This window comes from Ictidomys tridecemlineatus, chromosome 2 (assembly GCF_052094955.1).
Source record: "Ictidomys tridecemlineatus isolate mIctTri1 chromosome 2, mIctTri1.hap1, whole genome shotgun sequence".
Taxonomy (NCBI): domain Eukaryota; kingdom Metazoa; phylum Chordata; class Mammalia; order Rodentia; family Sciuridae; genus Ictidomys; species Ictidomys tridecemlineatus.
This window is the reverse complement of record NC_135478.1, coordinates 151,467,945-151,612,123: the sequence shown is the minus strand read 5'-3', so window position 1 is coordinate 151,612,123 and position 144,179 is coordinate 151,467,945. Positions and strand designations below refer to the sequence as shown.

The 144,179-nt window shown below is 36.2% G+C and overlaps 2 protein-coding genes and 1 long non-coding RNA gene across 5 annotated transcripts; 2 read left to right on the top strand and 1 right to left on the bottom strand.

Moving 5' to 3' along the window:
• The first annotated feature begins 56,443 nt into the window (after window positions 1-56,443).
• Window positions 56,444-114,776, top strand: Klhl7 (kelch like family member 7). 2 transcript variants are annotated; one of them, XM_005319099.5, is made up of 11 exons: window positions 56,445-56,869; window positions 71,967-72,069; window positions 73,007-73,100; window positions 73,331-73,455; window positions 82,062-82,237; window positions 84,987-85,161; window positions 93,591-93,733; window positions 107,665-107,905; window positions 109,458-109,659; window positions 112,123-112,220; window positions 113,383-114,776. In XM_005319099.5, the coding sequence occupies exons 1-11, from the start codon at window positions 56,750-56,752 to the stop codon at window positions 113,664-113,666; spliced, it is 1,761 nt and encodes a 586-aa protein (XP_005319156.1). In that variant the 5' UTR covers window positions 56,445-56,749; the 3' UTR covers window positions 113,667-114,776. The 2 variants fall into 2 exon arrangements, with proteins under 2 accessions (XP_021577908.1, XP_005319156.1); XM_021722233.3 differs by lacking the exons at window positions 82,062-82,237; window positions 84,987-85,161 and having other exon boundaries at window positions 56,444-56,869.
• A 4,668-nt stretch (window positions 114,777-119,444) lies between these two features.
• LOC120891938 (uncharacterized) lies at window positions 119,445-123,646 on the bottom strand. The gene is made up of 3 exons (XR_013435110.1): window positions 122,081-123,646; window positions 121,084-121,182; window positions 119,445-120,251 (listed from the first exon to the last, which is right to left on the bottom strand). It is a non-coding gene; the product is annotated as an uncharacterized LOC120891938 (long non-coding RNA).
• Nup42 (nucleoporin 42) lies at window positions 123,613-139,997 on the top strand. Of its 2 annotated transcripts, none has more exons than XM_005319102.5 (7): window positions 123,613-123,844; window positions 125,766-125,994; window positions 127,332-127,426; window positions 133,416-133,492; window positions 134,184-134,270; window positions 136,276-136,354; window positions 137,520-139,997. In XM_005319102.5, the coding sequence occupies exons 1-7, from the start codon at window positions 123,724-123,726 to the stop codon at window positions 138,095-138,097; spliced, it is 1,266 nt and encodes a 421-aa protein (XP_005319159.1). In that variant the 5' UTR covers window positions 123,613-123,723; the 3' UTR covers window positions 138,098-139,997. The 2 variants fall into 2 exon arrangements, with proteins under 2 accessions (XP_005319159.1, XP_040147691.1); XM_040291757.2 differs by lacking the exon at window positions 123,613-123,844 and adding an exon at window positions 123,989-124,139.
• Window positions 139,998-144,179: the final 4,182 nt, after the last annotated feature.

Here is a 144,179-nt window from a genome sequence, read left to right as displayed (position 1 = left end):
ACATTGGGAGACAACTTGGGAAGGGTAACACATTACAAATCAAATAGCAACCATAAACAGGCACACTTTAGTTAGTTGAAATCTCACTGAAAGGGAAACCCTACAGGACAGATAGGCCTCTAATGAGTAGAGAGACCAAGAAGAGCCTAAAATAGGGGGCTACATTCAAGGAACAAAGAGAGCAGCTCCAGGGAGAGCCAGGAACTAGCTGGAAAGGGAAGGAGGAATTGTGGAAGGACATGGAAGCATGAGGTCACCTACAAATTTTCCCTAAAGCCAGCTTTGCCACCTAAAGAACCCTGAGTTCCTTGGGCACCCAAAGCCACCACTGAACTTAAGAGAAATAGCATTTTGGCCTCTTCATCCCCCACTCAGATTGCCACACAGCACACCTGGGGTGCACTTGGACAGATCAGGTTGACCTCACCTGGTGAGCCAGTTCTTCAGATCCATCCAGCTGGCCCAAACAGACACAGCTGGGCTATAATATAGGCATCGTATTAGTCAGCTTTGTGTCACGAGAATGAAATACCTGGAGCAGGCTGCTTCTGAAGAAGAGGTTTATTTAGCTCACAGTTTTGGAGAGTCAAAGTCCAAATGATATATGCAAGTTTTAAAGAGAGGGTTGACTTGGCTGCATCATCTCATGGCATAGATGTCAATGGTGGGAGCAGGTGCAGGAACAAGAAAGAGGGACAGAGAATAGAGCAACACAGAGGATGGGAAGGCCCTTGCAAGGCTTGCTCCTTTTCTACCTACTCTCTCACAAGAACTGCCAAGTGGTAATGCAAGAACTGCCATACTATCCAGTGACCTGAGGACTTCTCACTAGGTCCCATTTCTTAAAAGTTCTACTATCTCAGTGGTGTGGTGGTTCACACCTGTAATCCCTGCAACTTACGAGACGGGAGAATCTCAGTTCAAAGCCAGCATCAGCGACTTAGTGAGACCCTAAGCATCTTAGAGAGATCCTGAATCAAAATGTAAGAATTCTTTTTAAAAACAGGGCTGAGGGTATGTCTCAGTGGTTAAATGCCTTTGGGTTTAATCCCTGGTACCAAAAAAAAAAAAAAAAAAAAAAGTCCTACCATCTCCCAGGAGCACCAGCATGAGGACCAAGTCTCTACAACAGAAATCTTTGGGGTGGGCGATGGACACAATTAGATCATCTCCAAGCCATAGTGGGCACATTTTAATTTCTGTGCAATTTATACCTCATTTTGTTTGTAAGAACTGAGAACACCCTCCTTATTCAGATGGCTAGGCCTGTGCCAGGGGTATATATCTCCCTGGAGAGAGCTCTTCATCTCTTTTTCCTTCCCTGGGAGACAGAGGAGATCTCGGTAACTGAATTTGGATTCAAAAGTTAAATAACTTCTAGAACCAGAAAGGTTGTAAAAGACACCAAGCGGGAGTGGAATGAACTAAAAGCTGAAAGCTCACATTTCTCATGAAAGATGGGTGACCTTGGACAAGTCACTCGTGTTCTCAGTTTTCTCACCTGTGAAATGAGGGGCTTGAACTCTGATCTGAAAGTTAAATATTTCCTTAATTGACACACAGTAGCTTTGCTCAAAGTTTTTCCCTGAGGTTGGAAGTATGGCAAAGGAGGCCTGGAGATGCTTCATTTCCTCCTCAGATCCTGCCTTGTTCTGTCCCTAAAAGGCTCTCCTTGCTCTGCATCTCCTAGTTCCCTTCTCTCTACATCTGCCTGTATCTGGCCAATGGAGACATCTGCAGGAGAACTAGGGGTTGGAGGAGAGGGTGAGAGAGCAGGTGTTAGGGTTTCAATGTTTCTCCCCTCCAGAATTCATTTGATCATACTCAAGTCATGAGGTCTTTCTTGCCTTCTCTCTCTGCCCTTGGGCCTTTTGCCAATGCTTTTGACATGGCATTCAAGACATCATCTTGAAATCTAAGTCACCAAATCTGTTGCCACTTTGATATCGAACTTCTCAGCCTCCACAACTGTGAGATGTGTATTGACATCTGTTCATTGTAAATTACCCACCCTGTGATATTCTGTTACCGTCGTGCAAATAAGCTAATACAGCAAGGTATTTCTCCTCTGCTTCTTTTTGCTTTGGTGTCCTGCATCTGCAGGAGCAAACTGCGACCTTTTCCCTTTTCTCCCCTTGCTATCTCTGCCTACTAGCAATAACAGCCTCCCACTGCTGCTTATCCTTGAGTACCTCAGCATTGTTGCTGACTCCCCTAACCATGCCTTCATCTCTGTAAATAGTCTAAATATGAAATCAACCTAAGTGTTTATCAACAGGTGAGTAAATAAAGAAAATGTGTACACACACACACACACACACACACACACAATAGTGTGTACACAGAGTGGAATACTATACAGCCTTTTAAAAGGATGTAATGTTGTTATTTGCAATCATATGAATGAAACTGGAGGGTATTACGTGAAATAAACCCAACACAGAAAAACAAATACTGCATGATTCATCACTTACATTCATCCACTTACATAAAAAAGTTGATCTCATAGAAGTTGAGAGCAGTTAAATTGCTTAGCAGAGGCTGGAGAGGAGAGAGGAGAGGAGAATGGGAAAAGATTGATTGATGAGTATGACAGTATGATTATATAGGAGTAATGAGTTCTGGTTTTCTATTACACAGTAGGGTGACTATTGTCAATAATATATGGTGTATTTCAATATAGGTAGAAGAGAGAATTTTGAATGTTTTTACCACAAAGAAATGAGGTTTAAAGTAAGGAATTATTCTAATTACCCTGGTTTGATCACTATACGTTGTGTACATGTATCAATGGATCACATTGTACCCCATAAATATGTACAATTATTATGCATCAATCAAATACAATTTTTTTTTTTTTACAAAAACTCTGCAGCGGAACTATTTTGAATAGGGAACTTGATTCCCTATCAGGACTTGGATATAAAAACTTTTTCTTTGAAAAGGAAATTGTGAATTATGGCCCATGACTTCATACATGTACATGCTGAGGCTTTCACTCTTTTCCTGGTTTCCAAAAAGAGATGCGATCTTGTGGATTTTATTTACTTGGAGAAGAGAGAGAAAGACACAGAGAGAGAGAGAGAGAGAGAGAGAGAGAGAGAGAGAGAGAGAGAGAGAGAGAATCAAAGAGCTTTCTTCCTTTTTAATCACTTTAACTTTTGTTTTCCAATTGGACTTCTTGCCGTGCAACAAACTACACACAAAAGAAATCCAGGAGGATTCACAAATGGCCCCTCTCCTCCCTCTGCACACCTCTTCCTATCCGAGTTATTGGACTGACTCCGAAGTGGAGCCAGATTCATCAGGCAGTTTCCAAGTTTTCCCTTTCATTTTGCATCCCAAGATAGACATGATCCATGACTTTCATTTGAATACATTTGGGTTTTAGTCGAGGGTTGGCAGTTTTTCAGAAGGACTGTGCCAAGTTTTCATTTCCTTACTGAAATTTACATGCTCCATTCTTGGTTACAACCTTCCTCTTCATGCCCTCTGACTCCCCATCCCCCAGCGGGCCCGCCCAGTCATTTCAGATGGAGGTCACCACCTCATCCAGCAACTGAGGGATGTGAGAAACTGAACGTCTGTCACAGATACCCTAAATTTGACTAAAAATGCCTATGAGGCCATTAAGAACTAGAAGCATTGAAAAAATACACAAGAACTAGAAATGTTGAAGTTGCAGAAGATTGGGACAAATGGGGAGTTTGCACTGGTGGAGAGACGAAACCTGGAGCTTTCAGAGCAGTAGAGAACTTCGAACTAGAAGTAGGACTGAAAAAAAAAATTTTTTTTAAAAGAAAAAATAGCACAGATCAGCCTTTTCTGGGGAGCCTACCATGGGACATAGTGCCAAATGTGACTCCTCTTAGCCCCCAAAGCATAGTAAAAGCTCCTATAGTCATAAAGCCTTTTTAATGGTTGAATTCCCATGTCCCCCCTCAAAATATTTGGCACAAAAGCTTTTTAAAGATTACCTATTGTCACTATCTGGTTGCAATTTCAAGGAACACAGTTTGAGAAACACATACCAGAGTGGCAACAGAAGAAACTCAGGGAAAAACATGATTTCTCTTGTCCCCATCTTCTGTTTCTTGAGCAAAATGGATCTTGCCTTAGAATCCCAGACTGCTGTTCTTTTTCATCCTGATGAACACCTTAGCAGAAAATGTTCTGCCGTACCACACTGACAAGCGTTAGGTGTTCCTCAAATGTTCATTGAATGAATTACTGATGGAATGAAATGAAAACCACTCTGAAGCACTTAGTGGAGGGTCTGGAACAGAGTGAAGTGGGAACAATGTGATTTTTTTTTAAGTTCTACTAATTTTTTTTTTAGAGAGAAAATTTTAATATTTATTTTTTAGTTTTCGGCAGATATAACATCTTTGTTTGTATGTGGTGCTGAGGATCGAACCCTGGCCGCACGCATGCCAGGCAAGCGCGCTACCGCTTGAGCCACATCCCCAGCCCAACAATGAGATTATTGCTAGTCAGCATAGTCTTTGGTTTGGGGGACACAGAAAAACTTAAAAACATGTTATTATTGGTTCTCCTTCCATATGACTTAAGACTTAGACTCTGTCCTAAGGGAACACATTTTTTCTGAAAAAGAATCAAATATTTCTCACAATAAGATGACCTTTCACACAGAGAAGCCTACATGAAACTGTATCCAAATCACAGGCAAATATTGTCTGCTTGTGGTCATAAACAATGAATAGCGTGTTTCTACAAGTAAGAAATGAACTGAGTAAATAACATACATCTTCCAATTCTGTGGTGCTGGGAGGCAGATCTAATATGCTGTTTGAGAGTTTGCCTCTTTCTCTTTAATATCCTTATCAGAGTCGCAGTTATTTATGGGAACAATATAAAAGCATGAAAGAGTCAAAGTAATTTATTTTCACTTCTGCCCCTACCTGAACTCATAAAACAGAACAGAAGCTCTAACTAACTGGCACTCGTTAAGATTATGTGGACCAACTTCCTTAGAAGGAACGTATCTTGTCTGAGAATTTCAAGTGTTTCCTAATTTAGTAATGTACTGGAGTATGTTTCTCACCAACATCTACTAACTAATCACACTGAATCTTTTGAAAGAGAATTCTTTTTCCTGCCACAGTATAGCAAGAAAGCATTAAGAATAGGGTCATGTTTTTTTTTTTTTAGCACTTTCTGTGATTTAAAGCTCAGAAATAAATGTGTATTTTATGTATTTATGTATCTCATTAATGAAAGATAAAGTCTCCCATTATTAACAAGAGGAAAAGCTGGCACTAAATTAAAATGATTGTTTTGAATACATGTATTTTCATTTGACTGAGTCCTAGGAATTGATCTGACTTTAAGTAGTTAAATATGACCAACATAACAGAAGCTCTGATTTGAATTAGCCAAACAACCAGGACATTTGCACAATGTGGCATGCTGGGAAGTACAGAGGAAGATCAGCCTCAGGCTTGGCTGATTCCATGGCTCAGTGATGCCATCAAAGGCTTGGGCACTGTCCATCTCTCTACTCTGCCATCTATAGCACTGGCTACTGAGGCTGGTTTCACTCTTCATGAGGATAAGACTGCCACCAGCAAATTGTAGACCAACATCATTTATTATTCATCGGCTCTAGGACAGAGTAAACCCTCCAACCAACTACAATGAATCCTTGCCTTTAATTTAATTGAACCAACTGACCACACAGGCCCATGCCTAGAACAGGGGAATGACATTGGTCGTCTTAAAAACCAGGATTCTCAAAATGTGGCCCCCATAGACCATCAATTTAAGCTGCCAAAAAGCTGTTGGGAATGCAAGTTCTTGGGCCTCACTTCAGATCTACTGAATTGGAAATGCTGAGGGTGGGGTCCAGCAATCTGAGTTTTAACAAAAACTCCATGTATTCTAAAGTTTCAGAAGCACTGTTTTAAACTAATTAGAATTCACCCCTAGAGATGGGGAAAGGGTGGATATGTGGAACAAATTAGATTCTGTTACAAAGAAAGAAGGACAAGTTATGCTCTTTTTTCAGTGTCCAAATCTTGGAATTTTTAAGAACAGTTTCCAATTTTCCTTTTCACTGGGGGTTGCAAAACATGGTACCATGAAGATGAAAACCTGAAACTCTCTCTTATGGTACAATGTCTTGGAAAGATAGTGAGAATATACCGTGAGAGCTGAGTTCCAGTTTCAGTTCTATCACTGATTAACCCCATGTCCTTGAGAAGTTCACTTAGACTCTCCGGATCCCATGTAAGAGTGTTGGTCTTTAAATTCCTAAGGACAAAAATGATTGTAGCCAGCATTTATTAAGCGCTTACTATGTACATGGACTACCAAGGATTTCACCTATCACTCTCTCATTTAATACTTGAAATTGTCCTTTGAAGTATGTAACTTGCCCAAACTCATTGGGCTACTGAGGGAATAATCTGGGATTCAGGTCTGTCTGACACCACAAATTGATTTGCTTAGCCACTATGCTGTACTTTCCCACCCTCCCACATCCTCTCTGTGATTCTGTCATTTATTTGCTATCTTTTAGGACTAGCTCATTATACTTTTTAACACAGAGGCAGTTTGATATAATGAAAAGAATGAAGACTTTGAATTTTAGCTATAATTTTAATCTTGGTTTCACCACTCCCCTGATAAATGATTGGATAAAAGTTATTTAGCTTCTCTGAAACTTTAATCTTCAATTATAAAATAACACTTTACATGCTATTTGTAAAAATTAAAAGAGGATAGATAGATAGATAGATAGATAGATAGATAGATAGATAGATGAAATTATACATATGAAAGTGCTTAGCTCAGTGACTGGGCTATACTAGGTATTCAGTAAGTATTCATTTCCTCCCTTGGCTGTTGCCCTGTGGGAAATGTTTTCTGCTGAATGAAGGGGGATTATTTTGGAACATTTATTTATTTATTTTCCCAAAATAAATATTTCCATTCATAAGTGACCTTACTAAGTACCACCAGAGATGATGGAAAAATTCTGCCTGTGACTTATTGCCTAAAACTTTTCTAGACATAAAAACCCAGACAGAGGGCCCTGTGCATACAAGAAAAGCCCTCCTCTCCATCTCCCCTTGTCCATCCTCTCTCTCAACAATTCTTCTCATACTGTTCTTCAAGTGGGATATGCAAGGCGTACATTTGAATACCAAATAATATTTTCAAATTTTGGAAGTACCTCCTCTTAACCTGTGTTAATCTCAAAATAACATAGTCTCTATGGGGTATGGAATCTGCTCTTTCCTTTCACAGGCCCTTCTGGAGGGGTGGACAGCACCCATAGGGTTTAGAGAAAGCTATTTACCTCATAACAATTAAGAACCATGTTTCCTAAGAAAGAACATTCACTTTGAGCAACCACATCAAGGAGGAAAGAATTTTGCCCTGTGAACTCAGAAGGGTGTGAGTTGTACATATTTTATGGTTTGCTTCTATGGTTTTGGAGGATTGTTTAAGACATGTATGTTGTAGCATAATCATCATATTATTTTTAACAGCGAGAAGTCATAAATTAAGAAACATTCATTTTAAATGCTCGAAATGTAAGAAGCTCCTTATGTTTGCTTTAAATTTTAATGCTCCACTGGTTGTGAATAACAGACACTTGAAGAATAACAGACACTTTGTAGTAATGGCTTCTGAAGTTACTTAATGCTTATGCTTTTTTGCAACATTATTTGAGCAAAGTGGTCATTTTTGGCTGTGTGTTTTCCAAGACCATGACCAACACCCATTATAGTCAGATTTTGAAGTAAATGCTTGACATCAGATAATTTAACTAGAAATAACCCTCTAAAATGCCCTTTTATTGTAATCAAGAGGCAGTAACAGATAATGAAGATGAATGTATACCACTTCCCTCTGGTTGATACATAAAACCCAAAATTATAAAACAAAATTTTATGATCTCTTTAACACAATGCCAAGAAGTCCAACAGCCATTTATTTTCTGTCTTTATAAGAAGGGAGAATATAAAATTGAGAAAATATCCAAAAATATCACTGCTGGTAGTCATTCTGTAAGAGTAAAAAAATTGAAGTTAAAGTGTAAAAGACCGGGCATTGTAAAGTTTCTAGGCTGCAAAGCCTCAGTTAAAAAAGTAAAGGACTAGGTATTGTAAAGTTTCTGAACTGCACACAGAACCTGAAATTCCTGGGGCAGTTAAGACAATGCCCCACTGACTACTTAGTTGTTTAATAATCTAGGACCCAGTGCAGTTTGGCACGTAAGCATTCAAGGCCCAAACCAATCAGTTTGAATGTGTACCCCACTTAGGAGTGACCAATCACCCCCACCTGACCCGTTCCCGCCAATGAATATACTAATCAAATTTAAGAATTGTTGTTTGATTTCCCGGTGCCTCATGATGATTTGTTCTGATGTATGCAAAGTCCCCGCCCTCCCCAAAAAGTGTACTTAAGCACTGCTCAACCCCTGCCCAGGGCTCTGGGCTGCTCTCCCTTCTTGAGTAAGCACAGAGCCCCAGCGCGCTGGAATGGATCCTCAATAAATCCCCTTCTGCAATTGCATGAGTCAGTCTCTTGGTGGTCTCTTCCTCCGACGTTTCGCCGGACCCTTTACAATTCTTAATCATTCAAACCCTATAATTGTGTCAGATTTTCCTGTAAGTTTACATATACTTAATTTATATATATATATATAATATATATATATGCATAATGTTTAATTATTCTAACTCTACTGTATGAATACATGATTTTGGTTACTAGAACAATAACTGGTTTAATACCAAGGATCTTGAGATCCTTGTGTGGGGTGAAGGCCAGGAGCACCAGTATGTTTTTAAAGTTCCCCCAGGTGACTATAAGGTACAGGCAGGGTTGAGAATCATTCATCTCAAAGATTCTACCAATGACACTTAAACATGATTGTTTTTGGTTTTTGTGGAGAGTGGAGTTTATGGTACCAGGAACTTAGGGGCATTCTACCGCTGAAATATATCCCCAGGCTTTTTTATTTTTATTTTAAGACAGAGTCTCACTAATTTGTGAAAGCTGGCCTCAAACTTGTTATCCTCCTGCCTGAGCCTCCTGGGCCTTGGGGATTATAGGCATGCACCACTGCACCCACTGAACACATGTATTTTTAACTTCACTGGGAAGGTATTATATACTTCTAGCAATATACTTTTCCATCTATTTCTGTGGTATAGGCAAATTCTGTACAGATTGTCACCCAGATCTCTCTTTAACTTCCCATTGAGCAGAAAAACCAAGACAGTTATTTGTTGGTGTGTGTGGTGTGTGTGGTATGTGTGCGTGTATGAGCACACATGCATATGTGTGCAGATATTTAATAGCAAAGCTCTTTGTCTTCTTTCCAAAAGAAATTTCCTTCTGAGTTAAACCAAGGACACTGAACAAAAGAGAACTGTCAGCGTTGGACAGGAGAGGGGAGGGCTCATGCCCTCCCTATGTTGCTATTCCTCCTCCATTACCACTGGAACCCAGGGGCTTCCCACAGCATCATTTTAAAAATCTGCCTTTTAAATACTAGGGAACTTCACTGTCTCCCAGAGTGTCTCTCAAGGGAAGGCCTATTTCACAGGTGACATGAAGGCCTCCAGAACAATCTACTGAAGTCATGAAACAATCAACCCCGCCCAGAAAATCCTGGATCTACCTCCCCTTGACCATGATGCACTATGAAACACCAGTGACTGGAAGATTGCTCTCCTTTAACTCCTGGTAGGGATAGCGGTACACCGAGCATTTTCTAATGGGTCTGAGAATGAAATGAACTCAATGGTAGATGCTTCTTCCTCATACCTGCTGTCCCTCTGCCTCCAAATTGGGTCTCAGGGAACATCCCAAAGGATCCGAGAAGGAATACCCACTATGAGAAGGCAATCATTGTCCTGAAAGTGGTATGTGGAAAAGCTCAGCCATTTTGCTTTAATGATCTAAGGATGGAATTGTGGGCAGGTGGCATATGAATCTTGGTTTTTGTTTAAAACAAAACAAAGAAAGGCTAGTTGGCAGCAGTTCCTCTCTGTTGTCACCTTGAATCTCCACTCGAGTCCTCTTCAGGCTTTGTACTGAATCACAAAGACATACACTGATCATTGTGATTCATCATACAAAAGAGAACTTGGAGGAAGATGCCATCTGAAAAGTGCAGGGTGCAGAAATGCCCCCATGCTTTTAGGCAACCCTGTGGTTAATTTTGTTATTTTACAATGACATAAACCGATGCTCAGAGAAGTTAGCCAACTCCACCCAGGTCACATAGTGGTGGAAATGGGACTTTGCCCCATACCTTTCTGACTCCACAGCCCACTAGCTTTCCACTGTTAGCCTAACCCAAGGGGAAAGAGTTTTGTTTGGAGAATGAGATTTTTTTAAAAAGTGAGCTATCTTGGAGAACAGATAAATTTGGGATCAGACCAGGCTGAAATCAGTACTTTAGTAAGGGTCTCTAGAAAGACACACAAAAATATGGACTCCAGTCCCTCGCAATCAGGGAGCTGGGAAAGAAGGAAAAGGAGAGGAAGGACCTTAGAGACAATCATACCCAACTTCAAAATCTTGATAATGGATTCTGATATCTAGGTATTAACTAAATACATACAGTTCTGATAGGTTTTCAAGATGGCAAAAAAAGAGAAGGTCATTTTCTTGGCTATGGCATGAAACCAAGAGGGCAGCTGGGCAGCTTCTCAGCAAGGTGACAAAGTGGACTAAGAATTGGCTCCTTTACTACACAAGTGGAACCCAGGGGAGATGCCAGGTTGCAGTCTTCCAGCATGGACCAGCAACTGCTGGGCCCTAGAGGTGCACTGAGTTAAAATTTCCAGACCAATTGACATTTACCAAAGGGCCTGGAGCCCAACTAAGCCTAAACCCTGCCTGCAGGAGTTCCACCCATAGAATTACCTCTCCCACTCTAGGAACCCCACCCTGAGTGTGGAGCCAGCATCATACTCCAGACAACCCCACCTAACTGCTGAGAGAAAAAGATGAGAATCTTTTGAACTCCAACAGAAACAACTCTTTAACTTTTCATTAGATCTTTTTTTTCTTTCCTTTTTTAAAAATTTTTGTTTGTTTAATTGTGACCTTAATGGTTCATGGATATTTGTACATATTCATTATTGTTATTTTCTCATTTCTAATATTTTTGAAGCCCGTTGTTTTTCATTGATCAGTTTTTTGAGAACTAGATGTTTGGTTAGTATATTGCAGTTTTGTTTTCTTTATTTTTATTTTATTTTTAATTTTTAATATTTTTACTTTTATATATTTTTTCTCTCACTTACCTGTTTTCCTTGATTCTTTTTCTCTTTTCTTCCACTAACAGCCAATCTCTATTGTTCTCTCTTTCACTCTTCCTTTAATTTTTTACTTCTATCCTCTCTCCTCCTCCTTCACAATCATTGTATCCTACTTCACCTCTGTTCTCTTCCTGTCCACCGTTTGAAATTAGAAATCCTTTTGCAAACTTATGGTTTTTATTGTAGGCAATAACTGATCGTAACATTTCTGTTTATTATGACAACAATGTAGACATCATAGCAGGAACTATTTGTTTTACTGCTGGATAGTGTTTGCATTGGTTGTTGTAAATATTTGTCTACCCCTAAATGGTAAGGTACTGGAAACATTCAGGGACACTATAAGTTCACAGGGTATAATCTCTACTGCTTCAGATCCATAGTGTTCAATGGGTAGATACACAAACAATATGAAAAAGCAAGGTTTGGAAAAAATTACCCCAAACAAACCAAGATACTTCAAGAATAGGATCCATCAACACCTCAGTGGAAGAAATATCAGAGAAGAAGTTTAGAACGTACATAGTTAACTGATCTATGAGATAAAGGACGAGTTAAGGAATGAGATCAGAGAGAAAATACAGGAAGTTAAATATCACTTCGATAAAGAAATAAAGATTCTGGGGGAAAAATCATGCAAAAATCCTCAAAATTAAGGAATCAATAAACCAAACTAAAAATTTAATGAAAACATCACTAACAGATTAGACCACTTGGAAGACAGAGTTTCAGGCAATGAAGACAAAATATGTAATCTTGAAAACAGAGTTTACCATACAGAAAAGATGTTAAGAGAAAATCAACAGAACTTCCAAAAAATGGGATAACCTGAAAAAAACCAATTAAGATTTATTTGGATAGATGAAAGCTTGGAGATACAAAAGGAAGGAATTCCCAAGTTTTCTGTGAAATAATATCAGAAAATTTCTCAAGCCTAGAGAATGAAATGGAAAATCAAATACAAGAGGCTTACAGGACCCGAGATTTACAAATCTCACATCATTATGAAAATGCCTAACATACAGAACAAGGATATAATTTTAAAGACTTCCAGAGAAAAATGAAAGATCACATTTAGAGGGAAGTAATCTGGATCTCAGCTGATTTCTTAGCCTAGACCCTCAAAGCTAGGAGGTCTTGGAATGATACATATCAAGCTCCCAAAGAAAATGGACGCCAGCCAAGAATACTATACCCAGAAAAATTAAGCTTCTGGATTGATGAAGAAATAAAAACTCCCATGATAAACAAAAGTTAAAAAGAATTCACAACTAGAAACCCTGCACAATAAAATATACTCAATAAAATATGTCACAAACTTACAGAATGGGAGAAAATATTTGCTACCCATACTTCAAATAGAGATTAATCTCTAGGATATATAAAGAACTCAAAAAATTAACACCATAAAAACAAATAACCCAATCAATAATGGGAAGAAAAACTAAATAGACATTTCACAGAAAAAGAAATATGATTGGTCAACAAATATATGAGAAAATTTTCAACATCTCTAGCAATTACAGAACTGCAAATTAAAACTACACTGAGATTTCATGTCACTCCAGTGAGAATGGCAATTATCAAGAATACAAGTGATAATAAATGTTGGTGAGGATGTAGGGAAAAAAGTATACTCATACATTGCTGGTGGGACTGCAGATTGGTGCAACCCCTCTGGAAAGCAGTATAGAGATCCCTCAGAAAACTGGGAATGAAACCACCATTTGACCCAGATATCCTACTCTTCGTATATATCTAAAGGACTTAAAATCAGCATAATACAGTGATGCGGCCACATCAATGTTTACAGCAGCACAATTCACAATAGCTAAACTATGGAAACAACCTAGGTGCCTTTCAACACATAAATAGAAAAGAAAATGTAGTGTGTGTACACAGTGGAATATTACTCAGCCATAGTGAGGAATGAAATTATGGCATTTGCCAGTAAATGAATAGAACTGGAGACTATCATGCTAAGTGAAATAAGCCAGTCCCCCCAAACTAAAATCTGAATGTTCTCTCTGATAGGTGGATACTAACACACAATAAGGGGGTGGGGAGGGAAGGGTAGAAGTTCATTGTATTAAACAAAGGAGAATTAAGGGAAGGGAGGGAGTATGGGAATAGGAAAGAAAGTAGAATGAATCAGATATAACTTTCCTATGTACATATATGAATACACAATCTGTGTAACTCCATGTCATGTTCAGCCACAAAAATGGAAATGTATATCCATGTATGTATAATATGTCAAAATATATTCTACAGTCATGTATTACTAAAAAGAACAAATAAAAACTTTATATATATATATATATATATATATATATATATATATACATACACACACACAGTTTTTATATTTCCTATCATGTGACATTTTAACTGCATAGGTCCACATTCAAACTTTTTGCTCATTTTATTCTTTGGCTTGTTGAAGCAGTTAGCAGAGGAAGTCAAGATAGTCTGATTTGTCACAGGTGGTCAAGCATGGTGACATTTAGCATGGTGACATTTAGCATTTTAAGGCACCCAAGTGAAGAGTGATGTCCTACAGATGACTTCTGGCAGTCTACCCAGATCTATCTTGGTAGAGATCCACAGATCACTTACTGATCATTAGTTTATTTGCAATTTGTCCTTGAGTAATTCCTAGGACTTGTGCTTGTGGATAGGATGATAAATCATAATGAAGTGAAGCTTAAACAAATTTAAACAATGAGCCTTAAGTAAAAATTAGCCCAATCATCCTCATTCAAATAACCAACTGCAAAAAAGAATGTATAAGACAATCAAGAAAAGATGAATGCTGACTGTATATTTGTTAATATTAGAAAATGTATTCCTACTTTTTCTTCCCCCAGTACTAGGGATTGAACTCAGAGGTACTTTACCACTGAGCTATACCCCCAGTTCTTTTTATTTATTTATCTTTATATTTTGGAACAGAGTTTCACAAAGTTACTAAGGGTCTTGCTAAATTTCCCAGGCTGGCCTTCAACTTGTGATCCTCCTGCCTCAGCCTCCTGAGTTGCTGGGATTACAGGCCTGCAATAAGCCATGTGTAGCTTATTGCCTCTTTCTACTGGTGTAATGGTAGTATCGTGATTAGTTGGCTTCTTGTTTGTTTGTTTAGAATATTTATCCTTTAAAAGTACATATAAGACAATCTGATACAGGCTTTATCTCTGGAGCCTGCATTCTTGAAATCTGTCTCTAGGGTCCTTCTCATAAGCTCAAAGGCCCAGTTAGCAAGTGTTGAAAGATCCGTAGGAACAATGCAGTGCACCCTGCAAGCCAGAAAATGTAATTGCTGACATTCAGGGATGTGGCCCTGCAGTTCTCTCAAGAAGAATGTGAATGCCTGGATCCTGCTCTGTGGAATTTATATAGGGATGTGATGCAAGAAAACTATAGAAACCTGGATTTTCTGAGTCTTGCTATCTGTAAGCTATCCCTGACCACCTTTCTAGAGCAAATTAAAGCATCCTGGAATTTAAAGAGACAAGAGACAATGGGCATATATCAAGAAAACTTCATCTTTGCCAAAATAATTACCTCTACCATGAAATTTCTCAACCTAGGGTTGGGTCTAAAAGCACAGTTTGCTAATTATTCACTCTAGAGAGTAACTACATTTCTAGGAGAATTATTTGAAAATCCAGTGCATTTAATCCTTTTTCTGATTTAAAGAAGAGAAACTTGGCAGCAATAGCAGATCTTGCAAGTAATTGACAGCGTACCCCATGATTTCTTTCCACTGATATCTGAGAGTCCTGGTCAGACAGCACATTACTACAGCTAATTTTAGTTTTTATAATGCCTACAAACTACCTGCTTATTCAATGGTGTTTGTTGCTGCATGCATAGGGAGTCAAAGAATTGCAGACTCCAAGGACAAAAAAAAGTGCAAATTTCAGAAGATTATTTTTTCAATTATTTTAAATATTCTTTGCAAAATTATTTGATCGAATAATTGAATATATAAAATTTCAAATATTCTATAGGGCAACATAGATACAAGAAAGCAAAATGAAATTGTAGCAAATTAACTTACTATTTGAGAAAAAAATTCATTGATAAAAAGCATATTTTCATTATAAAACCAACATAATTTGTTAATAGAAACAAATAAAACCATAATATTTAACAGTCATCTTTAAAAGAACGAATTAAAAATATATATTTTTAAAGAGAGAGAGAGAGAGAGAGAGAGAGAGAGAGAGAGAGAGAGAGAGAGGGAACTTTAATATTTGTTTTTTAGTTTTTGGCGGACACAACATCTTTGTATGTGGTGCTGAGGATCAAACGCTGGCCACATGCATGCCAGGCGAGTGTGCTACTGCTTGAGCCACATCCCCAGTCCCTAAATATATATTTTTGAGATAAGCACATTTTTTTTCAAATGTTTTCCAAATGAAATCATATTTAACAGGTTTAAAAATCTACCCCAAAATCACAGTTTATGTAATTAGAGTCAGCTTTGTAGTTTGACAAGTTAAGGTTTTGATGTATAGATTTTTCTTCCAAATTGAACCCAATATATACATTCCTTGGGATAATATCTATAACTTTCATTGGGATATCTATAATTTTGACTTTGGAACATTCATCATTAAAAAGATAATATCTGCGTTTTGGAAAACTGATAATTATGGGGGAAAAATCAGCTGTGATCAACAATGAGAACATTTTGCTTTATTTATGTTCAGCTCACAAACTTATGTATAACTATGCTGTAAATATTACAAGTACAATTCTTGTTTCTTATATGCTTTATTTTACTTGGTATTAAATTGATATGCATTTTTCAAGTCACTAAAATTATTTTAAATTGTATAAAAACTACCTTCAAAAATATTTACAAATGAAATGACACAATGTCTGGAATTTATTACAAATAATTCCATGTTAGGTGGGCAGAGTAGAGTGGAGAAATAGGTGGGCAAAGATGACACAAGACTGAGTTAATAATTAGAGAATCAGAAAACTACTTGGAGGCTTATTATAATATAATGCACATATATTATCTATTACTTACTGTTCCCTGTTCTATGTTTCAAATTTTTCATTAAAGAGTTTTGGTTTTTGGTTTTTGTTGGGTTTTTTTTTGTTTGTTTGTTTGTTTGTTTAGTTGGTTGGTTGGTTTTTGTTGGGGTTTTTTGGTGTGTGTGTGTGTGTGTGTGTGTGTGTGTGTGTGTGTGTGTGGCTCTAATCATGAAGATATATGGAAATTTTGAAGTCTTTGGAATCAGATAGACCCGAGTACCAATACCTGTTTCATTTCACTCCCTAGTTAAAATCTTGCCTAAGTCAAGATTCTTAAGTTTATAGAACTTTTACTTCTTTATCTTCAAAGAAATGAGACTAATTTATACTTTATAAGAAAATTCAAAATTAAAAAGAAATCAGCTCTACAGCTAGTGTAGTAGACATTCAGCAGCTATTGTTACAGAGGTAGAAGTCATTAACCATGTAGGTGTTTGAAACAGACTTGGAACAACATGTCTTAAGATTTCAATGGAAATCTCAAAGCAGAATGAAGTAAACTAACAAAGAAGAAGAGGTGGTACCTTTTCACTGAGAGCCTGAGGTTAGAATTTTTCTGCCCAGGCAACAAGACAATTATTCAAAACACAAAGGAAACAACTTTCTACTTAACTCATTTCTAAGGTAACCATTGTATCTCTAATGACACAGTTCAGGCATAAATTGGACATGGTCTGCAAGGTCTCAGATTTCATTCTTTTTAGGATTTGAATGAAAATTGCAAAGAAATACGTCCTTGCCTGGGGGAGAGAATAGGATCCAAAGGTTTTTGGTTTTTTTTTTTTAATTGACATTTTTCTCTAATTTAAATTTATGCTGTTTTTAAGTCTCTTGTGTGAAAAATGAATACTTATTAGACATCTGTGTTTAGAATCTCCTATAATAACTCAGTTAATGACTTTTCCATCCAATCATCCAAACCAGAACTCTGGTAGATATGGTCAATCCCCATACTTCCCTTACCAGGTCTCTCCGTACATACTTTCAATTGATTATCAAGTCCATCAGTTTCATCTCTCAAATCTCTTTTGTAAATATCCATTAATCTATACTTACACAGTCATTGCCTTTGGACAGGTGTTCAACATCCCACACCTCAATTTCAGCAGTAATCACTATACTGGTTCCCTTTCTAGTATCTTCTTAATTTTAAAAAATACTCCAGCATGCTGGCAAAATAATCATTTTAACACATATATCATATCATATAATTATTCTGAATAAAATATTCCAGTTACTTCCAACCATCTACAGAAGAAGTCCAAATTCCTTAGCATGGCATAAGAAGACCTTATGATTTTCCCTCATCCTCTTATCTAACTACATCTCCTCTTCAACTTCATCCTCTGTTCTCTGTGCAACTTGCATGCACATGATAATGCCTCTTTTTAAAAACCTTATAGTATTGCTGGACATGGTAGCCTGTGCCTGTAATCCCAGCAACCAGGGAGGCTGAGTCAGGAGAATAGCAAGTTCAAGGTCAACTTCAGCAACTCGACAAGATCCTGACTCAAAATAAAAAAATAAATAAAAAGTCTGGGAAGGCATCTCCATGGTAGAATGCCCATAAATTCAATCCCCAGTACCACAGAAACACCAAAAATAATCCAATAACATTTAGTACTATGTGTATATGTACACACATGCACATGAAAACACACACACACACACACACACACACACGCACGCACGCACGCACGCACACACGCACACACGCACACTCCCATAGTAGCCTATGAGCTTTCCTGGAAAACCAAAATCTTGACTTGTTTATTTTTACCTTAGATAGTTTCTTCTGCTTAAAATGTCCTTCTATTCCATTTCATTCGTGGCTCATCTTCCAATTAGCTTCTAAACAGATAACATCCTTCTCTCCTTCAGGACTGACTCTGAGACCTCTCAGATCCAATTTTTTTTTAGCATAAAAATGTTGATACAAGCTTCTGGATTTCTTCTAAAATTAAATTTCTAGATTGCATCCTGGGTTTCTTCCAGTATGTTAGCCAGCTTTAAAACTTTTACTCAGATCTTTCTCTCATTAGGCCATTTTTAACAGTCAGGTTCATTGAGATAAAATTTACAAAGAGTTGGGGCTAGGGTTGTAGTTCAGTGGTAGAGCACTTGCCTTGCACTCGTGAGGCCCTGGGTTCAATCTGCAGCACCACATAAAAATAAACAAATAAAGATATTGTGTCCACCTACAACTAAAAAAAAAAAACAATTTACAAAGAGTAAAATCCATCCTTTAAATTGTACAATTTTATGAATTCTGACAAACAGATCCAGTCACATAACCACCACCAAAATTAAGATGTAAAATATTTCTACCATCCCCCTAAAGTTCCCACAAGCCCCTTTGAGGTTAACCGCAAGCCTGTGGTGCTCCCTATGGTTTTAACTTTTTCAGAATGTCATATAAATTAAAGCATATAGCATGTGGCCTTATAGACAGTTTGTTTCCATTAGCATATGCATTTAGATTTGTCCTTTTTGTTGCTGAATAGCACTGTACTATGTACTATGTAGGATACTATGTACGTAATATACCACAGCATGGATGTGCAATGCTTTATTTATACCTTCACAAGTTGATGAAAGTTTGAGTTGTTTGCATTATTTTGGTGGTTATGAATAAAGCTGTTACAAACACTTATGTGCAGGGTGTTGTGTGGATGTATGTTTTCATTTCTTTGGGGTAAAACCTAGAAGATGAGTTGAGTCATATAATACATGTATTTTTAACTTTATCAGAAGCCATTTTTAAAGTGGCTGCACCAGCCAGGGGGCACAATGGACACGCCTTTAATATCAGCTACTCAGGAGGCTGAGGCAGGAGGATTTCAATTTCCAGCCCAGCCTGGGCAACTTAGCAGAACCCTGACTCAAAATTAAAAAAAATAATAAAATAAAAAGGACTGGGGGCCATGTATATATGATGTGTCAAAATGCATTCTACTGTCACATATAACTAATTGAAACAACTTTAAAAGAAAAAGAAAAAAAGGGATGGAGTTTTATGTAGCTCAGTGGTAGAGCACTCTCCTACCATGTGTGAGGCACCAAGTTCAATTTCAAGTACCAGGGGGAAAAAAATGAAGAAAGGGAAAAAAGAAAGAAAAGAAAAGAAAGTGGCTGCACTGTTACCCACCACCCACAAAGGTTTAGAGGTTCCTGTGGCACAGCATCCTCACCAGCACTAATAGATGTGCAGTAACCTCTCATTGTGTCTTTAATTTGCATTTCCCTAGTGACAAATGACTTTCATTGTTTTTGCTCCATCCCTATCTCTTGTCCATAAAATATTTTATGAATTTTTAAATGGACTTCCTGTTTTTGGGGGACTTCCCTCAACCTAATCTAAGGTAACACTATTCTTCCCTAGTGCCCCCCACCTTATTGTGAATTAGCATCCACATATTAGAGAAAGCATTTGGCCTTTGGTTTTGTGGGATAGGCTTATTTCGCTTAGCATGATATTTTCCAACTCCAACCATTAACTGGCAAACGCCATAATTTCACTCTTCTTTAAAGCTAAGTAATATCCCATTGAGTTTATATACCACATTTTCTTTATCCATTCATCTATTGAGGGAGACCTAGGTTGGTTCCATAATCTAGCTATTGTGAATTGAGCTACTATAAACATTGATGTAACTGTGTTACTATAGTTATGCTGATTTTAAGTCTTTTGAGTATAAACCAAGGAGTGGGATAGCTGGGTTAAATGGTGGTTCCATTCCCAGTTTTCTGAAGAATCTCCATACTTCTTTTCTCATAGTCTTTTGAAGAGTAGATTATTTTAATTTTGGTTAAGTCTGATATGTCAACTTTTTCTTTTCTGAAGGTTGGTACTTTTTTGTGTGTGCTAATAAATTTTTGTCTAAACCAAGGTTGCAAAGATTTTCAGCTGTTTTCTTCTACCAGTTTTATGATTTACATTTAGGACTGTGATACATTCTGAGTTAAGTTTTTAATACAATATGGGGAAATGAATCCAGGTTCTAATTGTTGTACACATATGTCCAATTGTTCTAGCAGCATTTGTTGAAGTCTACCTTTTCTCCATTGAATTATCTCAGCATGTTTGTCAAAAACCAATTGGCTATATAAGTGTGTTCTATGTCTGGCTCCTGTTTTGAGGGTTGGTCAACTTCTCCCATAAGGAAACAAATAAGATAGACCTTAGGCTTCAAGGTCATCCTGTCTCTTTCACAAATATCCTATTTTGCCATTATAGGACAACAGATGAGCATGGCTGCATTTCAACAAAACTTTATTTACAAAAACAGACAACAGGTCAAATTAGTCCTGCAAACCATAGTTTCACAAATTCTGCTCTAGTTTATTCTGTTGATTTATATCTTATTACAATATCTTGACTACTGTATTTGAAAAGTTTTGAAAGTAGGTAGCAGTGTAAGTCTTCAAACTTTTCACCATTCATTTGTTTTAGCAATTCTTTAAGAGAACAGTTTTGACTCTTTTTTTTCTATGTAAATTTAGGATATAGTTGTAAATTTAGGATACAGTTGCTAGTTTCTATAAAAGATAAATTCTGCTAGGATTTTCATTAGGAATTGCACTGAATCTATGATCAATTTGGAAATAATTGCCACCATAATAATTCTGAATATTCAAATCAGTGAACATATTTCTTTAGAGATTTTGATTCTATTGCCAAAGTTTTCTAATTTTCAGCATACAAAAATTACACATATTCTGTTATACTTAGAACTTAATGCTTTTAGTGCTATTGTAAAGTGACATTTTTATTTCAATTTTCAATTATTCCTTGCTAATAGAAATACAATTTTTATGTGTATTATTGCTTAGCTTATTTATTAGTTCCAGTGTCTTTTTTTTTTTTTACATTCTTTGGCATTTTGTATGCAGAAAGCCATATTACCTGGAAGTAGAAATACTTTTGTTTCTTCCTTTAAAATTTTTTTTTTGCCTTTTTTTATTGCACTATGACTTCCAGGAAGATTACAACATTGAGGAACATGGATAACTTTCCTTGTCTTGACCTTAGCCATCTGCAAACCAGAAAGAGGGCCTTTGCCCAACATCACATCTGCCAGCAACTTGATCTTGGATCTCCCTTACTCTAAAACCCTGAGAAACAAATGTCTGTTGTGTATGCCACAAAGTCTATGGTGTTCGGTTATAGCAACCTAAACTAACAAAGACAACTAGTAAGGATGGTATTAGCTATAGGTCAGCTATAGGTTTTTCATAGATATCCTTTATTAAGTTGAGGACATTTACTTCTTTGTTTTGTCTACTTAAGAGTTTTTATTGTAAATGAAGATTAAATTTTGTCAGCTTTTTGCATCTATTGAAATGATCATATCATTTTTCTTCTTTGGTCTACTCATATGGTGAATTATATATATTTAGGTACAACTATTGAGCAACTTTGCCTTCCTGGAATGAATCCCACTTGGTCATGATGCTTTATTATTTTTTTAGATAATCCTGAATCTGATTTGCTAGTATTTTGCTTGGAATTTCAGGAGATTTATTTGTGAGGATGTTGGTCTATAATTTTCTTTTCTTATTATGGTTTTGGCTAGTGTTAATATTAAGATAATGCTGAATTTTCCCATGCCAACCTTCCCTGAACAAATCAGATAGCTTTTAAATTTTCACCCACTTACTTGATGAATATTTAAAAACAAAAGACCGCTTCACAGTGACTTCCTATAATTAGAGAAATTTGCATTGATAGAGACTCTCTAGGACATGGATGTTAAGCCATGAACTAGATTTCCCCAATGATGGAATGACTGAATCTAGGATACCAGCTCCTTATTATTAAAGGAGAAATCCTAAGCCTCGCATTATGTATATTGCTGTATTTTCTTAGTTTTTTAGTGGCTTTGGACTAGTTAAAGACACATATAAAATCCAAGTGAGTCTGTTTATATAATCGCTATTCTAATTTTTGTTTTTGAAAAATGCGCACTCACTAGATATATGATCTTTTGAACAGGACATATAACATATTTATCTTTGTATTCCCAATGTTAGTACAAACTTAGGAAATTTGGTGTGTTAGCATAATTTATTTAATGAACAAATGAGCACTTTAAAAATTAAATTGAAGCTCTTAATTTTTAGTTCATCTTTTCCTTGTACCAAATTTTTCTTATTGCTGGGCACAGTGGCACATATCTGTAAACCCAACTGATTGGGAGGCTGAGGAAGGAAGATCCCAAAATCAAGGCCAGCCCAGGCAACTTCAGAGACCTCGTCTGAAAAAAAAAAAAAAAAAAAAAGAGGAGGAGAGGGTAGTGTAGCTTAGTGATAAAGTGGCCCTGAGTTCCCTAGTGCTGAAAAAAAAAAAATTCTTTTTGTTAAAGGATGGTCTCTGAAGCAGCATAGATGTTATAAAGGCTAAAACTTAACTCTTTTACTTGAGGTATTCAATTTGTCTTTGGGGTTTTACAGAAGAAAATCCAGATTTTATTAAATATAATTAATGGTCGTAGATGGAGTCTGTTTCAATGTGGAGGCTTCAATTACTTCAATACCATGTTGAAAACTTTGAAGTCTCAAATTGCCAGCTATACTATGTATTGAATTATAATACTTTTGACTATGCATATTCTTTTCAGAAATATTTTAATTAGGCTTCAAAATCTCCTTTGACTTTCAAAGTAACTACAACTTTATGCTTCTGGCAACTCTGAATCTGTGCAAGAAAAGACATTTGCATGGTGCCCTTCTAATCTGTATGAGAGACAAAGTGAGATTGCTGAATTCCATGCCTTAGGTTAGTGGATCAGGTTAGCCAGCCTACACTATGATGACATCTACTGGCCCAACCAGGACTGAACACCCAGAGGAAAATTTCAGAATGCAGGCAGCCTTTGTTTTCTCTTTTTTGTTACTAACTGTTAACAGGAGGTATACTGTCCAAATTTCTTGAAAACAGAAATCCCATGTTCTTGAGCTGTGTATCTCCAGTGCTATCATCTAGTCACATTAAAAATGTTCCAAAAGTATGTTGAATGACCATAAATGTCATTGACTATAATCTAACTTTTTTAAAAGTATGAGCTCTAAATTGAATCAATTCTGTTAGGAGTAATTTAAATTTAAAAAAAAATAGTAATAAAATTATGTTAAACAGAACTCTTCATTTTTGTTGTTGATAAACTCTTTAAAATTTCTAATAATAAAAATAAGTCCCAGGGGCTGGGGTTGTGGCTCAGTGGTAGATTGCTCACCTAGCATGTGTAAGGCCCTGGGTTTGATCCTCAGCACCACATAAAAGTAAAATAATAAAATAAAGGTATTGTGTCCAACTACAACTAAAAAATAAATATTAAAAAATAAGTCCCATCTCCCAGAAAATTGTACATAATCTTACATACAATTTCATGAAAGTCCTGAATTCTGTTTCTCAACTCAAGATCAAGGACCCCAGATCCAGAAGATAGAAGTTTGTTTTAAGACACTTTAAAAGGTATGTGAGCAAATTTAGACAGTGAGAAACCACTGTACACCTATCAGAGTGGCTAAAGTCCAAACCCCTGACAACACCAAATGCTAATAAGGGTGTTGAGCATAGGAACTCTCATTATTACTGGCAGGCATGCAAAATGCTACAGCTACTTCGGAATACAACTTGACAGTTTCTTAGAAAATCAAACACATCTTACCATATGATCAAGCAGTCATGCTCCTTGGGATGTACCCAAATGAGCTGAAAACTTGTGTCCATACTAAAATCCGCATAAAAGGTTTATATCTGCTTTATTCAAAAACTCATTAATACTCCAAAGAAACCTCTAATAGTTGAATGAAAACACAAACTGTGGAATACCCGCACGATGAAATAGTATTCAGCAACAAAAAGCAATAAGCTATCAAGTCACAAGAAGACATGGATGAACCTTAAATGCATATTGCTAAATGAAAAATAAAGCTAGTCTGAAAAGCATACACATTGATTCCAGCTGTATGATATTCTGGAAAAGGCAAAGCTATGAAGACAGAAGAAAAGTCAGTAGTTGCCAAGGGTTCAAGGAGAGAGATGGATAGGGATTTTTAGGGCAGTGAACCTGTTCTGTCTAATATTAAAATAATGGATATATGTCATTATCAAATGTTATAACATATGTAACACAAAGAGTGAACACTAAAGTAAACTATGGACTTTAATGATAATGTATCAATATTGTCTCAACTGTAACAAATGTACCACTAAAAAGATGCTAATAGTAGGGGAAACTGTAGGGAAGAGGGAAGGAGGAATCTGGAGAAGTGGAAGTTCATAGAAACTCTCTATACTTTCTGCTCAACTTTTCTGTAAACCAAAGTCTGCCCCCCTCCAACCAAAAAGAAAACTATTAAGAGAGAAAAATAGATTTAATAAATAGGTTTTTAGATCTATTTGTAATATTTCTTTAAAAAAATGCATGTCAGCCCTTAAGGAATGCATTGAGCAGGTTACCTTCAAATGTTACAATTTTAAATGGTACATCATCTATGATAGAAGTTTACTTCCTAAAGTGCTCATGTGATCAAATCTCTCTAACAGAGGGCTTGTAGGAGCCCAAAGGAGAAAAAGACTTTTTACTTAATCCTTTGTTTGATGAAATTAAACACTGCTTTTCATTTGGATGTCCCTTAGGACTGAAAATTGCCTTTCCCAGAAAGTACTAGAAATCAACTGTGAATTGCTAGGGTGACAGAGGGAAGAAGAATGATTCTATTACAGCTTCTGCCAAGAGCTGTCAGGCATATCCAGGAAGCTGCCAAGAAATGTTTAATAGTGTGGTACAGAGTTTTATTTCCTGGATCCTTGTGAAAAACCAAAAATTGTTTTTAGTTTTTTCAACTCAATTGTTAAAAAAAAAAAAAAAGTCATAGGCTTTAAAATTGATTACCATTTCATCCCAGAAAGCAGAATGGCGGTCTAACAAATCATGATCTTTACAAGGCTTCCTCTGAACCTCCTGCTCCCTACCAATGCTGAAATATTTTTAGAATACCCCCATAAAAAGCTCAAAAAAAGTAGACGTTTAGGTAATGGCTTGTGCAATTTCAGGGCAACAATTAATTTTTGACCTGAGTTTTTTTGGAGTTTGGGCCTGATGAAATAAAAATGTCACAAAATACAAATTTTCTGATTTTGCTACTGAGCATGACCCAGCAGGCTTAACATTAACTATCAGGAAAAAAATGTAAGATAAGATTATAGCCATGACTTAGGAGAAAAGATAGTGATCCAATTAGATGCTACTACATGTGCTTACTTAAGTTGTTTCTATGGAAAACATCTTGCCCCAAATGAAGACATAAAACCAAAGAAAGTGAATCTTCATACCCTTATTGCCTTCCTACCTTGCACCTCACTTGCCCAGGGCATAAGTAGGTACATACTGCCCACTAAAGCCTAATCCACCAGAATTTGTGGGACTTTCTTGACCAAGAAAGCAGACAGCAAGAGCTGTGAGGCGCTTTGGAGAGTCTCCTAGCCTAAAATCTCTACCTGCCTTATTAGAGATGTATATTTGTACCTTACTCTGTAAGTTGTGACTGTTTTGATACTTCATTGTAAATTGTGATTAAATACATCAAAGACACTTTTGGATAAATTCATTTGTCAGGTTTTTCCCTCTTCTGCCGTGTTCAGCCACAAGAAGGGCCTAAAGAACCATAGATAGGGTGCAATAGCAGGTACCTGTGAGTCCAGCTACTCAGGAGGCTGAGGCAGGAGGATCTCTTGAGCCTAGGAGTTTGAGACCAGCCTGGGCAACAGAGCCAGATCCTCTCTCAAAAAAGAAATTATGCTGATATTCATATTGAAGATAGGGAGGAGGAAACATCTTGGTAGAAGAAAAACTGAAGACACTCAGAAGATAGCCCAAGTGTACCACAGCATCTGCACCTCTGCTTCACGGGATCATAAGGAGCAGCACAAAAGTAAATAGTCACATCTTTGCCTCCTACTCAGATGTCCAAATTCCAGCACTAAAGGAAGTCATAGAATGAAATATCTACTGAAGTATTGCTATCACCTCTCCTAGTATTTCCCCCTTCTTTTTGTATTATGTTTTACTTGTAACACTCTTTTGGCCAAATATTAATTTGAGATACTGTATGAGGTCTAGTTATCTTTCAACTATAGGAGACTGAGTTGTAAGACTCAAAGCAGCAACAACTTGATTGGTTTTGTGTGTGTGTGTGTGTGTGTGTTGTTGTTGTTGTTGTTGTTGGCAGTCAAACCTAGGCCCTCACACACACTAGGCAAGTGCTCTACCACTGAATCATATCCCCAGCCTTTAATTTGATTAATTCACTAGATACCAATCAGGCCTATCAATAGGAGGAAATGATTAGAAATGAAGACAGTGTTCCAGATGTAATATTAAAACAGGCCACATTGAAAACCCATTAGTTAATATAAGCTATATATTAGGCACAGAGACTCTAGCATTTTGGCCCAGATCTCACAGCTGGTAAAGAGCAGAGTCAGGACTCCAACTGAAACCCTTATGACTTGAAGCCCACATTATTTCCACATCCTCTCAATGACCCATGAATTGTCAGCCACTGTTACAGATGCTTTATATCCATTAACTAACTTAATGGTCACAGTTGCTCTGTCAAGTAGTTACTGTTATTATCCCTATTTTACACATGAGGACACGGAGGTAGGGTCAGCTGAAAGAATTTTCCTGAGATCCTGTCACCAGCAAGTGATAAAGCTGGGGAGTGACCCCAGACAGCCTTGATAATTCAATACTACTTGTCCAAAACTGTAACTCAAAATTTCTACTCATAGAAATGAATTTTGAATGACTTTCCCATGGTGATCACTTTCAGCCATTAGGAAACATCTCCCCTCCCCCTTCTTGCCCCCTTCTGACTTGTGGGAGGGGAGGTCATAACCTTCCTGGAAGCAGGACACCACAGTCATTCAGCTCCTCCCTTCTGAGTCAGGAAAAAGAGGCAAAGCCCAGCTCCCAGTCGTGTAAAATCGGGCCAGTCCTGCAACCTCTCTTTCAGCTCCCTCTTCTATGAAATGGACAGATTCAAGTCTATGTCATGTCATTGTTACAAGCATTAAAACCATGTGCATGTAAATAGTCTCACCCATTGGCTGGCAGCACTCACCAAATGATAGCTCTCATTATGGCCAGTATCATCATTATTACAATTATTATATTACTCTGTCACTACTACACCAGGAACATAAAACATGACGATGAGAGTACTTGCCAGTTTGGGTTATATATTTGTGTGCTGTTTTCAAAGACACATTTCCAGCTCTGTGAAAGAAGACTTATTCTGCCTTCAAAAACATTTGAAGCAAAGTCATATGAATTTGGAGTAATAATGCAGTTTATTTCACAGCATTGTATACTAAAGAATGGTAGTTATTTTTCACAAGTGAAAAATCAAAAACTTTTAAACTCAACTCTTTTCCACTAAGGCTTGGGGCGGGAATGACGGGGGCCTTGGTGATGAAGGAGGATCTTCTCCATCAAAGCAGTGAGTCAGCTTTGCAGCCAGCCCAGGCAGGCCTCTGCTTGGACCTTTGACACAGACTTGTGCAGCAGACACTGTGCCTGCCACAGCCATTCTTCCCTCATCAGTGTTATTAGAATGCCAAGTTTGTTATACAAAATGACATATAAGAGGAGGTGAGGGGAAAGGGGAAAAAAAGGAAAAGAAAAAAAATCAAGAGAGAGAAATGAATTACAGTAGATGGGGTAGAGAGAGAAGATGGGAGGGGAGGGGATGGGAGGGGGGATAGTAGAGGATAGGAAAGGCAACAGAATACAACAGACACTAGTATGGCAGTATGTAAAAAAGTGGATGTGTAAGGGATGTGATTCTGCAATCTGTATATGGGATAATAATGGGAGTTCATAACCCACTTGAATCAAATGTATGAAATATTATATGTCAAGAGCTTTGTAATGTTTTGAACAACTATTAAAAAAGAGAGAGAGAAAAAAAAGAATGCCAAGTAGCAGACAACAGTAGCTTAGGGAAGATAGATTCTGTACCTGGGAATGAATCATAACTGGTCACATTAACATCGTGTTGTTATTTATCAAAACTTTACTCATACACTAGGATGAAAAAGGAAAAAGGGCTCAGAGGGTAGGTCAGTGGCAGAGCACTTGCCTGGCATGTGGGAGGACCTGGGTTCAACCACCAGCACCACACCAAAAAAAAAAAAAAAAAAGGAAGAAGAAGGAAAAGAAGAGGAGCTTATGGGACTTGAATGTCTGTTCTGCTACTTAGCAGCAGTAGAGTCTTATGCAAATTATTTACTATCTCTGAGCTTTGTTTTTGAAATTTTTCAAATGAGGAATACAATACTTACCTGGTAGCATTTGTTGCAAGAGTCAAATATAAAGATAAAAAAAAATTCTCTTACTTGATTTCTCATTTGATTATGCAGACTCAGGCATGGAGAAAGAGTTTAATTCACTGACAATATAAGTTATTGTCTAAATTGAGATTGACCAGGTAACAAAGACATAGTCATCCTAGGCTTGATAAATGGATTTCCTTCCTGTTATGTCTCCTCCCTTTCACACTCACTTGCTCTCTTTTCTCTCTTTCATCCTTCCTGAACTTCCTCCCTCCCTTTCCAATTTAGAAATAATCTTGTTCAAATTCTTCACCTTACATACAGCTTCATTATGATTGGGGGCATTTCCATCCCCACAAATCTTTAACTTTCCTGGCCAAGGGAAGTTTGAGGGCTTCTCCAAGACATCAGTGAATTGTGAACACAAGGTCACCTCCACTCTAGTTACCTGTGTCTTCTTAAGCTACCCCAAATCTGCACTTCATTATCCCTCATGTCAAATATTGAATCTTTTTCAGATTCCACAACAACAAATGCAAAATCCCTAACACATGTAGGAGACACTATTGAAAGACAGGGAGTAGGGGGAAGGGGTTTACACCTAGAGATACCGGGAGGCATCAGCAGGCACAGCCTCTCAACTTCAGACTTTCTAGGTGTGAAACAGATGTCAAACTTGGTGTTCCTCCCATCCCGGGGCATATGTCAAGTTCTCCAAACGGGTCCATTAAGGCCTATTCAGCTGGCTTCTGATGAAGTTAAATAGATGAAGTCTCATCCCTTTGTATCCTCTCTTCTTGCAGGAAGCAAACTGTTTCTCTTTTAAGTCTCTTTAACATGAATGTTCCCATTCTCTGAGATAAACTGAGAGTGGGTCACAGGCTAATACAAGCAGAATGGGCCAGCCCAAAATGGCTTAGCCTTTTCTTTAGGACATGAGAATTATTGCCACCTATTATATTATTTTTGCCCTTTGGAGCCTCTGCCCAAACACTGAGATAACAGAAAAACTTATGTGAAAATCCCATTCCCAAAGTATATTACAATATGAAGTAAATGTTTTAAATGAATCTTCTCCCAGAGATTCTTAAATGGCCATTCCAGGAGCTGTACTTGCTTCCCACCTAATTGAAGAAGAGCACTATTTTATATACTAAACGTTTTTAATGTTCTTGATCCTCTTCCTAGGTCTCTAGATATCTTTGAATTCAACCAAATTTGGTGCCTGGGATCGACGCTTCATAAGGACCTCTGTCCAGGTATAACAAAATATTTCATTTGATGAGCTATAAATGGTAGTTGAATCTGACAAGATTTGCAGCAAAAACTGAAAATGCTTAGTCCCTGAGGCCATGATACAATTAGGATCTCCTAGGTTGATAAGACCGGAAAGGATCTAAGAGACCAGTTAGACCTGAGCTGTGAGACAACTGAATAAGAGTCACTTATTTGCTTTCCTTGTGACGAGAGCAGCTCAATGAGGTTAGGATGCTCAAAGGCCATGCAGTAGCCAAGCTGACTGCACTGCGGAAGTCTCAACACAGACCCTCAGTCTCAGGGGCCTCGTGTTCATGCTAACTGAGCTAAGACTGTAGAAAGCAGTGAGAAATACCATAGGGTCCTTAGAACGTTGTCTCTCCCTTTGTCCAGAATGGTTCTTAAATATATGCAGCTCTCCTCTTGCCTGAAAAATCAATCTAAGAGTCTGAATTTTCCTGTAAAGTTTACATCAGTATGATTCTGGGTTTTAAAAGGATTGTAAAGTTTCATGGAGACAGAGGAGAGAGACACTATCTTCCACCAAGGCAATGGTAACTCTCAGATTGTCACTTTGATAACATGATGCTATCAAGGTATCTTGTTCTCAAGGTATCTCTGACAGCCCCATGTTCCAGCACAGTCAGAGAACCAAAACAGGTAGGTACAGCCTTTGCTTTTAATTGTTGAAGTCAGTTTGCCTCCCAGACTTTGGCAAGTTCTGAAGGAGTTGGAAATTTGTTTGAAATCTCCTGCAGGAAATTCTACAAAACTCTCTGCTGGATAAGATCGTATGAAATAAATGGCATGTAGGAGGTGGTTTCCATTTCTTGAGAGCCCAGATAAGAATAACCTTAATTTTGTGAGTTATGATTCCTGTTAGAGTAACATACATAATAAATGTCCTAATTTTCCCAGACAGCTGCCAACCAAGAGAAGAGGTAGGATTTCTTTCTGAGATGCTGAAGTTCACAGAGCAGCATCTTGTCCAAAAGTTGTATATCCTGGGATTTGGCCCCAGAGAAAGGGCAATGCAGGAGGATGGCAATGCAAACAAGACTTCTCTTGATCAAAGATTAGGGTAAGTAATAAACATGAATGACAAGGACTCCTAGGACCTATAAGGAAATAACGAAAGGTAATTTGGAGATGGCACATTTTATTTATCTTCTCTATTCTTGGATAATTTTCATCACCCCTGGACTGCCCTCAATCCCCAAAATATGTACAAACTTACATTTAATAACTGTTTTCAAGTGCATATCAACCTCAGGTCACACATGTTCTAGATTGCTCTCCACCATGTTGCCTAAAAGTTATTGACCCAAAAATGAAAACATGATTTTTCAAAATACTATTCAGCTTGAGCCTTAACAAGTTGAAAGTGTCAATGTGACAGCAGTAGTCTTTGGGGTTTTATTTTCCTCCATATTTTTAATTGGTGCATTATAGTTGTATATATAGTGGGACTTGTTACATATTAGTACATGCACATAATATAACAATATAATTTGGACAATATGCCTACTCAGCACTTTCCCCCTCCCTCCCTTCCTCCCACTTCCTAGTTCCTTTCCTCTCTTCCATTGATCTTCCTTTGCATTTCATGTGATACCCCACCACCAACAACTTTTATTTTCTTTTTCCTCTCTAGCTTCCACATATGACCCTTGACCTTCTGAATGTGGCTTATTTTATTTAACTAAAAACACTCTCAAATTCCATCCATTTTCCTGACAATGGCATAATTCCATTTTTCTTTATGGCTGAATCAAACTCCATTGTGTGTACAGATCACATTTTTTTTATCCATCCATGTGTTGATGGATATCTAGGCTGGTTCCTTATTTGCCTATTGTGGATAGTGCTGCTATAAACATGGTTATCTCTATAGTGTGCTGACTTTAATTTGTCAGAATAAATACTAAGGAGTGGTATAGCTGGGTCATATGATATTTTCATGCCTAGTGTTTTGAGGAGCCTCCATACTGATTTCCATAGTGGTCGTACTAATTTACAATCCCTTCAACAATGTAAAAGTGTTTCTTTTTCTCCACATCCTCTCCAGCATTTATTATTATTTGTATTCTTAATGTCTGCCATTCTGACTAGTGTGAGATAAAATCTCAGTGTAGTTTTGATTTGCATTTCCCTAATTGCTAATGATGTTGAACATTTTTTTCATGTGTTTGTTGGCCATTTGTATTTCTTATTTTGAGAAGTGTCTGTTTAATTCATTTACCCATTTATTAATTGGGTTATTTGGGGTTTTGGTGTTAAATTTTTTGAGTTCTTTATATATTTTAAATATTAATCCTCTGTCAGAAGAAGAGCTACCAAAGACTTTCTCCCATTCTGTAGTTTCTCTCTTTTTTATTTATTTTTCTCTCTTTACATTCTTAATTGTTTCCTTTGCTGTGCAGAAACTCTTTAATTTTGATGCCATCCCATTTAATAACTCTTGGCATTATTTCCTGAGCTTTAGGGGTCTTGTTGAGAAATTCATTGCCTGTGCCTATACGCTGGAGTATTGACCCTATGTTTTCTTCTAGCAGTTGCATAGTTTCTGGTCTAATTCCTGAGTCTTTGATCCATTTTAGTTGACTTTTGTTGAGAGTGAGAGATAAATAAGGTCTAATTTCATTCTTCCAGAAATGAATAACCAGTTTCCCCAGCACCATTGATTAAAAGACTATTTTTTCTCCAATGTATGTTTTTGGCCCCTTTGTTAAGGATCAGATGGTTGTAGATAAGTAGAGTTTTTTCCCATGTCTTCTATTATGTGCCATTTGTCTAAGTTTGTTTTTATGCTGCTACCATGCAGTTTTTGTTACAATGGTTCTATGATATAATTTGAAGTCAGGTGTTGTGATGCCTCCAGCATTACTTTTTTGTCTTAGAATTGCTTTGGCTACTCTGGGTTTTTTAATTTTCTAAATGAATTTTAAGGCTTTTTTTTCTAATTACATGAATGACATCAGTATTTTGATGGGGATTGAATTGATATATTGTTTTTGGTAGTATGGCCATTGCAACAAAATTAATTCTTCCTATCCATGAGCACAGGAGGTCTTCCCAGCTTCTTGTGTCTTCTTCAATTGTCTATAGTTTTTTTTTTTTGATAATGATGACACTGTTAGTTTTACAAGGACATTGGTATATAAACCTATATTGTAACAGGATTTCAATTGGTAAAATTTATTGGCCACAGGCTGATAGTAATTGAACTCCCCATAGCAGTAGTTTTCTATGTATTGTTTATATCAACTTTATAGATCACAAATTCAATCAATAATGAGATTAATTTATAAGTGCATGCTTTTTTTTTTCATTTTCTAGCATTTTAATCTGCATTTAACATCCCAAACTATTTGATGAGAACAAAACCACTTTAGTCCATTAAAAGAGGAGGGTTATAGAAAGCATAGGACCTAATATGTTCTTTGGCCTGGGGAAATTTAACTGGTTTTTTTTTTATTATTATTATTTTTTTAATTTTTATTTTTTTTATTGATTGTTCACAACATTACAAAGCTCTTGACATATCATATTTCATACATTAGATTGAAGTGGGTTATGAACTCCTAATTTTACCCCAAATGCAGATTGCAGAATCACATAGGTTACACATCCACAATTTTACATAATGTCCAATTAGTAATTGTTGTATTCTGCTACCTTTCCTATCCCCTACTATCCCCCCTCCCCTCCCCTCCCATCTTCTCTCTCTACCCCATCTACTGTAATTCATTACTCTCCTTGTTTATTTTCCCATTCCCCTCACAACCTCTTATATGTAATTTTGTATAGCAATGAGGGTCTCCCTTCATTTCCATGCAATTTCCCTTTTCTCTCCCTTTCCCTCCCATCTCATGGCTCTGTTAAATGTTAGTCTTTTCTTTCTGCTCTTCCTCCTTGCTCTGTTCATTTTTATTTTAGAAGTCTTTCACCTCTTTGGTTAGATGGCAGCAATATTTTGAAAAATCCACATGCTTCTCCTCAAAGCATCTCATCTGGGCATGTTGGGAGCAGGGTGGTAACTGGGAATAAAATAAATAAGATTCAACTTCTGACGTGTGAACTAAGACTTTGCAATGAGACACCTGTCAAAATAGTTTACATCTCTTGGGCTTCCACTTAACATGTTAGGAGCAAGAACAGGAAAACCAAATCTTTGAGTTTTTCTTCTTTTTCCTATAACACTAGGGGATGAAACATCCTATTCTGAGGTGAAAACAAGAGGAAAAGTAAAAGGAAACCTCCTCTTATGTTTCATGGGATGGTGAGAAGAAAACAGAAGAAGGAAAATGTGGAGGATAAGAAATTCACATTCCAAGGCGGTTATTTTACCCATTTGGGATTCTGGGACAGCTATGCTGGGAGAGCTATGCTTTTCACCTCAGAAAGAGATGTTCTAACATAATTAGGAGAATGGCACTGAGGTTCCTGAAAGATAGAGAGAACAATTTGCATTCCAAAGCCTACCTTAGCATCCATGTAAGCTGGATGCAGAGCTGGGAGCCAGAGGCTTCCTCTGGACCTTGTTATACCAGAAATATTCAGGATGGACAGCCTGACCAGGGGCTGGTCAGGAGAGAGACCTGGAAGTGTTTACAGCAGAAAGAACTGAGGGTAGGTATTGATTGAACCAGGAACAAACAGATAACTTTAACAGCTGCTGAAATCTGTAGGCAAAACCTGGTTCAACCAACCCAATCCATGTATACTTGGTGATAAGGACAAGGCCATAGGCAGCCTTCACCTAACCCTACACCCAAAGAATATAGTAAACTATCCACTTGCCCTGTAATTTCAGGCAAGAAGCCATGAGGGTGAAATGTGACAAGTTTCAGAACTTGAGAATTCCCTAAAGATTAAATAACTGGATCAGAATACATTTTAAACCAAATTAAGTAGAATTTGGTTTTATTTTATTTTTTTCCCCACACAAGACTAAATCAGCATAGACAAAATAAAGAAATTAAATCTCTTTTAAATTTCTGTATGAAAGATGATATGTCATGAGCTTTGTAATGTTTTGAGCAACCAATAAAAAAAAGAAAAAAAAAGATAGTCAAGGAGGCAAACTTTATCTTATGTGTATTTTATCATGACTTAAACTAATAATAAAAATATATATGAAAACAAAAAAAAATTCTGTATTATGAGTAATTTTGCAAACCTGCTATAAAAACACTGAGATAAATATTAAATTCACATGATATTGCATTTGATCCCTCAAAATAAATAAATAATTTCAATATTTACAACTATACTATAGGCAAAAATCTTTTATTTATGAGAGGCATGAAGAATAATCAGCATTATTTGGTTTTTGATATCTAATATTTTACTCTTATAGGTTTTTTTTTTTTTTTGTATTCAGAATTGAATCCAGGAGCACTTAACCACTGAGCCACATCCCCATCCCCTTTTTATATTTTATTTAGAGACAAGTTCTTGCTGAGTTGCTTAGGACCTCGTTAACTTGCTGAAGATAGCTTTAAACTCATGATCCTCCTGCCTCAGCCTCCCAAGCCACTGGAATTACAGATGAACACCACTGCACCTGGCTCTTATCAACTTTTTAAGTGTGATAGATGACATCATTTGCTCACAGTTCTTCCATTCCCTCCCCATCTTTGCAAGGCTGATAGTAGGTAAAGCATTCTTCCCTACTCCTTTGGATTTGTCCATATGGCTTTCTTTAAACAACGTAATGTAGACAGGGAAAAGAGATTTGTCAGTTTTGAGCCAAGGAATTAAGAGACATCACATGTTTGCATTCTCTTAAAATCTGCCTTGAGAAAAGCCTGGAGAGATCACTACTGGGCCCAAAGTAGGAACATGTGAAACATACCCAAACCCAGATCACAGCCTGCAGGGCAACCTCCCCAGCCCAACTGCAGACCCATGAATATGAAAGTGATGATTTGGAAATTACTTTTCATATGCCCATAATGCAGCAAAAACATGACTTGTATATTAAGAAATTAACACTTCTTTAAATATTAAACAATCATTCTAAACATTTATATACTATTCATATAACCAATAAACCAAATCACAGATATAATGCTTTAAAATTTCCCAAACATTGGTTATAAGCCTACTTAAATAATCACAACAATATATCAAGTTCTCATAAATATATTAAACAACAGACTATAGAACAAAGCACATACCCAATATTATATTGATTACTAGCACTGAAGGATTAGGGCAATTAAATGATTGTTTCTCAACTGGATCTGGAATCTGATCACACAGTTCAAAATTATTTAACTCAAACCACTGGTTATTAAATTGAAATCCTTTTATAAGTGAAACTCATCTTTGCTTTTAATTACTTTTACTATAGATTTAATTTTTTTGATCCATAGTTTCTTGCTACAAAATGATTCATTCTTTCATGTTTTCTACACTAAGCAGTACCTAACCAATGGTCTTAATACTGATATAATGGAGTAGCCTAAAGGCATAATTGGAAACTTCCATCTCATTAATCTCATTATAATTAGTAGAATTCCTAGATTAGAGCTTTACAAAGTTTAAGGGTGCATGCAAATCTTCTGAGAATCTTAATAAACTACAGATTCTGGTTTAACAGAGCTGGAGCAGGGCCTGAGATTCTGCATGGCTAATAAACTTACTGTGATGCTAATGATACTGGTAGTTAACCATACATTGAATAGCAAAGATATAAGAACTATTTCTTCATGGATGATGAGGGATTGAGTCTGGGTAGTTAATTCTCTTCTTTTGGACATCTGACTCTTTTTTTTTTTTCTTTCTTTCTTGGAACACATTATCTTTCTGCATGGTTATTATGTGTGGTGATCAGTTTTTCTCTTCCTGGGACAATATCTATTTCTTCTGTTCCCTGTGTTTATTTTTTCTTGCATACACACAACAAAATGAAGATGTTTCTATACAAGGATGTTTTTTCATAGAAATGCAAGTTGCTGGGGAATGCAATTTGTTATTACCCTGTTGATCAATCTCTTTTTCATCTATTTGTAAATTCATTTTAGGATTCCCGACTGCCTCTGTGTATGTGTGTATGTATGTGTACATATTTTTCTGAGTTCTTCTTTGACCAAGTGGTAATATAATGTTCGTTCCCTCATTAATTCATGAGTTAAATAAATTCTCTCACATGAACTGATTTTATATCAACATGAGTGTCATGTGAATACAACACCTACTGTCAAAAATTGTCCTTTAGCCAGACTTATAGTTAGTTGGAAAAACCCTACTACTTACTGTCTTATTTAGTAATTACTTTCATTAATAAGTAAAAATTGAACAAAGCATTCATCTTCACCATTCTCTTGTCTTAAATCCCACCTATTTTGACACTTTAACTTTTTTCTTTTAAGTATTATTAGGAGCTTAATGTAAATCATTATTTGATCCTTAACTTTAAATAGCTGCCTCCCCTTTAATTTGGCTTCTTTGGAAAATTAGATTCAACATAATACATTTTTTATGAATACTTATTTTCTAGTGAGAGAAGGATATTTTCTGATGTATTTAAAGAACTCTTGAGGGCTGGGGATATAGCTCAATTGGTAGAGTGCTTGCCTCACATGCACAAAGGCCCTGGGTTCAATTCCCAGCACCACAAAAAAACAAAACAAAACTCTTCTCCTATCTCAAGTCCTGGAAACTGCAATCATCTAAGGAGTCCAGGCCCCTATGGGTGGAGAAAAGCCTCCCAGACTCCAGACTAGGTGTTCTGGAACTTTAACTTTTTTGGGGTGTTCTGAACACCCAGTTCAAGGCCACGGTGAACGCTGGTGCCACCACTGCTGCTGGGCCATATGAGAAGTGGCAGAGCTGGAAAACACGTCTTCTTCAAGTCTTGAGTTCATACTGATTTTCCCAAATATGTTAAGTTGCTGTGCCCTACTTTTCATACAGTCTGGGTTTCACCAACCTCTAAGAGTTTTTACTACTTATTCCCTAAAGAAAATATGTTAGACCTGTTTTTAAAAAACAAAACAAAACAAACCCCACACATAGATTTCCAGATGCAAAGAGGAAGGGCTTGGGGGCAGGAGTATAAAATAAAATTTATATTGAATTTTAATTTATTTCTTCATTCTAATCCTGTGGGTATATTTTCACACTACTGGAGAATATAGAAATCTACTTTCTCCAGTAGTGTGATTTCTACTTTCTCCAGTAGTGTAAAATTAAAGGATTTGGGAAAATCACTTTAGAGACAAAATGGGAACAATATATGAACCATCATCAAAAAAAAAAAAACAAATATTCTTTTTTTTTTTTTAAGAGAGAGTGAGAGAGGAGAGAGAGAGAGAGAGAGAGAGAGAATTTTTAATATTTATTTTCTAGTTCTCGGCAGACACAACATCTTTGTTGGTATGTGGTGCTGAGGATCGAACTCGGGCCGCACGCATGCCAGGCGAGCGCGCTACCGCTTGAGCCACATCCCCAGCCCAAAAAACAAATATTCTGTCTCAAACAATCTCAGTCTTCATTCCTCGTGGCTTCAAACTGGTTTTCACGTTTGCTAAAAGAAGTAAAATATTCATTTTAACCTTCCAGCTGGCAGTCACAGAGAGCTCTGTGGTCTCCAAGGACACTGGAACTATGTGTACAATCCTCTGGAGTTTTCTCTAAAGCAGGAAATGCAATTTTTTTCTACTGTTTTTTTTTTTTTTCGTTCTCTTTGCCTATGAAAATCAGATATCACTTACTTGATTCTAAAGAGTTTTCTTTCTCCCCTTAATTGTAGTTTTTGTCAGACAAGACTGTACCCTGCCCCATCTAGAGGGTTCAAACAATGACTAATGCCAGATTTTTGGATCTACAAGCTGTTCCAGTCAGTGTTAAAAACAGCCACATATGAGCAGAGGGCTCAGGCATCCTCCCAGGCCCCTTTGTCAGACAGACAGCCAGAGGGCAGAGCAGGGTGGTCCTATCTGATGGATGGTGTCTTAGCATACAGCTCAATGACCTGGGATTATCTCAAGAAATCTAGATTGTTTTTCTAACCAAAACAATTAAACATTTAAAATTCTCTCTCTCTCTCTCTCTCTCTTTCTCTCCCCCCCCCCCCGCCCCCCTCCTCTCTCCTCTCTCCTCTTTTTCTCTCTCTAACTGTGGGCTCAAATAGTTAAAGGCTGCTGTGTTACAATAAGATTTTTCCTGAGACTCTATCAAAGATTACAGTATATACTCAAATACTTTTAGATACTTTGCGAAAATACTAAGCATCTGACTGAGAATATTATATTTCAATCTTGAAAACAGTTCCCCATTACTAGTCTAAAGCCAGTAGCAGTTAATGCCAACTAAGCATTAACTTAACATTAACAATGAAGTGTTCCATTCATTTCTGGTCACTGAGAAGTTAATATGGCCTCAGAAAAGGAGATTATCCTTTTTAAATAAAAAATGAGCCAAATTTAGGAACACATTTACATTACTATTTCTTTTGAAGCATTTATTAGGGACAAAATTTGGGAAACTTATCCTCCCAAATACAGGGAAATGAAGAAATTGAGAAGAGATTGTGAAAAATCAAAGACATGAGGATGAAGATACCATAATACCCAGTTGCCCTACTTTCTGAAAAGATACTAGAATTTTAATAGGCAATTCACAAGCTTCATTTATCCAACTCCATCACATTCCAGCACTAGGTAAGCTTCATCAGTGAGAAGAATTTGTAATCTAGCTAAGTTCGTATGCTGACTTCATTTACTGTAGCCCTACAGTGAGCCAGGTCCCATGTTAGGACCAGAAACACAATAGTAGAGAGTTGCCCTGACCCTGCTACCAAGATTCCTCTCAGGCCTGATTTTAAAACAGATCACTGACCCTTGTACTTAAGAGAAGCAGCATTAGTTATAAAGGCATCTGAAAAGAGAATTGTCATTTCACTTAAATAGAACTTGTTATGAAATTAGCTGATAAACAAAAGACATTTCTCAGAAGCCAAAATGGATTTCACACATTCCAAACACTAAAATTCATGAGTAGAGACCTTACATATGACTCTGAGAGACCATGTATTCCAATTTTGTACACAAATCTAGCAATTGTGGTGCAGGAGAATATTGGCTCTTTTACAAAGAGAAATTTTGAGAACTTCCAATGCTCAAGGGAGTCAAGCTGTGCAGTCCTGATTTGCCTTCCTTGTCTTCTACTGGGCATTACTACATGGTTTCCAAAGTATATTTAACTAACAACCCACAATTGATAAAATAGTAAACGGTGCTAGAGCACATAGTAAAGTTAGAGGTTACCCTGAAGGATTTGCTCAGGAAATAATGTTGCATAACCTTTAGAGAAATCACCTTCAAACATGCTATGGTTTTACTGCCCTGTAGAACATTAGCCAGTTTTATATCCAAACTAGCAATGTTTCCTTAGGCTAACTGTGTCTGTGTGTGTGTGTGTGTGTGTGTGTGTGTGTGTGTGTGTAAAACACTTAAGGAAATCAATTATTTTACCTAATTGTCTGATTTCCAGTTTCCACACTAATGGTTTAAATAATGCTTTGACACAGTCTAACAAATAATTTTGTTCAGAAATTTTGCTCTTAAAGCTCTGTCTGATCCATACATCTGAGATGCCACCTGCCCTCAGTCTTTAAATGCTCACAAGTGCACAGGGGCTAGGCTCCTCTGTGTTCCTAGCGTGTCTACAGCGGAAGGGAGCCATCCTAACATCCACCTAAGAATATTGCTTTCTTGATTATTTTGGTGCCTATGTGGTCAGAATCAAAAGGGAGAGACTTTACTACTTTTAGTTGTAAAAAAATAATACCTTTATTTATTTATTTTTATGTGGTGCTGAGAATCAAATCCAGTGACTCACACGTGCTAGGCAAGTGTTCACCACTGAGCTACAACCCCTGCTCCAAAAAGGAAGAGACTTTTATTCATAGAAACTTGCCAGGCCTCCCCTCTTAGCTTCCCCTCGGTTAATTGCCACTGGGAAGGATTGACACAAAAATAAATGGGCCCAGACCTTTGGGATACATAAGTATAACCATCTTACTATGATAAAATGTCAAACAATTACTATGCTAAAATACCAAAGCTCTGTGCCAAGAGAAGTGAGCCCTGGGGCCCTTTCTGAAAGAACTTTACGATATTTGTAACTTCCTAATTTTTGCTGTATTTGTTATTCCTTATTTATTCTCCTAAAATAAGTAGTAAAACTCAACATATGAAAAGCCTATGTCTGAGGAGAGGGGTTTTTGAGATTTTATGTGTATGTGTGTGCTGGGGATTAAACCCAGGGCTTTACACTTGCTAAGCAAGCACTCTACCACTAAGCTGCACCCTCAGACCCCTTTTTATTTCTTATATTTCCTATCCCCTACATAAAACCAATATTAGCAATTTGGTTTATAATTTTTCTATGTATTTTTAATATGTCCCTGCCAACTTTTAATGTCAAAATTATTTCTTTTTTAATCCTTTCCTCATAATTTTGAAAGATTCTCCCCAAAGATTTTGAATGTTGGAATAGCCATGGACTACTTAGGAATTGTGCCCAACCTATCTGGGGAGGTAGGAACTATTGTTTTTTAATTTGTTTTTTCTATTGTTGGAAATGCTTATTGAGGAAAAGTAGGTGGAAACATGGAATGGAAGAGGTTAGACAGTAAATCTAGAGATCCTCAAAGGAATTACCTAGAAAGTCTGGTCCACAAGTCCCCAGTGAGAAGGGAATGGAGGAGCAGAATTTCTACCAAATTACAGGATCACTCTGATGTGTGTGTTTGAAGGGTAGAGGGATAGTAATGGGGAAGGATGACGATAAACATAAGCAAATATAAGCACAGGAGAACACAATCATCCTAAAAAGGTGGAGTTGGGTAGTGGAGGTGAAACAGACGATATTTAAGGGAGCTGGACAAGGATGGTAAAGCTCAATGAAAATGAATTTGGAAAAAGGACTTGCTTCCTTCAGCCAACTTGACCTATGAAGTAAAATAGATTAATTCACTGCAACAGGTATGTATCCGTCATCTAGTCTGCTGGGCACTGTACTCAGTGTTAGAATTACAGATCTCACAGCTAACAAGACTGCCCCCCGGGGAGAGATCGATATGTGAACAGACAAGTAAAACACTATTTAATTTACTCAAGTAGTGTTTTAAATGTTCAGATAGAGACAGAGGAATGACAGATGACTTGGGGTTTTGTTGTTATATGTTTGCTTGTTTTTGCATGAGGGCAGAATCAAGGAAGACTTGTTCTAAGTCTTACTAAACCATGCTGATCCACTCCAGGCTGCACGAAACATCTGAGACCCGACAAGAGCAAAGAGCAGATAACAAGATCCAGAAGCTGAAATAGCACCATGAGTGAGGGGGTCTGGAGATGATATTTCAATTGTCTGGAGCACTGAGGGCAAAAGCCAGAGACCCAGGCAGTGATGAGAAAAAAAGGCAAGAGAAGAAAGTGGATTCTTCTTATTTATGCTGCAAGTAGATTTACTGTTGGCTATATTAGGATGGCTGATGTTAAGGCTAACTGTAAGATGGATTACAGCTCCCTTATTCGTTATTTGAAAAGCAAACCTAGAAGCTTACAGTCTTGTTCTTTAAGCATGTGAGAGAAAAAGCTGATAGAAAGGAGCCTCATTCCCAGTCCCAGAAGATCCCAGAGCATGGAGTGGCAGAGGTTGACACAAAGTAGGTTAAGACTCTGACCTCCCAAAGGATTGGGTTGATATTAAGTCCCTTAGAGTCAACATCTCCTTAAGGCAGAGGAGTGGAGGTGGAAAAGGAGGGAAATGGAGGAAGAAGATGGGTTGGTGGGATATATAAATTAATAGTAAGGTAAATGGACCCTATTTGCAGGACTTCTCTGGAAAATGCCAATCACCCAAGCTGCCTTACTTCAAATGATGAATTAACACTCTGAAAGTTTTCTCTTGTGTGGGCAGAAGCTGATGGTCCCCACCCACCGTTGTTTACTGAGCCCTTCAATGTCGTGGGTCCTCAAGTAAGAGATCATTTGCCAGGGAGGCTTATGAGAAACTGCTTCACATCCTGAACTGAACATCAGGAAAATGAGAGACATTGACCCAGGGATATGGCTAAAGATACACACTGTTATTCCTTCTCCTTTTGCAGGGATGGGTAGCAAATTTCTTTATTTGAAGGAATGATATAAATTAAAGAATTTAAATGGATGTTTGGTATGACTGCAAGGAAAGGTGAAGATATCTTTAGCCTGCATGCACTGCCTTTGTGACCAGGGAAGTCACTCCATGGCTATGTCTTTTTTAAAATTTATTTATTTATTTTAATTGGGTATATATGACAGAAGAATGCATTTTGACTCATTGTAGACAATTGCAGCACAATTTTACATTTCTATGGTTGTACATGACATATCATCACACCATATGTGCAGTCATACATGTACCTAAGGTAATGATGTCCATCTCATTCTACCATCTTTCCTTCCCCTATGCATGTATCTTGATATCCCTACCCTCCCTCCCCTTTGCCCAATCAGATTTCCTTCATTTTTCCCATGCCTTTCCTCTCCCCATTATGGATCAGCATCTGCTTATCAGAGAGAACATTTGGCTTTTGATTTTGGGGGATTGGCTTACTTCACTTAGCATGATATTCTCCAGCTCCCTCCATTTACCTGCAAATACCATAATTTTATTCTCTTTTAATGCTCAGTAATATTCCATTGTGTATATATACCACAGTTTCTTTATCCATTCATCTACTGAAGGGCATCTAGTTTGCTTCCACAGTTTAGTTATTGTGAATTGAGCTGCTAAGAACATTGATGTGGCTGCATTACTATAGTATGCTGGGTTTAAGTCCTTTGGATATAGACCAAGAAGTGGGATAGTTGGGTCGAATAGTGGTTCCATTTCAAGTTTTCTAAGGAATCTCCATACTGCTTTCCAGATTGGTTGCACCAATTTGCAGTCCCACCAGCAACATATGAGCATGCCTTTCCCCCCACATCCTCACCAAAATTTATTGTTGTCTGTATTCTTGATAACTGCCATTCTGATTGGGGCATGAGATGAAATCTTAGTTTTGATTTTCGTTTCTCTAATTACTAGAGAGAGAGATGTTGAATATTTTTTTATATATTTATTGATCGAATGTGTATTTTCTTCTGAGAAGTGTCTGTTCAGCTCCTTAGTGCCGCAGTCTGGCTGGGCACAATTCAGGAGCCACTTGTCAAAAGAAACAAACTTTATTTTTAGAACACACACACCAAACCACACAGCTCCTCAGGAAAAACCTTCAGAGCCCAACTGCCACCACCGGCTTCCCACAAGCCTCTCAACCTCCCCCTCTCCTCCTGCTCTTGAGGCTGATTGGCTGGGTCTCGTGTGTAGAGCCAAAAAAAGTCCCCCAATGAGCAGCTCCGTGGTCTGAAAGGGCGGGGAAACAGCCCAATGAGCATCACCGCAGAGGAGCCAATCAGTTGGCAGCTGGAAGTTTGCTGGGGCCCCTTTGGGCTGTGGCTCTCAACATCTTAGCCCAATTATTGATTGGGTTGTTTATGGTTCTTTGTTTGTTTGTTGTTTTGTTTTGTTTTTGATGTTAAGTTTTTTGAGTTCTTTATATATCCTGGAGATTAGTGCTCTATCAGATGTATGTGTGGAAAAAATTTATTCCCAAAATGTAAGCTCTCTGTTCACCTCATTGACTGTTTCTTTTACTGAGAAGAAGCTTCTTAATTTGAGTCCATCCCATTTATTAACTCTTGATTTTATGTCTTGCACTTTAGGAGCCTTGTTAAAGAAGTCAGGGCCTAATCTGACATGATGAAGATTTGTGCCTACTTTTTCCTCTATTATTGTAGGGTCTCTGGACTAATTCCTAGGTCCTTGATCCACTCTGAGTTGAGTTTTGTGCATGGTAAGAGATAGAGGTTTATTTTCATTTTGCTGCATATGGATTTCCAGTTCTCCCAGCACCACGTGGCTATGTCTTGTCATCACTGTCTCCCAGGACGTGCTTGTCCTAGAGATATTCTGCCATGCCAAATTGGGGGCTCCTGTCTCATGCAAGTTGGTTACTGGTCACCCAGTTCTTTGATGGATTGTTTTTGCAGGGATTAAACCCAGGGGTGCTTAACCATTGAGCCACATCTCCAGCCCTTTTCTCTATTTTATTTAAAGACAAGGTCTCACTGAGTTGCTTAGGGCTTCACTAAGTTCACAATCCTCCTGCCTCAGCCTCCTGAGCTAATGGGATTACAGGCATTCACCACTGTACCCCACTTCTTTGATGGATTTTACCAGTTCATTGAAGTAATGGAGTCTCAATGAAGTCACAGAAGTGGGGGGTCCTTTTTGTCAGTGGTCAGTTTGCTCAGTTGCAGTAATGACCCTGCTCTCCCAGAGGTCATGGTCTGGTTTCTTGATATCCTGAAGGAAGATTTGGCCTCACTGGTTAATTCTGAAGCTACATCTATGTCTCAGCACATCTTCCTTTTTGTGTGTGAGATTGGAGAAGAAAGCATTTGGCAAAATTTGTCAAAGCTACTTCATTGCAAACAAAACAAAACAAAACAAAACCCAATTTCATTGCAGTTAAAGTAGTAGCTCATGGATGGTAGATGTAGGAAGGAGAGCTCCAGGTTATCCGGCAGCTGATGGCCCCCAATTTCCCATGGGAGTTCTGGAGTTGTTGTCATCATGGCAGTGTCTGAGGAGAGGTGCTGGCTGGGCTGATGGTGGGAACCTTAGGTGTATGAGCACACTGAGAGAAGTGGCGGGAAGCTGGTTTTGAGTCACCCACCCAGAAGAAAGGGGATTTAAGTGCCAGGTTCTGTCCAAGCACTACTGAGCAGGAAACCACAGCAACCCTCAACAAAGAACATCTGGCCCATGCAGTTATTCTTTCTTACTCATATTATACAATCTCTGACAGGAAAACTGCTATTCATGCTTGAAAGATCTTTCCACATAGACTTTCTCCATAGTCACAGGCAAACTAAATGGTCTCCTCTTCCAGGTTCCTGGATCACTTTGGACATACTCATACTAAACCCTTATCATATTTTTATTTCTATGACATTTTCTCCACATTTTTTCAACCCATTTCAAATATCTTGCTTATTACCCAGTACATAGCAGATACATAATCATTGTTGCCTAAATGACCTGAATCAGCATTGGACTGGGCAGGCAAGAGTAGCAAACAAGTAGGCAAGAGTTGAACTATGCTGTGGAACAGACCTCTCACCCAGGCATATGCAAGAAAGGAAGTCACAACTATGCAGACAAGCCAGTGCTGGCCGGACAAACAGGCAGGGACGGCTGGGGTGCAGGCCAGGGAAACTACAACATAGAGTGGACACGGAGGGACCCAGGCTCACTCAGTGGATGGATACCTGACACTACTGGAGAAATACTTACTTCTCTATTCAGTGTTAGTGTAACAGGATTGTGGGCTTGTGGTGTCAGATTGCCTGCCATGTTCTATCTCCGCATCCTAAGGCAAATTGTTAATGTCTTAAAAACCTCCATTTTCCTCATCTGTAAAGTGAGGGTGGTAGTATACCCTGTAGCATATTTTATCGTTCCCATTAAGTGAGATAATGAAGGTGGATTATTTGCGGTGCACAGCACATAGTGAGTATTCAATATCCGATATCTATTTTATGACTCTGGCCACAGTTTTTAGTCTGCATGGGGAGGCAGTCTATGTCCTTTGGGGGAACATACTGTCCTATTCACTCAACTGGGCTTCTGCCATCAACTTTGGAAAGTACTAAGGGCAAAGACTGTTTCTACATTCAAAATTCCCTTTCGTACTTAGTTGTTTGGTAAAATCAACACTTAAGTTCCTACTATGTTAACTAGTTGGGTTTCAATTTTGGTAGTAGACATTTATTAAGTGAATTACTAATAAGTGACTTCGAGCAGCTAAGTTAATAGAAAGAAGTGAAATTGTTTACTAACATAATGAGAAAAGATCCAATTTGCAACTTACTATAGTGTCTTGTCTAGCTTAGTACTTTGCATAAATATTTAGATACTTGAATCAAGATGGTTGTGAGATTCTCCTTATTTATTTTAAGTACAGGAGATCCAGAGTCAACATTTAAGTTCATTTAGCAAATCTGTGGCAGAATCCTTTCTTTGGATGATTTATTGGCATGTGTGTTCTTTAACTAAAATAGAATTTCAATTATAAGCTGTGGTTACAGTGAATTAGTGTCTGACCCACAGGCAAACAGCCAATTAAGTAATTATAAGAAATGTATCATGCTCATTGGGTTTCAATTACTTGAGGATATTTGAGATATTGCATTTCATTTTTGACTCTTTTTCATTAAGGCACTTATATATGTAACTCATACCTTTTAAAATGAGAATGTGACTAATTATAATACTTTTTCTCAACTTTAGAATCAGATGAAGTAGAAAACTAAATGTTTGGCACTTTAATTGGAAAAAAGAAAAAGAACTACCATATTCCTGGGGCGGGGGGGGCACTTGGATTGACATATTGGCTTATGGTCTGAAGTCCACTGACCTTTCCCTTTGCAATCATGTTTGAAAGAGTGTTATTTCCTTATATTATATTTTCAAAGTCAGAATTCCCTTTTATATTTATACCAAAAGTGTGTGATTGTAAAGGATATTTTCTAATCTTTTTGCCTGTATGTGAATTTCTAGAAATATAATACTGGGAAATGCAAGGAAACCTAATAATGCAGGAAACCTAAATTTTGAGATTTGTAAGGATAAATCAGTTCAGAGTCAGGTCTAGTTCTTCTGAATTCCTCTTCCTTCATGTTTAAGGCTTTGTTTGATCAGGGTCTAGGTAAGAGGTAAGAATAAATAGATATGTAAGAAACATAGGAAATAAGTTCCCATTCCTCCAGGATAGATCTTTTTACAGTTATCAATGTGATGATAACCATAATAAAACACTACATTTTTTATTGCCTACTATATGCTAAACACCATTAGGTATTCCATTAGGTAATAGTTTCCCACACGAGTACAGTAAGACATGCGTTATTATCTCTATTTTCTAGCTGGGAACCTCAGGTTCAGAGATGTTAAGCAACACACCTTGCATTACACAGATACTAAGAAATGGAGAAGGGATGGAATCAGATCAGCTTGATTCTATCATGCCACTTGGCCTCCTGTTATATCAAAAAACCTTCTCACGATTTTTGCCTGGAATCAGCGATGGACTAAAGTTTTGTGAAGCTTAAGTTTATATAATTTGGGGGAGATATCATCTTTAAGAAAGCAAATACAAAAATATATTATTTGGTAAGTTTTATGAAAATACATGACATTGTGAACACCTTATAAGGACCCTCCCCTGTCACTTAGATAGAAATGGAGCAAGTGATACTTAAGGCTTAATGTCATGGAAAATCCACCACTCCTGGGGATTTAACCCTTCAATTTTCCTTTACCTGGTTAAGAAAGTAGGAGAAGGTGCTCTTTTGATGCAATATATTTCAATGGCACCAGACACCTCCTTCTATACCCCAAAATAATCATTTTTGTAGACAACTTTAAGGCTACTTGGAATGAGGGCATGTTGGTTAGAGATTCCAACACATAAAGTACTCCTGGGAGAAATTAAGTGAGGACCTGTCTCCTTCCATCTCAAGTTTAAATGAGAGAGAGAGAATTTTTAATATTTATTTTTTAGTTATCGGTGGACACAACATCTTTCTTTGTATGTGGTGCTGAGGATCGAACCCGGGCCGCACGCATGCCAGGCGAGCGCGCTACCGCTTGAGCCACATCCTCAGCCCCTCAAGTTTAAATGAATCAAAATTGTTTGATAGACTTGGGTGGCATGCCAAATTAGGAACAGGAAAGAGCAACAAGATCATTGTGAGATCATTTACCATAAAGATGGGAAAAGACAGGCTAAAAGATCAGCTAGAAAATGTGAGCTTTAAATCTGGATCCATTAGTGAACCTGCCTTCGACACAGTCATCCTGAAGACAGGATCAGGGCCTAGAGAATATCTATTTGAATCATGAAAGTTTGAATGTGATGAGGCTGGGCTGTTTTGGATACAGACCCCATTTGACTACAAAATGCACATATTTTCTCTGCACAATGAGGAATGATCATACCCTGGAGCTGGGATCTGCAATATCAGATGGAAACCTGTAGAGCAGGTGGCCCATCTTGAGCCATAACTTTTTTGCTTGTCCTGTTTGACAGCAACCCTGAGGTTCAGATTCAGCAGTAGCAACAGTGGCAACAGCATTGATAGTCACTGAGCAACTGGAGCACAGCCTGGTTAGGGCAGTCTTGAGACTACTCGGGTTTCAGAACACAGTGCACCAGGAGTTACTGTCAATGCTAAGTCAGCAGCACATTCTGGGTTCCAGCAACAGGGCTCTATGGAATCCTAAAGCCTCAAGGGGGCACACTGAGTTTTGAGTTTGCTAAAGAAAAACAAAACAAAACAAAAACAGCTCAAAAGACAGATATGTGGACATGAAACATGAATCAGCATCTTTGGGATTTCTTGGACATACTTAGAGAGGGGAACTCTAAAAAAGACTGGACTTCCTATAATCACACATGCTACATTAAATTGGATAGTAACAGGAAATGTGTTTAGTTAGGGTCATATGAGGACATGTTTTTCCAAGTCACTCTTTGCTTCCCTGGATCCTTTTTTTACTTGAACTCTAATTTGGTAATCCACTTTAGCTCATTCCCCCTCTCTCCCTTGGAGAACTTATCCTGAATCTTCAGTGATTTCTTAGATGTTTTTACATGTACATGATCTCAAATTCAATATATCTAAAACCTAATTCAATAAAAAAAAAATGCTTACAAATCAATAAGAAAAATTCCAAAAGAGAAATGAACAAACTGGCAACTTGCAAAAGAAAAAATTATAAATGATAAACATATAAAAAGATGTTTAGTCTCATTGAGAATTTTTAAGTAATGCTGAAAATAATTTGCCTGTCATACTGTTAAAGATTTTAAAAAGCAAGGGTTCCACTGTCATAATTTACATTTAAAGCTCTTTTTAAAAAGGTAAATACAATGTTTCCAAACTTGTTACCAACTCTCATCCACTAAATCTTCAAGTACTTTTTAAAAATATTAAGAGGTTTAAATAATGAAGTGTTATGTTTCATATATCCAAATCCTCCATGAACTCATAGTTTGTTTTTAATCTAACTGAAGTATAATGGACATATTTGAAACATACAGTCTGCTTGATTTTGCACCCATGTAACTAACCATTACCACAATCACGATAATGAAATATCCATCATCCAAAATGTTTTCTTATGCCCCTTTTGAATTCTTCCCCCACTTACCTCTTCTCCTTGTCCCCAACCCATGTTCCAAGAAATCACTGATTTGCTTTCTGTCACTATAAATTAGCTCACAATATCTAGAAATTTACATAAATAGAATGATATAATATGTAATATTTTTTCTATATTCTTCTTGCCATAATGATTTTGATTTTCACTTTTTTACAATATCAATAACTAATTCCTTTTATTGCTGCATAGTACAAGTTGAGTATCCCTTTTCTGACATGTTTGGGACCAGAAGTATTTTTTTAAATTTTGGAATATTTTCATTATACATAATAAGATTTCTGAGGCATGAGATCTGAGTCTAAACATGAAATTCTTTCTATGTTTTATATACATCTTATACATATAAGATGAAAGTAATTTTATAAAATATTTTAAATACTGTAGTGCATGAAACAAAGTTTTATGAACTTGTAGTGTCATATCAATGCTCAAAAAGTTTTGGATTTTGGAGCAATTTGGATTTTAAATTTTCAGATTAAGGAAGCTCAACCAGTGATTTACTGTATGTATATATCACTTTTTTAATCACTTCACCTATTGATGGACATTGGGTTGTTTTCAGTTTTAGGCCATTACAAATAAATCTGTTTTATTATTTTTGTACAAGTCTTTGATAGGACATATACTTTCATTTCTTTGGGGTAAAAACCTAGAAGCGGAATGGCGGATTCATATAGTACGTAGATATTCAACTTTAAGAAACTGCTAAACTGTTTTCCAAAATGGTTGTACATTTTACTAGCAGTATATGAGAGCTTCAGTTTTCCCATATCCTCACCACCATCTGATAAGGTTTTCTTTTTAGGTGTGAAGTGGTATCACAGTGATTTTAATTTGTAATTCCCTGATAACCAATGATGTTAAGGATATTTTCATAGTCTTATTTAATATATATGTATATTTTTTGGAGAAGCGTCTGCTTAGAACTCCCCCCACCAAAAAAAAAAAAAAATTGGTTGGCTTGTTTTCCTCCTATTGAGTTTTGGAAGATGATTTCTATTGACTGACTTTTTTTTTTCTGTTTTGGTATCACACTTTTCTATTTCTTTGTGTGTAATAATTCATTTGTCGAAGACTAACGTGTAGCCACTTTAATATGTCAACTCTAGGAATCAAATTAATTCCTCTCCACAAAGTTTTTGTAGCTATTTGTTTTTGTTGTTATTGCTGTTGTCTAGTACATTTCCTAGACTATTCTGTGTAGTCTAGATTCTTTGCCATGTGTCTCTGCTCAGTCAACCTGCTGATCATCAGCTAATGTTTTCACATAGATTTCCTTAAATGTTTTTTTAATATATCTTTATTTTATTTATTTATTTATATGTGGTGCTGAGGATCAAATCTAGTGCCTCTCACATGCTGAGTGCTCTACCACTGAGTCATAGCCTCAGCCTCAGATTTCCTTAAATGTTTTAAGCCAATAATTCTCCCACTCTGACTCTATGTTTGTGTTGAGTTGTGCCTTCAATACTCCAAATGTCATTTATAACTCTGCCTTACCCATCACTTGCTGCTTTTACAAAGCCTCAAAAGTCAACCACAAGTGAGAGTTCAAGTCTTTGTCAGTTTTTTCTTAGGCATGCAAATAGCTTGAGCATGAACATGGCCTTCCAGATTCCCAGGAATTCTTCATTTTCAAGCGCAGTATTTCATTATGCAATATAATGATTAATTTTAGGTTTCAAGTTTACTGGGTTAAGGGACACCTAGAGAGCTGGTAAAACATTTCTGAATAAATTTGTGAGGTTTTTTCCCAGAAGAAGTAAGTATTTAAATCAGTATACTGAATAGAAAAGATTCACCTTTCATGAAGGAGTGTGAGCATCATACAAAATTGGTTGAGGGCCCAAACAGAACAAAATGGTGGAGGAAGGGAAAGTCACTCTTTGCTCTGGAGCTGGGAAATTCATGTCTCCTACCTTCAGGTATCAGAACTCCAGATTCTCAGTCCTTTAGACTCTGGGGCTTATCAGGCCTTCAGACTTGGACTGAGAATTACACTGGTCTCTCTGGTTCTGAGACTTTTGGACTAAATTATACCACCAGCTTTCCTGATTGTCCAGATTTTAGTTGTTTTTGTTTTGATACTGAGAATTGAGCCCAGAGGTACTTTACTACTGAGTCACATCCCAGTCCTTTTTGTTTTTTATTTTGAGACAGTCTCACTAAGTTGCCTAGGGCCTCACTAAATTGCTGAGGCTGGCTTTGAACCTGTGATCTTCATCCTCCCAAATCATTGAGATTACAGGCGTGCACCATTGCACCCAGAAAAGCTTTTAGATAACATATCATGGGACATCTCAATCTCCATAATTGTGTGAACTCTCATAATAAATCCTCTCTTATGTCTCTCTCTCTCTCTCTCTCTCTCTCTCTCTCTCTCTCTCTCTCTCTCTCTCTCCATCCATCCATCCAATTGATTCTGTTTTTCTAGAGAACCTTAATTCATATGCCCAGTTTTTCCCTTTAAATATTTAGGGTGGACTTTGGCTAAACCCAGCTGGTAAAGCTGCCTCAAGCACATGCAGTATGAAATCACTGCCACTTATTGTTTTTGTCAAAACAATTTGCTGGTAAGGTTATTTTCACAAAGGAAGCTCTGAGTCAGGTCAAATAGAGACAATCCCATTCTTGGTATTGTCTTTATTTGACAATTCAGCAAGCTGTTGGACAGGTCAAATACTAAAGATTCTTTGGAAATGGGACTTTGGTGGGAGTGAGGGATACCCAACTTATGTGGCCTCCTCCAGTGCTAGTAGTTTTCACAGTTACCATTGTTGTAAAGGTATGGGCTTTCAAGACCCACAAATCCAGGGTCCAAGAAACAGATTAGGAAAAGTTAAAATACCACAAATTTCATTGCTTTTACTGAGATTCAGTCATATTTCTGGAATAAATACCCTTGAATTGTTATAAGCCTTTGATTCATTCCGAGCTTTTGGAAGTGGAGGGATTTGATTTTGACAACTTTCGAATACTATTGCTGCTTTTACAGAGAAATGAATTTGCAGAAGTCTTTACTCTGTAATTCTGAAAGTTGAGGTCACACTTAAGAATTCATATGCTATCTTATAAAATGTATGCATAACACTATATTTCTTTGATTTTTTTACAAGATTTTAAGGATATACCAAATCTTCTACTTATCATTTTACATATATGATTGAAAGAATTCTCCACAGACCATCTTATGGCTTGGTCAACCAAACTTGTTTCAAACTTTCATTACTTCTTACACACCTCCAATGCTAGGCACTGTACAACATACTGTAATAAGATTGCTGGCTGCATCTTACAAGACAGGGTTGGTGTAGTGGGTATAGGAACTAATTCCTGGATGTCATTCCTACATTAGAAAGACTGCAAATAGCTTACTATATGAAAGTAATTGTGATCTACAAAAATACATCCCATTAAACACCAACAAAATGTATTCCCAATTTGATTTATCCTTAGTTTCCCAAAACACCCATGGCTATTCCAACAATACCTGATAGGATCAAACTCAGGACCTTGCTCATGCTAGGTGAATGCTCCACAACTATACCACATTCTCAGACCCCCAATATCTTACTTATTAGTTTAACAAAACAGTGTGACTTCATGAACCCATGTGGTACCTAGTCTTGAAAATTACCTGCTTAAGTTAGAGACCCTGAATTTTAAACTTAGTTAACTTAATGGTAAACTTCATCTCACACATATCACCTGTTCTTCTGATTTCTTTCTAGGTTTCTGCTTCATTATTTTTTTTTCCTCTTCAAATATATTTTGGGACTTCTTTCAAGAAGGATATGTTTTACATATTTCCCAAAGCTGTTACAAAAGTTCTCTATCACTCACACAAATCCAATGAAACAGAACTTTCATGCAACAAGCCTGGAAAAGCAGGTTTATTTCTCACAGACAAGTCAGAACAATAACTCCAGGCTGGGGTTGTAGCTCAGTGATACAGCATTTGCCTAGCATGTGTAAGGCCTTCAATTTGTTTCCCAGCACTGAGAAAAAAAAACTTTTTCAATCAAAATAAAATAAACAGAAGCCTAGGAACCACAGCAATTCAGTCCTCCAAAGCTCAGGAAAGCTACCCAGAGCAATTGGGAAGTCTCATCTCAGCATGCCCCACACTCCACTGTAGTTTAGAAACCCTGAGAACATATCTCTCTGGGCTTTATACTCTAGGCATCACTGAATCACTGAAACCAAGCACTGTAGTACATCCTGTTCTGGGAGGAACAAGGATACAAGCTGGATTGTTCTGGACATTGCCTCTCTATCTCAGAATGTTGTATTCTATACTTATTCTGAGAACTATAAGCAAGAGAGGGGAGATCTGGGTTTCCAAGGTCATTCAGGGACCTGTTCTACTGCAAGTATATTCTCAGGGAACCAATTCAGGAAGGGTAGAGGGGGAACAAGATTTGATTCATTAGTATGCTGAGGGACATATTTTGGGAAATTCTGTATTAAATAATAATAGCCAGTATTATTAACTCAGTATATTAATACTGAGCACCTTGTGCTGGCACCAGTCTAAGAATTTTTGTAATACTTTTGCCAGTTTTATGTAGTAAGGTTTATTCTTACAGATAAGGAGATTGAGACATAAGAGAAGTTAAACAGTCTTCTCAAAATTGCATGACTAGAAAGTTGAGGTGTTTGAGAGGCCAGGTGTGGTGGTGCATGCCTGTAATTGCAGCGGCTCCAGAGGCGGAGTCAGGAGGATGGAGAGTTCAAAGCCAGCCTCAGCAATTTAGGAAGGTGCTAAGAAACTCCCTGAGGCCCTGTCTCTAATAAAATACAAAATAGGGCTGGGGATGTGGCTCAGTAGTTGAGTGCCCCTGAGTTCAATCCCCTGCATCCTCAACCAAAAAGAAAGAAAGAAAGAAAAAAAAGTAGGGGTGTTTGATTTTGCATCAAGGCAAAATCATGCTTAACTTCTGTGCCATTTAATCTCCAAGGTTTCTTTTGAGTTCTGAGTTCTATGGCCCTTATGAGCTTTGATATTTCATATTCTGCAATATGTGAATGTTCCAACATCAAGTACTAAGGGTGCTATTCCTTGTTTCTTTTAACGTTGTTATAGAATAACACTCTAATATTACTTACATTTCTTACATTTCTGCTTTAACACAGCCTTAGTGTTTCCAAGGCCTTAGAATTAGGATCAGACAGGTTTCTACTTCCCTTCAATTAAAAAAAATTATTCTTTTATTCTTCACTATCCTGGATCATTTAATAAATGATTTCTTCTCATTTATAATTTTATTAAGAATAAATGTAAATCTTCAAATTATGAATAGTTAAAATAGAAGCACAACTGAGAACCTCTAGATTAAAAAAAGATAAAAGTTTACAGAGACACAAGTGTCCTTTTGTAAAATTTGAGATTTATAAGCCTCTTGCTTGCTTTCACTGTTGCTTGTCCTCATAAAAAGTAAAATGCTTCAATAGTGTAAGTTATGTCATATAAAAAATGTTTCCACATCGTCCTAAATATATCTAAGTAGAAAATTGAGAGAATATGTAGAAAATGTTCAGAATGAAAAATAGCATACAATTGCAAATAATCCCGTACATTACTAAACACGAAAAAGAGTAAATAGTTACAAAAAGCACGTCTGTGAGTGCTAGGATTGAGTTCTGAGATCCCCAAGACACTTGGGGATGATTAAAACCGGATCGGTTTTAAACAGTAAGCCAGCCTAGTAAGCAGGCATTGTCCCCCAAGGAGACATCAATGGGACGGTGTATTCTTGCTTTATGAATTTCAAGCAAACAAATTTTGTGCTCCGTACAATAAGCTTTTAACTAGCAGTGCATGCCACCTTTTAATCATTTGATATTTAGTGAGCACCCACGATATGCCACGCTCTGATACTGCAGTGAAGAAAGGCCAACCCTGTTCCCACGGAGTTTATACCCGGGGGAGACATTTTAGTCTTCCAATAATCCAAAATAGATAATCCCGTAATCTAAACCGAGAAATCTGCCTTTGGCCGATGGAAAGGAACGCGAGACGTTGGACCAACTACCGGGCAACATCTAGTCAGCCCCAGACACCAACAAATCCACCGGCGGCACCTGCAAGAGAGCGGCGCACAGCTGTGACGCACATAGGCCACGCCCCACTCCCTCCGTAGCGCCTCGCCGCCTTGGGCGCAGTACGCAGGCTCCTCGGCCGGATTCGAGTTTTGTGGGAGACGCATCCCGGCTCGCAACGTCTCCCTCCTCAGAGTTCTGGAGCCGGCCGCGGCCTTGTCCTCCCTCTGTGGCCCAGCCAACGCCGCAGTCCAGCCGCTCCAAAGCTGTGTGCTACGCGCTGCGGCTGCAGTCCTGACCGCAGTGTTTGGTCAGCAGAATCCCCAGAGGGCCGAGAGAGTGCGACCCGTCAACCCGCCCGGCGAGCCCCGGGCGTCAAGTGTCCGGCCGAGGGAGGATGGCAGCCTCCGGGGTGGAGAAGGGCAGTAAGAAGAAGACCGAGAAGAAACTTGCCGCTCGAGAGGAAGCTAAACTGTTGGCGGGTTTCATGGGTGTCATGAATAATATGCGGAAACAGGTACCGCCTCTGTGGGAGGGCGGGACGGCTGCGGGGTAGGGGTGGGGGGGTGTTCAGGGCTTTGGTGCTGAAGACCCTCTTCTTGTTCCTCTCCGCCCTTCCTTTTTCCGCACGCTCTGAATCTGCAGTTAGTGAAGGGTCTTGTTAAATAGTTCTCAAACAAAAGTGCCTCCTCGTCCGCCAAGATGTGACTTCCAGGTCAGACTCCTGGGGGACTCGGGCAGGCTTTCGGCGTCGGGTATTAGTTGTGTAACAGCTGTGCCCTAGTTATCTCTTCGTGAGGCGAGGAGCCTTCTTTTGGCGAGCGGTTTTAAGGTGTCGTGAGATCTGGTGTAAAGAAGCCCATTGGCACGGCCCATTCTGAAGCCCCCAAAGGGAGAAGTGTTGCTGGCTTGAAATAAGCTTCTCTTGAATAAAGATCCCCCCACCTCCTGTGTTTCCCTGGTGGAGCTAGTGGGAGACAGATCCTCCTGTACGTGTTAATTTAGAGCAGAAACAGTCATCGATAAATACCATGTCATCTTCTAAGGACACTGTACGCCCCTGTTATTAAGAGGAGCTCTTTGTTCTGTCTTTGATGTGTGGTGCATTCATGAAAGTGCAGCACGTTGGCGAAAGGTGGGTTATGAAAAGAAGGGATTTTTAACGCTGGAAAGAGAAGATAGAAAGGTTTATTTTTAATTTAAAAATATTTCCATATCGTTCTAATTTATCAACGAGCTTTAAAAGGTCGCTTGGATACTTTTTGATTCTAAGGCTTTACTTAGTAGAAAATATACATGTAATGAGACATGGAATGTTTCGGATTTGTTGACTGGTACCGTTTTTCAAGAGGGCAAAGCAGGATGTAAATATAACTACAAACCCTACTGCTTTTCTGGTAGTTTTCTTGGGAGTATGGACAATAGTAGAGGAATTTCAGAATTTTTATGAGGGTATTAACACCTGGTTTTATTCAGCAAACACTATCCACAGGGATCTTGTCTTTGTTTACCAGTTCCTAGCTATTGCTCTGGTGCACTGTGCCATCTACGGGAATGTCTTTAAATCTTAACTGATCTTTGTACTGAACCATCTGTGAATAGCTGAATTCATTCTTTTGTGTAACTTTCATATATCTCTTATCATGTGACCATTTTTATTTTTAATATCACTGATTTCAAATTGTTTGTACATTTCACTGGTGTCTGCCTGTAATTGTAATTGAACTCAATTCATAAGGGTTGAAATTTGTTGAGGACTCAATATGGTACCCTCCCACGCCCTCAGACATAAGTGCTTTCATCTGTTGACTAGCATTGTGAAGCATTGCCTCACTCCTTAAGTAGATGGGGTGCAGCATCAGATGTTTACTTGAGGAGAGGGAATTGTCTGAGACTGTATGTTTAGTTCTTTGGATTTAAAAATTGATTCAAGTACATTTCTTAGACCTAGCTTTAGACTGTAGTAACATCTGTTTATTTACTGGTAAAATAGAAACAGTTACTAACTTACTGAAAATCAAGTTTTTGTTACTGAGTAGGAAGAGAGAAACAGATACTTAGTGAGCAACCAGGGATCTCTTCTATAGTAGTTAAGGACTCTTGACCTGGGTGAGTCTTCTTTTGTCATTGGTTTCAAATGTAATTCAGTCAGTTTTCTAAGAGTACTTTTTATCAACTCCATGGGATCCTGCATCTTTTGTAAGATGTGCAGTTTTACTTTGTAGTTGATTTACAATGTTTATATTGTTCTATTTGACATTATTACACAAGAAAGACTTCACCAAGAATGACTGATACAGCAGTTGATGAGAATTGGCAGAAACAGAAGCTGGTTTGAACTAGAGAAGAAATATTTGAGGTCCAATTTTATAAGTATTCTTAATTCTGTAGTAAATATTTTTTGTTATGACTTTGTTTTTTGCTTTCCCTTTTAACATATTGCATAGAGGATGAGGATAATAAATACCTGGATGACAAGAACCCTCTGTGTATACTCAGAATCATTCTTCAAGAATTTGAGACTACTCTGAAATTAACGTATTTCAATTAAAATTCCTGCCCCACATTAATTTTTTTTGTGATCTTAAAAGATGCATTAGGCATTTTGCTAATTTCCAGTATTACAATGATAACCAAAACTTGAGAGTCCTGATTTATATCATTTCATCTCTCTGTAGCCGTATTAGTCTAACACTATAACAAAATACTTGAGACTGAGAAATTTATAAAGAAAATAAGTTTATTTAGTTCAAAATTTTGGAAATCCAAGAGATTGGCCAGCATTTTTTCAGTTTCTTATGAAGGCCATATGCTGTACCATGAAAACCAGAAGGAAATCAAGTGTATGGAAGAGAAGCATGTGTGTAAGAGAAAAATCAAGACTGAGGGAAGGTATTAAGCTTGCTTTATAACAATCACTGTCACAATAACTGAGCCACTCTTGTGAGAACAGTAATCCTTTCATAAGAGTGGAGCCACCATGACCTAATTAGCTCTTAAAGGGTCTATTTTACTAGCTAGTATACATGCATTTCAGTGTGAGTTTTAGTGGGGAAAAACCACATCCAAACCATAGCAATAACCTAGTGGCCAATTCATAGAGATAAAAGAGAGTTCTGTAACTTTAACTTCTCATGGAGCCTTTTTCTATATCCTTTTTGTCATTTCTAGCCTTTTGATTTTAAGTAAACTTTCCATGGGGCTGGGGTTGTGGCTCAGCAGTAGAACACTTGCCTAGCAGGTACAAGGCCATAGGTTCAATCCCCAGCACCACATAAAAATAAATAAATAAAATAAAAATATTGTCTCCAACTAAAAAATAAATATTAAAAAAGTATAGGATACCCGTAAGAGGGCACAAATCAGAAACATGAAGCTGAATGAATTAATACAAAGTGAACACACTACCATCAAAAGGACTAGAACATGTCTAAACATATAGGGACCCCCATTATATCCTTTTCAGGAAACCTTCCCACCCCCAGAATGGTAACCATTATTCTATCATCATAGATTTGTTTTTTGATTTTTTTTAAATATACTTTTTTAGTTGTAGTTGGACTCAATGCCTTTATTTTATTTTTATGTGGTGCTAAGGATCTAACCCAGCACCTTGCACGTTGTGGCCAAGCACTCTACCACTGAATCAAAACCCCAACCCTTCAGATTTGTTTTACTAACTTAACTAACTTACTTCCTAACTTACTTTCCATCATCAAATCTATGAACCTATTTTAATACTTTCTCATTTTGCTGCAATGGAGAAATTGCATCTTTTTTTCTCTTAGGCCAGTGCTTCTTTCTAGACTTTGGCTTCCTTGATGCTAACCTTCCCAGAAAAGTTACGCATCTTTAATTGTTGGACATCTTTAATTTCTTTCTCTGCTGGACCCATTATATCAGTATTAAGCATATTTTAGCTTCTCCAGTTTTTGAGCTAACCAACAAGTCTATCCATGCATTCTAATCTTAACATTTCCCTCTAAATAATAACTCTTGTCCCCCTGTTAAACTCAAAAGTTGGGTAGGTTCTATCTTTCTTTACTCATCATTTATTTATGGCTCTATTTCAGTTGGGTTCTCAAATCATTCATTCAGATCACTGTGCATTAGTCATTTTGCTAGATTCCAGTGTTACAATGATAACCAAAACTTAAGAGACCTAATCCTTATGCAGTTTATAGTCTAGTAGGAGCGTGATGCATTTGTCAGGAAATCACAAATACATACAAAATTACAATAGTGGTGGATTATTAAGAAGAAAACATGGTACCATGAGGGCATATGGAGATGGATGATTTGACTCTCAGGAAGTTTTTCTAAAGAAGTTACAACTGGAAGCTGACATAAAAATAGGTGTTAGCTGGGCAGAGGGAGGAACCTCTCAGGTAAAGGGAACAACATGTGCAGAGACTGGAGACCTTCCTGGAAAGTATAATACATCAATTAAAGACCTGTATGACTGAAGCCCAGAACATAAGGGGGAAGATTATGCAAAATGAAGCTGACAAAAAAGCTAGGGACTTGCCCATGTATCACTTCAAAAGTCAGATTAGTGGGTTCTTCCATATTCTGAAAGGGGTGTGTGTGTGTGTGTGTGTGTGTGTGTGTGTGTGTGTGTGTGTGTGTGGGGATGGGTGGGTTATATCAGTTTCTTTTGAAAAAGATGGTTCTCTGCTTGTGGTGAATGAAATATAGAGCTCTCAGAATGGTTGCCAGCAGATCAAACAAGAGTTGTAGTATTTCAGTGAGACATGATAATCCTTTGCACTGAGGTGGTGATGACAGCAACAGAAATATCAATGAAAAAAATATATACTTAAAATATTTATCATCACTTGGTGATCACTATCATATGTGGTTTTGACAATTAAATTAGATAACCAATTTAAGATAACTTAGAACAGAACCTGAAAATGATAAATATTAGTTTGTTGCTGTTGTGTTGCTGGTGGTTGATTGGATGAAGGAGATTCAATACAAGGTGTCACAACCTTTAGGATTCTGGACTACATAACTACATGGATAATGACACTATTCAGTGAGAAGTACTGGAAAAGGCAAGACTCTTATTGATAGAAAGGATTGTAATTTATGTTTTAGACATATGTTCAATTTGGGATGTCATTCAGTCAGCAGGTCTGAAGGGTGGTGGGTTAAAAGTGTAAATTTGTGAATTATCTGCATGTAGAAAACAAATTCTTCATTGAAACCATGGAGAGTCAAGAGTCTAGGATAAAGGCTAATGAATGAGCCTGTAAAAGAGATGGAAAAATAATGGACAGAAGAGTAGGAGAAAAAGACGAGTTTTGAAAATTAGAAGAGATTGTTTAAAAGGGAAGATTGCAAATTTTGAAGCTAATGAGAGATCAGTAAAAGCAGAACTAAAAATATATATTCACAGAGCAACACAGAGGGGTTTGTTGACTATTGAGAGTTATATTGTTGGAGAGACAGATGGGAATCAGGTTGATGTGAGCTGACATGAGGAAGAAATTAAGAAATTGAAGCAGCTTTTGAGAAATTTTCCCTGAAGGGAGCAAGGGACTCAAAGAAGTTGCTTGTTTTATTTATTTAAATGGGAGGGATATAAATCTGTTTAAAAACTAGTAGAAAGAATTCATTTAAGATGAAGAGGTTGAATTTATAAGGAATAGAATGAGTAGTCGATAATTCGTGAGATGAGATCAAAGTAAATACGATTAATCTTGGGGAGTGGGGTAGCAATTCCTTTACCTAAGAAATGGGCAGGAGGACAGAATTGGTAGTTATGTATGTTTAGAATTAAGAATGTAGGAGTTTCTATCCAGAGACTTCTCTTTTCTCTGAATCATAGGAGATGAGATGATCTGCAAAATTGGAGGAAGAAGAAGGTAAAGCTAGAAGTTGAGGAAAGCAGTGTTTGTAAATGGTATGGTAGATGACAATGTTTTTGAAGGTTCTTTTGAGATTATTATGACTTCATAATGAATACTATCCTTACGTGGTCTTCAAAGCCCTGTCTTATCTGATCCCACCTTATTTCACCAATCATATCTGATATCACTTTTCTCTTGGCCTAGATATGTCAACACCTTCTGTAGACTCTTATTTTGTTCCTTTCTTTCATACACTTATCATCTCTTTAAAAATATAGTTGGCACTTTTTAGTTTAAAAAGTGTCTTTGCTACTAAATCTAAGCAAGGACTAACTGTGACTATGTCTTGTTCAGTGTCAGAGTCCCAACATCTACCACATAGGTGCTCAAGTATTTGATAAATGAAAGTTGGTGTATGGGTATATCTAGAGGTTGAGATCACAGTAAGAAGAAAAGTAGTCAGAATGAAATGCTGGGAAATAGCATATTAAAAAGATAGGAAGTAAAATGCATTAGAAATGAAAGATTGGAATAGTATATTTGAGACCAAGATATAAATTACAAAAAAGAGGAGATAGGAATATGAAATGTTATAGGAAGGCCCAAAAAGAAAGTATTGGCTGGGTTTGAAATTGATAAACTTAGAAAATGAGTTTTAATGGAATCCTGGGGACTGGAGGCACAAATTTTAGAGAATGTAGGAGGGACAGAGGGTAAGTATATAGACAAGAGCTATCTCCTATGATGCCCAGACTTTCCAGAAAGGGACTAATGTTCTTCCTTTAAACTCCAGTAGTATTTAGTGCATGCTAACATTTTGACACTACATGTTGGTTGAATGAATGAGTACAAAAGCTTATCTTGAGAAGAGACACAATTGTATTAAAATTTCCTTCTAAGGAGAAGAGAGATAATCAAGATGGAAAGTATAAGAACCAGGGTAGCCCCCCAAACACTCTAGCCTTTCTCTAGGCCACTGCATTCATTGCAACTCATGACTGCCTACAGTATCCTTCTCTTTCACGGTTTCAGATCCTAGAGAAAGAGGACCCGATAATTATAGTTTTCATTGAATCTGTGAATCAGTTATCTATGGTAAGGAGAGCAGAGCCATGTAAAGGAACCATCTTAGGTAATGAGGCCACTACTTCAGAAGGAGGAAATAAGTAAGTCAGTAAGCTACTCCCCTTAGCGTACACTATAATGAATTTCATCAGAGAAATAGCTGGTATATTATATGTTTTAGTATGTAAGAATATAATTTACTTATATTTTGTTGAACCCTTGTCAAAAATTCAGTTGGTATAATTAATATTTAAGAAAGACACTCTTAAGGATATGCCATCTATACTAATTCTCATGAATTCTATATAAGGTTAGCTAACTAGTAAATGGCATAGTAGAATTAAATTAGTTCTTCAGACCTTTTATTAAAAAATTTCAATTGAATTTGATTAAATGTTATAATTGAAACTTTTATTCAGAAAAATTAAAAGCATTTTTGTGTGTGTCCTTTATAAGACTCGTTTTAGCCAGGTGGCGCATACCTGTAATCCCAGCAGTGGGGGAGGCTGAGGCAGGAGGGTCATGAGCTCAAAACCAGACTCGGCAAAAGCAAGACACTAAGCAACTCAGTGAGACCCTGTCTCTAAATAAAATACAAAATAGGGATGGGGATGTGGCTCAGTGGTCAAGTGCCCCTGAATTCAATCGCTGGTACAAAAGAAAACCTTGTTTTTGTGATGTCTTTTGCCACCTATTTTGGGAAGCAGCATACTATAGTGAACTTTGGAATCAAATAGATTTAGGGTTTTTTTTTTAAATTGGTTGTTCAAAACATTACAAAGCTCTTGACATATCATATTTCATACATTAGATTCAAGTGAGTTATGAACTCCCATTTTTACCCCAAATACAGATTGCAGAATCACATTGGTTACACATCCACATTTTTACATAATGCCATATTAGTAACTGTTGTATTCTGCTACCTTTCCTATAGCCTCTACTATCCCCATCCCCCCTCCTCTCCCATCATCTCTCTCTACCCCATCTACTGTAATTCATTTCTCTCCTTGTTTTTTTTTTCCATTCCCCTCACAACCTCTTATATGTAATTTTGTATAACAATGAGGGTCTCCTTCCATTTCCATGCAATTTCCCTTTTCTCTCCCTTTCCCTCCCACCTCATGTCTCTGTTTAATGTTAATCTTTTCCTCCTGCTCTTCCTCCCTGCTCTGTTCTTAGTTGCTCTCATTATATCAAAGAAGACATTTTGCATTTGTTTTTTAGGGATTGGCTAGCTTCACTTAGCATAATTTGCTCTAGTGCCATCCATTTCCCTGCAAATTCCATGATTTTGTCATTTTTTAGTGCTGCATAGTACTCCATTGTGTATAAATGCCACATTTTTTTTTTTATCCATTCATCTATTGAAGGGCATCTGGGTTGGTTCCACAGTCTAGCTATTGTGAATTGTGCTGCTATGAACATCAATGTGGCAGTATCCCTGTAGTACGCTCTTTTAAGGTCTTCAGGGAATAGTCCGAGAAGGGCTGGGTCAAATGGTGGTTCCATTCCCAGCTTTCCCAAGAATCTCTATACTGCTTTCCAAATTGGCCGCACCAATTTGCAGTCCCACCAGCAATGTACAAGTGTACCCTTTTCCCCACATCCTCACCAGGACTTGTTGTTGTTTGACTTCATAATGGCTGCCAGTCTTACTGGAGTGAGATGGTATCTTAGGGTGGTTTTGATTTGCATTTCTCTGACTGCTAGAGATGGTGAGCATTTTTTCATGTACTTGTTGATTGATTGTATGTCCTCCTCTGAGAAGTGTCTGTTCAGGTCCTTGGCCCATTTGTTGATTGGGTTATTTGTTATCTTATTGTTTAATTTTTTGAGTTCTTTGTTAGAGCCCTAGCTCTATCTGAAGTGTGATGAGTAAAAATTTGTTCCCATGATGTAGGCTCCCTATTTACCTCTCTTATTGTTTCTCTTGCTGAGAAAAAACTTTTTAGTTTAAATAAGTCCCATTTGTTGATTCTTGTTATTAACTCTTGTGCTATGGGTGTCCTACTAAGGAATTTGGAACCCAACCCCACAATATGTAGATCGAAGCCAACTTTTTCTTCTATCAGACGCAGAGTCTCTGATTTGATATCAAGCTCCTTGATCCATTTTGAGTTAACTTTTGTGCATGGCGAGAGGAGGGGATTCAGTTTCATTTTGTTGCATATGGATTTCCAGTTTTCCCAGCACCATTTGTTGAAGATGCTATCCTTCCTTTATTGCATGCTTTTAGCCCCTTTATCAAATATAAGATAGTTACAACTTTGTGGATTAGTCTCTGTGTCCTCTATTCTGTACCATTGGTCTACCCGCCTGTTTTGGTACCAGTACCATGCTGTTTTTGTTACTATTGCTCTGTAGTATAGTTTGAAATCTGGTATCGCTATACCGCCTGATTCACACTTCCTGCTTAGAGTTGCTTTTGCTATTCTGGGTCTTTTATTTTTCCATATGAATTTCATGGTTGCTTTATCTATTTCTACAAGAAATGCCGTTGGGATTCTGATTGGCATTGCATTAAACCTATAGAAAACTTTTGGTAATATCGCCATTTTGATGATGTTAGTTCTGCCTATCCATGAACAGGGTATATTTTTCCATCTTCTAAGATCTTCTTCTATTTCTCTCTTTAGGGTTCTGTAGTTTTCATTGTATAAATCTTTCACCTCTTTTGTTAGGTTGATTCCCAAGTATTTTATTTTTTTTTTTTGAGGATATTGTGAATGGGGTGTTTTTCCTCATTTCCGTTTCAGAAGATTTGTCGCTGATATACAGAAATGCCTTTGATTTATGCTTGTTGATTTTTATATCCTGCCACTTTGCTGAATTCATTTATTAGTTCTAGTGGGTTTTTTGTAGACCCTTTTGGGTCTTCTACGTATAGAATCATATCATCCGCAAATAGTGATAATTTAAGTTCTTCTTTTCTTATTTTTATGCCTTTAATTTCTTTCATCTTTCTAATTGCTCTGGCCAGTGTTTCGAGAACTATATTGAATAGAAGTGGTGATAGAGGGCATCCCTGTCTTGTTCCAGATTTTAGAGGGAATGCCTTCAATTTTTCTCCATTCAGAATGATGCTAGCCTGAGGCTTAGCATAGATAGCTTTTACAATGTTGAGGTAAGTTCCTGTTATCCCTGGTTTTTCTAATGTTTTGAACATAAAGGGATGCTGTATTTTGTCAAATGCTTTTTCTGTGTCTATCAAGATGATCATAAGGTTCTTATCTTTAAGTCTATTGATGTGGTGAATAACATTTATTGATTTCTGTATATTGAACCATCCTTGCATCCCAGGGATGAATCCTACTTGATCATGGTGCACAATTTTTTTTGATGTGTTTTTTGTATCTGATTCGCCAGAATTTTATTGAGGATTTTTGCATCTAGGTTCATTAGAGATATTGGTCTATAGTTTTCTTTCTTTGAGATGTCTTTGTCTGGTTTCAGAATCAGGGTGATGTTGGCCTCATAGAATGAATTTGGAAGAGCTCCCTCTTTTTTCTATTTCCTGAAATAACTTGAAAAGTATTGGTATTAATTCTTCTTTAAAGGTTTTGTAAAACTCCGCTGTATACCCATCTGGTCCTGGGCTTTTCTTGGTTGGTAGTCTTTTGATTGCTTCTTCTATTTCATCCATTGATATTGGTCTGTTCAAATTGTGTGTGTCCTCCTGACTCAGTCTGGGCAAATCATATGACTTAAGAAATTTATCGATGTCTTCACTACCTTCTATTTTATTGGAATATAGGTTTTCAAAATAGTTTCTAATTATCTTCTGTATTTCTGTAGTATCTGTTGTGATGCTGCCTTTTTCATCCCGTATGTTAGTAATTTGAGTTCTGTCTCTTCTTCTCTTCCTTAGCATGGCTAAGGGTCTGTCGATCTTATTTATTTTTTCGAAGAACCAACTTTTAGTTTTGTCAATTTTTTCAATAGTTTCTTTTTTTTCCATTTCGTTGATTTCTGCTCTGATTTTAATTATTTCTTGCCTTCTGCTACATTTGCTCTTGTTTTGCTCTTCCTTTTCTAGGGCTTTGAGATGAAGTGTGAGCTCATTTATTTGTTGTTTTTTTTCTTTTTTTGAGGAATGACCTCCAGGCAATGAATTTCCCTCTTAAAACTGCTTTTATTGTGTCCCATAGATTCCGATATGTTGTGTCTGTTTTCATTTATCTCTAAGAATTTTTTTATTTCCTCCTTTATGTCTTCTGTAACCCATTGATCATTCAGTAACATATTGTTCATTGTCCATGTGATGTAGGATTTTTCCTTCCTTCTTTTATCATTGATTTTCAGTTTCATTCCATTATGATCAGATAAAATGCATGGGATTTAGGTTTGAATCCTAGCTCAGTCTTATTAATTGGGTGACATTGGGCAAGCCACAATTTCTCAGCCAAATTGGTATAATAGTCATAATACTCTCCTAACCTACCTAATAATATTTGAAATAAGTGAGATAAAGAATGTTAAATTATTCAATGCCATACAAATATTGTTGGTATTGTTATTACAGTGAGTCTCATGGGATTTTTGGATTATAAGCAGTAGATTTTTATTCTTTTTTAAATAATAACTTCTCAACGATATCTAGCGCTAACAGCCTTAAACAATAGCTAGAGCAAGGCAGGTTTGTCAAGCAAGAACCAATGGTTCTCTCATGCTGGCACAGAAAGAAACCTGGGTATCAAGTTTGCAGTGATGGAACAGTTTTGACCACTGAGTGATGTAGCCATGAAGATGATTTTTTTTCCCTCTTCCCATTATTCAAGATTCAAATCATGAAAGTAGGTGTCTATATGACTAACTTTAGACCTTTTACCCAACCATTATGGTTTAGATATTAGGTGTCCTACAAAACCTCATGTGTGAGACAATACTAGAAAGTTTAGAAGGGAAATGATTGGCTTATGAGAGCCTTAATCTAATCAGTGTATTAATCCACTGACTGGGATTAAGTGGATTATAACTGTAGGCAGACAGAGTGTGACTATAGGAGGTTCGTCCTTGGAGTGTGCCTTCAGAGTATACATTTTGTTCTTGTTGAGCACTCGATCTCTGCTTCTTGGTGCCATGCCGCAGTCCGGCTGCAGCATAATAACCCGGGGGGTGACGAATAACTTCTGTAGATTGATACAGCAGGAATGGAAGCCGTTTATTGTAGGACAACAGAGCTATTTATACATTTTGCACAGCTTATCTTAATTAGCATAAACTAGATACATCAGTCAACCAATAAGGAATCTCCACACTTAATGGCTTGCTTTTGTTATTTCTCAAACCACTCCCTCTGGCATTTTGCCAGGCACCATCCAGACTTGTTTACGAACTCTAACATTTCCCTGGCAAAATACCACGTGTTATTTTGACAAATGCCACGTGTTATTTTGACTTGTCTACAGACCTTAACAGTGCCATGTCCTGAGCCACTTTCCTTCACCACACTTTTCTACCGTGATGTTCTGACATACCTCAGGAAGAGAGTAATGGCATTAGCCACCTATGAACTGAGACCTCCTCTCAAACCATGAGCCCCAAATGAACTGTTCCTCCTTTAAAATTATTCCTGTCACGTCTTTTGGTCACAACAGCAAAAAAGCTGACTAAAACACCAGAGCATGTCTCTGCAAGAAGTAAATGAAGTATCTGATTTTGGGCTCTGGATTCTCTCACTCAGATAGTTTATTATGAGGAAATTTTTTTAGAAGTAGGGGCTAGGGGTTCTTATAAGAAGAGGGAGTTGTAGACTAGATAAGTCCACAAATAGAGTTTACTATACTCCTTACCCTGTCCAGTAAAATGTACATGTTCTTTCTCATTCCTATACTTAAAATGTCACCAATCTAATTCCAAATTGAGTTCATTTGCTGATATCCATTCCTTCTATAGCCATTTCAAGATCCTAAAGACTAAAAATAGGTGCTTTATGTGATTGTAGAGAGAAAAGAAAATTAGTTAAAACTTACGTAAGTACAAGAGCAAGTAGAAGGAATAGCTGGGCCCAGTAGCACACTGTCTGGCTCACACTATTGTTCCCATCCAAAATCAGAACCAAAACTTATTTCTGGAGAATGAGGGGTTTCCAAGAAAACACGAGAAAAGAAAATCTCAGCTTTGGGCTTTTCAGATTGTCAGACTAAACTCACCTGGAAGGAATCATCTGTCCCAAGGCTAATAGGGGACTATTGACCATTGATAGAAGAGATTTCTCCATGCATAATGATGTCTCTGGCATATGACACATTCTTTTTTCTTGGACAAAATGTTAAAATTTGCCAGGATGAAAGGCTCAGCCACCAGATTCCCTACAGTTTTCTTTCTCTCTTCATCCTGTGCGTGTGATGCCTCCTGCTTCATTCTTCTTGCTAAGAATTGCTTTGGCTATTCTGGGTCTCTTATTTTTCCAAATGAATTTCATGATTGCTTTTTCTAGTTCTATGAAAAATGTCATTGGGATTTTAATAGGAATTGCATTAAATCTGTATAACAGTTTTGGTAGTGTAGCCATTTTGACAATATTAACTCTACCTATCTAAGAGCATGGGAGATCTTTCCTTCTTCTAAGGTCATCTTCAATTTTCTTCTTTAGTGTTCTGTAGTTTTCATTGTAAAGGTCTTTCACCTCTTTTGTTAGATTGATTCCCAAGTGTTTTTTTGTTTGTGTTTGTTTTTTGAGGCAATTGTGAATGGGATAATTTACCTAATTTCTCTTTCATCCCTGATATATAGGAACACGTTTGATTTATGGGTATTGATTTTATAACCTGCTACTTTGCTAAATTCATTTGAATTCTAAGTTTTCTGGTGGATTTTTTGAATCTTCTAAATATAGAATTCCACCTCTTGACTTTTGACTGCAGGGTGACATCAGACTTTGTAGTCTCTACTATTAGGTAACTCTAGGTCACCTTGGCTCATGCCGATTGGTTCTAATTGGATTCTTAACCATATATTGTAACATTTTATAGTTAGGAGGAACTATCCTTATCTCCCAGAGTTTCATGATTTGGTCACAAACATCTCCTGGGTTCCTACCATAGACATTATCTTGGGCCTGCATTTTCCCTGCAGTTAACAGGTGGTTTGCTAAGGAATGTGACATATCCTATCCACTTAGGCCAAGCAGGGCTGCAGGTAAATTGCCTTTGGAAAAGAAAGCATGTGGGGGTGTCAGCACAGTGGTCTGTCCTTTTATAGAATTATTCTCCTGACCTCATATTCCCACCATTCACACCTATCTGTCCTCTAACAGTACCTCTCTAGGTCAGTCCCATCTCTTATTGAAACCTTTAGGTCTGTTATAGCATAGTCAATTAAATGTACCATTTGGACACAAATGACCCCTTCCACTTCACCTTCATGCATACAGCTGTAGATTACTTAACTCAGTTGCCATGCAGAGATCTCCATTGCTCCAACTGCCCAAAGTGCCTATAAATTTGACCAATAAGCCTCTATTTCTCAATATGTCTTGGAAATGTTTTTTGCTCTGTTTTGGTTTAGCCTTGTATTTTCTGGAAGTTCCCCTTAGTAGCCATAGATTCCTCCTGTATGAGGTCTCTGTGATCTAATATGATCTGATTTACTTTGGGGCCTGTTTTCTCTCTCACTATAAGCATTAGCATCTTATTTGGATTTTTATTCACAACAAAAAGAAGGAAATAGCAAAGAGTAATATAGTTTCTAAGAAACTATATTAATAATTTTAGTTAAGTACTTAAAATTTGCAAACGCCATATCTTCTGAGCTACTAAGCCATTTTTAGATTTGTGATAAGTTATTTTTGTTCTAAATATATTTTTGTCTCATTCCTAGTGCCTAGAAGACTGTTTAACACATGTAGACACCAAATTTTCTGTGAGCCTAACCTATACATTATATCTTTAGCTTCATTAAAAAATTGAAATTTTATTTAACAAAAAGGACATTTTTTCCTTAAAATTCATTTATTTATAACTAACCTTAATTCATAAGTCCATTTCCCAATGTTTTAATCAAATGTTTACTCTGAATATTCCTTCTTTCAGCAGGCTACAGTTGACACTGTTTTGGCCCTTGTCAGAAATCATAATTTAAAACTGGCTGCTCTCCAGCTTCTATCAGAAGTGAGTTTGAGAGAAGAGTTATTTAAGGAAAGATTGCTCAAAGGACATTTGGTTCATCTACTCTGTGTATTCTGCACTGTTTCTGTTTCAAGTTAGAGCTGTGAAGGCTATTTTCTTGGGAAATACCATGTTTGCTCTGGATTTTATCAAGAATACATATTTGAGGAAAAAACATAAAAACAGATTGCTATGTTTGAAAAATTATCAAGACATTGCTAGTGTGTCATTTAATTTCTCCCAGAAGAGCTCACCAAGAGAAACACTTTGGGTTTGTGTCAGAAAAAGAAAAAGAAAAAAAAATTGCTTCCCTGAAAGATTAGTAGACTTCTTTTTTCTGGTTATGAGGAACATTTTCTTCTCATGAGAACCTCAGCACCAAATTTTGATACCACATTGCAGCAACTCTGTAAATCCTTCCTCAGTATGTCTTACAAACAAATTCTGTGCTGTAAAAAGATTGGATTTAAGTAGAAAATAGAGATAATGCATATGGTAAGCCTATGTTTTATATGCATTACTAAACTAGGCTCAGTGAGCCCCTTTTAATTTTATACTTTTTTTTTTTTTTTCGGATTAGAAAACATTGTGTGATGTGATCCTCATGGTCCAGGAAAGAAAGATACCTGCTCATCGAGTTGTCCTTGCTGCTGCCAGTCATTTTTTTAACTTAATGTTCACAAGTAAGTATCTAAAGGTAAATCATGCCGTTATTTCTTCTATGAGAATTATATGGGACCCTAAGAGAAAATATGTCATTTTTCCTAGTTAGTTTTTAAAGCACTTCAGATTTAGAGCTATAGAGCAGTGAGGAGACTGAAAAGTGGTTATGTGATGATTGAGCAAAGGAAAAATGGCCTTTCAGATGCGTTTGGTGATAAAGATAGGCTGCAACCTGAAGGCCCAGGGTTTTCTTTGTTATTTGTTTGTTTGAAGTACTAGGGATTGAATCCAGGTCCTCATAATGCTTAGCAGGTGCTCTGCACTGAGCTTGCATCCCCACATCCCCAGTTTTCTTCTTAACTTCACATGGAGAGGCAAATGAGCAGCACTTTCTCAGTGATATTTAATCTAACAAGTTAAAGAAAAGAAAAATGAGATACAGTATATTGTAAAGAAACTTGAATTTGAAGTTGAGAACAGGGTCCAACTCCTGATTTCTCTATTTAATACTGTTTTATAATCTTAATCAGAAATAATGGTGTTCTAGCTACCTAGGTTCTAGCTCCCAGGGTTTTTAGGAGGAATGAGAGTTTGGCAAGTGATAGATGACTGTAGTTATCATTGTTCATATATGTTTGTTCCAGCTATGTTAGAGCTGTTTTGTTCCTCAGAGTGCTCTTGAGTTACTTGAGGAGTTGGGGGAAAACTAAATCTAATTTTATGTCTTTGTTCACTTGTACTTTAGCAAGTTCTTAGATTAATTTATGGTATATCTCAACTGTTGAAAGTTATTTTGTATTTATTATAGGAATGTTGGCTTGCCTGAGGTACTTTCTTCCAGTAGATCTGTCCTGCTATTCTTCTTCTACATATTTAATATGACCCGAATACTGTCTCTTTCTTCAATTAAATTTGTGATGGTACTGGGGCCATTTACATTTCTCCTTTTCATTTTAGCTAACATGCTTGAATCAAAATCCTTTGAAGTAGAACTCAAAGATGCTGAACCTGACATTATTGAACAACTTGTGGAATTTGCTTATACAGCTAGGTGAGTCAAGAAAAGAATCATTTCTATGTTAAGGGAACAGCATTGAGATCTACCATAGCAAAGCATTGTTGTAACAAATTGGTGTGCTCTAGATTCTTCAGAATGAAAAACGGTAAGCATGGTGGAGTTTGAAGGTCCCATGCCATATGAGGGTACAATTTACAATAATATTATTTAAATATTTAAAATTTGGGGGAAATTAGTGTTCACCTTAACTTATTTATTTGCAGAATTTCTGTGAACAGCAACAATGTTCAGTCTTTGTTAGATGCAGCAAACCAGTACCAGATTGAACCTGTGAAGAAAATGTGTGTTGATTTTTTGAAAGAACAAGTTGATGCTTCAAATTGTCTTGGTAAGAAAAGTCGGATTCCTGTTTTGAAAAAAAAATCTTGATTGTGTATTTTATTAAAGAAGAAGAAGAAAAAAATGATTGCAAGTTCCTTATTTAACCTTTATCCACTGGAATGTTTTCTAGTGATCACATTTTAAGAGGAGCTTAGTAAAGATACCTATTAGCCTGGGTATCCACAGTTGTGACTGAGTTGTATCAGCATTTATGGCTTAGTTGTATCAGTATCTCCCAAAATGTAAAATAGTTTTTATAATGAGTTTTCATATATCAAGAACAAGGAATAATGATTGTATCTATGGGTAGTATAGCATATAATAAACATGAATGTTTACTTTTATTTAAGTACTTATGGGTATGCCAAAGTCTGTCACAGATTAAAAATTAGAGGTAAAAATTGACTGGGGCCACATAGCCAATACGTGAAGGAGCTAGGATTGGAATTCAAGTAATCTAATTCTTAGGTGCTACACCATGCTGCCCCTCCACAGTGGCAAATATGCTAGTTTATACTAAAACACATAAACATTATAAATTAATATGCTAATTGAGGAACTGGCATAGTTCTCCATTAGGAAGCCATCAATAAAGGGAGCCTTTTATATTTGATAAGAGAAAATCTGTCAGTTTTCCACTTTGAAATGATCCCAAGAGGCAGTGAATGAAACCATGTAATTACATTTTCTTACCCTTAATGTAATTCAGAACCTTTAAGGAAAGGGAAGAAGGTAGGAGTGCTAGGAAAACAAGGAAGAAAGAAAACTGGAATCAAGGAAATAGAGCCCCTGGAAATTAGTCAATGCTAAGATTTTGACCCAGAAAAAAAGATAATGAATGCTGATGTCAAGAATCAACAGCCAGGGGGGAGGCCTCCTGGAGAGATGCCTCAGAATTTTTGCAAGCCTCCTCTGCCCCTCTTTTTTCTAGTCTTCATTCCTCCTGGGCACTTTGCTACTCCTTCCTTCACAGGACCTTACTGTGAGCACAGAGAAAACTTGGAACATAGGTGAAAAGTAAGCAGAGTAATTTCAGAGAAGAATAAAAGCCAGGAAAAGTGAATAAAAATGAGATTCAGCCTAGTATCTAGAAAAAGAATTGAACTTGATAGAGCAGAAGGGGAAACAGTTATGCAGGTGAACATACTGATAGAATTTTTTAAAAATGTAGTCATGGGTCAGCATAGTGAAAAATGCCCTTGTGTTAGGAAATAAATCTATGCAACAGAGACACTCTGGGATGAGACTCATTCTTTGCCATAGTTTTGGGGCTTTATTCATCAATAAACCTTAAATTCATGATGTTTATTTTCCCTTAAATAAATATACATTCTAATACAAAGTATTTAAAGAAGGGAATTGCTTTTAAATGTTTTGGGAAGATGATGGCTTAGGTATATTTCCCTAAATCCCTAGCACTCTAAATGTCCTACTAGGGTGATACAATCTCAAAGAAAAATAGCTAAAGCACCAGGAGTAGATGTGATAGCACCAAGTAAGGTTTGAACCTGTAGTGAGTTCATGCTAAACACATCTTAGGCTTTTGGGCTCCTGAGGAGACCATTTCGGTATTCTGCCTCTGGATGCCTTTGGTCGTCATTGTTTTATAAAGCTGGGAGGAAGGATAGCCCAGCACCCAGAAACGGGACTGATTTTCTTCTAAGCCTAGGACAAATACAGCTGAGCCAAGCATAATACCAAGTAACTAGAGGAACTGCTTCTACCTGCCTTCTTTGTGGCTCTGAGTATGGTTGACACTGCCAACCCAATAGAAAACTCCTGACCTAGTTTTTACCATCTGTCAGTTCCCTGCTTCCCATAAGATTCCAACAATCTGATTTTCACAAATACTAATGGAACCCATGGCAGCAGATTGAATTGGGCAAAAATCATATAAAGTTTAAGGAAACCCAGTAGTTTTAAAGGATATAAATCAAGCTAAACAGCCAGAATGAGTAGTTCCTATAGGCAAATTTAATGAAGAAATGAAAGGGAATTTAGGATTATATTCAAAGGGAGTTGTTTTCCAGTTTTTGCCATCCAATCAAATTGAACAACAGTAGATACTCCAAAATTCAAACTAAAGAAGATCAAATGGGAAACTTCCTTATAGTACAAAATAAAAATTCAAAGAAAGCCATTAGAGAAAGGATAGGAAGATGTAGAAACACTAATGTGAAGTAGGAATTTTAGAAGGAACAGATGGAGGAAAAGCAAGAATCAAAGGAAAATCTAGAAAAAAACTTATTTGGACTTTAAAAACTTAACTTTGACTAAGTTTTATGAAGTACCAAGCTGATCATTTATAAATAGCCTCTAAGATAATCCTCCCTTAGATATATCCTAGTGATTTTTTAAAAAAATCTTCAAAGATTGAGACCTTACATTTGGGATGATGAAAATATTCTGAAACTTGATAGTGGTGATGGTAACCTGTGGTAGATTTTATGTTATTTGTATTTTACCACAATAAGAAAAAAAATTACCAACTTTCAGAGAGACACAGTATGATGGATTATCAGAAAAGGGCAAAATTATTTCCATCCCTGTACATATATACCCATCCCTTTGCAATATGACTCTGAAGTTTCTCTCATCAAGAGGTAGAGCTTGTTTTCTGTCTGTGTAATCTGGATGTGGCTATATGACTTGCCACGGGCTGTGAGGCATTAACATATTTGATGTGAGCTAAGTCTTGAAAAATGCTTGTACATTAGAACTTGCCCTTTTCTGCTGGGAACTCTTCTGCCACAAAAAGAAACTATTTGGAACAGAGTTGAGCTCTTCTACCTGATAGTCACAAGACCAACTAGCCTGCTGTTACCAAATATGTGGATGAGATCAGTTTAAACCATTCAGCCTCTGCCAAAAAACCAGCTGACAGCAGAGATAAGGCAAGTAGTCCAGATCAGAAGAACCATCACTGACCCCATACAATTACAATAAATAATAGATTTTTTTTTCTAACCCTAAAGTTAGAAGATAATAGCCAGGTGTGGTGGCACACGCCCGTAATCCAAGCAATTGGAGAGGCTTTGGCAGGAGGACTGAGAGTTCAAAGACAGCCTCAGCAACTTAGTGAGGTCTTAAGCAACTCGGGGAGACTCTGTCTCTAAATAAAAATATAAAAAAGGGTAGCTCAGTGGTTAAGTGCCCCTAGGTTAAATCCCTAGTACAAAAAATAAAATAATAATAGCATAAAGTTTGCAAATGAGAGGGGGAAAAGAAAGAATTATTTTCTAAGACATTATTTGGGAAATTATAAAGAAATAGTAAATAATCACCTATGTTTCTGAAAATTTATCAGAGGAACTACTGAAGCCAAGTGAAAGAGGTATATAGCTCTAATAGGGATATGCTGATTATCTTAGCTGCAAGCAAAATAAACTGATGTTTGCTGGTTTAAAGGGGAAATTTGTTGGAAAGACTAATGGGTAACTCAAAGAATTCCCTAGAAATCACAAAAATAAGTTAGAAAAAATATAAGGATAATACAAACCTAGTGAAACAGCACAAAGTGTTTTACTCAGTGGATCAGAGAACACAAATTGTTGTAGGATTTCCTTGAAGTGTTTACAAATATTGATCACCAGAAATAGATTCTGCAGTACCTCAAAGAGAAGAAATACAACTCCCACTCCCTAAGTATAGTGCAGTAAAACTAGAAATTAAACACAAGGGATTTCTGTTTTCTTCAACCCCATTCTCAGCACTTGAAAATTTAACTGAAGAATTATTTAGAAAAGTACTTTAAAAGGAGGTATTTAAAATTAATGTAGAGGCGATATAGAAACATAAGATAAGGACATAAAAAATCAGGACCTTGGAATGTAACTGAAGTATTTCTTGGAAGAAAATTAATAATCTCAAAATGTTTTCCGGGGCTGGGGTTGTGGCTCAGCGGTAGAGCACTTGCCTGGCATCACATAAAAATAAATAAATAAAATAAAGATATTGTGTCTAACTAAAACTAAAATAAATAAATATGTTTTCCAAAAAATGCATTAAATTTTGATCGTTCATAATATAAGCGTCCTTCTCAAAGAGATGAAAATAAGATTCTTTAAAATATAAATTAATGATATAGAAAATAAAACTATAGATTGAACTTGATTAGAAAGACAAAAACTAATTTTTTAAAACAATATTAAATAACCTTAATAACTCTGATCAAGAAGAAAATATCAAAGGACAATAACAAGAATTGGAACTGTAGATAAGAAAGCAAAAGTCAGTAACTAAAATTGATTTCAAAAGCAGAAAATCTGAAACTGATAACCTCAAACAGTTGAAAAAGTAAAACACTGTTCTCAATTAATGCTCCATGCCTTATGATTATATGGGTTAATTCTTTCAAGCTTCCATGGAATGATGGTCATATTATTTAAAGTGTACTAAATCATGGAAAGGATAGAAAATGTCCCAGTTCATTTACTCTATTAGGATAAGATCACCATAATGCCAACATCAAACAACAAACCTATGTAAGATGTGCATGTACAAACATACATAAAACTTCAGTTTCATTTAGAAGCATTGTTTTTGTTGTTGTTTGTTTGTTTGTTAATTCCTCTTGCCTCAGCCTCATGAATAGATACAGTATTCATATGCCACAGCTCCTGGCTATGAATGTTCTTTAGAAAATCCTTTCTGGCTCTGGTGCAGGATGACTATGAAGTTATGTGTGTGGGGGTACAAGGGAGTATAAGGAACTTTGAACTTTCCCTAGTTTTGCTGTGCACCTAAAACTACTCTAAAAAATAGTTTATTAATAAAATAATAGTAATAATGCTTTGTGACTAGATAATATTTACTTAGAAATGACACTTTTTCTTTAGCGTGAAGAAACCTCTTAATTTACTAACAACCTATAAGAGAAATAAATACCTCAAATCTTAGCAACAGATGCTGATAGTACTTTTGTGATTTTAGTACCTATTTCTGATGTTTAAAACAATAAACTCTTGCCAGACACCATGGCGCATACCTGTAATCTCAGCAGCTTGGGAGGCTGAGACAGGAGGATCACGAGTTCAAAGCCAGCCTCAGCAAAAGCAAGGCTCTAAGCAACTCACTAAGACCCTGTCTCTAACTAAAATACAAAATAGGCTGGCAGTGTGGCTCAGTGGTTGAGTACCCTTGAGTTCAATCCCCAGTAACCAAAAAATAATAATAAATAAATTCTTAAACTAAAAATAGTTCTTAGTGAAATATCATCTCCCTGGTGGGAGCAGAAGTGTGTAGATAAAGCAGACTTTTCATTATGAGCATTCAGCATGCCATGGCATAAGTCAGCCCATTTCTAAAAAGGAAATAGAAAATGCCACCAGATCCAACAAGTTGGTTAGCAGATATCAGTGATAAGAACTTTTAAGGTGTAAATATGAAAGCATCAAAACTCATTATCTGAAAACAATATGAACTTGAAATATGAAAGAAAAATCATAATTGAGAGGTCTGCCACAAAAAAAGGACATACAAAAAAATAAAAATAACCAGTCGTTTTATACAGAAGAGGAGGAGTTAAACTTTTTCTGTAAAGGGCCAGAAAATAAATAATAAATATTTTGGGCTTTATGAGCCATATGTTGTTCCCATCCTCCTCTTTCACCTTCATTCTACTCTTCTTCCCTTCTTCCTATATATTTTTTTAAATAGCCATTTAAGAATGATGCTTAATTTTGCTTTTTTTTTTTTTTCCATTCTTATGTGCTGACCATAGGATAAAAACCAAGCTCTTGTGTCTGGATTTGGTCCATGGACAATATTTTGCAGAGTCCTGATATGGAACATAAGTATCCAATTAACAGGGAAATTCCCTGCTAAATGAAGATTAAGATAGCTAGGGAAAGGCTGAAGAGGAAATACATAAGGTCTATTTGAATAAAATTGTGTATTTACATAAGAGATCATAAAATTTAAATAAACATTATGAATATATTTGTCAGAATGAATTTGATATATGTCATGTTCTTAAGTGGAGTTTCTCCATGTTACAGAAGTCCATCCCCAAAGTAATTCACAAGTTCTGAACCATCCTAATTGATTATATCAGGATTTTTTAAAGTAGAGTATGTTAATTTATTTTTAAATTGATTTGTAAGAAAATATTTAACAATAAACAAGAAAAGTGTGAAAAACAATGAAGGAGGCTTTTCCTACAAAATATTAAATTAGCCAAACATAGACAGTAATATTGGTACAAAGCATAGACAAAGGAACAAAGAAGGATTCAGATTTATGAAATTTAGTCATATCTTCCTGAAGTCATGCTTTATCTTTAATGCAATTTGATTTTTCTTTTTTTAAAATTTTGATTGGTTATATATGACAAGAGAATGTATTACAATTCATATTACACATATAGAGCACAATTTTTCATATCTCTGGTTGTACACAAAGTAGAGTCACATCCTTCATGTCCTCTTACATGTTCTTAAGGTAATGATGACCATTGCTTTCCACCATCTTTCCTACCCTGATGGCCCCTTCCTTCTCCTCCCTCCCCTTTTCTCCTTTGCCCTATCTAGAGTTCATTTAATCCTCCCATCCCCCCACCTCCAGCTTATTATGGATCAACATCCTTAAATCAGAGAAATGATTTGGCATTTGGTTTTTTGGGATTGACTAATTTAACGAAGCATTATATTCTCCAGCTTCATCCATTTACCTACAAATGCCGTGATTTTATTCTGTTTTAATGCTGAATAATATTCCATTCCTTATATATCACAATTTATTCATTCATCTACTGAAGGGCATCTAGGTTGGTTCCACAGTTTAGCTATTGTGAATTGTGCTGCTATAAACATTGATGTGACTGTGTCCTTGTAGTATACTGTTTTTAAGTCCTTTGGGTGTAGACTGAGGAGTGGGATAGCTGGGTCAAATGGTGGTTCTATTCCCAGTTTTCCAAGGATTCTCTATACTACTTTCCATATTGGCTGCGCCAATTTGCAGTCCCACCAGTAATGTATGAGTGTGCCTTTTCCCCCACATTCTTGCCAACACTTATTGTTGTTTGTATTCTTAATAGCTGCCATTCTGACTGGAGTGAGATGAAATCTTAGAGTATTTGATTTGCATTTCTCTAATTGCTAGAGATGTTGAACATTTTTTCATATATTTGTTGATTGATTGTATATCGTCTTCTGAGAAAAGTCTGTTCAGTTCCTTGGCCCATTTATTTTGGGTTATTTGGGGGGTTTTTTTGGTGTTAAGATTTTTGAGTTCTTTATATATTCTAGAGATTGGTGCTCTGGTGTGTATCTGGTAAGAATTTGTTCCCAATTAGTAGGTGCCCTATTCACCTCACTGATTATTTCTTTTGCTGAGAAGAAGCTTTTTAGTTTGAATCCATCCTGTTTATTGATTCCTGATATTAATTCTTGTGCTATAGGAGTCTTATTGAAGAAGTTGGGGCCTAATCCCACATGATGAAGATTAGGGCCTCCTTTTTCTTCTAATAGATGCAGTGCCTCTGGTTTAATTCCTATGTCCTTGATACACTTTGAATTGAGTTTTGTACATGGTGAGAGATATGGGTTTAATTTCATTTTGTTGCATATGGATTTCTAATTTTCCCATTATTTGTTGAAGAGGCTATATTTTCACCAATGTACGTTTTTGGCACCTTTGTCAAATATAAATTAACAGTAATTATGTAGGGTAGTTTCTGTGTCTTCTATTCTATACCATTGATCTACAGTCTATTTTGGTGCCAATGCCATCCTGTTTTTGTTACTATTGCTCTGTAGTATAGTTTAAGGTTTGGTATAGGGATGTAACCTGCTTCACTCTTCTTGATAAGGGTTGCTTTAGCTGTTCTGGATCTCTTATTTTTCATGACTGTTTTTTCTATTTGTATGAGGAATGTCATTGGGATTTTGATTGGAATTGCATAAAATCTGTATAGTGCTTTTAGTAGTATGGTCATTTTGACAATATTAATTCTGCCTATCCAAGAACAGGGTAGATCTTTGCTTCTTCTAAGATCTTCTTTAATTTCTTTTTTAGCATTCTGTAGTTTTCATTGTAGAGGTCTTTCACCTCTTTCATTAAGTTGATTCCCAAATATTTTATTTTATTTTTTTGATGCTATTATAAATGGGGTAGTTTTCCTCATTTCCCTTTCAGAGGATTTATCACTGATGTACAGAAATGCCTTTGATCTATAGGCGTTGATTTTGTATCCTGCTACTTTGCTGAATTCATTTACTAGTTCTAGAAGTTTTCTGGTGGCACTGTTTGGGTCTTCAAGGTATAGAATCATCATCTACAAACAGTGCTAATTTGAGTTCTTTTTTTCCCTATCTGTATCCCTTTCATTTCTTTCATCTATCTAATTGCTCTGGCCAGTGTTTCAAGAACTATGTTAAAAAGAAGTGGTGAAAGAGGGCATCCCTGCCTTGTTCAGTTTTTAGAGGGAGTTCTTTCAATTTTTCTCTATTTAGAATGATGTTGGCCTGGGGCTTAGCATAGCTTAGATAGCTTTTAGGATGTTGAGATATGTTCCTGTTATCCCTAGTTTTTCTAGTGTTTTGAACATGAAGGGGTGCTGTATTTTGTAGAATGCTTTGATTTTGTGTTCATATATTTTCTTTCTATGTTTAGGTATAAGTGTGCTTGCAGAGTGTCTGGACTGTCCTGAATTGAAAGCAACAGCAGATGACTTTATTCATCAGCATTTTACTGAAGTTTACAAAACTGATGAATTTCTTCAACTTGATGTCAAACGAGTAACACATCTTCTCAACCAGGACACACTAACTGTGAGAGCAGAGGATCAGGTGACTAAAGTGTCTTCTTAAATTTTTCTTAGTAAAAACTTCTTTATTGATTTCTTATACCTGATGTTTGGATACATAAAGGAAAGACTCATATTAGGAGAGAATGGTTTTTTTGTTGTTGTTTTTTTGGTTTTTTTTTTTTTTACAATAAACACAGTATTCCAAAGTCTATTTCATAGGAAAAGTAAGTCTTGGGTGCTTATAGGGGCCAGCTGTTTGAGAAGCCACTTAGTAGAGATAAAACTACATGATAGACAGAACAAGATGTCCACATTTGAATCACCAGTTACATTAAATGCTCAGGAGACTTTGAGGTGTATGATATATTCAGGTGGGTCCCATGTAATCATAAGGGTCCTTAAAAGTAAAAGAGGGGTGCAGTGTAAGAAAGAATTGACTTATCATTGCCAGCTTTGAAGGTGGAGGGGACCACATACCAAGGAATGCTGGCAGCTATTATGTTCTAAAAAAGACAAGGAAATGGTATCTTATAAAAACCTCCAGATAACCCTGTCAGCATGATTTTACCCCAGGTATGAACCATTTTACGCTCTGACCTATAGAATAGTGAGATGAACTATCAGAAGTATAAACTAACTGCAGGCATTTGGGAGGTGGGTGGGAGAAAACTTTGATACTCAGGCTCGCTTAATCCTTATTTTTAGCCCCATATCCTTCTCTGTATTTTAAGCGACTAAATTTGCAGTAATTTGTAAATAGCAGCAGTAGTAAATAGGGTGGTAATATACTGAAAGATCATATGCTTTGAGTTGCTTTTGTTCTATAAACATTTTTTTTTTTTACTAAGTCTTATTCTTTTGCCCTATTTTTATCATGGCTTACAGTATCAATTTTCAAGTTAACAGATTAGACTGGAGGATTGACTAGGCAAAAAAGAAAAAAACGCAGTTCTTTAATACCAGGTGCAGTAGCCTGAAGTCCCAGTGACCAAGAAGGCCAGTCTGGAGCAACATAGTGAGACTCCCATCTCAGGGAGAAAACAAATAAACAGCTGGGTGTGCAACTCAGACCTGTAATCCCAGCAACTCAGGAGACTGAGGGAAGAGAATTGCAAGTTTAAGGCCAGTCTGGGCAATTTAGTAAAACCCCATCTCAAAATATAATGAAAAGGGGCGGGGATCTAGCTCAGTGGTAAAGCGACCCTGGGTTCAATGCCCATTACTGTAAAAAACAAACAACATAAAACATATTTCAGTTCTGTGATCAAAATTAACTGACATATGCAAAGGAAGAAAATTACTTTACACTGGAGAAACCTGACAGACACTGCCTACAGTTGGTCAAGGTTAACATCATTGGTGATAAGTCATGTTGATTACATGCACATTTAACATAATGAGGATGGCACATCTCCTCTGGTCATCCTCCCCATAAAATATAACACCAGACCAACGAGCAAAACATCAGACAAACTCAAATTCAGGGTCATTAGAAAAGACCCAACCAGTAGAATGAGATGGACATCATTACCCTCAAGTACAAATATGAAGACACGAATGGTGTGACTGTACTTTGTGTACAACCAGAGACATGGAAAAATGTGCTGTATACTTGTTCTATGAATTGAAATGCATTCTTCTGTCATATAACAAATTAAAATTAATAAAAATTTTTTTTTAAAAAAATACCTGACCAGAACTCAAAACTGTCAATATCATCAAAAAAAGAAAAGTCTGAACAACTGTCACAGTCTAGAAAAGCCTAAGGTGATTTGATGACTAAGTGTAATGTGGCCCTTTATGGGATTGTGACACAGAAAAAGAACAGTTGATAAAAACTAAACAAATCCAAAAAAAGTACAAACCTTACTTAATGTTATCACTATTGGTTCATTAGTTGTGACAAATGTATCATACTAATATAATATCTTAACATCTACATTCAGAGTATGTGGGAACTCTACACGATCTTGGCAACTTTTCTGTAAATCTAAAATTATTCTAAAATAAAAAGATCTATTTTTTAAAAAGACCAATTCACTTAAAAATTAATTAGCTCATAGAAGATCAGATCTTGGGTTATTAACATCACCCCAAAATTAACTAATTTAACAAGCTCAAGTGTGTGTGTGTGTGTGTGTGTGTGTGTGTGTGTGTGTGGTATGTGTGTATATGATTTGATTAATTTGCTTTCAGTACATTTTAAATAATTTATAAATCCAATACCGATGAATTTGGACTTGTTTAGTACAAATTATATTTATATAATAAATTATATAAATATCCTATAAGTCATAAAGTATGGAACTTTTGTATCTAAGTTTCTAGAAAGCAGATAAGTCTGTCAGTTCATAATATAGGAATATAAAATTGAAGTAAAATCATGGGTAACCTTCTTATCTCCTGAGAATGGAAGACCTCGTGGGAACTATATGAGCATACATTGGAACTATCATTAATCAATAGATTTTTTTTTAATATGCTGTATCTCATTCCAAAAAGGAAACTTTATTTTGTTTTTAAAAAAATTATACATGAAACACCTTCCTTGTGATTACATTATATAGTAATAGTTACTTCTAGAAAACACATCATTGACAAGATTCACTAGAGCAGTATGTAAACTATTATGAAGTATAGGCACGATTTTGGGATAAAAACAAATATTTGAATAAATACTGGGAATAAGTGGTGGTCCTCTTATGAGGTTCTCCCCCTTCAATGTAACCATAGATAATTGGAATGATTCTGCCATCTAAAAACTTCACTATGCTGTTTTTCCCCCTTAGGTTTATGATGCTGCAGTCAGGTGGTTGAAATATGATGAACCTAATCGCCAGCCATTTATGGTTGACATCCTTGCTAAAGTCAGGTTTCCTCTTATATCAAAGAATTTCTTAAGTAAAACAGTACAAGCTGAACCACTTATTCAAGACAATCCTGAATGCCTTAAGATGGTGATAAGTAAGTTGCCTTAATATCCATTTATAACCTGATCATGTGGCCAGTTTCCCATGGGCTTAACCCATTAGAATGGATCAGACTCAATAGCCAAGGGGAAACATTGAAGACTTTGCCCTGCTAGACAGTCAGTCCATCAGGGTTCTTGATGTCCCCTGGAGAAGACAGCCTCAGCCTTATTTTATAGGGATTTACATGATGGAAGGTAGAAATTACTTAGGCTTTCTTACTTTTTATACAATAGCTTTCATGCACTTTGTTTCTAGTGTTCCCTTCTTTACTTTATTTGGCCAAACAGTATACTTTCATCACATTTTTCTTCCTAAATAGCTTTTCTTTTTTTTTTTTCCCTTGGAGCCAATTATTACTGAATATTTTTCATTTGTTTTTATTTTCTTGTAGACTGTCTCAAGCCCTCAGTAGCCTTTTAAAATGCCACTTAATAAAATTGTCTGTACAATTAAACAATCTGTTGCTTTTTTGTTGTTGTTGGAAATATCCCTTTTAGAGCCTTCTACCCATTCCAATATGGGATGTTTGTTCTCTAGGCCTGATGCACAGTCCTTGTGCTGGAGCTTCCTGTCACCATCCTGGGAAATCCTTTACTCCTGTATGTCCATTATCTGCTGGATCCCAGGTTTACCCCTTTCATAACATATCCTCTAAAAGGAACATATCTTCTAAAAGGTTCCTGGTAAACCAGGCAAGGTAGTGCATGCCTGTAATCCCAGCAGCTCAGGAGGCTGAGGCAGGAGGATCCACGAGTTCAAAGCCAGCCTCACCAATTTAGCAAGGCCCTAAGCAACTCAGCAAAACATTGTCTCTAAATAGAATATGAAAAAAAGGGCTGGGAATGTGGCTCAGTAATTAAGCACCCTTGGGTTCAATGCCTGGTACGGCCACCTCCAAAAAAAAAAAAAAAAAGTTTCCTGATAAAGAACACGTGATTGGTAAATACTTGGAGACTTAACAAGTCTCATGTGTATTTTACCATAAAACATTGAATGATAATTAAACTGGACATAAAATTATGTGGAAAATCATTTTAAGTTAGAATAATCTTCTTTTAACTTTTGAGAGACAATCATTTTTTCCTATTTGTTTGTTTGTTTGTTTATTTATTTAGTTATTCCTCTCTTATAAGTACTATCTTTTTTCTTAGCTATGATCAGTGGCACACACCTGTTTCCCAACAATTCAGGAGGCTGAGACAGGAGGATCACAAGTTCAAGGCCAACCTCAGTAATTTAAAGGGGCCCTAGGCAAATTAATGAGACCATGTCTCAAAAAATAAAAAGGGCTGGAGGTGAAGTTCAGTGGTGAAGTGCCCCTGGGTTCAATTCCCAGTATGGGGGCAGGAGTGGAAATGTAGATATATGTATCTTTTTTTCTCTCAACTCTGATGTTTCAAAAGTTTACAATAATGTACCTTGATGTATACCTTGTTTTTTAAAGTCATGTTGGGTATTCTCTTTTCAGCCAAAGATGTCTCAATTCTTTATTAATGAATGACACTGTGATTCTTCAGACATTGACTCTTTTTGTCTCCTATTTCCATCTTTTTCTCTTGGTTCTCTTCAAAGAGATTGCCTTCATTTTTCTATTAAACCTTTTTCAGCTATTTTTAATTTCTATGAGTTTTTACTTATTTCATGACTGCAATATCTTATCTCTCTAAAGTAGTCATTATAGTGCCTTTGGAATTTTCTTATGTTGTATTTTCCTATTACCTTTGAATTTTCCTGTGTTTGTTGGAAGCTTGATCTGTCAATTATTTACAAAACTGATAGATTATGCTGTGAATATCAGAGTGTTTCTCAGTTCTTGGGCTAAACTGTAGGGTAATCATCGTAGCCAGTAAATTTTTAATTGGTAGCCCCCAAATGTCAATATTTTCTTAGAGAGTTATAAGCTGGGTACAGACATTTAGGAGCTGGGTTAAGAAGATATTTTTTCACTTAATCCCTGGTTTCAGTTCTGCACTCTTCTCTGTGTTTTTCCCTAAGTCTGGATCATCTGTCAGTATTTCCAAAAACCAGTCCTTGTGTCTTGCAGAAGACCTGTCCAGGTATGGCCAGTACCTGACTACAGCAGGGGAAGGAGACCTGGGAATTTAACTGTTGTGTAATTCAGAATTCTAGAGTTCTGTTGTTTTTATGTTCACCCACCCCTCTTCTGGCATACTTGGTATCTCCTGTTGGGATTGTTTTCAAGATTCTGCAGGGTAATTTGGCTTGCTTTTCATTTGTGTCTCCTTGCATAATCATTTAGGTATGATATACATCTGCTGGCTTCATTAATAGTGTTTTGGAGTTATAGTTTTCATAGTATTGTTAGTTTTGATTGCTTCTTATTTTCTTGATATTTAGAGTGGTTTTTAAGGAAAAAAAAGTTCTTGAAATGGCAAGTCCAGTATCATGTTGTTTTTATATTAAATCTGAATAGTCTTTCTTTATGATGGCTTTATAGTGAGGTGGTTAGAAAAGTCTTACCTATTCCAAGATTTTTTTTTTAATTACCTAAATTTTCTTCTTGTCCACTGATGGATTTCTTTTCTCCTTTAAGACTTCATCCTACTGATATTTATTTGGTGCCAAGTAATTTGTTTCTAAATGTCTGATAAGATGGTCCAAAGTTATTGAATAATTCATCTATCCCACTGATTTAAAAACAAATATGCATAAATCTGTACTCATATACACACAATTTCTCTTTCATTCAAGTACCTTTCTTTAGTTATTTTTGTACTTCATTTAAGTTGTCATATGTTTTTTTGGAGAATTTATAATTTTCTTAGTTCTGCTTTTATTTTAGACATTTTTATTGTTGCAACTGTGAATAGTATCCTTTTTCTTTTATTTATTATTTATCAACTTGATCTTTTTTTGGTGTTTTTTTCCCTTTTGTTTTCAGTTCTTTCATTTTTTTTAAATACCTTAAATATATTTTATGTTTTGTGTTTGGTAATACCAGTATCTGAAGTGTCTGAAAATCAAATGCTGCTGTTTTTTTCTGTTGACTTCTTCCTGGTGGTTTAATTCCTTGTATGTTTTGTAATTTGGGATTGTGTGTTTAACATTTGATTGATCTTAATCTCCAGGAATATTGGGGGACTTGGTTTGTCCCTGGAGGTCTTCTCTTTCCTTAAAAGGAGAATAGTTTTGCTTTTGCCAGGTTCCCTAGCAAACTTTGAATTTTCCTTGCCTGATGGTTTCCTAGATTGGCAGGTAGGGTAAATTCAAACTTGAAACCTACCTACAAGCAGGACTGTCATTGTAAATTCTCAAAGGAGAGAGACTGCCTCCACCTGGACCTGAAATTGAAACAGGCATATTACTGTTTCTCACTTTGCCCTCAGACAGATGTTTCTTAGCCTGTTTTTCACTGAAAGTATAACTACTGGTCCAGGCGATTCAGCTTTAAACAGATATCTCAGTTCCAACTCCTTATTTTGAGCAGGTTCAAGACTTTTATCTTTTCTCCCTCATACAGCCAATAAAAACAATTTCTAGTTTACAGTATTACCAAAAGATTTCAGAACATCTCTAAGAGTCTCTTAATGGTTAATGGTGTTTAGCTTTTTTCTTAATTTTTTCTTAATTTTGGCCCTCTATGTCTACTCTGTTGAGATCTTAGTTGTGCATTCAAAGAGATATTTATTTTATTCTTTTCAACATTTATATGTATTTTGTTACAAGAAAATTTTTTTATAAATCTAATCTGTCAATTTCCTATAAGTGTAAAATAAGATTATTTCAACAGATGTGAAATATATAGTTTTCTAAATAATGACTATGATACACCAAGTATACTGTTAGCTCTTGAGTTCCCTTTCATTTTAAACCAGAAACCACATGGGGCAGCAAGGTAGATTTCAATTTATATGTGATAAGGAAAAAAAAAAAAAAACACCCAGATGAGGTAGCAAAAATAATAGGTGTTCAAAGTGGTAGTTGTAACCCATTTTGAACACTTGTTTTTGCTACCTCATTTGGGTAATTCATTTAAGGTATGACTGGTTCTGGCACAAAGTTAAGAAAACTGATGAAAGAAAAATGAGCACTTTTATTCTTCCTAAGATGATATCAAGATTGGTAATAAGTTGGAGTTTTTGAATTATTAAATCACTTGCCCTTGATTTGGAAGTCTACTGGAAAATTCTGTTAGACTTGTCACATAGCTACAGCTTTAGAGTAATGTGGAAAATAGGTAAGCTTGGACCAGTAGTTAGGTAAGCTTAACCCTAATCTGGAAAAATATTGTGGTATATTCATATAATGAAATGTTCTATGGTTAATGAAAAAAAAATTTTTTTAAAGACCAGGAGTGTTTGCACCCAGGTAAGATTTTCAAGGGAAAAAGAAAAAGAGAATATGAGTGAAGGACACATCCTTGTGGATATTTACATTTAGGGATTGAAGGGGGTGGGAAGGTGAATTCACAGAACTGCTAAAACCAAATCCTAGTGTATCTTGAAGACCAAGATATGTTAAGGAGAGCACAGGTGACCACTAGTCCCTTTAAATACAAAGAGAGAAAAGAAAACAGCACCATAAAAGATTTTTGATTAGGGTTCCATCTTTTGGATTACATACATGTTAATATCAGTTTTTTCATTAGTCCTCAATTTGCAAATTCTGGTATTTTCTGGCCTTACAGTTTCACAAGGTAGAAGGCTGCACTATTTCTTCATGCATGAGCTATTAAAGAAACTACCCAGGCTCAGAGTCTACCATTTAGTTCTTACGTGAATTCTGAGTTGATTTAGAATCAGGATAGTAGCATTATTTGAGAAATTCAAGTGTGGAGATTAGGCTCTTAAATTAGAAGCTTTGTTTAAATTTCTTTAGCTTACCAGGCTTATTGCAGCTTTCCTTTTCCTTTTTTTCCCCACTTAATGAAGAACAGTGAGTTATTCCATAACTTATTAACTAAGTACAAGCAGCCAAGACCTCAAGTGTAGGGGACTAGGCAGAGCTATGTAGGGGAAAGAAAGCTTCCAGCCTCCATTCTTCAGATCACAAGTTGTCTTCCTGCCATCTAATTTATGTTGCCTTTTCATAGAGGAAGAAAAACAGAAAAGATAATCTAAAAAGTAGAATAAAGCTAAGCCAAAAGAATGTATATATAAAAAGTTATTAGTTTATTTATTTATTTATTTACAAAGTAAAGTACATAGTTAAAGGCCCAAAGGGCTAGTATAAAGTTTTTACTAAAATTTTTCAAATGATAATAATACTGAAAGGAATAGCTCCCAAAGAAATATGCCTTAGGAGTAATGAACTTCTCAAGGACAGGTGCCAAGTGTTCCCAGACCTCTGCTTGGAGACAGGTTTTTAAATTTAAATTTATTTATTTTTTCTATCACTGAAGGAACTTAGTTCATGCTTCCTCTGGGTCAGCTACTGTAATCTAGCAGCCTGTTGACTGGATACAGTTTCCTCCTCACTCTTCCCTACCTTTCTCTTGCTGGGTATATTAGATTCATACACTATTCAGATGATCATCATGTATGGAACCCTCTTGGAGCAATGTTCTCAAACCCCAGAGTTTTAGATTCAGAAGATCTAGGCTAGTGTCCAATCATTTGAATTTCTAACATGTTACCAGGTGATGCTGATACTGTGGGTCACCAGAACCAACATTTCAAGAACTGTCCCAGGCTAAATCCAGCTTTGAGCTTTGGTGGTTTTTACATTTGTGAAAGAAATATCAAAAAAAAAAAAAAAAACTATTTCACAGAAACCAAATGTGTCTGAGAAAGCCTACGGTATTTACTGTCTTCCTTCCCTTTACAGAAAAAGTTTGCCAGCCTCTGCCCTAGGGTATTGACCCCAGACCTAAAGCCAGAGCTTTGGTTTCGGAGGTTTCTAGCTCTTCTTATGCAAAAATGTCTCTACTCAAACTCTAAAATGAAAGGGAATGCTAAATATTGATTTTCATTCACTCACAAACTTTTCTGCAAACTTTTTCTTGATCCCTTTTCTAAAGACCCTACCTAGCCTCATGTACAAAAGTGGCTTGCATGAGTTAAGAATTTTTTGCACTGTTGAATAGAAAATTCAATAATCAATAATATTATACATCATAAACAATACAAATAGATGTAAAAGGGGTACATAGTGAAAAGCAAGTCTCACTGAAGGCCTTTTTCCTAGCCTATCAATCTCTTATGCTGGATAATGCTAACTATTCTTCCAGAGGTAGTCTTGGGACTGTATATATAATATATAGTCATTTGCTTATTTATACATGTATAAATTATATATAAAATGGGTCTTTATGTTTAAGCCCTCCCCCCTGCTTTTTTTGTTCTGGAAATTGAACCTAGAAGCACTTAATCCCTGAGCCACATCTCCAGCCCTTTTTATTTTTTATTTTAAGACAGGGTCTTACTAAGTTGCTGAGGTTGAACTTGTGATCCTCCTGCCTCAGCCTCCTTAGTAACTGGGATTACAGGTATGTGCCACGACGCCCAGCCTAAAATACAATTTTTTAACACAAATGGTATTGCACTCTGTGTTCTGTCCTACATCTTGGGATTTTTGTGTATGTGTTTTTGTGGATGGTACTGTGGATGGAATCCAAGGGTGCTCTACCACTGAGCTATACCCTCCTATACCCCATCCCTTTTTATCTTTTTAAAAAATATATTTATTTATTCATTCATTCATTCATTTTTTAGTTGTAGGTGTACACAATATTTTATTTTTATGTGGTGCTGAGCATTGAACCCAGTGCCTCATGCATGCTAGGTGAGCACTCTACTTCTGAGTCACAACCCAGCCTTTTTGTATTTTTTATTTTGAGACAGAATCTTGCTAGATGCCAGGCTAACTTCAAACTTGCAATCCTCCCTTCTCAGTCTCTGGGATTACAGGTGTGTGTCACCATGCCCAGCTATATCTTGTTTTGTTTGACACAACACTATTTCTTAAAGATCATTCCAAATGTTCATATTAACTTTTTCCATTCTTAACAGTCACTTATAATATTCCATTTAATGGATATATCCTAATTTTCTAACCACTTCCCTATCAATGAATTTTAGGTTCATAACTCCTACAGGGGGGATTACTGCGTTAGAGGATATGTATATTTGTGATTTTTGGGAACCTCACTATGTGATCCTCTGCCTTACCAGATACATACACCCTTTTGCCCTGTGTTCCAGACAGTTTTATCTTGACCAATTTGATAAGTGAAAAACTATGGCTTTAATTTGTATTTCTCTTAGATAGAACAGGTGAGCATGTTTTCATATGTCTAATATTTGTCCATACTTCTTTTTCTGTGAACTGTATTCATGTATTTCAAGTTGTTGGTCTTAATCTTATTACTAGGATGTGTTTTTATAACTGTCTTTATAAAAAATTTAAATATATCCCTAGTTTGTCATTGTCTTTTGATTTTGTCATTTCTTTTGATCACATGGTAACTTATCTTAAAATTTTCTGTATTAAGTCTGAACATTATTTTGTGGCTCCATGTTTTTATCATTTTTAGGGTTCCTCATTCTGGGGCATTTTTATTTTAACCACACTATTTTTCTTTGAGATATTTGAGATATTTTTGCATATTCCAGTTTGTATTGATTTGAAGTTTAAAGTAAAATATGAGGTGGGGATAGTTTTTCCCCCATATTATTATCTAACACTGGTGAGAACCCTTTTTTTACCCCCACACTGACGTAAAATGGCACCTTAATGAGTGGCCCTTAACCAAAAGTTTGAATAAGTGGCCCTTAACCAAACTGAGGAAGTACTGAAAGAAAAAGAGCATGTTTGTTCTGAATTTTCATTGCACTTGAGAGTCATCAAAAACAGTGCTTCTCAAAGTTGTATGTACATCTGAATTATTTTGAGGTTTTTTTAAGTGTGCAGATGCTAATTGGGCAGGTCTACAGTGGGGCCTAGTATCCAGCATTTCTAACAAACTCCCACATGCTAAAACTGCTGCTCTTTAAACCACATTTTAAGTGACAAGGAGCCCTTTAAAATATGAATGCCCAGGCCCTATCACCAGAGATTTTAATTGGTCTGTGATAGGACATGGTTATAAAGAGTTTCAGAGATTTCCTAGATAATTCCAATATGTTGTTACAGAACCACTGGGTTTTAGGAGGTGTGGATTTCAGTAATTATTGTTTTGGTAGCTATTGCTCATGAAGCCAGGATATTCACTGGAATGTAGTAAGTAAGTGCCTGGCACAATCTTAGAATAATAGTGATTGTTGAGAATAATAAATTGGTTAGGATTCAGATCATTATATATTTCTCCTACCATGTTTTCTCTCTTTCTTTGAATGCTATAAGGGGTGATAAAAATAAAATTATAGAAATAAATGCTTTATTATGTCTGGGCATTTATTTTTCAAAACACTGCATTTAGTGCCTGAAGTTCTTGAATAGTTGCTGTGTATTTTTCTACAGGTGGAATGAGGTACCATCTGCTATCTCCAGAGGATAGAGAAGAACTTGCAGATGGCACAAGACCTAGAAGAAAGAAACATGATTACCGCATAGCCCTATTTGGTGGCTCCCAACCACAATCCTGTAGATATTTTAACCCAAAGGTAACTAATTTTTATTCTTTTGATTTTGAAAGCACTGTGCAAATATACTCACCCAAGTAGTAATAATTTTTCTTTAAATATGTCACTTTACGGCATTCTTTCACATACCTTTTAGGATACGTAGTTACCCTTTTTGTTTTACAGATAAGAAAATTGAGATTTAGATTTCAAATGTTCTCATAATTGCTCTGATGTTCTTTATAGCAATCATAACCAAAGAAAACAAACAAAAAAAACTAGTTCTCCTGTCTTTTTTTGTTAGCAAGTCCCTGCATCCATTCTTTTTGCCTTCATTCTGTGCTATTTTTAATGAAAACCTGCTTCTGAAGTTAGATTTGCTTTTTTCTTTAGTAATTAATATTTTAATATAAAAAATAGTCACTCTAAGCAATTTGGAAAACGTAAAAAATTGTTAAGAAAAAATATAAAATTACTTTGATCATTTAGAAACAGTCTCCAGTTTTAGTGTGCTTTCCAGTACATATTATGCCAATTGGGCTAGCAGATTCTGAGTCATAGGTCTAGGAACGTAATCTTTTACAAGTAGTTATCCCTTGAAAGAGTCCACTTACATTTCTACTTCTTATTTCTTAGTCCTATGTGTTTTGGTTGTTAAGGAAAAATACCATATTTTGCTTGTACTGCATGTATTGCTGGGGCAGAGCAAATATCACAAACCTAAAAGATAACATCCAAAATTTAGTAGTATCCATAACACATGCTGAATTCTAGCACATAATGGTCTCTTTCATAATTCTGTAGGCACAGTTTTGATTGATGATAAATACCCAATGAGACCAGAGCATCCTGTTGACATTAGGATACTCTTCTGTTGCTTATTTCTGTGTGAAGTAGGTACTTGGAGGTATTCTATGTTGTAATGTAGTGATTCACAAGGGGGAAGGACAGGAAAGACCAGTCCAAATCCATATTAAGTATCAATTCCAGTGAAGGCAAAGCATTGCTCCTTCAACAATGAGAGAATCCCAATGGAGAAAGCCTATTATGAGGTAAAGTAACTTGCTTCCTTACAGTATGGTAGCAAATTAAGGACTTAGGATTGGTCAGTGTTACTGACAGTGTCAGCATTGGTCCACATTGACCTTAGAGAGGGAAAGTCCTTTGGCTACTATAACTCCTAGCTTATACCCCCCTCTGTCAGTGCCACTGATCACTCATCAACCCATTGAGCAATCAGCAAATGGGGGAGGGAAGACATAGATGTGGTTCCGTACACAAGATACTTTTTTTTTTTTTTTACAGTTGTGGACATTCTGATAAGAATTCATGTGGAACATAAATTTGTGTGTCCTTCCTGGAGGCCCACCTACATTGTCTTTCTTCAAATCTTGTCAACAGTCTTGCATTCTTATTTCAAGTCTGTATCCATTAATGATGCCCAAGCATTGATAAACCTGACCTTAGGCTTTTCCTTCTAAAGATATAATGGATAGCAAAATGAACTCCTTGAAATTCTGCCAAATCAGAATACTGTCCTTCTGTGCTGTCCTTTAGTACAATTCCTAAAAGGGTTGCACTGCTTTATCAGTTCATTATTGGCTAGTACTTTAAAAAATGGACCAAGCTCAGGTATCTCAAATTTGTCAGTGATTATATAGGAAATACCTCCATGAAGACATTGTCCTGGTTGAGGGAGAAAACTGTGAATGAAGGGAAAGGCTACTGGGTAAGGATTATAATTAGCTTGTTTGGGTATTTTGTGCCTTTGAAACTGAAATAAGCCCAATTTTATTCCTACATACCACATAATTGATTGAAGGCATGCTATTTTTGTGGTTAGATAGATCAGGTAAAACTGTTCTAGATGGATTAATATGGTCACCTGGTTTCCCTTGGCATCAGACATTTATTTGCTTGCTGTCCAAATCTAGTGGCCAACCAGGAAGTGTCTACTCAAAGAATGGCACTTGCTTAAAGGAGGTTGACTGTGCTCCAGAATCCTAGGAGTGTGCTCTGTGACCATATTGGTACATTTCTCAAGCAATGTACACCATCCTGGTGCCCTGGGATCATAGGGTAACCTGAGCAGCCAAGCCATATTACTACAGCCTATCCCACTGAGAAGGCTTTCTCCTGCTCTGAAGTATACTTGTACTGAGAACTTTTTGTTTTATATGGTAAAACTGGTTTGGGGGGTGGTGGTTAGGGGGACAAAACACCCAATTATAGGATATGTCCCATCTCCATTATGTAGAAGGTGATTGAGGCAGCAAGCTGTTCTTCATTTCCAAGGGGTAAGACCAACATGCCATAAATCAGGACTTGGCACACATTTTCTTAATAGGCTAGAGTAAATATTCCAGCTTTATAGACCATTGTTCTGTGCCACAAGTATTCAGTTCTGATGCCATACAAGGAAAGCAGTCACAAATAGTACATAAAAAATTGGCATGGCTGTGTTCAAATAAAACTTTATTTATAAAAACAAGTAAAAGTCTGGATTACCTTCAGGCCATTGTTTGCCAGCCTCTACTCTAGATCTATGGATTTTAAAGTGATCAACACTGTATTCTAGACTAGCTTCTCTTCTATTTCTACCAAGATACATAGGATCCTTTTCATGTTCTTGTCTCTAGAACTGTTCAGTATCATGAGCATCAACAAAGTAAACCAGCCTGTGACTTCCTTTGGGGAAGGTGAGCTGGTCCAGGGTCTCTGAAGTTTAGATTATGATGTTGTGCCAGAGTTAAGAGATCTCTGAGGTCAAGTCAGAGACCACACATTATTTACCCTACCAGAAGATAAGAAAATTCCTCTAATAATCTGGCTAGACAGTAACAGAAATAAACATTAGCCAAGTGTTAGCTATATACCAAGTTTTAGTTATTGTGATAATCTGGTCCAGTAAGACTGTGTCTGGCCCTATTACAACTCTGAATCACCAGTCTTGACAGTTCTTCCTTCAGTAGAGAAGATCTCTGACAGCTTCTCTTTCTCACCATAACACTTAACACCATAATCCATAGAGTAAATGATATGCTGCCAGATATCAAAAAAACTTCCCCAAGGAGGATCAGTTAAAGTGAATCACCATCCTATTTGTATTTCCATTTTTGGCTGTTGTCAACTCAGCAGCCAAATGGATCTATTACTGATCCATGCCTTCATTCTCAGAATATAGGCTGACATCTGGCTTCCTTCCTTAGTAGAAATCTGAGTGGATGACAGGTACCATGAGAATTCATGGCCTGGCTACACACTCCAAAGGCACAGTTTCCTCAATGTGCTTAAAAGGTTGATATACCTACCCACCTGTGTCATACTGTTGGTATTTAAGTGACAATTTTTTGTTGTTGTTGTTTTTTCAGGATCCTTTTGAGGCAATAACAGGGAAAATGATGATTTTTTTTAAGCAAAAACTGAAATCATAGCACTTTAAATTAAAAGGCTACACACTACAACTTTAACTGTTAATAAGTTACATCCATACAGCAGCCTAACTGTGGTGGTGTTGATTTGGGCAATGAAGAAGCAATTAAACCAAATTTTGGTAGAAAGTTTTTAGAGTAGAGTGGCTATTTTGATGTACAAATAGGCGTAAGAAACTTGATTTCATTTAGAGGGCAGGGAGCATTATTTCTAGAATAATGCAAATGAAAGGTATCTTACTTTTAGTCCATAGTTCTAATTCTTTCCTTGATTTTTTTTTTAAATTGGACAGTTGAAAAGAGATCCATATTCTACATGCCTGGCAGTGAGAATGTAGCTTCAGAATTCTCATTTTGTATCTTGCTTTCTGCTTTTACCAATAAATCATACTTAATTGCTTTTTTTTTTTTTTTGTATACTTAACCACAAATTTTTAGACTTCCAGGGGAAAACTTCAAATAATTGAGGAATTAACTGTTAAAAAAAAAACAAAATCTTCATTCTATCAATTGTCTCTTATTCCTGGAAACTAATATAATTATAATCTTATTATAATATTCATTAAATAATTCTATTAAAAATGTCAGCCCCCTCCCTACTTTTAGCTATAAAGTCCATCTTGAAAAAATTTTGCCATTTACTATTTGTCTATAACATTTTAGCATGTCTATTAGCCTTTATTATTTCTAATGCTAAAATAGGGAAGTTGATTTAATTAACAAATAATTATTAATCTTGGCTCTCCCAAAAGGGTTATTGTTTCATTATTCAATTCAAGTAGACTGTTAAGTAAGAAATGCTGTGTAGGAATTGGTAAACTTTAAAATTCTTGAATTTAGTATGTTCAGAAATGTTAAAATGGGTTTCACTAACACTAAATAGAGTCCATTTGTTTGGATCTTACACTAGCCAAAATGGTGACCACTTTCAATGCATTGATCTCCTTCAAAGGGGACATTTTAGGCAATGTTACTTAACTTATCCAGAATTAAGTCAATATTGTAGTGAACTATTTCTTAGATTATTATTGGCATCAGTGGAAAATATTTGTATTAATGAATGGCTTAAATATCAGTTAAATTATTTTGATAACAAAGAATCTTAATTTTTTTTTTCCCTGAATGTTAGCAGAAAAAGGAAGTCTTGAATTACTATATTGAACTGAAATGTTATTTCTCTCCTATGGTTCTTTTGTAAAGCCTACTGAGTCCACTTTTCTGCATCTCATACCTGTTTTTAAATTTCTAAGTGCTTAGTGATTGCTAGAAGATTGTTGTGTGTGTTTTAGTTCTATTATTCACAAATTGTAGCATGGTAATATCTTATGTAATTGATGTCTAAATACAAGTTGACTTACTTGACCAGTTTTTATTTGGACTCCTACTAGTGAAATGATAGGCTGAAGAATTGAAACTTTGTAAGGATCTTGGCTTATTATTTTTGTATGGTGAAGAAATAGGAGACTGTCTATGCCCTAGACAAAAAAAAAGGGACTTTTCTGACAGAAACAAGAAGTGAAACCAGCAGAGTGAGGACTAGAGTCTGTAAATTACAAAGGCAGAAAACAGTATTTTGTAGTACCACCAGGATCAGGTTTGCTCTACCCGCATTCTCTCAGGACTCTAAAGTAGATTCATTACTGAGGTTAGTGCCTGGCCTAATGTGAGTACTCAAGTCTATGAGGATGAATGAACCATTATATAGCACTTCAGAGAAATTTTTATCAGTTGGTTTTATGGGACTGGATCTAAAATATGAATGGGCCCTAATTATTTTTTAATTTCAGAAACAAGTAGTAGTTATCTTCAAATCAGAATACATTTTTCTATTGGAAATATTTATTAGAGGTATCACAGTAGCTTACTGGGCACTGTGGTGGATGCCTGTAATCCTAGCAATTTGGAAGGCTGAGGCAGGAGGATTACAAGTTCAAAGCCAGCCTTAGCTTCAGCAACTTAGCAAGGTCCTAAGCAACTCAACAAGACCCTGTCTCAAAAAAAGGGGGGGGGGATTGGGGTGATGTGGCTCAGTAGTTAAGCATCTCTGAGTTCAATATCTAAAAATACAGTGCCTTTAAATCACTTTATCTTAGTTTTATAGCCACCTTCCCTCTTAAACAGGTCTTCCCAAGAGAAAGCAGTTCCACCCTGCGATCAAGGTAGAAATTACAGTTACTTGTTGTGTATGACTTTAAAAGATCACTTGCATAAAATAAGCACAAACTTAAAGGAAATGGTGTTATTTTAAAAAGTGAGAATTTTATAAAAATATACCAGTAGTCTTTGCCACCAACAAAGAGTGTTTCTAGAAGCACTGCACTGAGGTGGAAGCATGAACACTGCTAAAATGGTCAGAAGCACCTACAGCTCTGCCCTGCAGTGAGTCCTCATTGGCTTGTGTTGGGTGTAACAGGCGCTGGGACCTGTGTACTTGGATACATGCTGAATATAATGCTCCCACCAGCCCTTGGTTTCACTTTCTGCTTTGGTGATGAGCATGTGTTTGACTATATGGCTTGGACCAGGACTGATTTCACTTTTCTGCCTAGTTAAGAGCTTCCATAAGTATGATGGACATTTTTTTGTGCTAATACATCTTTAATAAAGGCTTTATTCCCTGGACTGGAATTTTCTGAATTTCAATAGGTAGAAGCGTTCATTCATTATGTGAAATCTTGATGCGTACAGTTCTAGAAGAAGGGACTGGTTCCATGGGCAGTTTCCAATGACTGGAGAGAACAGCTCTGAAACAGGCATTTCTGGCTACTCTAGGGAACTTTGGGGCTCCAGGGAGATAACCAAATTTTGCATAGGTTTAAACTGCTTGACAACCTATTTGGTTTCGTTACCATGGTTTCTGATGTGAAAAGAGTTATGCCTCTAAACATGTTTGCATCTCAAACATGTTTAGAATTTTCCAACCAGTGACCTTATACAGTGTGTTCTGTAGATGAGGTGATGGAGGCCAGACTATCATTTCTGGCCCCTGTTCTATGTACTGAATTTTGATGGTGGAGGATGTGTATGGAGATTGGGGATAAATCCCAGATTAAAGTAATTGAATTTAAAAAAAAAAAAAAAAAAGTTATTTCCTTTCAAAATCCAAAATGGGTAGCAGTCATCCAGCCACTGATATTGTTGTAATTCAAGTGTAGATCATCCTGGGAATCCCCTAGGCTTCCTTTGTTATCAACATAATAGGCTTCCAGTAGCAAAATCAGTGTTAACTGCAACTTACAAACAAGAAGTATTCTGCCTGAGTCTTTGTATGCAGTTTGGTTGTACAGGTTGACTTCACATTTATGTAAAGAAGGTATTGGAGCACATATTGAGGGAAATTCTAAGTGTTCTGCCTTCATTGAATATCTACCAAAACAGGAATAGTGAGTCTCAGTCCATTTTTTTTCAAGCATCTTCATAACACACTGATTTGTAGTTTTGTTGTAAAAATTAACCCCATAGCCCATTCCATCCCACCTTGGTCCATTGCAGTTTATTTTTTTGTATTGTCACTGTACCTTCAAAAAATCTTCAGGGAAAAATGCGAGTAACCCCAGGAGGGATGATGTCAGACTCATTCTCCATAAACCACAGCCAGCCTTAATTATCATAAATTAATAAAGATTCCTTTCAAAGGTTTGGAGATAGTGGAAACAGAACTGTAGGTAATTGAGGTTGTTAAGTGGGAAGAAAAGACAAAAATAGAAGTAGTATCTCTGTGGTGGTGTTTTAAGGGATTCTACCCTTTGGGAAGTGGCAAGAAAATAGTAAGCACGAGACCACTAGAGGAATAAGAGGCTGAGAGTAACTGGGAAGGAGATACATTCTCACTACTTACTATATTATGTCACCTGATAATTACTTTGGCTACCTTTGGTGCTTGTGTTCATATGATGACCCAGAAGCACAGTAAAACCTATCATTCTCATAAATATTGAATCCATTCAGTTAGGAGTGATGAGGATTTTTTCCTTTGAAAATTGATGATCCGGGTGTAAAAGACAATTGTCCTCAGCTCGTACAAAGAACAGAGAGTATTATATCTTTAGCTAATTGTAAAAATATATAGTTTAAACAAATATTTTAACATATATTCCTGTTAGCATAGTTCACCTAGAATTTGAAGTTTATTGGTTGGGCATTGATGGCCTATGAAAGACACATGTAACACAGTCCTGTCCTCAAATTCAAAGTTCATGAAACATTCAGAAATAGGAAGCAGTGAGAGAGTACAGAGGTAGGGGTCTGTTTTGGGAGATCAGTTTTTTCCCTGCTATGACTAAAAGATCTACCAAAAATAAAGGAGGGAAAAGTTTATTTGGGGCTCATGGTTTCAGAGGTCTTAGTCCTTTGACAGCCAGCTGCATTCCTTAGGGCTTGAAATAAAGCAGATCATCATGGTGGAGAGTGTGGTGGAGGAAAGCAGCAATCATTTCATGTTTAAACTTTCTTGTGTTGTCTCATACATGAGCTTTTTGGGGACACCTGATGAAACCATAATAGGGTCAATGAGATGCTTGACTGAATTTAACCAGTTACATATCCCAGTGTGTGATACACAATTATGGCTTGGTCATATGAAAAAAGCTTCCTGGGTTGGATTTGTCAACCAGGACCCCTTTGTGATAGTTTCATGGAGGTTCTCTTGAATGGGAGTTATTGGTAGAGTTTGGGAAGAAAGAAGAAAAAGTATTACAAGTATATTGAATGCTGAGTGAGAATGCATCATTTTGTGTAAAAAATATGATTATAAAAATTTTTCATGAAAGATCGCAAGGGAATTATTTAATTGAATAGAATCTAATTTAACTTTGCACTTTTAAAAAAGAATTTAATGTAGGTAGAAAAACTGAAGGTGTGGGTCATTAATCATTTTTCTTAGACCTACTCATGGGTCTTTTTTCTCTAAAGGAAGGAAACTGTTTTTTAGAAAGAGCATTTCAATCTAGGTATATGATCTTAGGCAAATCCAAGTCTTTCTAAACTAGTTTTGTGGACTAAAAGAGCTTAAACTTTAAGATTTGTGTGAATAGGAGTTATGTTTCTGTAACTCCTTAGTCATGTCTTGGATTGTCACTCCTCAGTTATTGTCTCCCTGCCATCCTTGGATTTTCTGATTTTCTTAAGTTTAAATGTACAGAAGGTTGCCCTCTTCTCCACTGTGGGTTTCCCTTTACCTTCTCTAACTCTTCCAAACATTGACCATCTGCATTATTTCCTGTACTCCTCATGTCTGAACACAGTGAGTTGATGCTTCATTGGTGAGAACATTTTATTAAATTAGTACATGAGTTCATTCCAGAATTTGAGATAATCATGTGAAGTGTAATGTGCCTTATTATGCCATAAGATAAAGTTGGGAGGAAAAAGAATTTTGTAAAATAGTATGTAATAGAATTTTGTAAAAGTTACACATCATAGTTCATTTAAAGGCAAATCTGTTGAAAATAACTTGGCAGGGTGCTCATACAGACATTCTTCCTAATATTTAATTTCCATTCAATGGCTAAGTGCTATTGTTGAATATAATATGCGTACACAAAGCCTCAGCCTGGCAAGGGGAAAAATTTTTTTTCTGTAATTTTATAATATATCTCCACCAATATTTGTGTGGCCCTATTAAAAATGGACACATTTCAAAATACAGGAACAGCCTGTGAATTACTTGCTTAACACATGTTTACTTCTGGAAAACCACTATACTCTATAAAATGTGCTATTTAGAAGAAAGTCAAATACTGTAAATCTGTCCTACATTGAAATTCAACACATAGTAAAAGAGCTGTTTGGTTTTCTTCAATTCTTAAAGCCTGTATCTTAAAATTAGTTTTAATTTCACATTTCTGTTAAAATGTTGAGTACTATTGTAGGTCTCTATGTGGAAGCAGTTGTTTTTTTGTGCCATTCTTGGCTATCATTTGTGTGATTGTTGTATTTTTACCTTTTCTGTTTAAAAAAAGATATATTTTCTTTATTAAAAATTGAAACATAGCAGGATATAAAATTCAAAGTGCTCCCAACATTCAGACATCAGTATTCAGCAAACATCACTCCAGTTCTCACATTTCGGTTTTTTTTTTTTTTTTTTTTTTTGAGGTCATGACAAACTTACTATTTTACAAAATTCTTTTTCCTCCCAACTTTATCTTATGGTGAGGTGAAAATTTCCTCATGAAGGGCTACAGTATACCTGCCCTTTTCTTTCACATTTGGCCTATGTCAGTTTTTTTCCTATTAAAATATCCCTGCAGGGGCTGGGGATGTTAGCCCGCTCGTGTGGCATGCATTCGGCCCGGGTTCGATCCTCAGCACCACATACAAACAAAGATGTTGTGTCCGCTGAAAACTAAAAAATAAATATTAAAATTCTCCCCACCCTCCCTCCCCCCTCCCCCCCTTTAAATAAATAAATAAATATCCCTGCAGTGAAATACCCTTTATATGCCAGCTTTGCATACTGTTCAGTTTTTCCCTTTGAATAAATTCTTCAGAAAAGAATTATCCTAACAAAGGATAAAAATGTAAACAGTTTAGATTTTACTTTAAAAAGTGTATGAAAGCCTGCTCTCCAACCCCAAGTATTGTTTATTGATTTGTCACAGGCCTCCCAAGTCCTCAATGGTGCAGTCAACCACAAAGCCAGGATCCTCGGTAACAGGATGCCAGCTGGAACAATTAAAAGATAGTACTGCAGTGACAAAAGATTTCTGACTGGTCCACACTAGGAACAGAGTGCAGCACCTGCATACTCTTAACTGTCGTACGGTCAAAAATGCAGGTACCCCAGCTGTATGAAATATACTTTTCTGTAAATACAAACTGTCACCTAATAAAAATTTCCTCTGCACAGAGGCAGAGGTTGATAAGAAATTCAATTGAATTTAACCAGTTATATGTCCCAGTGTTAAAGACAGTGCCAGCATTGGTAGTATAAAAAGAAGAAAATTCTCTGGGTTGGATTTGTTAGTCAGGAATCCTCCATGGAAGAAGCTTCCTGAGAGAGATTTATGGGTAGAGTTTGTTGAGGAAGAAAGAGAAAAGATTTAGAGTTCATTGAATGCTGAATATGAAAGCATCCTTTTGGCTTGGTTGAGCTTTGTGTTTATAAATGATAAGATGTAGAGGTGATGCAGGACCTCAGCAGCCATCCTGCTAACACCTGATTCTACAGATGAGTCTATTGAGGTTCATTATCAACATAAGTACCCGGAGTAACTTAGCTAGGAACACAAGAATGGTGAGAAAGATCCAGATTGCCTTTCTCCCAGTCCAGTGTTCTATCTAGTAGCAGGTGGAAGAAGATTTTAGAGAAATGGTACAGCATAGGAGCTAAGAGCACAGCTTTAGATTTAAATTTTGGATTATCTGTTTTCAACTATGTGACTTTTGATAAGGTTCTTACATCACTTAGTTTTCTTATCTGTAAATGAGAGATTATTTCAAGATTATTTCAGGAAATAAGATAATAAGTTAATTTCATCATACTTCCTAAGAAGGTAGCAATCAAAAACTAGTAATTACTATTTATTACTTAATGGTAGCTTTTTTTGTTACATTCTAAACCAGACCCTGAGATCATTAGATTTTAGGGCTGAAAGGGAGGAGATCATCTAGTACAATCCTTTTATTTTACAGAAAAGGAAACTAAACTTCCTAAGAAGTGACCTCCTTGAGATCCACAGCTCTTCAGACAGAACCTAGCTTGTCCCAGCTTCTTTGAGCACATTCTTTCTGACCTTTTAAAATGAATGAAATCAGAAATGTTTCTATGTACTTCTCATGAAACTACTTCCAGAAAATTTCTGGCATGTGGCATGAACAGCTTGCTATAGATTGTCACCATAGTTTGTTAATTTTAGCAGCCCTTGGAAACTTAAGTCAGATAATGGCTTAAGAGAAAGTAAACTTGTAATTTGAAATTTGTTTTTCTAAACTCAAATTGGATTGACCCTCCCCCAAAGTTTCTTTAAGAAATCTTAAAGCTTTTTTTTTTTTTTTTAATCTTGTTAATTTTGCTTTCCTTTTTCTTCTGGACCCTCCTCCCTAATTTAGATTGATTTTTTTCTCTCAAAATGATCCAGAATAAAGTTCTCAAGTCTTAAAATAAATAAATAAAATGTATCTATTTCATTTTGCATCGTGGTTGCCTTGATTTTAAAAATCTCTATTATGTATTTAAAATTGTATATACTTATATACATGTATAATTATATAGAGAGAATCAGTCATTATTCTGAAGAAACACTGATGTTTTTGCCTTAAGCATTTAGAACAAATACTGACAGCCCCTCACCTCAAGAAGTTTTTGCCATCCTGTATTGCCCTACAGCTGGATATGGTAGCACATAGCCTATCTCAAAACAAAAAAATAAAAAGGGCTGGGGATATAGCTCAGTGGTAAAGCACTCGGGCTCAGTACCCAGTACCAAGTAAATAATATAAATAAATTTTTAAAAATTTTAAAAGAACTATTGCATTAAAATATAAAACCGAACAAGGAAGATAACAAAAGAGTACTCAGTCACTGATATTGCCCTTCAAATGGTAGGGATTCAGAAGAAGGAAATCAGGGAAACCTCCCTAATGGAATCTTAAGCTTGAAAAAAGTACAGAATATACATATCAGCAAAAGCAAGAAAGGCTAAGTTAGGACCAAGGAAAACAGGTCTTTATTCATAGATATGTGCATGTGTGCATATATGGGCACTATATCAAACCTTAAGAAAGGTTGCTACATCTTTCCCAGACTTTCCTATTTTCCTATCTTCTCAGCCCACAAATACAGACCCCTGTGTAGAATAGATACTCATAAAATTTAACTGGATTTAATTATATTTTTAGTGTAATGATTCCCTGCCACCTACCAACCCATAGGCACCTCCCCATGTGTGACTATAGTGCTGTTTGTCCATCTTGTTTTTAACATTGAAAACTGCAAATTCTTCTAGCTTCCTTTATAACCTGGGAATGCAGGGACCTGGTTCTATCACCAGGTCAAGGCCCAAAATTCATACTCACTGAGCTGACAAGCCTAACTTCACATGCTTCTTTAATACATGTATTATCTCCTAAGTAATATAACCAGTTATCAAAGGGAAAACATCAAATCATCTTCCCAATACTCTATTTTGGGTGATAAATTGGGAGAATTAGGAAGACTTCCCCTGCATTGTTGGAATACCTAAGTCTTTACCTACTAATAATGGATGTACCACTCAGTAACTTAAAGATCCTAATTTCAGATCTGTGATTGAGATTGTGATTAAGTCTCTATTTTCCTGGTCACCTGAAAAAATGTATATTCATCATCATCAGGAGTTAAAATCCTTATAGAGAGGCTCTTCCTTTCCTAAGAGATCAACCCTCATATTCTTATGATGAACTCCTGAAATCTAGTAAATACCTGCCACATAAGATACTAGCATAATAGGTATCAGTCAGATTTTCCCAAAGGGAACTCAGCGTTGATAGACAGTACATCAGGGAGATGGGAATTGTTTGGATTACTGTCTGATCATGATTTTTTTCAGAAAATACCAAAACACTAGTTTCCTTTCTCTCTCTTTTTTTTTAAAGAGAGAGAGAGAGAGAGATTTTAATATTTATATTTTAAGTTTTCGGCGGATACAACATCTTTGTATGTGGTGCTGAGGATCAAACCCGGGCCGCACGCATGCCAGGCGAGCGCGCTACCGCTTGAGCCACATCCCCAGCCCTTTCTCAAAAAAAAGTGTCAACATTCCCCATTCACATACATAGAAGATAGGCAGAAGCATCCTCAGATGCCATCAAACATAGGAAACAGGGTGGTATTGTGAACAGCCCTTACTGTGAGGTACTGATGTGTATTCATATCAAATCATCAGGGAGAAAAAGCAAGTATCCTAGTACTCAGAACTTAAATATTTCAAAGTAAATAACATAGGGTTTTTTTAATAACTTTTTTTCTCTTTGCACATTTTTATTGGTATATCATAGTTGTACATAATGATGAAAACTGTTATATATTCATAAATGCACACAAATAGCATAGTTTTAAGAGCATGGTAGACAATACTGAGTCAATATTTATAGAAAATATCTCAAAAGCCCACAAAATACCTTTTGGCTTTAGGTATCAATAAGATAATGGCAATTTGACCTCCTTAAGGTCCATTGACATTTTTTATATCAGTCTATACATCTGGCAGGAAGTCATGGAGATATTTTATAACAAAACTTTATTTTAGAGTTTTCTGGTATTCAATAGCAGAAGAAATAGAAAACAAGGTTATAGTGGTATATCCAGATGTATAAATTAAAAGTCAGAAAAGACAGGACCCAAAGGAATAGAGTATCTTCCTCTTGCCCTTTACTGCAAACCAACCAACATTCTGGAGAAATTACACAGATTAAATTGGATAACAGTCTCAAGTCAAAATTGTATATATTCTAGTAAATTAACACATTTCTTTACTTTTTATTTTCTTAATTACATCTATGCTTGTCCTTTTTAATTATGCTTTTCCCTCACCAAAAGCTTCCTATCCTTTCCTGTTTCAGGATTATAGCTGGACAGACATCCGCTGCCCATTTGAAAAACGGAGAGATGCAGCATGTGTATTTTGGGACAACGTAGTATACATTTTGGGTGGCTCTCAGCTTTTCCCCATAAAGCGAATGGACTGCTATAATGTAGTAAAGGATAGCTGGTATTCCAAACTGGGCCCTCCAACACCTCGAGACAGCCTTGCTGCCTGTGCTGCAGAAGGCAAAATTTATACATCTGGAGGTTCAGAAGTAGGTAAGGACTTCTTAGTAATTTTGTTTGAAGGAAATATTTTAAAGCCAAGTATATTAGCTTTCATATTAAAATAAACATTGATATTATTTTTCCAGATTGTCTTTGGTAATTTAATTACATGTTTGTTATATTTTAGAGCCCATTTCCTTCAAGATTTACCTTAATAATTAATTTATAAGAATTTCAGCTCCCTAGATTTTTAATTGCCCATTTTTTATTATGATTAATTGACACTATCTGAATTTTAGTTCTAGATTAGTTAGAATCTAGTATTATTTGCTTTAAATATTTTTAAAGTTATACTTACTCATAGACCTTTTAAGAATTTTTACTACATTCATACTTTTTAAATCTGTATTATTATTGCTTTCTTTGTACCATAAAAAAGAACAATCATTTTCATTTGCTGTACTCTGTAAGGATTTAGTCTAATATTGGCAGTGATATTTTATTTTTATGGATCATAACAGGAGTGTGGGTATGGACATAAAAGCCTTTCTCATTGATGGCTGATTTGTTAGTATCTAGTAGTTTTTTTCTAAACAAATAATATTTAAAACTTCATTTCTTTAGCATTTATTGTCAATTTTTTTATAGATGTTATATATTGTATATTTTTCCCTAGTGTCCACCAACCTGATTATACCAAATTAGAAATATTTAAAGTTAAAAGGATGTAATTCATAGCTATTCAGGAGGCTGAGGCAGGAGGATCATAAGTTTATTTAGGCCATAACTATTGCTTCTTCTGTTTGTTATCCTCTGATCTTTACTCTTCCTAGACATTGGTTGCAATGGAGAATTATAAAGGTGGCAGTGTTGTAATTACCTTTAAATCATTTGGCATTACCCCAGAACAGTGGAAGATAAGAAATAGTTTTATTTAGAAGGAAAAAAAAGCACTTCACCTTTAATATATTATTTCCAAACCATTATTGACAACTTATAGTATATAAAAGTTGCAAAACATGATGTATATGTTTTATCATTAAAATATATACATTGATACCTTGAGAATATAGTCAAGAATGAACCGGTGTGATTTTAGGGCTTATCTACTTACTCACTGACCAGTGAAAAAGTCAATAGTAACTATCATATTAACATTAAATAAACTTTAGAATATTATTAAATAATATTTTTCATGTTTTAAGGTGTTGATATACCTACCATCTGTGAGCTATTTTTTTCCATTCTATATTAATATTTGAAGTTTAGGTCATTCCCATCATGCACAACTGGACTTCAAGACATAAATAATATTTCTTGTTTTATTTTGAAATCAAACCAGTTTCTCTTCCTACAGTACCAGAAACAAAAAACAAAGTCTTTCAAGTAAATTCATTTTTTAAATGTTTTCCAAGGTCTATACAGAGTTATTAGCTTTTTATTAAATTTTCTTACATTTTTGTTATTGTTTATAAAAATGGCTCTACAATTCTTTCCTTTCCTATGACTCAGCTATACAGTCAGTTCATTCCCAACCCACATATACACTCAGTTAAGTGTGATTGCACACCCTCCCCCCTCTTTTTTTCTTAAATATATACAGGAAATTCAGCTCTGTATTTGTTTGAGTGCTATGATACCAGAACTGAAAGCTGGCACACGAAGCCCAGCATGTTGACTCAGCGCTGCAGCCATGGGATGGTGGAAGCCAATGGCCTCATCTATGTTTGTGGTGGAAGCTTAGGGAACAATGTTTCTGGGAGAGTCCTCAGTTCTTGTGAGGTTTATGATCCTGCCACAGAAACGTATGTATCAACTTAAAATTCATTTCATTGTTACTGTATTCTATAAGCCCAGTAGGTGAAAAGGCAAAAGGACCCCAACAGAAGAATTTGGTTCTTACATTAAGAATGAAATAAGAAATTATACTCCATTTATGTATGATGTGTCAAAGTGCATTCTACTGTCCTGCATAACTAATTAGAACAGATTTAAAAAAAATTTTTTTTAAAGAAGGGGTGGGGCCATAGCTCAGTGGTAGAGTGCTTGCCTAGCATGTGTGAGGCACTGGGTTCGATTCTTAGTTTAATTTCATAATTAAACTTCTTTTAGTTTAAAAAAGTAATAGGTGGAGTAAAGACTTTTATGTTTGGTAGTGTGGTAATATTTTCTAAATAGAAAACACAAAGCATAACTCTGGACATTAACAACTCTTGTCATAACATTTAACTTGAACATATTGGGGGACTAATATATTCTAGTAGTGGAAGAACAACGGGCAATCTAGGTATATAAGCAAGTTACTTTTCTTACCAAAATTCTTTTGATATATCAACTAAATGTATGTCTGAGATGTTACACATTTTATTTCACAATTATCTTATTCAATGATCATCACATTTCCTTTTTTGCTACAAAGTTAGTAAAATTAGATAACTGTTTTTTTTTAGCATTTTGCCTTTTTAAAATTAATTGATACTCACTTGATATAATAGTAATTTTATTTAATAAATATGAGCCCAAACACAATTTTGGACATATGAGCCCCAAAAGACATTATACCTAGGGGTATGATTTATTAATGCCATGAATCAATATGTAATATTTCTACTTAAGGGCAAAGTTACTTCTAAGTCCTCCATCTCCTACATTTCTTGACATCTCAAATATAAATATTTGATGAATCAATCAGATTTGTCTCATTCATACATTATTTACTACACAAATAGGACCAGAGAAGGCTTCCATGGGGTATAAAGTCTAGCCATTTCTAAAGGTACAAAGGAAGAGTTAGGTTATCCGGGTTTATGTACATTCTTCTTTTTTTGGTTGTCAATGGACTTTTATTTCATAATCAATATTCCTTTCCCAAACATAAATGCAGTTAAAATTTTTCCTTTCTCATCTTTTGCTCAAGATTACCAATGTAAGGAACAGAAGTAAAAACAACTTGTCTTGAAATTTATACTTTGCTAATATAAATTTTGAGATCATCAAATGTATTGCTTTCACATGTTTTCAAAATATACCATGTATTTTCCAGGGATCCTGGGGATACTCCTTATCTTATCACCCATCAATTCAGCCATTTATTCATATCATTTTGTTCCAAACGATGGAGTGAGTGGTGTTAACACTTAAAGTCCTCCCTCCTTTATGAACCTCTTCCATAAAATGCCCACAGGTATTACAGCATACTAATTGGAAAGCTGTAATCTGATTCATACTGATTCCTAATTTTTACATTTCTAAAAATCCTTAAAATGTAACTCATGACTAGTAAAGTTTTCTGAACTTCGAAATTTTAAGGTCTTTATTCAGGCAATACTGTTGTAAGTCAATACGATCTCATTTATAGAAAGAGAAAAAGTGTAAAGGAATTTTGTTATTTTTAAAATTGAGGTGAATATTCAGTGTTAGGAATATTGTATAAACTAACAACTTAGCATTTCTTTTTTTTATATTGAGTTTCTGTGTTAAATTTGAATTCTTATGATCTCTTTAGTGCCTTTACATTTTCATAAATAAAGAAGCTTTGTGAATATAACTAGCCAATTCTCAAAATAGATGTTATATGCTATGATCTCCTTCCTAAAATTTGATCCAGATTTCCAAGTTATTTTTATAGGAATTTTTTTATCCTAACTTTGACATCTTGTTTTGTAACTAGAATGTGTTTAATTGGAAATTAAGAAATTAAGCCTATGGAAATCACAAAACACAGTTTGAACATTAAGAATTTTAAGAAAAAGCTTCTAAACACTAAACTTCACTTTGGGGAACAAGAATGAAATATATTCTGTGCATGTGAATTATACAAGGAGGGAGGATTTATGCAACTGTGTTCTAAACTGTCAAGAGATTTAGGTATACATATAACATACATATTTAGATATATATATATATATATATAACATACTATTTAGATATACATAAAACATGCACACAGTGGGGAAGAAGAAGGAAAGAGGTATATATATTGAATTTTTCCAAGCTAAATACCATGTTTAACATACCATAACAGTTCACTGTATCGTTGAGCGAGTGGAGGCCTTTCCAGCAATGGAGGCCTCTCCCACCTCACTTCACAATGTGCTCCACAGTGGTGGCTGTGGAACAATTTTTAAAACAAAAAGGGATCATTAATATTTCAGAATAAGTCAGTGTGCTCCAAATGTAATTATTTAGGATAACAGACCTTTCTTGTTAGTATAAGAGCCTTCTTACTGCATGTAAATAAGCATACTAAAAACTTTTTTTTTTTTCAGGTGGACTGAGTTGTGTCCAATGATTGAACCCAGGAAGAATCATGGGCTGGTATTTGTAAAAGACAAGATATTTGCTGTGGGTGGTCAGAATGGTTTAGGTATATGATGTTAATTAGTGTTAATTAGTTCAACTTTGCTGATGAGTTTGCTGATACTTTCATATTTTAATTTATTGAAATATTTCTTAAAATCAGTTCTCTACCACATACATCATTACATCTATTCTGTATTTCTGGAAGCTAACATTTTAGGAAACATTGCAGGATATTAAACATCCCTGTCTATGAAATGTCAATAGGGCCACCAGTCACTATGACAATCTCAAATAACTCCCATACATTTCCAGATGCTCCCTATGGAATGATATCACTCCAGCTTTAGAACACTTGAACAATAGAAATAGTTGAACCTTAAAAAAGAAAATCTTCTAAAACTTTTTAACTAGAAATTTTAACTCTTGTATCCAGATTCTAACTTCAGCAAAGTTTCCTAAACTATTTTTGGGGGGGGAAAAGGAGGTAACTTGGAATTGAACCCAGGGACACTTTACCACCTGAGCTATATCCCTAGCTGCCTCCACGTTTTTTTGAGACGGAGTCTTGTTAACTTGCTAAGGCTAGCCTGGAATTTGAAATTCTCCTGCCTTGGCCTCCCAAGTCACTGGGATTACTGGTATGCACCACTGCACCCAGTTTCCTAAACATTTTTAAACGTGGCATGAAAATATTAATATTATTATTTTTAAATTATTAAATTAGATCTTTTTATTTTCTTTGGTAATAATGTGTTCAAGTATCTTAAATAATTTTCTTAAATAATGAGAAATCTGAACTAAATCTAGAGATAGTCCACGAGCTTCATTTTAGTCAATATATTATTTTGTAACTAGAATGTGTTTAATTGGAAGTTAAGAAATTAAGCCTATGGAAACCACATAACCATTATGCAATTATAACAAAGAAACGATTCTTTCCCCTACGGTGCTCATCCATTTTTATTTTCCATAAATTGCTAAAAGAGAAGAAGGAAAAACTAGAGGATTATAATCAAAGGGGAAATCACTAATTCTGGATTTTTCCAGAATATAACATTTTAATTTTTTAGAAATTATGATTCTTTAAAATTTAGGTGGTAGATATGTAGGCACTCATTGTAAAATTCTTACAGCCTTTCTTTTTTTGAAATTTTTTTAAATGTTAGAAAAATCCAAAAATGATCAATTATTCATATAGTTTTTCATGTTGTTTTATTCTTTTGAAGGTGGCCTAGACAATGTGGAATATTACGACATTAAATTAAATGAATGGAAGATGGTGTCACCAATGCCATGGAAGGGTGTGACAGTGAAGTGTGCAGCAGTTGGCTCTGTCATTTATGTTTTGGCTGGTTTTCAAGGTGTGGGCCGATTAGGACACATACTTGAATATAATACTGAAACAGACAAATGGGTCGCCAACTCCAAAGTTCGTGCTTTTCCAGTCACAAGTTGTTTAATTTGTGTTGTTGATACTTGTGGAGCAAATGAAGAAACACTTGAAACATGAAAAACAAGTGAACTTCAAGACACATCAGAGACTCAAAAATGTGGCCACCAGCACTTTGTTCCAAGAGTTTGGCTACAGAGTTCTGGTTTGGCATTTTGGTAAAAGAAATTTTAAATGAGTGAAGTAAGATTCTGTAAAGTAAATGTTTCTTTGATATGGAGTTCCTTATTTAATTAAAAGACCATATTTTAGCTGGCCACATAACCACAAACATATCTAGCCAGAAAACTTGAAAATTATAAGCGTTTGTTAAAAATATGAATTTCTTGAAAAAATTTCAAATTTATAACTATGGTTATGGCAGGCTGAAGCAGCCTCATCTTAGCCCTATATTCTATTTTCATATATCATGTAAGTGCTAGTAGTTAGGTCTGTTCACGTTCAGTCAGGAACTAAGAAATAGTATGAATTGTAATTCAAGATGGGCAACTTTGATGGAGCAACTTAATGTCACGTAGTTTTGCTTGTCTTCATTTATTTCATTTAATACCAAATGTATTTTATTCTGAAGTAAGCAAGGTGAGTCAAGGCATATACACACTTTTCTTACAAAACTTCTTAAACAGATTTGGGAACTTAACAGTGTGCCCAAAAACCTCATTAAACACTTTCAATCCAATTACATGTAATTCTTCTTTTTAACATGAAATGCTAAGCTTTGTATCTATGATTAATTTATATGGTTTTACCCAGCAATTAAAACAGTAGTCTGCAACTTTAGTTCTGTTAAATAACCATTCTTATTATGATTAGATTTTATCTAGCAAAAGATAAAGCTATTTATAGCAAATTTCTAGATTATTAGAAAAGCACTGACAGTTGTACCCACAATATTAGTATTTACTTTGAACTTAATATGGGTTATATTTTCTTTAGCAGAACACATAAGAGATATTTAGTGTAGTTGTGTCTAAGTTTTGTAATAATTTGAGTTCAGTATATGTCATATTCTATTTGTTGTTTTTATGTCTCAATAAATTGTTTACCAACCCAACTACTAACTTCTTTTCTAGTAATGTTTTGCTCTTTATGTATGGAATGTGAAATGAGCCATGGGTAAAATTATCATCAGTTTTTATCTGATAATAATAAATATTTTTTAACTTAAAATGGACTGCTCAGTTTTATTTATTTTAAATGTGTTATGTATTATTTAATTTATGAAGCAGTTTTTCTATTTTAGTTTTCACTGCTTTCTTTATATGGAGATTATTATAGTGTTAAACTCTCAGAATGTTAAAAGGGAATTCAAAACAACATAATAGGTACCTATTTATACATATATACATTTTTATACATGGGCTAATTGAGATGTAATTCATATGCCCATCAATTGACCCATTTAAACTGTACTATTCAGTGGTTTTTAGTATATTCATAGACTTAATGCAGTCATCACCATCATTTCAGAATGTTTTCATCACCCCAAAAAGACACCCCCATGGCAATCACTCCCCATTTCCCCGTTTTAGTTTCCAAGGACTGTTGTGACATAGTACTACGAATTAGGTGGCTTTAAATAACAAAAAATTATTCTCTCACAGTTCAGAAGGCCAGATGTCTTAAATCAAGTAGTCCTCAGGGTTGGTTCCTTCTGGAGGTTCTGAAGTAGGACCCACACATGCGTCCCCTCCCCTTAGCTTCTGATGATTGCTAGCAATCCTTGGCATTTCTTGGCTTGTAGCTGCATCACTTCAGTTTATTCTGTCTTCATGTGGACTTTTCCCTCTGTATCTTCACATGATTTTTTTTTGTTACATCATTATAGTTATACATAGTAATTGAATTCATTTTATCAAAATCACATGCAAGAAATTTGATTTTGATACCTATCCCCCCTTTCCTTGCCCTTTTTCCTCTCTATTCTCCTTCCTCTACTCCATTGATCTCCCTTTCGCTCCTTTCTTTTTAATTGGTACTGTCTACTTACACATAAAGGTGTTTAATTGGTACTGTCTACTTACACATAAAGGTGAAATTGCTTTTGTCACATTTATATATACATATAAAATGATTTTGTTAAATTTGTTCTATATTTTTCCCCTTTCTCATCCTTCCTCTCTCCCTCTGGTTCTCCACCTACTCCACTGATCTTCCCTATGTATTAATGATACCTGATTTCCCCCTGCCGCCGCTCTTTCACTTATTTTACTCTAGCTTCCACTTGAGAGAAAACATCTGACCCTTGATTTTTTTTTTTTTGAGTCTGGATTATTTTACTTAGCATGATGTTCTCCAGTTCCATCCATTTACCTGAAAATGCCAGTATTTATGGCTAAGTAAAACTTCATTGTTATACATACCATATTGTCTTGATTCATTGTCTATTGACAGGCATTGGGCTGATTCTGTATTTTGGCTACTTTTATGTCTCAATACTGAAGAGACTATATTGCTGTAGTATGCCAATTTTAGATTTTGGGGAAAAATACCAGGCAGTGGGATAGCTGGGTCATACAGTGGTTCCATCCCTCGTTTTTTTGAGGGATCTCCACACTGCTTTCCAGAGTGGTTGAATTAGTCTGCAGTCCCACCAACAATGTACAAGTGTACCTTTTTCCCCAACAATTTTACCCGAATTTATTAGTATTTGTGTTCTTGATAATGCCCATTCTGACTTAAGTGAGATAAAATCTTAGTGTAGTTTTAATTTGCCTTTCCTTGGTTGCTAGAGATGTGAACATTTTTTCATGTATTTGTTGGTTATTTGTGTTTCTTGTTTTGAAAAAACTTTAGTTATTTTGCCTTTTGGTTGGGTAATTTCTTTTTTTTTTTTTTTTTTTTGGTAATGAGTTTTTTGAGTTCTTGATATATTCTGGACATTAATCCCTTGTCAGAGGAGCAACTGGCAAAGATTTTCTCCCATTCTGTAGGCTCTCTCTTCATGCTTTTAATCACTTGCTTTGCTATGCATACGTTTTTTTAATTTGAGGGCATCCCACTTAACTGATTCTTGATTTTATTTCTTGAGCTTTAGGTCTTTGTGAAGAAGTGGGTGACTAATATGATGGCATATTGGCCCTATATTTTCTTCTAGCAGTTAAAAAGTTTCTGGTCTAATTCTAAATCTTTGGTTCATTTTGATTTGTCTTTTGTGCAGGATGAGAAATAGGGATCTACTTAAGTCTTTACATATGATTATCCAGTTTTCCCAGCACTATTTGTTAAAATGGCTATTTTTTTTCTCCAACATCTATTTTGGGCAGCTTTGTCAAATATCAGATGGTTGTAAGTATGTGGGTTTGACTCTATGTCTTCAATTCTATTCCACTGATCTTTGTGTCTGTTTTGATTTGATTCTAATACCATTTGTATAGTGTTTCTATAAGGACAACAGTCATCTAGGTTGAGCTCCCCCCAATCTAGTAGAACCTTATCTTAACTATTTACATCTGCAAAGATCCAATCTCCAAATCATGTCACATTCTGAAGCTCTAGGTAAACATTTTGGGGGAAAATACAATTCAATCCAGTACACCCACAAATACTCCATCCTTGGGCAACCATTAATCTCTAGATTTGGCTATTGTGAACCTTATTAGCTTTTTGAATTCTGCACTCCATTGGAGGAAAGAATATCCATTTATCATAATATGATTATATTGCTTAATTTACTATGATAATTGCCTTTCTAGAATATGTACCAATGTTTAATCTATTTCAAATACAGTAGCCATTCTTTATAGGCTTTGTCCACTAACTAGAACACATTATAGTAAAGATACAGATGGGTTTGATGTAGGTTATTATGAAGTTGTTTTCCCTTAGCAATCTACATTATAATTTCTAACAAGTGACTTTTACTGCCTTGGAACCCTTCTATACAATGTCAAGATAATAGCAAAAATACACTGTTTTGACAGGTACATTTTCTATTACTTTTTTCCCCAAAAAAGTTCCTGTTCTACAGAGTGCTGTACTTTTTAGTGGATATTTGATATGTTGGTGTTATATCCTCTGCAGTGACACAATTTTTATGACAATAATTCAATTTAGGGTAGAGAAAGATGGCATCTAGAGGTAGTGGCTTTAGCGATACCTTCCCCAGCCTGGATGCTGAGTATGAGGGCAGTGAGAATGGGCAGTGAGGTCTGAACCCAAGGCTGAAGATGCTGACACTGAAGGTCATGGTAGTAAGCCTGCTTCAGTCTCCAAAGAGAACTGCATCCATTTTTCCCATCAACAGTGGCTCAAAAAAAAAAAAGGATCCAGGAGGAATAAAACCAAGAGTCACAGGATCTTTTTGCAGGCAAGTGTGGAATCAAAATTGAACATTCTAAATGGCTTTGATAAATTGAAAAAGTTATGGGAACATACTTTATGTACAATAATATTGTGGAAGATTCCAAAACATGTAAACATAAGGCCCCTACCATCAAGATTCTTAACAGGTTTAGAGAATAATACATAAAAATACATTTTTTAAGGAACATGAGTTAAATTAATAATAGAAGTGTGGCCAAAGGAATGATGAAATATGAAATCACAGCAACTCATAGGAATATGAGACTATTGACTACAGCAATGAGTTTAGACTTTATGACCAAGACTCATGGTAAGAAATCCTTTATTAGAATCCAAAAATATATGCGTACTTATACTAAACTGAAACAAAAACTCTTCTCAAAAAAATCTAAAATTTTAAAAAAAATTATACTTCTGAAAATCACAATTTGCACATGAAAGTTTGGCATCTTACAAATTGTTGCTGGGGCTGGGGGTGTGGCTCAGTGGTAGAGCGCTTGCCTGGCCTGTGTGAGGCCCTGGGTTCGATCCTCAGCACCACATAAAAATAAAATAAAGATATTGTGTCCAACTACAACTAAATAAAATATTTTTTAAATGTTGCTTAAAAAAAAAATAGTAATTGTGGGCTGGGGATGTGGCTCAAGCGGTAGCGCCCTCGCCTGGCATGCGTGCAGCCTGGGTTTGATCCTCCAGCACCACATACAAACAAAAGATGTTGTGTCCGCCAAAAACTAAAATATTAAATTCTTTCTCTCGAAAAAAAAATAGTAATTGTGGCTTTTATAGACTAGTTTTCAAAAGCTTGACAGTCTCATGAACAATTTGAGTCATGAATTATCTTGATCTATTATTAACAATCAAAATGTTCCATTTACTAAACAGTTATTCAACTAAGTCTATATTCCTTTTGTCTTACATGCTGTTAGCAACAAAAATTTTGGATTTGCTGCATATGCCAAGGTAAAGAAGATACTTAGAGGAAATTTTTGCTTTTTAAGGTTGATATTATTAACATATACCAAAGACAAAATCCAGTCTACTCCATCATGGCACCAAACCATTTCTCACTAAACCTCAATAAATTGGTAATAAGAAAGGATATTTTATAGAACACATCATTCAACACTTGACAGATCTTTTAAATACCCTCTCTTCCTTGTAATGAAATATGAAATCACAGGAGCTCTTAGGAATATGAGATTACATGAGATTATTGACTACAGCAGTGGGTTTAGACTTTTATGACAATAAAAGACAAATCTGATTTTTAAAAGCTTCATTTTCATCTTTCTAATTTTGCTCCTTCCCAAGATGTCTGCAACTGATTTGGGAAAAAACAAAAAGTAGTCTGTGCCAGGAAATGTTGTTATTCTAACTAGAAAGCTTTTTGCTTTTTGAGAGTTTTACACCCTCTTAATCAAAATGTAAAAATGAGAATCAAGGTTATCTGAGTCTTACTAGGATTCTCCTGACTTTATCTTCCAACTGTTTAATTCATTCCCACTATCCATATATGATTTCCAAGAACACTTTTTTATTTATACTCATGCAATCTTTTTTATTCTAATTAGTTACACATGGCAGTAGAATAATTTTGATACATCATACATAAATGGAGTGTAACTTCTCATTCTTTGTTGTAGAATCATACCAGGCATGAAATCATATATGTATTCAGGGTAATAATGTCCAATTCATTCTATTATTATTCCTACCCCCATCCCCTTCTTTGTACCCTCTGCCTAATCCAAGGTACCTCTATTTTTCCCTACCCATCCTCTTATTGTGAATTGGCATCCACATATCAGAGAAACCATTCGGCCTTTGGTTCTGTGGGATTTTCTTATTTTGCTTAGCATAATATTCTCCAGCTCCATCCATTTACCTGCAAATGCCATGATTTCATTATTCTTTAAGGCTGAATAATATTCTATTGTGTATCCCAAGAGCACTTTCTTTTGTATTGCTCCTGTATAGAGCATGTTGTTCTTGTTTCATGTTGTACTTTGAGGATACTTTAGTTTTTTTTATGTTCTTGGAGTGTTTATTTCCTCTGATTTGTTTTCTGCATATTTGCAAATATGTGTTCTCTGACTGCATTTATATTTAAAACAGACATTTAAAATTGATGGTAATTTTTGTGTACAAGGGTGAGTACGATAATCAGTGAAGGGCTGGGGTGTGGCTCAGTGGTAGAGCACTTGCCTAATATGCACAGGGCCCTGGATTTGATTCCAAGCACTGGGGGAAAAAAATCTGTGACTATCTTGGCCTGGGCGTGTAGCTCTGTGGTAGATCATGTGCTTAGTTAGCAAGCCTGGGTTCAATTCCCAGTACCTAAAAAAGAAAAATAAACATATATGATGAGGAAATGACCAACTATTTTTGTTGGGAATCCATAACAAACCCATAGGATTTTGGGGGGGGAGGTGTTAAATACTCCATAAAATAATCTCCTTCCCCTTGGTTGGTGGGGTACAAATCTGGAAGATTTAAGCCTAGAATTTGTGGAGCTCAGACAAAAGGAATTCCAACTCACATTCAATAAGCCCTAAACCCTTTCTACTTGATATCCTGAAATCTGAAACCTCTCTTGTACCTTTTATTTATTTATTAATAAAATTTATCTTCTGTCAGAGACAATTGCCTTACAAGATGAGTTTTGTAACCAAATTCTAACCACATCATATATAGATTTTCAAAAAATCCATCCTTCTCTGGCATCCACAGTGGCTCTTAATTCCTGAGGCTTTTCAGTCTTCTCTGGGGACTTCAGTGTCCACCTTGCAGAATTTTAATTTGACCTTTTTCCTCACTTCTAAGTAATCTACTATCCACTCTTCTTCCATGTACATTCAGTCTTCATACATTGTGGTTTGAGATTATGGTTATCTCCTACTATAATCAAAGATGATGTTTTGAATTGTTTTCTTTCGATGATTTTCAGGAGTATAGGAAAGAAGTATTTTTACTCTGCCATCTTGAAACTAAAATTTTCCTTCCTATAACACTAATCTCCTGAATGCCAACAATACCCCTCATCAAACTGATTACCAAGTTCTGCAAGCCTCAGCCTTAGGCTCTCATCGTCCCACACAACACTCCACTTAAGACTATCTTAATTTTGGCTTTGTCCACCTCTCCACTTTCAAAAAGCCATTGTGCTCACCTTTGTTTTAGCTTTATCCACAATTGGTATTATTTGAGGTCTTCAATCCCAGCAAAGTCCTTACATATGCTGGCATTTTCAGGGATGAAAAGTCAGTGGCTACAGAGAAATTGGTTGATACAAGGAGATGACAAACATATTAAGAATTTTAGAAGCCAAGTTTCATACTATCAAAGAAGAAAGTTACAATGTAGGAGGAAAATAAAATTAATCCTGTGGTCTTGGATTGGAATTAGATATTACTGTATTATATAAGTGTTTTTGTATACATACACACACACACACACACACACACACACACGAAAAGTACATGCACGTCTATACATATGTATTTCCTAGTGATGCTCATAAAAGGACCTGGCAACAAAGAAATCACAATAACAATAAGCACACTTAGAGCTCAGATCTTGCTACCCCCAAAAAGGGCTCTTTGGAGAGAGGAGTGATTCCAGGACTAAAGCAGAGGTGGTGTAAAATTAATCACCCGAAATGTAAAGAAGTGCTCCAAGAACCAGGTTTTTCTTTTCCTTTGTTAAAAGGACAAAGGGGAGCTTAAAGGGGCTTCCATTGACCAAATTAAGGATGATTTGAACATCAAAATTTTTAAAATTATATTAATGGATTCTAACTCATTGAATAAAATTTGAAATCATAAGTCCATATTTATAGGAGTAAATAAAGGAATGAACTATTTGATGAGGAACCAGATTTTTATATAATTTCAAAGTACCTTCCCACAAAATTTTAATGCCAAAGAGGAAAAGAGTATATGGTGCAGCTTTCTGGCAGACATCACCTTAATTAAGTAGTAATAGTAAACACCATATATAAGGGGATAAATTGTGCACAACCTGGTAAGTGCAATGTGAAGACCACAGCATCACTTGGTAGGGGTGGGGCCGGGGGGGAGGGAAGGTATTGGGGATTGAACCCAGGAGTGTTTTACCACTGAGCACACCCTCAGTTTTTTAGTATTTATTTTCATACAAGGTCTTACCAAGATTCAGAGGATAACCTTGAACTTGTGATCCTTCTGCCTCAGCCTCCCCAGTCTCTGGGATTACAGGTGTGTGTCATAGCTCCCAGCTCCAACAGTGTCACTTTTGTGATGATCCTACCAAAATTGCATAATCTGAATGTAATCATGAGCAAACATCAAAAAAAGAAGTCCATTGATGAACTTCTACAAGACAACTAGTCTATAATCTATAAGTGTTAAGAACATGAAAATCAAGTTATGGTTCAGGAATATTCTAGATTGAGAGACTAAAAAAACTTGACTCAGGCAAGCAACAATGATTTTGAACTGGGGTTCTGGGGTTTTTTATAAGGACCTAATTGGACATATGACAAAACACGAAGCCTAAGGATTAGATAGATAGTAATAATGCATGAATATTAATGTCCTAATTTTATGACTGGGTTAACAGTTATGTAGAAGAATGCCCGTGTTTGTATGAAATATACAATAAGCATTTGGGTGATGGGCATTAGGTCTGGAACATAGTCTTGAATGGATGGGGGCAGGGAAGTTGTACTGTGTTTTGTACTGTGTTTGTCCCAGTGTTCCTACAGATCCCACTGTCCTCAAAATCCAAAGTACACAAGCAAGAGGGCGGGCTTACCCCTATATCAACTATCCTAAAACCACCAGGGACAAACCTGCAGTTAATCAAAATCATATACATTAAATCATTGCAACCAAGGAGACTGCAACCAGAGGAACTATGGGGTGTCCCACCAAACAAAGACAAGACATTTATAGGAGTTGGGGTAGAGTTGAGTTCAAATGAAGCTTAAATAAAACTTCTTCGATAGGCTGGAAACAATGCAGAACTATGTGCAAAGGCATTAACATCAAGGGTGGGCTGGAAAATAGGTGTGGGATGTTTCCTTGGAAATTGCAAAAACTATAAGGAATTTGTTTTCAGAAACCCTTATTGGAAACTGTGTACCTGTGAGGCTGCTTCTGTGTCAAAGCAATTTAGTCCTGAAGGCAAAAAAAAAAAAAAAAATGGGATGTTTCTTTCATTATTACTGATAGAATTTCAAATAGTATCTGGATTTTAACGGGCAAGATTTCTCAGTGTGTGGAAAGGCAGCACCCACTCAAAGAACATTATGACACTTCTCAGTTCGGCTGTCCTAAAAACAAACAGTATTTCCTGTTAATGTCATAACTGGCTTTAAGGTCCACTTTCTCCCCGAGTTTTTACTTTCTGAGTGGTTACAAATGAAAAGAACGACTCCGTTTCTCAAACCACAGCTAATGGTCTCCCTTCAGCGCCCTACTGAAGTCCTTCGTTGTCATCTCTTTCCTCTCATTTCGGACGTCAAGCTTCCCTGAGGACAGAAAGTCTACGCAGCAGTCAAACTCGGCGCCCAGTGTCAGAATAAAGTTCAAGCGTCCCGCTTTCTAGGTCCGCCACCGGTGCGTCAGTACCGCTCTTTTCAAGTCCTATTGGCTAAAACCCGCGCCTCTCATCGCACTGGGGGCGGGATAAGAGGAAAAAAGGCGCGCCTTTTCCGGGCGCGAGACGCTGACGTCACAGTAGGGGACCAGTGGCTTTCCGTTGCTTGGCACTCTCTGCTCGCTGACTGGTGTTGACTGAGGACCGCTCCGTCGGCGACGCTGTAGCCATGACCATTTGTCAGTTCTTCCTTCAAGGCCGGTGCCGCTTTGGAGACCGGTGCTGGAACGAACATCCCGGCGCCCGGGGTGCGGGCGGGGGACGGCAACCACCACAGCAGCAGCCCGCAGGTGACGCTCCCCTCAATCCTCCGCCGCCAGCTGAGCCGGGAAAGGCCTGGCGTGGGGGCCCGGGCGCCTGGGACCCGTCGTCCCGCGTGGGTCCCGGTGCTGGGCGTGGCGCCGCGCCGGTCAGGTGACCAGGACGTGCCCGCGTCGCGGCAGCCCCGCCCCCGCCCACCTGGCTTCGAACAGTACTGTTTGATGTTTTCGTCCGCGACTTGGGCAAGTCGGTTTTTGTTGAGCAGATGAGGACCGGGGTTTGCCCCTGGGTGCTAGTGCCAGACAACGAATTTTTACATCAGAAGTATGTATAAAAACTACCTTGTCGGTGAATGTCAGTGGTTGGGAGAATTCAAGTGGGTTGAGCCAGATTCTTCCTTACTGCTGTTTTGTATACTTGTCTTTTCCCCTTGACACCCTGAATCCAATTTTGGTGAGCTTTTTTCCCTCCCTTGAGGTCTAGGCGAGCAACTTGAATCAGAATCAACAAGAATCAGAAGAAGGACTTCATTTGCGGAGGTTGCTAACTCTTGAAATCGGATAAAGCTGTAGGCCCATACCACAGAAAAATGCACATGCTCTTAAAATTTGGGGTGAGATTGGGAGGGTGGGATGCCTGGTTCAGAACCCTCTGGGTTATAGGGAAGAGAAGCACTTCTTTCCATTCCAGGTGACTAATTCTCCTTTAAAATTCACATCGACCTGCTCCCTGGGCCTAGGATCTTGTCAAAGCATTTGTCTATAAGGAGAAGAGGAGATTTTGTTTTCTTAAGATTGGAATTTTGTGCTTTAAAATATCAGGAGTTCCTGTTCCTTTTTACTCATCTCCTTTAGGGTTAATTTATCTGATTGTTCTGTGGGTTTCATGTCTGAGCCCTCTTGTAGAAGACAGTCCTTTTGTGTCATCCATAGTGGATCCAGTAAAATATCCAAACCAAAAATCAGGACTCAAAATCTGATAAACATGAATGTATTTTCCAAAGACAATGTGATATTCAGCAGTTTCTGGAGGCTTGCTTTAAGTGTTGTTATTAGAAAGTACATGTTGAGTGAATAGACCTTGTGGGTGAAAAAATTTGAATAAAATTCAACAGAATTGTAAAGCCCCAAATTGTGAAGATCAAATGCAACATACCAAAAGAGGAAGTGAATTTCTACAGTTGTGTGATTCCCCCAAAGGATTTGGATACCATTAACTCCTGTTTCAGGGATCTTTTTCAGCAGTCTACTCCCTTTTCTCTGTGGATTTATCAGCTAATTTAAAGTTGAGGATGAACTTTTATAACGAAATATACCTCCTGTTATTCTGGTTCTTAATATATTTAATGGCACGTTTAGAATTCTATCAAATAAGATGAATTACCTTGATCTTACCCCAGTGATAAGATTAAAGACAAAATAGAGATAGGAGAGAGTCTTGTTAGTTTATTTTGATACTTATGAACTCAATGCACTTTATTCATATGTCAGTTACCCATAAAATATGTCTATAAAAGGTAGATATGAAGGTGTATTTTCCCAGAGGGAAGACTGAGTTGAATAAACATCTATTCAAGGATAGAGCATAGAATTTAATCTTTTATTCTTTGTCCAGTTTATTCATTGCTCTGGTTAATTGTCAGTTTTTTAGCCTTTTCTTCTGTATAAGGCCTAGTGGGGGAGCAAAGAATGATAAAAACACAGCTTTTTATCCTGAAGGACCTTATGATTTAAGGTGTCAAATAGCAATTAGACCATATGTGATTTGTTACTACACCTAACTGCAAATTGGAAATGAAGAGATTATCATTTGAAACAAGTGGAAATGTAGTACTTTGTTAAACCTTTGTGTAATCCCTAGACATAATAAAACAAAATATAATAAAGATTTTCAGGATTTAATAGAGAAGTTGATAATAAAATTATTCTTGTATTTTTATATTTGTTTTAGGTAATAATAGGCGTGGATGGAATGCCACCAGTCAGAGATATTCCAGTGTCATCCAGCCATCCAGTTTCTCCAAATCCACACCATGGGGGGGCAGCAGAGATCAAGAAAAGCCATCTTTTGGTTCTTTTGATTCTGAAGCTTCAACTAGCAGGAACAGGGGCTTTGGATTTTCTGAGAACCCATTTGCTTCACCTAACTCTGATGAGCAGACAGATGAAAAGAAACTTCTGTAAGTGAAAGCCTTAAGGGAAATCACTTCCCATTTGCTTATTTTTTTTCCAAAGCACCTATAGGGTTTTTGTTTTTTTTTTTAAAAGAAGGTAATCTGTTACTAAATCAAAGTAATCAAAAACAAAACAAAAATCTTTCATGATCCTATCATTCAGAGCTAACCATTAATTTGTTTTATAACATTCTGTGCTTTATTTTACTGAAAAATATATTTCCATAGCATACCTAAGATTAGTCCTGCATAAGGTCATTGTAAATTATGAGTGTTTTACAAAACAACTTGTAATTTTGAAAGTCACTGATAGCATCACTTATTCTTGTTTCTAAAACTTTTACTTCAGTTAACCCTGTTCAGACTGACTTCATTCATTTTGTGTGTAGTATATTCATGACATTTCTTAAGAACATATACAGTAAAATTATGACTGGTGCCCAAATAGTGTTTGGCTGTCTATAACATTTCCTTAGCTCCTGGCTCCTAAGACAAAATTTCTGTATAATGGTTAATCTTTTATTTCCCATAACCAAATTAGAATCAGTAGTAAATATTTTGAGCCATATAAATTATACAGTTGTTTTGCAGTGCTAGGGATTAAACAGAAGGCCTTGTACATTGCTAATAAATATCAGGGGCTTTTTAAGTAAAAAAAACAACAAAACTCTCTTATATTTGTTGTAATCCTAAATTTATAACAGTATTCTCCATGAAATCTATCATTTTATTAATTGTTGCATTCTGGGTGGGGAGAAACTTGGAATCAGTTAAGTGGTAATTTCTTATGTTCCCAGCTAAGTGATCAATGATGTTTATGATAATAAACAGACATTAAAGTTAGTATTGTGTATTTTAGTATATTTTTGTTCTTTAAAAGAACGTGTGGCCAAAATGGGATATTGTGTATATATGCACACAACCTAGAGGGACATGTCCAACTAAGCTTCTTGTGACTGAATGACTTTGTTCTTTGCTTGTGTTTTTTTTTCCCCCCTGTAATGTATAATTTACTTTTAAAAAATAAAAATTATTTTAAAAACCTGAAAAAAAAAATAAATAAAAATAAAAGAACGTGTGGCATTTATAATATATAATTAAGTATATTGGCTAATGATTTACTAATTGGAAAACAAAATTATTAATTTCTCTGTATTATTTATAATCACAAAATATAATTTATATTTCTATCAGCTTGTGCTTTAAAGAAAATTCATCAGGAAATAACTGGAAAAATCTAAATTATGTATTTTACAACAATTTAAAATTTCAATTATTGAAAATCACAAGCAATAAATTTTAACAAATAGTTGAAAAAATCCTTTACTTTTTTTTTTCCCCAGGGAAGGAATTGTGAAAGATATGGAAGTTTGGAAATCATCAGGACAGTGGATGTTTTCAGTTTATTCACCAGTGAAAAAGAAACCTAATATTTCAGGTAACTAAGACATTGTATTTATGTGTTTTTGTGTTTTATTTGTTTCATTGTTGTTTGGGTTTTTGTTTGGTTGGTTTTTTGCAGTGCTGGGGAATGATCCCAGGGCCTCATACATGCTAGGCAAGCGCTCTACCACTCATTTTACACCCTTTAGCCCGGAAACTCTGTGTGTGTGTGTGTTGTTTTTGTTTGTTTATTTGTTTTGGTACTGGGGATTTAACTCCAGTTAAATAGTGGGTTGAATGGTGGGTATTCAACCACTCAGTTGCTTAGCGCCTCTCCATTGCTGAGGCTGGCTTTGAACTCATAATCCTCCTGCCTCGGCCTCCTGAGCTGCTGGGATTACAGGCATGCACCACCTCACCCAGCTCAAAATTGTGTTTTTAAAATACACTCTAAAACTTATTTTCTAGTTGAGCATTATGATACATTCCTGTACTCCCAGAAACTCAAGAGACTGAGGCAGGAGGATGGCAAATTTAAGACCAGTTGAGGCAACTTAGTGAGACTCTATCTCAAAATTTTAAAAAAAGGGCTGGTTCGGGATATGTAGCTCAGGGAGAAGTACTCCTGGGTTCTATACCCATTACTGCAAATAATAAATAAATAAAACTTACTTTCTAAAACAAAGATCATGAATTCATGACAAACAGCTGCTTATAGGAGAGTTGGACATTGTCTAAAGTATCCAAGTATTCTAAATTAATAATTTATAGAGATTGCAATTGGAGAATGTAGGTTCCTTTAAGATACATAATTCCTATGAGAAACATAGTCATATTGGGACCCACAACAATTCCAATACCATAAACCTACAAAAAGGCTTTGTATTCTTGATTCCCTTATGCAAAACCCAGAACCTCCTTGCTGCCTGCAGTGAGTAATAGTCACAAGTCACACATTCTACCTGCCATTAAGGCCTTTGATGCCTGGCTTTGTTCTTTATTCTCACTTTTCTAAGAATACTTATTTTTCATAAAGCATGTTGAGATCTTATTCTACAAGGCTAGCATTTCTTTTAAATTACCCATTTTCCATTTTCTTTTGTCCAGAATCCCTAAACGCTTTCTGGCTTAAAACCTAGACCACCAGGTTTTCCCAAAGGTCCTGGGCCTTTGCCTGTTGAGGAAGCAGATACTCAGCAGATAGGAGACCTTAGAATCAGTGCCCCAGAATTATGAGAATCTTCCTTCATTCTTTCAGTCTGCCTCCTCTTTCTCTGAGAATTGGTATCACAGCACTACTTATTTATTCTCTTATTATTCATTTAGCAAATATTGAATTCCTTTTATGCCAGGCCCTATTCTAGGGTAGATGATATATAGCGATAAGTAAAGCAAATGAGTTATGGAATTTTATATATATATATAAAAAAATCAGGGATTGAACCCAAGGGCACTTAGCCATTGAGCCACATCCCCAGCCCTTTTTATTTTTTAATTTTGAGACAGGTCTCACTAGATTGCTTGCAGCCTCACTAAGTTACTGAGGCTGACTACAAACCTGCAATCCTCCTCCCTCAGCCTCCTGAGCCACTGGAATTATAGGCATGTGCTACCACACCCATCATGAAACTTATATTCTTGAGAAAGTGTTTTAGTCAGCTTTTGCATCACTGTGACTATAATATCTGACAGTAACACTTGGAGGAAGAAACATTTATTTGGGGTTCATGGTTTCAAAGATTTCAGTCTATAGATGGCCAACTCGATTGCTCTGGGCCCAAGATGAAGCAGCATATCGTAGGGAGGGTTGCGTTGGAGGGAAGCTGCTCTCCTCCTGGCAGCCAAAAAGTGGGGGATAATGGAGCCAGAAGATGAAGAGCCCTTCCAGGGCACGCCCTCAGTGACCCATCTCTAGCTATGCTCCACCTGCCTACAGTTACTACCCAGTCATCAGTTCATTCAAAATAGGATGCACTGATTAGATAAAATAATTATTTTATCTGTGAATATTCCTGCATTAACAGGAGCTTTTGGGGACACCTCATATTCATATAACAGGAAAGAATACAAGAAGGAATGCAAATAAGTAGCATAATTTCAGATAGTGAATATAGTCTGTAAAGAAAATAATAAAATCAAGCCTTTAATCAGACTAAATATTAATACTTGTACATTAAGTCTTAATCAGTTCAGAATTAAACCTAGTGCCTAATGCCCTAAAAGCAGTGGTTCTCAAAATGAGGCATATGGATCCTTGAAGAGAGTTCCCATATAAAATATAAGACATACAGTTGAATTTAAGTTTCAAATAAACAATAATATTTTTATACATGTATAATATGTATTTGTTTTATATAATTTATACATATCATATGTGTACACATATACATATAACAATATAATATATGGGACATACTCATACTAAAAAAGTATTTGTTAAATCAGGCAACCTATCCTATAGACCCCTTTATAGGCTGTGTAAGTGCAAAATAATTTTAAGAAATTAATTGGCATTTTCACTGTGTTGACATTTGTACTGTTGGTGCAAACTGATGAGTAAAACCAATACACTTATATTTTAGCATGAATCAAGGCAGAGATGACGAACTACTAGTTGACTTTAGTAATCACAATAAAGAAAATTTTTAAATGCCATTTTAATTTAAGAATGTCCTTAATAAAAGAGATAAAAATTACTCATTTTATTAATTCTTAATACTTGCGTATACACTTCAAATATTCTGTATGACAAAATGGGAAACACATAAAATGCTTCTGCCCCGCTCTCAAATGTGACATTTATCTTGAGGGGAGGACATTTGTGTGATCAAGTTGTGAGATGAGATAGTCACTTTTTAAAGACATTTTTACTGGAAAGAATGACAGCTATGGTTATTCAGACATATGTATTTGGCAAATATATCCTAAAGTATTGATTAAAGTAAGTAAATGCAGTAAGCCTGTAACTTCAAAGAAAACAACTGACAGTTTCATCAGTGATAAAATTCAACTTTTTATGCAAAAATTAGAATTATAGAAAACTTCTTCTCTCACCTCAGTAATGGCTTGTTAGTACTCAGCATACTTCTGGTAAAATGGATGGCAGCATTAACAAATGTGAGTTTTTAAAATATTATATAATGATATGTACCAATATTTGAACATAACTCATTGTACCAGTACTTTCCAAATAACTAATGTGTAATGTTAAAAAAAATTATGTATGACTAAAAATCTTTTCTAAAAACAAGATAAACCAATGGATTTTTAATATGATAGTCCAAAAAGCTCATTAGGACAGAGTCCCCATTACAACTATCTTTTAAGAAACAACCACTTAAGGCTGGGGCTGTAGCTCAGTGGCAGAGCACTTGCCTATGATATGTGAGGCATTGGGTTCAAGTCTTAGCATCACATAAAAAAGTAAATAAAGGTGTGCTGTCCATCTACAACTACAAAAAAAAAAAAATTAAAGAACAACAACAACAAAAAAAAACAGCCATTTGCCAAATTTTGGTGTGTCAAGTCAAAGAAAAATGTCCACAATTATCTGAAAAAGCCATTCAAGTCTTCCTTTTCCGGTAACAAATCTATGTGAATATTTTTTTCGTATACTTCAACCATATTACGACCATAATCACCAGCAACAGAATGAAGTAGAAGCATATTTAAGAATCTCTGAAGCCAAACATTGAAGAGATTTGCAAACAAAATAGTGCTATTTGTTCACTAATTTTCTTTGATGGAAAATAAATGTATGTGATACAAGATTAATTATTTTTAAATGAATTAATATTTCTAAATTTCTGTTTTTATTTCAAATGTGGTGTAATTATCCATATATATATATATATACACATATATGTGTGTGTGTGTGTGTGTGTGTGTGTGTGTGTATACACACACACACACACACAAACAAACAAGAGCTTTCTGGTATCCTTAATGATTTTTAAGAATATAAATGGGTCCTGAGACCAAAAAATTGGAGTTCTGCTGTCCTTAGGCATCCATTATAAATAATGAATTAGCTAAGTGCAGTGTCACATTCTTGTTATCATAGAAACTTGGGAAACTGAGGCAGGAGGATCATTAAGTTTGAGTACAGCCTGGGCAACTTAACTGACCCTGACTCAAAATAAAAAGGTCTGGACAAATGTATGAAATGTCAAGATTATTGTACTGTCATGTGTAACTAATAAAAAAAATAAATAAAATTTAAAAAAATAAAAAGGGCTGGAGATATAGCTCAGTGATAAAGTACTCCTGGGATTAATCTGCAGTATTGCAAAAGGGATGGAAGGAACTTTTTCTATGTATCTAGAATAATACTCTTTTTGTACCACCATTGAAAAACTAAGAAAATAGTAAGATCATTTCTGTGTTCTGTGGTTCACACTGGTTGAGCATGGCTGGAAAGAATAGCAGGGAAAGTATTCCTTTAGATAGAGTGGCTATCCATTCTTACCAGTGCAATATTGGGGCTGAGCCCTGAATGAAGAAAAGGTACCCATTATAGGAAAATTGGGGGAAAACATTCCTGGCAATGCAGATAGGAGTGGAAACAAGATTGGCACACTAAATGAGGCCCGGCACACTAAATGAGGCCCGAATCATGGGAGAATAAACAAGGGAAAGAGTAACAAACATAAAACCAGGTAGCCAAGGCCAGGTGATGGACAGCCATGAAGACCTTTAAGCAGAAGACAGGTATGGTCTAATTGAAAAAGCTCACTGAGGCTACTATATGAAAAATGTCGTTTGTTGGGAGTAGGGACAGAAGTAGAGGCAGAGAAGCAAATTAGGAGATAATTGCAGCTGAAGAGTAGAGTTATTAGCAGTAGAGATTCAAGTTCTGTTTTAGAGCCTCAACTGGCAGGTTGTTGAATATGAGATATGGGTAAAGAGAGAAATCCGATGATTCCTAGGTTTTTTTTGGCTGGGGTAGATGATGTTAATGATATCTGGATTGCAAGGAGTTTTATTGGTGTAGAAAACTTGGGAAGTACAAAAATATATAAATAAAATCATCTGAAGTCACAAAAGGTAACAACTGAAACATTTTAGTATATTTTCTTCAAAACATATACATATGCAAACATATATTTCATGTGTGTGATTTAGGATCATAATTATCTAGTCTTGTACTATACTTTTATTTTTTGTCTTTGTTCTGTGTTTTGAACCCAGACTCTTGCATGTGCTAGATGCTAGGCAAGTGCCCCTCCCTGAGCTTAAGTATTCTAAGTTTTTGTTTTGTCTCTACTACTAGAAACACTGGAATGAACATCCTTATACATACATTTTTGTTTACATATAAAACTGTTTCCTGAAGTTAAATCCTAGATATTTGTATTACATGTTAGAGGTTGTGAACATTATTAAAGCTTGTGATGATTATTGAGAATTTTCCCCCAGAAAAGTTGTTCCATTTTAATTCCCTTAACAGCATTTTGGGAGAATATTCACATCTTAAATTATTTAACAGTAAATATCTTCTATTTTTAATTTTTGCCAGTTCTATAAGTAAACTATTTTATCTCTGGTTTAACATGTAGTTTAAAATTTAACTTTATTTATTTCCTGGCTATTTGAACTTTTTGTGAGTTACTTGTTCTTTCTTTGCCCATATTAACTTTTTTTATTGATTTATAAGATCTACTTACACATTAAGGATGTTAGCTCTTCACCTGTCATATATGTTGCAATATCGTTTTCTTATTTACCATTTGCCTTTTAGTTTTATTTATTGTAGTCTAACAAAATTTTTTAGACTAAAGTTTGAATGTATATATAGTCAGATCTTTGTTTTCTTTCCACTCATATTTAGAAAATTTCTCTCCCCTCAAAAGATCAAATAACTATTTTATTCTAATTTTATACTTTACTAAACATTAAATAGAACATAAACTGAATTCTTTTCCTTATGATTATGAAAATTTTCTGATAATTGACTTTTAACATTTTCTTGTCTAGTACCTCTAGCTTTACTATTAAAATTATTGATATTTATTTTAAATATTCGAATTGATTCCTCACTTCAGGTTTTACAGACATTTCACCAGAGGAGTTGAGGCTTGAATACCATAACTTCTTAGCCAGCAATAACTTACAGAGTTATGTAAGTCTGTTTCCTATTCATCTACCTCAATAATAAATTGGTGTCAATTACTGTTTTCAATGTCTATAGTGGCTTGATTGTGTTTTGGGAAAGTTATGGAAACCAGTTTTTTTTATAGGAAAGCCTTTTTTCCCCCCGTCCTAAATTTTTTTCTTTGAAATTGGTTGGTTATCTAAGATGATAATAGTATATGTGAATACAGTAATTAAGAATATTATGGTGTTTATTATAAGTCACCCAGCATTCATTCTCAGAAATCAGACCTTTTCATCAATTGACAATACATTGGTTGAGCATCTATTAGGTGTAGATACCATGATGAATGTTAGAAAAACAAAGTTAAGAAGCCATCTATTAAGTTGGGTCAATAGAATAGACTGAGTTGGGAACCTGGAAGAAAATGGTATGTTTTTCTATTGTTGACAGTTATGATCATGCATTTCAACTAGTACATTTATTCACCTCATCTCCAAATATAACTAACTCTGAGTTACCAGGTACTTGTGATTAATCAAGTAACACAAGGAGTTGGAGATCAGGGAGGGGCAACTATAGTTTGAATATCTTTGGCAAATAGGAACAAGTCAATGCAGATTTTTATAAATTAGGCACCATAAAACTTTTGTGAAGTTGTTATTGAAGAAATTGATTTAAACACTTGAGTTACTACGTTTCTGTCTTCTCTCCTCAGCTAAATTCCATCCAACAGTTAATAAGTCAGTGGAGTAATAGGATAAATGAACTGAAAAGTCTAACTTCCTCAACGAAAGTAGCTTTGGTGAGTATTTCTTTAGAGAAATATCTTAATCACTTTTTTGTAGAGGATATTTCACTTTGGATTTGGAAAGCAAAACAAAATGTCAAGAATTATGATACACATTCTTAAGATGATATTTAGAGTCAGGGTGCTGGAATTGTTTTTTTCTATGTTTCTCAGAAAAGCAGGGATAATTATGCTTTTTTAAAAAAAAATAATTTTAGGTAGTTTTTGATAGTACTAGTTTTGAAAATTGGGAAATATTACATAAATTTAAGTATTTAAGGTTATCTGTTTTAAAAGAAATTACATTGGAAATGATATAAATGCATATTCAGACTAATGTATACTTCTGGGACTAAAGGACCTTGATCATAGATAGGTTCCTTGTAGGCAGAAATGCCTTTAGAACATATATACCCACTTTTCTCCAAAGGTACAGGGTCCTGACTGGACTCTTAGTTGCAAGCTAATTTCTTGTACCTTTCAGTTATTATAATGACATTTGAATTTTAGTGGGACTTCTAATAAGTATTCTGTCTGTGAGAATGAACCACCATCACTATTGATGAGAAGTGATGGAGAAAAAGATACTTGAGTCCAAGGAACTGCAGAACTTCTCTCAGGGTGGGGAGTTTCCCTTTCTTTGCTAACTTCCTAGGGTCCTTCATAGTTGATTTGGTTACAATCCATCCTCAACTGGCTTAATAGTTTATCACTTCTTTTTCTCATGAGTAGTAGAGACCAAAAAAAGGAAAAAAGTACATACTGTATGATTTGTTTTTATGAAATAAAAAAGACACATCTCTTCTATAGTGACAAGCAGATGAGTGGTTGTCTGGAACCAGGAGTTAGGAAAGGGTTGACTGAGAAGGGAAAAAGGGGACTTTTAGGGATAACAATAATGTTCTGAATTTTGATTATAGAAGCGGTTACAAGATTGTCAGAACTCATGGAAATATTTACATAATGAGTATATTTTATTTTATGTAAATTAGACCTCAATAAAGTTAAATTTTTAAAAATGCTATTGAGGCTTCCAAATGAGAGAAATTATATTTGCTTACTTTGATTAGGAACATCTTGGAAGTCGTCTGAAAAGTTTCTTGAAAAGGAAATTAAGAAATTATTATTTAGCAGTTAAAACTGCATGGTGGCACACACCTGTAATCCTAGCAACTCAGGGGCCTAAGACAGGAAGAATGCATGTTCAAGGCCAGCCTGGGCAACTTACTGAGACCCTGTCTGAAAATAAAATTTTAGAAAGACCTGGGGATGTAGCTCAGTAGTAGAGCAACTGTGATTTTAATCCCCAGTTCTACAAAAGAAAAAGAGAAGAGAAAAGGGAAAAAAGATGTCAGTGGAGTTGAAAGAGCATAAAATATTTTTAGGGAAGAAGAAATATTCAGTGGATTTTAGTGGTAAGCTTTTAATAATATAATTGTGGATTCAGTTCAAGCATTGGAGTAGACTGAATATCCTCTAAAGGTTGTTTGTATCTACATTTATATTTCTTGATAAATGTAGAATCCAATCTTATAGAGAGTAAAATGTATTATTAAACATTATTTTCTGATTGGCATATGTGCTCATTGCTGATATCTAGAAAGTAATTTTAAAAGCATATAATTTTTTAAATCATAATTTCTCAGCCAGAGACAGTCACTTAACTTTTTGGGGTTTTGTTGTTGTTGTTGTTGTTGTTTTGAGTGTGCTGGAAATTGAACCCAGAGCCTTGCACTTCCTAGGCAAATGCTCAACCATTTAGCTAAATTCCCAGCCCCTATTATTGATTTATTAATGTACTTTTTTTCTATGCATATTTGTATTTTTAGTTTATAGTATACTTTATACAATATTACATCTTACCCTTTTGAACATCCCTTTATGGGCATTTTACATGTTAAACATTTAACTTCACACTTTTAAATATACATTTCAAAAATTTAATTTGACTATTAAGTGTATAGAAAAGGTAATTGAGAACTATTCATCAAGCACCTTATGTTTGCATACTCTTTTTAAGCTCTCTGATGATGGAGTAAATCAAGCAGCACCTACTTTTGGATTTGGAAGTAGGCCAGCAGGAACATTTGGATCACCAGGTAAGTGATGAAGTAATGCTGGACTTCACTCAATCAGAAAAGTAGAATTTTGTAGGTTTCAAATGAAAAAGCCTGAATTATTATTTTAAATCACCCTTGCCAGATAGAGGAAAACTTCAAAGAGAGATTTTGGTTTTTTCACATTCCAGAATTTGTGATCATAATTATATTTTGCTTTGTATTCACAGTTATGCATTCTTAAGCTGGAACCAAAAATTGGTTCATTCTGCTTCTTGCAAGTCATCTCTGCTAATAAATTATAAGAAGCAAGGATAACTAATTAGGGAAAATATTTTATTTGGGTGGTTTCTGTAAACAAGGGACTATAATTCTTGTGCATTATTTTTCATCTTTGCTGTTTCTTTAAGCAGTCTAATGTGCCATGAAATTATTTTAAGTTTTTTTTTTTCTATGAGAATTGTTTTTAAAGTGTTCTCTTTGGATTAATTGTAGATATATTTCAAAATATTACTGATTTTTAAGTCTGAATACTGACCTGACAAGCAAGTATTTAAACTCCACTCTGGATGGTAGGGTGGTTATCAATGAAAGTTGTATGACTTATATTTCTGTGCCATCAAATATAGGTAACAAAATCAATTGGGCGATTCTGCTATTTGAATTTCAACTATTGGCCGCTTTGGCCCTAAATAAAAGGGTTACTTTAAGTTGATTATTTTATTAATACATCCTAATTTCTAAAAGTTTGGTTGAATATTTTTTCTTAAGTAATTGTTTATAAAATAAAAACTGGAAGTTTTTTTAAATAAATAAATCACCCTTGCCAATTCTGCCACCTACCATGATGGAGCCTCAGAGATCTTGGCTCATCAAGCATTTATGAAAGAGGCCAGAATGGGCATATTCTTTGAAAGACACTACAGCTTAGGCTTTAGTTCATTTTAGGAATGTTTCTCAAGAGTTTCACAGGAATACATATCTATGATAGCAGTACCTTGGAGAACATTTTTGTCACTGCATAGCTGTCAAGTGACAATTCAGGTAAGACAGAGTGGCACACCAAAAGTGGAAAGGCCACTGCCTGGTCCCTGAGATTTCTCTAGGGTGAAGGTAAATCACAGTAGCAAAAATATCGGGAAAATAGGGTTCAGTGCATTTGTCCTAACCTCTCATTTTCACTTTTTTCTTTTTCTGTTTTTCGTAGGTTTTCCAGTGAATAATAGCAGCAGTGATAATGCTCAGAATTTTAGTTTTAAAACAACCCCTGGATTTGTCACTGCCTCTTCTGGAAGCCCTTCAGTGTTCGGGAGTCCTCTAACATTTGGTGCTGTACCCTCTGCCAGTTCAGCCACCTCTACTTCCACTCCAACTTTTGGATTTGGGAAGCCTGAAATTACATCTGCTGTTTCATTTTCATTTAAAAGTCCTTCAGCTTCCAGTTTTGGATCACCTGGATTTTCAGGATTTCCAGCTTCCTTGGCAGCGGGTCCTGTTGGAGCTCCAGTGGCCTCAGCCTTTGGAAACACCAGTTCTATGGCTGGTTTTGGTAGTCCCAGCTCACATTCTTACACTGCCTTTTCCAAGCCATCTAATGACATCTTTGGAGATAGCAACATATCCACCTCTCTCCCATTCTCAAATGTCATCGTCACCACAGATAATGTGTTATTCACACCCAAGGATCAATTAACAGTAGAAGAACTAGAACAATTTCAGTCTAAGAAATTTATCCTGGGAAAAATTCCATTAAAGCCACCACCTGTGGAGCTTCTAAATATTTAAAAGGGCAATTTTAAATACAGAAAAGAACGGCTTTTAAATAAGAGGTTTTTGTTTCTGTTTTTGCAGTGCTGGATTTGAACCTGGGGCCTGTGTTTACTAAGCAAGCACTTTTCACTGTGCCATACTCCCAGCCTTATAATGGCTTTTGAACTTGTCTTGAGTGGTTCACATAAAAGAGCATACATACACACACACAGAAACACACACACACACATTTTTGAGGAATGTAAGCTTCAATAATACTTTAGGGATTTTAAAGTTTGACATATATCCCAAACTATAAATAAGTAAATACACAACAAGCAAGGGAATTTGAACAGTGGTGGGAGCATGATTATGAACTGAAAAAAAATATGGTACTGAATAATCTCATTCTATTTCACTTTATTGTCTCTTACCCTTTAAAGTTGTGTGTGTGTGCGCGCGCGTGTATGTGTGTGCCTAGGGATCAAACCCAAGGCTAGACCTTTTATCTGTTCATCCCTCCCTAGGCTTCCAATTCCTTTTCTCTTACCCTCAGTGGGGTAAGAGAAAAGAGTTCAGAAACAAGACTAGGATGTTCCAGCTGGATTGACGTGGCTGCCTTCTTTACTCCAAGCTCCATTCTTTCAATTTTGCCTTTCCACTTTTATCTCCTTTAACAAAGGGATAATTGAAAATCTTCAAAAAGTGAGGGAATCTTTTTAAGAAGAATGCTTTAAAGTATGAGAAAAATAATAATTTAATATTTGAAGGGAAAGAAAAAGTCATTACAGAAGAAACTCAAAAGGTCCAAAACTTCTTTAATACTCATGAAGGGCAAATTAAAAAATGCCACATCATGTTCATCCACCTGATAAAAAGACAACAAATATTGGTGAAGGTGTAATATTGTAGAAATTCATGCTATTGATGGAAGTGTAGATTGTTGCAAATACTTAAAAAAGAGCAGTCTGGCAGCATCTAATAACGTTGAAGGTGTACAACCTCTACAGCTTAGCAGTTCTACTTCTATGCAAGACCTTCCTCCTCAAAGTGTGGTCCTAGGACTAGCAGCATCAACACCACATGGGAAATTAATACATATATGCAAAAAGCCAGGTCTCACCCCAAATTCAATGAATCAGAAACTGCTCTTTCGAAAAGACTCAAGTGATTTGTATGCACGTGGATATATGAGAAGTTTGTGTACATAAACAAGGACATGTATAAAAATGTACATAATATTGTTTATAGCAGCAAATGAAATGAAAGCAACAAGAAGTCCCTTCACAGAATAGCAGATAAACTGGTATGATGGTGGGCTGCATCTGCATAGCTCGTGACAAGTATAAACAACCAAAATGAGGCAGATGAGAATTATATGTGTGATGTAGTATTTAAAATTGCAAGTTATATTGCTTATGGATACAACATAGGAATAGAAACATGGGAATAATAGGCTCCAAATTCAAAATAGTATTTACCTTGGTTAGAGTAAGAAAATGAATGGGATCTGAGTGGTATAGACAGGAAGCTTTATGTGTGATATTTTTAAAATGTGACTTAAAGCTTTATATGACTATGGTAAAATTTAACAGTGGATGACAAGTACATAGTTACAATTGTTATTTCCTGTACTTTTCCATATGCCTGAAATAGGTCCTTAAATGTTCAAAGATTTTAGAAAACACAAAAGAATGCCTTTTTTCACCCTAAATTGTGTATTAAGTAACTTTCTGATTCCTAAAGTGATCACTGTGAATTGGCTGGTTTGTCAAATTTTGTTGAAGTCTGTTGGATTAAACATGCCACCCTGATAAACCTTGTTCAAATACTGAAGCCCAGAAGCAGAACTGCTCTGGACAACATTTGAGTATAGCCAGTTAAATTTTAGAGTACACATTCGAGTATTTGTGAACAAAATGAAAATTATATCTGATGAACTGTGTAAGGGTTTGTATTTGTTTCAGTACACCAGACAAGGAAGATAATCTAGAATCAGTATGTTAAATGTGACCTTGAGGCTGTTATCAGCCACATGTCCTCAAGCAACTGGAAATCTAGCCTTGTTTCCTTGGTCCTTGATCACTTAAATGGCATTCACTTCCCACAACATTGAAGCAGAAGAGTAGGGTAATTTTTCTGGTGATGCCTTTGTCACATTTGAGCTTTTTCCATTTGGAAACCTATTTGAAACTATTTCTCCTATGACTCACATCTCCCCTCCACCACAAAAAAAAAAAAATTCTTACTTGATTTATCTAATATTTCAGAATCTGCTCAACTGAGACATTTTACATAATTCAGTAGATTCAACATATGTCTTATGTAAGAGACAGATGGTTTGCTTTATTTATTATTGGTACTGGCAATTTAACCCAGGGGTGCTTTACCACTGAGTCATACCCCCAACACTTTTTATTTTGACACTCTCATTAGGTTGCTTAGGGCTTCACTGAGTTGCTGGGGCTGCCTTCAAACTTGAGCTCCTCCTACTTCCTCTCCTGAGTTGCTGGGATTACAGGTATATGTTTGATTTATTGGATTATTACTCATCATTATTAAGGACCCATCAAATCTAAGTACTATGCTAAGGATTCAATCCTACTAAGCACCTATGAGAAGTCTCAAAAGGGTCAAGTTTCTCCAGGAGCTCATCACCAAAGATAAAGATAAACCAAAAAAAATGTACAGATTCAAACAACATGTACAAAGGGATCTAAAGGAGTACTTCAAAGTGCCAAGATGTGTTGTTAATGGAGTCATGAGGGGCCATCAGCTTGTAGTAACTTCACAGAGGAAATGAATTTTAGTAGCTTTGATAGAGAAGTAAAACCATATTGGAAAGGAGAAATAGCCAGAAGGTGCTGGGAATGCAAGTCAGAATCTCATACATGATAAGCAAGCACTCTATCACTGAGCTACATCCCCAGCCAGGAATTGAGCTAAATAGAGGTAAGATAAGCTGGTGAAGAGTTTGAAAACTCTTAATTTCCTTAAGAAATTTTTATTAGCTGGGTGAAATTGGGCAAGTTAATATCTACCACCCAGTGATTGTATGAAGATTAAATGAAAAAAAAATGAATGTAAAGTGCTTAGTAGAGAGATGCTCCATAATGTCATCATTGATCCAAATAATACTTTATAGAGAATTCAAATCATAGAAATGCATAAAATGAAAATTACAGTCTACCTTCTCAATTCACATTGTCTCTAACCTTTTGGTGTACATTTTCCAGTGTTTATATGCAATAATTATCAACATATTTTGCATCTTGACAATATCTTGAAGAATTTTCCCCGTCAGCATGGAGAGATTTACCTCACAGTATTCCATTGTATGTCCATTAATTAATTTAGCCATATTCCTAGTTATGGGCCAACAATGCTTCAATAGGACATCCTAGAACATATATCTTTTTACTATTGTGAGAATGTTTTATAAGTGAAAATGCTGAGTTGAAAAGTATAAATATTTTAAGTTTTAGTATATTTTGTTAAATTGTTTCCATTCTTCCTATAGTGTAGGTCCTCAAAGGAGAGCAGGTGGCAATGGGTTTATTGTAATTGAAAAAAAAAAAATATATATATATATATATCAATAAGATCTATAGAGATTGATCAGCAATGTTTCCATTAGTCCTTTTCAGTCCCCTGGACCAGTACCACATGGACATTGCTTTGGATTGTGAGCACTTTTTTCATCAAAACCAGAGAGAGTTACATAGGCAGGACTTTTCTTTGCTCGGAAAACATCACCAGGCCAGTTTTTGTAATGTTTAATGGTATTGAACATACAAATCTGTCATTGCCACAGAGATGAATCTCCTCAAAGTGGGAAAAATTATTGGCAGGAAACACAACAGTGGATAGAGGTAACTCTAAAAGACAACACAGTTTTCTAACTGAAAACAGGTTCTAACAAGCCAAACTTGAGAACAAAATGGGTAAAAGCTGTAACAGGGAAAAGAAAACTGAATGAGAGAATAGGGAACTATGTCGAAATGTTTCAGCCACCATCTCACCTTTCACTTATTTGTTTATTTTAGACTGTTGGTCCATCACTACAACTATTCTTTTGAAATATTGTGATTCCTCTTTCCCCTCTTCTTTCAAGCACTTGTCTGGCCAGCTACAGCCCTGAGGGGCTGTCTCCTAGCCCAGCACACATGTGGAGTAAAATGCTCTGGAGGAAGCTGAGGTCAGGACCTGAGTCTCAGAAGCACTGCCCAGCACTCCACAAGCTCCTCCCATGGGCTCAGCCTCTGCCCCACTATAGCTATCCCATACCTTTCAACTGTCTTCTCTCTCTGGAAAGGCCCTACCTTTTTTTTCACAGAGAAAATAGATGTTACCAATGGCATTGGCCACTGTCATCTGCAATCCAAGCCAGCCCTCCATATTTGTTAGATTTGAGAGATTTACCTCACAGTATTCCATCTCTTCTTGCATCCCTGGTCTCCATGAAGTTTTCCATCTTCCTGCATCCCCTGGTCTCCATGAAGTCTCCCACAAAGATTCACATAGGCTATAGCATCTCCTTGCTAGGAAGAAACAAATGCTCTTGTACTCATTTTCCAAAGCCTGGACCACCCTTGCTCCCTGCTTCCTTTAATGGCCACACTATATGTTGGTTTTGCTTGATCACTCTCCTCCCCGACCTAGTTATACCTCTGTCAGCCTATTTCAATTTGTCTCCCACCCCTCATCCCATGGGAACCATTCTTGCTAAGGTCTTAGTGCCAGCAAGCCCTCTTCAGAATCCCTTTTCAAGCTGACAGTATCCTTGTGGCAGCTCCAGTTACTTCATCTTCTCAGAGTCAGTCAATCTCTTTCTCTGGGTTCCCAGTGAAATTTCCACTTCCTCTTACTGGCTGTGATTAGGACTAGAGGCCCTAGTGGATTAGTCATGTATCTAGGGGAATATGATGCTGCGGTTGGGTTGGGCTACAGAGCCCTGCCTGAAGGGCTGAGATTGGAATAAGAGTGAGTCTCTCAAAAAATCCAGGTTCTATTAAAAAGAGAGAAAAAATTAAGGATGAGCCAATAGAAGAATAACACATATCTTACTATCATTTACATGCCAGCCTACATTTATTGATCTTTGTGTATCTCAATCTCTTAACAGTCTTCTACACAGCTATGTTTGTCAGTTCATTGCTATAACCAAAATATCTGACAAGAATAATGTAGAGGAGAAAAGGTTTATCTTGCCTTATGATTTCAGAGGTTTCAGTGCATGGTTCATCAGCTCAATTGCTCTGGGCCTGAGGCAAGGCAGAATACCAAAGTGGCAGGGAGTGGTTTCTCAGCTCATGGCAGCCAGCAAATATGGAGAAACAGAGGAAAGGCCAGAGACAAGATACAGTCCCCAAGGGCATGACTCCAGTGACCTACTTCCTCCAACCATGCCCTGCTTATAGTTTCTAACACCTCCTAGTAGTTCTTTCAGGTTATTAATTAATCAAATAGATTAATCCACTGATGAAGTTAAAAGCCTCATGGTCCAATCATTTCCCAAAAGCCCTACTTCTGGATGCTGCTGCACTACGGATCAAGCCTTTAACACATGAGCTTTTCAGAGACATTCCAGATCCAAACCATAGAAGCAGCCAAGTACACTCAATATGTTAGGACTCTGTTACAAGTGAAGGAGTCTAACTCAACTAGCTTGATCACAGAAAAGATGGAGGTGGGTGATGTTTACTTATCTATTGGTATATGGGTCACATAATTAAAATTCAGGGTTGATGTAAACTTTGGCAAAACTGGATACGGCATGTTTTGTTTTGGATATGGTTTGAGTATGTCCCCCAGAGATTTATGTGATGGCAGCTTGTTCTCCAGTGTGCCTATGTTGAGATGGTGGAAGCTTTAAAATGTGGGCTCCTAGTGCAAGGTAATTAGATCATGGGGGCTTATCTTAAGAAGGAATTAACATAATTCTCAGGAGACCTTGTTAGTTCCTTTGAGAGCTGGCTGTTAAAAAGGGTAAGTCTCTCTGATTTCCTGTCTCACCATGTGATCTTACCCTTTTTCAGGTACCATTTCCCTTTCTGCTTTGCCATATTCTCCACAACCAGAGGAGCCTTTACCAGAAGTTAAAATACCTGATCTTGAA

What these genes read in the sequence shown, in the direction of transcription:
- Nup42 (XM_005319102.5), top strand. Translation starts at nt 123,724, where the DNA reads ATGACCATTTGTCAGTTCTTCCTTCAAGGCCGGTGCCGCTTTGGAGAC. An exon ending in ACCACAGCAGCAGCCCGCAG is followed by an intron (nt 123,845 to 125,765) that starts GTGACGCTCCCC and finishes TATTTGTTTTAG; the next exon opens with GTAATAATAGGCGTGGATGG. An exon ending in ACAGATGAAAAGAAACTTCT is followed by an intron (nt 125,995 to 127,331) that starts GTAAGTGAAAGC and finishes TTTTTTCCCCAG; the next exon opens with GGAAGGAATTGTGAAAGATA.
- Klhl7 (XM_005319099.5), top strand. Translation starts at nt 56,750, where the DNA reads ATGGCAGCCTCCGGGGTGGAGAAGGGCAGTAAGAAGAAGACCGAGAAG. An exon ending in TGATGCTTCAAATTGTCTTG is followed by an intron (nt 73,456 to 82,061) that starts GTAAGAAAAGTC and finishes TTCTATGTTTAG; the next exon opens with GTATAAGTGTGCTTGCAGAG. An exon ending in CTGTGAGAGCAGAGGATCAG is followed by an intron (nt 82,238 to 84,986) that starts GTGACTAAAGTG and finishes TTTCCCCCTTAG; the next exon opens with GTTTATGATGCTGCAGTCAG.